A 143,511-nucleotide genomic window follows, 5' to 3' on the forward strand; every position below is an offset into this window, starting at 1 on the left:
TCCTAATGTAGACGCCCTCACTTTTCCTTCTGTAGATGTACTGCTCCACTGGGAAGTAAAGGCTGGTGCCATCTAAGGGCTCCTGCTGCAAGGAACGTGATGATGTCCCCCTGCATTTGCCGGGCATCAAGGACCCAGAATAGTGTAAAAGATTCACTTCAAGGTATGACAAGAATCCAGACAGTGCCATATGGACCACTGTCTGGGTAGTGTGGGAAAAGCCTGAGAAGATGTTTTAGAGAAGCCAGATAATCTTTCTGATAAAAGAAACTTGACTTTCATTCAGTTGGTAGAAATAACACGATGAGCTTTACTCTTTAGAGGTTTAACATTTTTTTAAATAATATTTTGACATTTATGAGAAACTTATAATACATGTACAAGGTTCAAGAACCTAAAAATATAAAATATTTTATATTACATTGTTCCTCCTACCCCTCCCTTCTTGTGAAATCTCTGCTGCTTTGACGGTCAGTCATGGTGTTTCATTTCCCAGGAATCTTTCCAGAGATTTGAATTTTTTACAAATTATTTATTTGGCTGTGCCAGGTCTTAGCTGTGGCCTGCGGGACCTTTTCCATGGGAACTCTTAGCTGTGGCATGTGGGGCCTAGTTTCCTGACAAGGGATTGAACTGAGGCCCCTACAATGAGAGTGCAGAGTCTTAGCCACTGGACCAGGAGAGATGTCCCAGAATGCCATTTATGCAGACACAAGCAGCTATGAATATCATTTCTTCTTCATTCTACATGGTTGTGCTAGTGGTAAAGAACCCACCAGCCAATGCAGGAGACACAAGAGACTCGGGTTCAATCCCTGGGTCTGGAAGATCCTCTGGTGAAGGAAATGGCAATCCACTCTAGTACTCTTGCCTGGAGAATCTCCATGGGGCAGAGAAGCCTGGTGGCCTACATTCCACAGAGTCACAAAGTGTCAGACATGACTGAGTGTCTTAGCACACAACCACATTTAAAGACATAAATAGTAGTGTACTGTGCACAATGTTTTATTATATCTTGCTTATATTCAGCTGACAATATCTTGGGGAAAACTCTCTCTTGGGACACTATTTCCTGTAATTCAGTCCACTGAATGGATGAGGTACTATAAGACACTTTACTGGTCCACATTGGATTAAACACTAATATTCAATTACATCTTGACATCACAAAAAACAATGTAATGCATAACCTTAGCCTATGTTATTCCACTGCAGGAAAATGTATAAATTTCTAATGCATTGAATAATGTCCAACGTTCATGTCGGACTGAGAGTCCTCATCAGCCAGAGTGAAGAAACCTCCTTGAATATGCGGGGCATTAAACCAAGGCACAAAAAATGCATGTATTAGAGATGAAACTAAAAAAAAAAAAAAAAAAAAGAAAAAGAAAAGAAAGAGGGAGAGAGAGAGAGAATAAATCAACACTTTCAGAAAACATATAAATAAAACAAAACAAAAGCATTTCTATCACCCAGGAAGCTTTAAGACATTTAGGAGTCCTGTGTCAGACAGCAGGTCTGATGTATGTTTCATATTATCTCATACCCACCCATAAAAAGTGAATGTAAACCCCTTTATATACACTTCAAATATTTTAGAATATTCAAGAAATTGACTACTTTTTGGAAAAATATGAACTGTCAAGACCATTAATTAAAGCAACTAAAGCAAAAGAAAAATAAGCAAAGAAGGCTATCAAATAAAAATTTTTTGAGAATTACTTCTGAAAATCATGTAAAAGCTATGCAAGCAAAGAACAACTGGCTACAAAAGTACCACATAGTTTTAGATAATCAAGAATAGAAGAACAGAAGAAATCTGTATTTTATGAATATAATTTAACCCTGCTGTCAGAACTTGACGTAAGTGACATAAAACAAAAGCACACACCAATTTTACCTACTATTCTTGGCCTCAAAATCCTAATCTGTTAAATACTAATAAATATATAAGAGTATTTGCAGAGAAATTCTCCATCTCTAAAAAACTTAGGTTTACTCACAGTTTTTGTTCTTTGAAAGTAAGTCAAGTTGTAAATTCTAAGAAGTGCTTGCTCCAGAAGGCATGGAATATATGTGCAATGGAAAACTACTCAGCCATAAAAGTGAATGAAATAATGCCATTCACAGCAACATGGATGAATATGGTGATTTCATATTAAGTGAAGTAAGTCAGATAGAAAAAGACAAACATCGTATGATATCACATTTGTGGAATATTGAAAAATGATACAAATGAACTTATTTACAAGACAGAAGTAGACTCACAGACATAGAAAGCAAGCTTATGGTTACCAAAGAGGATCACGGGGGATGTGGGGAGAGGTAAATTAGGAGTTTGGGATCAATATGCACACACTACTGTATATAAACTAGGTGGACAACAAAGACCTACTGTATAGTGCAGGGAGCTATACTCAATATCTTGCAATGATCAATAATGGGGAAGAATCTGAAAGAATATATAGTATCTCAAAGAGTCATGTCCAACTCTTTGGGACCCCAGGGTCTGTAGCCTGCCAGGCTTCTCTCAAAGGAGGGGTCACAAAGAGCTGGACACGGCAGAGGGACTAACATTACATCCCTACTACTATGCTCATTCTTAGCCAACTTGGAGAAAGACATGAACTCCTTATCAGTGCCGCATTAAGTTTTGCTCTAAGATGCCTGCCATATAGGGAACAATTTGAACATATTCTGAATTTCAGTTGTGCTTGCAAGTAACTTTGTGAGGACAAACAGCTGGTGGATGAAAGCACAGCTGACCCAGAGGAACCTAACCAGGCAGGAAAACACAAAACACACTTAACACACAATAAAATAGTAAACTGACCGAGTACATGGCATCAAGTCATACTCCTTCGTTCTCCACTTGTCCACATGTAATTGTCTAGAGTCTGCTGTGATTCTTGGCTACTTTAAAATATAGTGTATTAATAGGAAATTTGAGACATAATAAGGCAAACAGATCAGGAGACAACTGTCATTGAAAAGAGAGTTAATGGCTTACAGTTCCCAAATAGACGGACAGGCCACGTGTTGGGCCACACAGGACAGGACCGGACTTGCGCAGAGAGGGAGGGAGGGATATTCAGTACAGGGTCATTTACTGTGACTCCTCAGGAGGCAACAGTGAGCTTGGTGTTCAGGTTCAGGACTGACTAGTGCATGTGGTCCTAGCGGCCATCATAGCTGCCTGGCTCTGGTGAAAGGGGAAGTGTGAAAGAGGCCTGGAGCCCATCTAAAATGTCACCTCTTCAGAGACAGGCCATAGTGCTGGAAGGCAAGCATAATGTCCAAGATGGGAGAGCAAACAAACTTACCTATCACATAACAAGAAGGAAACCAACAGTCATCCTACTCCAGGAGGGGAATCTGTTTATACCTTAAGTGATAGTGCATTTTAAGCCCCTATATTGGAAGGATGACTCTAGAAGTCAACTAGTGTAATTAAAGTAGAAAAAGAGAATAAAAAAAAAAGCAAAAATAATAATAATAAAATGAACAGAAATTAGAGAAAAAAAAAAAAAAAGAAGAAGAAGAAATAAAGAACAAGACAACTAAGATTGAAAAGGAGCTGAAGAAATGAATACAAAGTTGCAGCGAGCCTGTGGCTTTCTGAAGGAGCACGCTTTGGACCATAACCAACGGCCCTGAAGGGAGAAAAGCATATGTGCCACAGTCGTGGCATATTTTGGTGCTAGGACTCCGAACGCTAGACTCTGAATGCTAGGACTCTGGTTGCCGGCTTCAAACCAAAAACCCTCCATGAAACGGTGGGCCTGGAATTAGTGATTTAGCAACTCGGACCTAGAGGGACAACTGTGGCTCCTGACCGTGCTAGTCGGCTTGGCAAGGAACAGAGAACGTTCCGCTGGCTTTTTCCCCCCGCAAGGTTACCTACAAAGCACCGTGCCCACCACACGCAGAGAGGAAAACGAATGATGAGCAGTACCTTCGCCCAAGAACACGAACAAGCGTGCCCTGGACGAGGAAGTCGAGCCACCCACAGGCCACCCTCAGTATCCCCACCAGTCTTCCTCTACCCCATGGCCTCAAATGAACTTACTGCTTGCCCCATCTACACCCTCTAAAGAAGAAGAAGACGACAAAGAAGAAGAAGGAGCAGAAGAAGGAGAAGGAGAAAGAGAAGGAGGTGAAGAAGTTGAAGGAGGAGAAGAAGAGTGATTGGAATGGCGTGGCAGAGGGAAGGGGAATGTCGCCTGATGCTGGGGAAATCCGGGCAAAAGAGAGACAAATACTGGCTGATCTGGCTTCTCTGTGCCATAGGAAGGAGGCAAAAGGACAGCAAGTGTGTGAGCACGTGCGTCATAAAGCACAAAGCAGTAGGGTCCTGGGAAGGGATGGGGCAGTGGGAGGTGGGAGGGGTGCAATAGGCTAAGGAAGAAAGCCGGGTCAGGACCGTCTTTTCCTAGTAAGGATCAACGGAATCACCACATCAGCTATGGGAAACCCATGGACTGTGGAACGCCCGTAGTCTTGGAAGGCAAGCACAATATCCAGGTCGGCAGAGCAAACAAACATACATGTCACACGCCAAGAAGGAAACCAACAGTCATCCTCGTCCCGGAGGGAAATCTCTTTATACCTTAAGTTATAGTGCATTTTGAGCCCCTACATTGGAAAGATGACTCTAGAAGTCAACTAGTGTAAGTAAGGTAGAAACAGAGAATAATAACAAGCAAAAAAATAAATAATAAAATGAACAGAAGATACAAAAAAATAAACAATAAAAAAATGAATGAATACCCACCCCCAAAAAAGAAAGAAATAATAAACAAGACAACTAAGGTTGAAAAGGAGCTGACGAAATGAATCCAAAGTTTCAGCGAGCCTGTGGCTTTCGGAAGGAGCTCGGTTTGGACGATGACCAACGGCCCTGAAGGGAGAAAAGCTTATGTGCCACAGTCGCGGCATGTTTTGGTGCCAGGACCCTGAACACTAGAAGAGTGGCTCGTGAGAAACCATAGAAATTGGAGTGGACCTCAGTCGAGAGCAAAGTTGAGGCATAGGTTTCTTGTTGTCCGGGGAGGGGTTGTCCTCAGGCAGGGGACTGGGGTGGGGAGAGCCCTCAAGGAGAGAGGGTAGGTGGGCAGACATGTGTTTCCACAAGTGTGTTAGGATCTGAAGGGCGAGGCCACGGAATTCCTCCCCAGCCCGCATGTGTGTGCTGAACTTGGAAGCCCTGCAGTGACTGTCTAGCAGGCAAGTCTGGAAGGCCAAAGGCCCCGGGAATCAATTGCATCCTGAGCCCTTTGGTCCAGGGCCAGATCGGAAGTACGTGCGGGGGTTCGTCATGGGGAATTCCCGGAGAAAAGTGTCGGTGGTGGGATGTCGGGAGTGGGAGTGAGCACGCCCTGGGACGCCTCAGCCAATGAGGATGTTGCGCGTGCGGGGGTGGGGCCGTGGGAAAGCCATGAAAGGCCCGAGGGGGTGGGGCCCAGGCCCTTTCTCAGTGAAGCACCCTCTGAGGGAAGGAGGCTTCATTGTGCAGAGGCAGGTAGGAGACGGAAAGACTCGTGGGCCTTGTTTGCTGAGACCCGGGCCCTGCTTCTGTGCAAGGGGGAGGTGAATGTCCTTCTCCCTTCAACGTCTTCCCCGGAGGGCAAGGTTGTTCGACCCAGCGCCGCTGGTGTGGATACCCTTTGGGAACCCTGTGTCCGTGAGGGGCCGTGGCCGGCGGTCGGGCGGCCCCAGAGGGGTGACTTCGCTCATGGGTCAGCAGGGCTGGTGCCTGGCCACCAAGTTGCCCTGAATTGGAGGGGGCCGTGGGGGGTCGGGGCTGGGCTTCATATTCTGGGGAACACCTGCTACGTGAATGCAGCGCTGCAGTGTCTGAGCCACACGCCGCCCCTGGCCAGCTGGATGGTGTCCCAGCAGCACGCCACCCTCTGTCCGGCCAGCACCTCCTGCACGCTCTGTGCCGTGTGAGCTCACGTGACCCGAGCCCTCCTTCACCCGGGAGAGGTGATCGGGTCCCGCAAGGACCTGCTGGCGGGCTTCCACAGACACCAGCAGGAAGATGCCCACGAGTTTCTGATCACTCTGAATGCCATGAAGCAAGGGTGCTTGAGTGCATCTCAGCCGTCGGGCCATCCCTCCGAGGACACCACCCTCATCCGTCAGATCTTCGGCGGGACTTGGAGGACTCAGATCCAGTGTGTCCACAGCCTCGGAGTCTCGGACATGTTCGATCCTTACCTGGACATCAGCCTGGATATCACGGCGGCTCAGAGTGTGGAGCAAGCTCTGAGAGAGCTGCTGAAGCCCGAGAAGCTGGACGCTGAAAACGCCTATGACTGTGGCGTTTGTCTCCGGAAGGTGCCTGCCACCAAGAGTTTGACTTTGCACAGCACGTCCCAGGTCCTGGTGCTGGTGCTGAAGCGGTTCACACAGGTGAGCGGGGCCAAAAGGGCTCAGGAAGTGCGCTCTCCCCAGTGCCTCGACCTGCAGCCCTACACGTCTGAGCGGAAGGCAGGCCACGTGCTCTATGGGCTACGTGCTCTATGCCGTGCTGGTGCACTCCGGGTGGAGCTGTGAGCGAGGACACTACTTTTCTTACGTGCGAGCGGGCAACGGCCATTGGTATAAGATGGACGATGCCAAGGTGAGCGCCTGTGACGAGAGGGCTGCCCTGAGCCAGAGCGCCTACGTGCTCTTCTACTCCCGGGAGGGTGCGTGGCAAGGGGGAGCTGGGGGAGGGGCAGCGGCCCCCCTCACGGCTGACCCCACACACCCCGGGGAGCCTGACCCCTCCGGCCCCGGGGAGCCTGCAGGAGACGCCAGCGGCAGAGCTCCTGGGTCGCAGGTGTCCCCGGGGCACACAGAGTTCGAAGGAATCAGCTTAGAGCAGTGGAGACGCCTCCAAGAGCACAAGCGGCCGAAGCCGGCCTTCGACCTCCAGAAGATTCAGTCAGCCCTGCCTGCCGGAGCAGTCGTGATTCACCAGTCCAACCACGGAAGAGGGAGAAATGGCAAGCTGCCTGAAGAGGAGCACGACCGGCCCGGCCGTCCCAGCACGGACAGCCCGCCTCCGGGCCTCACGAGCGTTGACAACGGCCCTTGTTCCAGCGGGAGGGCCCGAGCAACCAAGAGGAAGAACAAGAAGCCGCGGCCATCTCTGGGGCTGTGGCGGTAGGTAGGCTCTGAGGCACATGCGTGCAGACGCCCAGGCACACTCTGCTTGTGGAACGCCGTGTGTGACCCACCAAGTGTTTCGGCGCCGAGCGAGTTCCTCTCGGCGGTGTGGCTGGTGCAGCCTCCTGGAAAAAGGCGGGGCCTGCAGTGTGCCCGGGGCCATGGTGTTCACCTGATTCGCGCTGAGCAGCCGAGCTCTCGAGGGCTGTCTCTGCTGGGAAGTTCCTGGAGAGGATGGGGTGCGTGACCGCGTTTGAGCACGATCCGAGTGCCTCGCACTTCTGCGGGGGTGGGAGAGTCCTCTCTGGACGGGACTTTGGGTGTGGGTTTGCCTTTCTTTCCCCGTCTGCATTCTCTGGCCGCACCGCTGGCCTCTGGTGAGTGATGCGGCAGGGAGACGCCTCCCAGTATGCCCACAGCCAACGGAACAAGGAGACGATCTCCTGAGCCCTCCGGGGGGCAGGGAGGAGCGGGTGCAGGTCTGTGAATCATCTCCTTCTGGCCGGTCAGGCTCTCGAAAGCACCCCACACGTCGAGCAGGGTCCGGGGAGAAGATGGGTGACCAGGCTCTATATGTGGAATGTCCTTGGGAGGTGTAGTGTTACTTGGGAAAGGCACCTCCGGCAGGAATGACGAAGGGATGTGCTCATCACCGGCGGGATGCTTGTGCGCAGAGTTGCCTGGGCTCCATTTCCAGTGCAAGGAGTCTGCTGCAGAACTTCCAAGTGCCAAACGGGACAAGTGATTCACTGTGCCACGAGCACCACCAGCAGCACCACAGGCAACAACATGAAGGCCAGGACGAGAAAGGCGATCCATGGAGTCCCAAAGAAACTACTCCACCAGCATGGCACAGGGGCCTAAGTGGAGATGGGTCATGCAACCATTGCTTTCTGAAAGCAAAGGTCCTCCCCAAACTGAGGAAAGACCTAAGCCCGCCCTAGATTGGGAGAGCAAGACAACTGGACATCCGACTCTGCCCATCCTACCTGTCAGTCAGTTGTCTCGTCCAGCTTGGCCCCGGACAAAAGCGGGTGGACGCCATGATACGCGGCCGGCTTCTGAAGTGTCTGGGCCGGTGGGGAAACTGTCCTCTCCTAGCTGCTTTCCCGCCTGCCTCGTGATCCCGTGACCTGGTGGCGGGGCGCCCGAGGACCCTTATCAATCCCCTCTTGCGGTTTCTTTCTTTCTCTTGGTTGCCAGCTTCAAACCCAAAACCCTCCATCAAACGGTGGACCTGGAATTAGCGATTTAGCATCTCGGACCTAGAGGGACAACTGTTTCTCCTGACCGTGCTAGTCGGCTTGGCAAGGACCAGAGAACGTTCCGCTGGCTTTCCCCCCCCCACCCCCCACGGTCACCTACAAAGCACCGTGCCCACCACACGCAGAGAGGAAAAAGAATGATGAGCAGTACTTTCACCCAAGAACACGAACAAGCGTGCCCTGGATGAGAAAGTCGAGCCACCCACAGGCCACCCTCAGTATCCCCAGCAGTCTTCCACAGCCCCATTGCCTCAAATGAACTTACTGCTTGCCCCATCTACACTCTGAAGTAGATGAAGAAGAAGAAGAAGAAGAAGAAGAAGGAGCAGAAGAAGGAGGAAGAGAAGGAGAAGGAGGTGAAGAAGTTGAAGAAGGAGAAGAAGGAGAAGAACAGTGATTGGAATGGCGTGGCAGAGCGAAGGGGAATGTCGACTGATGCTGGGGGAATCCGTTCAAAAGAGAGACAAATACTGGCTGATCTGGCTTCTCTGTGCCATAGGAAGGAGGCAAAAGGACAGCAAGTGTGTGAGCACGTGCGTCATAAAGCACAAAGCAGTAGGGTCCTGGGATGGGATGGGGCAGCGGGAGGTGGGAGGGGTGCAATAGGCTAAGGAAGAAAATGGGGTCACGACCGTCTTTTCCTAGTAAGGATCAAAGGAATCACCACATCAGCTATGGGAAACCCACGGACTGTGGATCGCTCGTAGTGTTGGAAGGCAAGCACAATATCCAGGTCGGCAGAGCAAACAAACATACATGTCACACGACAAGAAGGAAACCAGCAGTCATCCCCTTCCAGGAGGGAAATCTCTTTATACCTTAAGTTATAGTGCGTTTTGAGCCCCTACATTGGAAAGATGACTCTAAAAGTCAACTAGTGTAATTAAGGTAGAAACAGAGAATAATATCAAGCAAAAATAAATAAATAAATAAAATGAACAGAGAATACAAAAAAAAATAACCAATAATAAATGAACGAATACCCTTCCAACCCCCCAAAAAAGAAAGTAATAATAAACAAGACAACTAAGGTTGGAAAGGAGCTGAAGAAATGAATCCAAAGTTTCAGTGAGCCTGTGGCTTTCTAAAGGAGCTCGCTTTGGACAATGACCAACGGCCCTGAAGGGAGAAAAGCATATGTGCCCCAGTCGCGGCATGTTTTGGTGCCAGGACCCTGAACGCTAGAAGAGTGGCTCGTGAGAAACCATAGAAATTGGAGTGGACCTCAGTCGAGAGCAAAGTTGAGGCAAGGGTTTCTTGTTGTCCGGGGCGGGGTTGTCCTCAGGCAGGGGACTGGGGTGGGGAGAGCCCTCAAGGAGAGAGGGTAGGTGGGCAGACATGTGTTTCCACAAGTGTGTTAGGATCTGAAGGGCGAGGCCACGGAATTCCTCCCCAGCCCGCATGTGTGTGCTGAACTTGGAAGCCCTGCAGTGACTGTCTAGCAGGCAAGTCTGGAAGGCCAAAGGCCCCGGGAATCAATTGCATCCTGAGCCCTTTGGTCCAGGGCCAGATCGGAAGTGCGTGCGGGGGTTCGTCATGGGGAATTCCCGGAGAAAAGTGTCGGTGGTGGGATGTCGGGAGTGGGAGTGAGCACGGCCTGGGACGCCTCAGCCAATGAGGATGTTGCGCGTGCGGGGGTGGGGCCGTGGGAAAGCCATGAAAGGCCCGAGGGGGCGGGGCCCAGGCCCTTTCTCAGTGAAGCACCCTCTGAGGGAAGGAGGCATCGTTGTGCAGCGGCAGGTAGGAGACGGAAAGACTCGTGGGCCTTGTTTGCTGAGACCCGGGCCCTGGTTCTGCGCACGGGGGAGGTGAATGTCCTTCTCCCTTCAACGTCTTCCCCGGAGGGGAAGGTTGTCGGCCCAGCGCCGCTGGTGTGGATACCCTTTGGGAACCCTGTGTCCGTGAGGGGCCGTGGCCGGCGGTCGGGCGGCCCCAGAGGGGTGACTTCGCTCATGGGTCAGCAGGGCTGGTGCCTGGCCACCAAGTCGCCCTGAATTGGAGGGGGCCGTGGGGGGTCGGGGCTGGGCTTCATATTCTGGGGAACACCTGCTACGTGAATGCAGCGCTGCAGTGTCTGGGCCACACGCCGCCCCTGGCCAGCTGAATGGTGTCCCAGCAGCACGCCACCCTTTGTCCGGCCAGCACCTACTGCACACTCTGTGCCGTGTGAGCTCACGTGACCCGAGCCCTCCTTCACCCGGGAGAGGTGATCGGGTCCCTCAAGGACCTGCTGGCGGGCTTCCACAGACACCAGCAGGAAGATGCCCACGAGTTTCTGATGTTCACTCTGAATGCCATGAAGCAAGGGTGCTTGAGTGCATCTCAGCCGTCGGGCCATCCCTCCGAGGACACCACCCTCATCCGTCAGATCTTCGGCGGGACGTGGAGGACTCAGATCCAGTGTGTCCACAGCCTCGGAGTCTCGGACACGTTCGATCCTTACCTGGACATCAGCCTGGATATCACGGCGGCTCAGAGTGTGGAGCAAGCTCTGAGAGAGCTGCTGAAGCCCGAGAAGCTGGACGCTGAAAACGCCTATGACTGTGGCGTTTGTCTCCGGAAGGTGCCTGCCACCAAGAGGTTGACTTTGCACAGCACGTCCCAGGTCCTGGTGCTGGTGCTGAAGCGGTTCACACAGGTGAGCGGGGCCAAAAGGGCTCAGGAAGTGCGCTCTCCCCAGTGCCTCGACCTGCAGCCCTACACGTCTGAGCGGAAGGCAGGCCACGTGCTCTATGGGCTACGTGCTCTATGCCGTGCTGGTGCACTCCGGGTGGAGCTGTGAGCGAGGACACTATTTTTCTTACGTGCGAGCGGGCAACGGACAGTGGTATAAGATGGACGATGCCAAGGTGAGCGCCTGTCACGAGAGGGCTGCCCTGAGCCAGAGCGCCTACGTGTTCTTCTACTCGCGGGAGGGTGCGTGGCAAGGGGGAGCTGGGGGAGGGGCAGCGGCCCCCTCAAGGCTGACCCTACACACCCCGGGGAGCCTGACCCCTGCGGCCCCGGGGAGCCTGACCCCTGCGGCCCCGGGGAGCCCGCGGGAGATGCCAGCGGCAGAGCTCCTGGGTCGCAGGTGTCCCCGGGGCACACAGAGGTCGAAGGAATCAGCTTAGAGCAGTGGAGACGCCTCCAAGAGCACAAGCGGCCGAAGCCGGCCTTCGACCTCCAGAAGATTCAGTCAGCCCTGCCTGCCGGAGCAGTCGTGATTCACCAGTCCAACCACGGAAGAGGGAGAAATGGCAAGCTGCCTGAAGAGGAGCACGACCGGCCCGGCCGTCCCAGCACGGACAGCCCGCCTCCGGGCCTCAGGAGCGTTGACAACGGCCCTTGTTCCAGCGGGAGGGCCCGAGCAACCAAGAGGAAGAACAAGAAGCCGCGGCCATCTCTGGGGCTGTGGGCTCTGTAGGTAGGCTCTGAGGCACATGCGTGCAGACGCCCAGGCACACTCTGCTTGCGGAACGCCGTGTGTGACCCACCAAGTGTTCCGGCGCCGAGAGAGTTCCTCTCGGCGGTGTGGCTGGTGCAGCCTCCTGGAAAAAGGCGGGGCCTGCAGTGTGCCCGGGGCCATGGTGTTCACCTGATTCGCGCTGAGCAGCCGAGCTCTCGAGGGCTGTCTCTGCTGGGAAGTTCCTGGAGAGGATGGGGTGCGTGACCGCGTTTGAGCACGATCCGAGGGCCTCGCACTTCTGCGGGGGTGGGAGCGTCCTCTCTGGACGGGACTTTGGGTGTGGGTTTGCCTTTCTTTCCCCGTCTGCATTCTCTGGCCGCACCGCTGGCCTCTGGTGAGTGATGCGGCAGGGAGACGCCTCCCAGTATGCCCACAGCCAACGGATCAAGGAGACGATCTCCTGAGCCCTCCGGGGGGCAGGGAGGAGCGGGTGCAGGTCTGTGAATCATCTCCTTCTGGCCGGTCAGGCTCTCGAAAGCACCCCACACGTCGAGCAGGGTCCGGGGAGAAGATGGGTGACCAGGCTCTATATGTGGAATGTCCTTGGGAGGTGTAGTGTTACTTGGGAAAGGCACCTCCGGCAGGAATGACGAAGGGATGTGCTCATCACCGGCGGGATGCTTGTGCGCAGAGTTGCCTGGGCTCCATTTCCAGTGCAAGGAGTCTGCTGCAGAACTTCCAAGTGCCAAACGGGACAAGTGATTCACTGTGCCACGAGCACCACCAGCAGCATCACAGGCAACAACATGAAGGCCAGGACGAGAAAGGCGATCCATGGAGTCCCAAAGAAACTACTCCACCAGCATGGCACAGGGGCCTAAGTGGAGATGGGTCATGCAACCATTGCTTTCTGAAAGCAAAGGTCCTCCCCACACTGAGGAAAGACCTAAGCCCGCCCTAGATTGGGAGAGCAAGACAACTGGACATCCGACTCTGCCCATCCTACCTGTCAGTCAGTTGTCTCGTCCAGCTTGGCCCCGGACAAAAGCGGGTGGACGCCATGATACGCGGCCGGCCTCTGAAGTGTCTGGGCCGGTGGGGAAACTGTCCTCTCCTAGCTGCTTTCCCGCCTGCCGCGTGATCCCGTGACCTGGTGGAGGGGCGCCCGAGGACCCTTATCAATCCCCTCTTGCGGTTTCTTTCTTTCTCTTGGTTGCCAGCTTCAAACCCAAAACCCTCCATCAAACGGTGGACCTGGAATTAGCGATTTAGCATCTCGGACCTAGAGGGACAACTGTGGCTCCTGACCGTGCTAGTCGGCTTGGCAAGGAACAGAGAACGTTCTGCTGGCTTTCCCCCCCCCCCCACCCCCCACGGTTACCTACAAAGCACCTTGCTCACCACACGCAGAGAGGAAAAAGAATGATGAGCAGTACTTTCGCCCAAGAACACGAACAAGCGTGCCCTGGACGAGAAAGTCGAGCCACCCACAGGCCACCCTCAGTATCCCCACCAGTCTTCCTCTGCCCCATCGCCTCAAATGAACTTACTGCTTGCCCCATCTACACACTCTGAAGTAGATGAAGAAGAAGAAGAAGAAGGAGCAGAAGAAGGAGGAAGAGAAGGAGAAGGAGGTGAAGAAGTTGAAGAAGGAGAAGAAGGAGAAGAACAGTGATTGGAATGGCGTGGCAGAGGGAAGGGGAATGTCGACTGATGCTGGGGGAAATCCGTTCAAAAGAGAGACAAATACTGGCTGATCTGGCTTCTCTGTGCCATAGGAAGGAGGCAAAAGGACAGCAAGTGTGTGAGCACGTGCGTCATAAAGCACAAAGCAGTAGGGTCCTGGGATGGGATGGGGCAGCGGGAGGTGGGAGGGGTGCAATAGGCTAAGGAAGAAAATGGGGTCACGACCGTCTTTTCCTAGTAAGGATCAAAGGAATCACCACATCAGCTATGGGAAACCCACGGACTGTGGATCGCTCGTAGTGTTGGAAGGCAAGCACAATATCCAGGTCGGCAGAGCAAACAAACATACATGTCACACGACAAGAAGGAAACCAGCAGTCATCCCCTTCCAGGAGGGAAATCTCTTTATACCTTAAGTTATAGTGCGTTTTGAGCCCCTACATTGGAAAGATGACTCTAAAAGTCAACTAGTGTAATTAAGGTAGAAACAGAGAATAATATCAAGCAAAAATAAATAAATAAATAAAATGAACAGAGAATACAAAAAAAAAAAAATAACCAATAATAAATGAACGAATACCCCTCCAACCCCCCAAAAAAGAAAGAAATAATAAACAAGACAACTAAGGTTGGAAAGGAGCTGAAGAAATGAATCCAAAGTTTCTGCGAGCCTGTGGCTTTCTAAAGGAGCTCGCTTTGGACCATGACCAACGGCCCTGAAGGGAGAAAAGCATATGTGCCACAGTCGCGGCATGTTTTGGTGCCAGGACCCTGAACGCTAGAAGAGTGGCTCGTGAGAAATCATAGAAATTGGAGTGGACCTCAGTCGAGAGCAAAGTTGAGGCAAGGGTTTCTTGTTGTCCGGGGATGGGTTGTCCTCAGGCAGGGGACTGGGGTGGGGAGAGCCCTCAAGGAGAGAGGGTAGGTGGGCAGACATGTGTTTCCACAAGTGTGTTAGGATCTGAAGGGCGAGGCCACGGAATTCCTCCCCAGCCCGCATGTGTGTGCTGAAATTAGAAGCCCTGCAGTGACTGTCTAGCAGGCAAGTCTGGAAGGCCAAAGGCCCCGGGAATCAATTGCATCCTGAGCCCTTTGGTCCAGGGCCAGATCGGAAGTGCGTGCGGGGGTTCGTCATGGGGAATTCCCGGAGAAAAGTGTCGGTGGTGGGATGTCGGGAGTGGGAGTGAGCACGCCCTGGGACGCCTCAGCCAATGAGGATGTTGCGCGTGCGGGGGTGGGGCCGTGGGAAAGCCATGAAAGGCCCGAGGGGGCGGGGCCCAGGCCCTTTCTCAGTGAAGCACCCTCTGAGGGAAGGAGGCTTCGCTGTGCAGAGGCAGGTAGGAGACGGTAAGACTCGTGGGCCTTGTTTGCAGAGACCCGGGCGCTGCTTCTGCGCACGGGGGAGGTGAATGTCCTTCTCCCTTCAACGTCTTCCCCGGAGGGCAAGGTTGTCGGCCCAGCGCCGCTGGTGTGGATACCCTTTGGGAACCCTGTGTCCGTGAGGGGCCGTGGCCGGCGGTCGGGCGGCCCCAGAGGGGTGACTTCGCTCATGGGTCAGCAGGGCTGGTGCCTGGCCACCAAGTCGCCCTGAATTGGACGGGGCCGTGGGGGGTCGGGCCTGGGCTTCATATTCTGGGGAACACCTGCTGCGTGAATGCAGCGCTGCAGTGTCTGAGCCACACGCCGCCCCTGGCCAGCTGGATGGTGTCCCAGCAGCACGCCACCCTCTGTCCGGCCAGCACCTCCTGCAAGCTCTGTGCAGTGTGAGCTCACGTGACCCGAGCCCTCCTTCACCCGGGAGAGGTGATCGGGTCCCGCAAGGACCTGCTGGCGGGCTTCCACAGACACCAGCAGGAAGATGCCCACGAGTTTCTGATGTTCACTCTGAATGCCATGAAGCAAGGGTGCTTGAGTGCATCTCAGCCATCAGGCCATCCCTCCGAGGACACCACCCTCATCCGTCAGATCTTCGGCGGGACTTGGAGAACTCAGATCCAGTGTGTCCACAGCCTCAGAGTCTTGGACATGTTCGATCCTTACCTGGACATCAGAATGGATATCACGGCGGCTCAGAGTGTGGAGCAAGCTCTGAGAGAGCTGCTGAAGCCTGAGAAGCTGGACGCTGAAAACGCCTATGACTGTGGCGTTTGTCTCCGGAAGGTGCCTGCCACCAAGAGGTTGACTTTACACAGCACGTCCCAGGTCCTGGTGCTGGTGCTGAAGCGGTTCACACAGGTGAGCGGGGCCAAAAGGGCTCAGGAAGTGCCCTCTCCCCAGTGCCTCGACCTGCAGCCCTACACGTCTGAGCGCAAGGCAGGCCACTTGCTCTATGGGCTACGTGCTCTATGCCGTGCTGGTGCCCTCCGGGTGGAGCTGTGAGCGAGGACACTACTTTTCTTACGTGCGAGCGGGCAACGGCCAGTGGTATAAGATGGACGATGCCAAGGTGAGCGCCTGTGACGAGAGGGCTGCCCTGAGCCAGAGCGCCTACGTGCTCTTCTACTCCCGGGAGGGTGCGTGGCAAGGGGGAGCTGGGGGAGGGGCAGCGGCCCCCCTCACGGCTGACCCCACACACCCCGGGGAGCCTGACCCCTCCGGCCCCGGGGAGCCTGCAGGAGACGCCAGCGGCAGAGCTCCTGGGTCGCAGGTGTCCGCGGGGCACACAGAGGTCGAAGGAATCAGCTTAGAGCAGTGGAGACGCCTCCAAGAGCACAAGCGGCCGAAGCCGGCCTTCGACCTCCAGAAGATTCAGTCAGCCCTGCCTGCCGGAGCAGTCGTGATTCACCAGTCCAACCACGGAAGAGGGAGAAATGGCAAGCTGCCTGAACAGAAGCACGACCGGCCCGGCCGTCCCAGCACGGACAGCCCGCCTCCGGGCCTCACGAGCGTTGACAACGGCCCTTGTTCCAGCGGGAGGGCCCGAGCAACCAAGAGGAAGAACAAGAAGCCGCGGCCATCTCTGGGGCTGTGGCGGTAGGTAGGCTCTGAGGCACATGCGTGCAGACGCCCAGGCACACTCTGCTTGCGGAACGCCGTGTGTGACCCACCAAGTGTTCCGGTGCCGAGAGAGTTCCTCTCGGCGGTGTGGCTGGTGCAGCCTCCTGGAAAAAGGCGGGGCCTGCAGTGTGCCCGGGGCCATGGTGTTCACCTGATTCGCGCTGAGCAGCCGAGCTCTAGAGGGCTGTCTCTGCTGGGAAGTTCCTGGAGAGGATGGGGTGCGTGACCGCGTTTGAGCACGATCCGAGGGCCTCGCACTTCTGCGGGGGTGGGAGCGTCCTCTCTGGACGGGACTTTGGGTGTGGGTTTGCCTTTCTTTCCCCGTCTGCATTCTCTGGCCGCACCGCTGGCCTCTGGTGAGTGATGCGGCAGGGAGACGCCTCCCAGTATGCCCACAGCCAACGGAACAAGGAGACGATCTCCTGAGCCCTCCGGGGGGCAGGGAGGAGCGGGTGCAGGTCTGCGAATCATCTCCTTCTGGCCGGTCAGGCTCTCGAAAACACCCCACACGTCGAGCAGGGTCCGGGGAGAAGATGGGTGACCAGGCTCTATATGTGGAATGTCCTTGGGAGGTGTAGTGTTACTTGGGAAAGGCACCTCCGGCAGGAATGACGAAGGGATGTGCTCATCACCGGCGGGATGCTCGTGCGCAGCGTTGCCTGGGCTCCATTTCCAGTGCAAGGAGTCTGCTGCAGAACTTCCAAGTGCCAAACGGGACAAGTGATTCACTGTGCCACGAGCACCACCAGCAGCACCACAGGCAACAACATGAAGGCCAGGACGAGAAAGGCGATCCATGGAGTCCCAAAGAAACTACTCCACCAGCATGGCACAGGGGCCTAAGTGGAGATGGGTCATGCAACCATTGCTTTCTGAAAGCAAAGGTCCTCCCCACACTGAGGAAAGACCCAAGCCCGCCCTAGATTGGGAGAGCAAGACAACTGGACATCCGACTCTGCCCATCCTACCTGTCAGTCAGTTGTCTCGTCCAGCTTGGCCCCGGACAAAAGCGGGTGAACGCCATGAGACGCGGCCGGCCTCTGAAGTGTCTGGGCCCGTGGGGAAACTGTCCTCTCCTAGCTGCTTTCCCGCCTCCCTCGTGATCCCGTGACCTGGTGGAGGGGCATCCGAGGACCCTTATCAATCCCCTCTTGCGGTTTCTTTCTTTCTCTTGGTTGCCAGCTTCAAACCCAAAATCCTCCATCAAACGGTGGACCTGGAATTAGCGATTTAGCATCTCGGACCTAGAGGGACAACTGTGGCTCCTGACCGTGCTAGTCGGCTTGGCAAGGAACAGAGAACGTTCCGCTGGCTTCTTCCCCCCCCCCCCCCCCATGGTTACCTACAAAGCACCGTGCCCACCACACGCAGAGAGGAAAAAGAATGATGAGCAGTACTTTTGCCCAAGAACATGAACAAGCGTGCCCTGGACGAGAAAGTCGAGCCACCCACAGGCCACCCTCAGTATCCCCACCAGTCTTCCTCTGCCCCATCGCCTAAAATGAACTTACTGCTTGCCCCATCTACATACTCTGAAGAAGATGAAGAAGAAGAAGGAGCAGAAGAAGGAGGAAGAGAAGGAGAAGGAGGTGAAGAAGTTGAAGAAGGAGAAGAAGGAGAAGAACAGTGATTGGTATGGCGTGGCAGAGGGAAGGGGAATGTCGACTGATGCTGGGGGAAATCCGTTCAAAAGAGAGACAAAACTGGCTGATCTGGCTTCTCTGTGCCATAGAAAGGAGGCAAAAGGACAGCAAGTGTGTGAGCACGTGCGTCATAAAGCACAAAGCAGTAGGGTCCTGGGATGGGATGGGGCAGCGGGAGGTGGGAGGGGTGCAATAGGCTAAGGAAGAAAATGGGGTCACGACCGTCTTTTCCTAGTAAGGATCAAAGGAATCACCACATCAGCTATGGGAAACCCATGGACTGTGGATCTCCCGTAGTGTTGGAAGGCAAGCACAATATCCAGGTCGGCAGAGCAAACAAACATACATGTCACACGACAAGAAGGAAACCAGCAGTCATCCCCTTCCAGGAGGGAAATCTCTTTATACCTTAAGTTATAGTGCGTTTTGAGCCCCTACATTGGAAAGATGACTCTAAAAGTCAACTAGTGTAATTAAGGTAGAAACAGAGAATAATATCAAGCAAAAATAAATAAATAAATAAATAAAATGAACAGAGAATCCAAAAAAAAAATAACCAATAATAAATGAACGAATACCCCCCCAAAAAAAGAAGGAAATAATAAACAAGACAACTAAGGTTGGAAAGGAGCTGAAGAAATGAATCCAAATTTGCAGCGAGCCTATCGCTTTCTGAAGGAGCTGGCTTTGGACCATGACCAACGGCCCTGAAGGGAGAAAAGCATATGTGCCTCACTCGAGGCATCTTTTGGTGCTAGGACCCTGAACGCTAGAAGAGTGGCTCGTGAGAAACCATAGAAATTGGAGTGGACCTCAGTCGAGAGCAAAGTTGAGGCAAGGGTTTCTTGTTGTCCGAGGAGGGTTTGTCCTCAGGCAGGGGACTGGGATGGGGAGAGCCCTCAAGGGGAGAGGGTAGGTGGGCAGACATATGTTCCCACAAGTGTGTTAGGATCTGAAGGGCGAGCCCACGGAATTCCTCCCCAGCCCGCATGTGTGTGCTGAACTTGGAAGCCCTGCAGTGACTGTCTAGCAGGCAAGTCTGGAAGGCCAAAGGCCCCGGGAATCAATTGCATCCTGAGCCCTTTGGTCCAGGGCCAGATCGGAAGTGCGTGCGGGGCTTCGTCATGGGGAATTCCCGGAGAAAAGTGTCGGTGGTGGGATGTCGGGAGTGGGAGTGAGCACGCCCTGGGACGCCTCAGCCAATGAGGATGTTGGGCGTGCGGGGGTGGGGCTGTGGGAAAGCCATGAAAGGCCCGAGGGGGCGGGGCCCAGGCCCTTTTCAGAGTAGCACCATCTGCTGGAAGGAGGCGTCGGCGTGCAGAGGCAGGTAGGAGATGGAAACACTTGTGGGCCTTGTTGCAGAGACCCGGGGGCTGCTTCTGTGCACGGGGGAGGTGCGTGTCCATCTCCCTTCCATGTCTTCCCTGGAGGGCATGTTTGTCGGCCCAGCGCCAACGGTGCGGATGCCCTTCGGGGACCCTGTCCCTGAGGGGCCGTCGCCGGTGGTCGGGCGGCCCCAGCGGGGTGACTTGGCTCCTGGGTCAGCAGGGCTGGCGCCTGGCCACCAAGTCGCCCTGAGTTGGAGGGGTCGTGGGGGGTCAGGGCTTGGCTTCAGAATCTGGGGAACACCTGCTACGTGAATGCAGCGCTGCAGTGTCTGAGCCACACGCCACCCCTGGCCAGCTGGATGGTGTCCCAGCAGCACGTCACCCTCTGTCTGGCCAGCACCTCCTGCACGCTGTGTGCCATGTGAGCTCACGTGACCCGAGTCCTCCTTCACTCGGGAGAGGTGATCCGGCCCCCAAGGACCTGCTGCCGGGCTTGCACAGACACCAGCAGGAAGATGCCCACGAGTTTCTGATGTTCACTCTGAATGCCATGCAGCAAGGGTCAGCATGTGTGAACCCAGTGTAGGGCCCTGGAAAGGGTTCCCCTTCCTGCAACGCTAAGAGGAACAGTGTCTAGACTTTCATCTACCATTGGGAATGAGAAAGCTGAACAAAATACATGAAACAACTTTTCTCATACCCTGAACAGCAGGCAGATAGGGTTCCAGGGCTAGGTTCCTCGACTGAAAGTGAACACACATGTCAACCTGACAGCTGCAGGTAGTAGGCTCCATAAACAATCTGGCAAAAGCCTGAATTGAGAACACTGGTGAGTTGGGACGCCAGGGAGGCTATAATCTGTGTGGCAGCACAGCAGAAAAGAGAAAGCAACTCAGAAACTTCCACACCTGCCTGATGATTCTTTTAGCCTTTATTGAATATCAGTCTAAGGACACACAGGTGATTCCATAGTGAATAAAAACACAAAAACAAAACACTGGTCTCACAAGCAAGAAATAAACCAATTCCTTCTACATTAATTTTTTTTTTTTTCAAAATGTGGCAATTAAATGAAGGCTAGTGAGCATTACACACATACATTGGGTACATTTCTAGAGAGCAATTTTTAAAAGATATCAATAACCCCATTCTTGTCATAATTCTACTAAGAAAGTGAAAAAAGTAGTGTGAAAATGTCTTTGCATACAAAAGGTATTCAAATAGCTTTAGTATTCTTTAAATTTTTTTTTTTTAATTTGTGGCAAATTGTTTTACCATTGGTGGGAAATTGTTTTACCATTTTGTGTTGGTTTCTGCCCTACAACAGAGCAAATTAGCCATATTTATTTATGTGATATTTGTATATATCACTTGCTTCTTGAGCCTCGTCCCCCTCCTTGAATAGCTTTAGTTTTAGGATGGGAAAGTTATAAGGAGCCCTGTATTTATTGTCCAAATAGTAAGGAAATCCATTAACAATGTCACACATTCCTGACTCGATATTATGCTTCTATTATCATGTCTAGGAAGATTTTAAAATACAGATCAGTAAGTGCATTTAGTAGCTACTCTTTGCATTGCAAGGGGTCAGCCAGCACCACTTGCATCAGGCTGAGACTAAGGGTACACATAGGAGTGATAGCAAAATAGGAAGGGCATGTCCTTCTCAGGGCTTGTGATGTAGGGAAGCTGGAGGCAGGCTGAGGGGAAGAGGGGCACCCATGGGATTGCTGAGAGGAACGTATTTCTCCCCACCGCGTTTCTCTCCCCCAGTTTGTTTCTAATTGGGAAGGATACCGGAGGAAACAGTCCCCCCACCAACACCTGGCCGTAAGGCCTATTGCTGCTGCCGGGCATGGGGCAGGGCCTTGTGGGTTGTAGGGAGAGTTTTCTTTGCATTTGAACAAATATTTAAACATACCAAAACTCCTCTTTCGTCATTTCAACAAGTCAGCTCGCTATTCTGTGGGTAAACTTCATCATTAATTACAGACAATGGTAATAGAGTAACGCTGAGTAATAATAGTAATGTTAATTATAATTTCAATATCTTAGCAACTATAATTCACAATATGACAAATTTCAAAGCCACAAGCTATCTGGTCGACCTTTCAGCGGTGATCACCTGGTTACGACCAAATAGCCTAAATGCCACCAGGACAAAGCCGCTGCAGGGATGCAAAGGCACGGTACCCCCGCTCCTCACTCATTTCCTCGGAGTCCCCTGCAGATTGCATATACATGTCTCCCGCGTTCTCCCATCAACGCGAGTTCAGAAGCTCTTCAGGCACAAAAGACCGCGCCAGGCTCGCGTCTCTTTGGTACCTCAGCGGACGGCACAGGTCGCTTTCTGGGCCTCAGATATTTGGCGCCTCTGACCACCGCGACCGGGCAGGACTCGAGCCGTGCTTTGGGCGATCGCCCTATTCACCCGCGACATTCCGTGTTGTCACCTGCAGTGAAAACCGTGTGTGTTCACACAACTTCCGGGCCCGCAAGGGGCCACAGGCTCCACGGGAAGGCGCAGCCCGGCCTTGGACTATCACAGAGCTCGGTGACACGATAGCGGCCGTCGTGGAGCAGTTTCCACGACGCCCGGCTCTGGTGCGAACCTGGGACCCCAGGGGGCGAGGATGTGCGGCCTGGAGACACAAGCCCAGGGACCGCGGTGCCGGCCGTGCACGCAGCCCAGTGCCGCTTTGTTCCGAGCATCCGGCTTTGCCGAACTCCGCGGTAGGACGCCCGGAATCCAGGAAAGGCTGGCGAAACCCAGCCCCGTCCGCAGATGGAGACACACGGCTGCTACTCCTAGCTGAGACGGGAAAACTGGAAAATGTGACACAGAACTCCTCACCGGGCACGATCACTCACTCCTGGCCACAAGCAGTAGCCGAGGGGGCCCCCGCGGGCGGAGGAAACACCCGGACCGCTTTCCAGCTGTGAGGGTCACAGCCCGTTCTCGCCACACAAATCGGTACGTTCAAAACCAGCGGGAGTAAGACGCGTCCAGTCCGCGGAGACGAGGCCCCGGCGTACACGCTAACGAGCTCTCCGAGCACGCACCTGGTCGGGCTTGCCCAGTCCCGGAGCCTGGAGATCGATGAGGGGAAATGAACACGCCTAACAGCGACACAGGTGGCCGACCGCCGAGCCACAGGAGCTCCGTCGTGAAGACTCTCTCTCCCAGTTCTCTCCGGAGCCCCCACGGATGAAAAAGCGTGGGGAAATACTGGTCGACCAGAGCAACCGTCATGCCCCACTCTTTGGCCTGTAGCGTCAGAGCGCCTCACACAAGCCTGCAGGAGCAATTTTCAGCAGGAGCAGATCTACTCAGGCCTCTGCGTCACCGGGGTTACCGCCGCCAGTGCTGCCGGAGTGTGGAGCTCTGCTCCGTATCTGCCGGCTGAATCGCAGCCCTTGTGAAGGTCGCCGAAGGGACGGGATAATCTGAAAGCCACCACCAGGGGCGCCCGACAGCCGGTTCGAGCGTCCACGGGACGAGTCGCCGTCGCCGGCAGGCCGCAGCGGCACCGGCCGCCCGAACACCCGAGCTCACCCGGGGCCTCTGCCTCGGAGGGGGCGCCCGGCTCGAACAGCGCGATGCGGCGACGCGCAGCGGCCCCGGCAACAGACGAGGGCAGGCGAGAGCGGGAGGCTGCGGTGGAGGAGAGGCCCTCCCCGCGAAGTTGCAGGGCCGCAGGCCAACCTGAACAACCAGAAGGGAGATTCTGCAGGGGATTGGGTTGTGGGAACTGTAAGCTGCCGGGAGCCAGCACACGAGATCCCACCCATGACAAGGTCATGAGGAGAAGGCCTGACAAGCAAGGCAGATCAGGACTTCAGGAATTTCGAAAAGCTGCCCCAGCGCTCACCTTAAAGATGATCTCTCTCTTTCTGATGCTTGCTATATTAAACTACTCCCTAATTTCTGTAATACAAGTAGAAGGCCTTCCCCGATTTCTCTCCAAACAGAATCAACTTAGAACTTTAAACAACATGTCCCCCAGATGGTGGTATCCTATAAGATTATCCAGGATGAAAGGAGTGTTTCAATTTAGACCCCTTTGATGGCATTCTAGCCTGCTTGGCAAATGCGTATTAATGTAACCCGAAAATATTATTTTAAAAGTGGTTAGAATTGTTCATTTTAACCAGGAATGCTAAACAGGGGCTGCCTCACCAGAGCTGCAGAGTCTCTGTGTTGTAAACCTTTTAGATAAATTCAACTAATAACTTCTGCAAAAGGACTAACCTTTGTGTTCATTAAAGAACAGATTACAGGAAAACAGCTTTGCATTCACTAAGGTCATAAAATGTCAATAGGCCCTAGACCAGAAAATAATATATAAGACACTCACAAAGAAGTTACTGGAAACACCCTGGTTTCCTGAGGGACAAAATGATGTAATGTTAAACTTTCTTCTCCTAAAAATGTACTAACTTAGAATGACTGGCTTCTTACTTCAGCATTTGACAACATTTTGCTGTCACTTTCAACTAGGTATCAGAAGGAAGAGAAAGATGGAAAACTAAGTTTACATGGGACACATTGTGATATCAGGTCATTTTCCCCCTGGTTAATGTTTTCTTCCAGTGCTGATCCCCCTGGTTCTGGATGCTCATCTTTGTCAGACGGTGCTTGGCTGGTGGTCAAGATGCAGGTGCAAGGCCTCAGGAGCCCTCTTGGGCATCACCCTCTCAGCTCAGCTGTCTCCAGAGCATCTCCAGATCTAAGTGAGAGAGTCAGCACACAGCCCTCCCACTGTTTCCCTGAGGCACCTCTGCCTGCAGTCCCTTCCTGCCCATGGGGAGGGCTTTCTTATCTATGCACATCTTCCCTTCCCTCTTTCTCAGGAGAGTGGCTTCTGAATTGCTTTTCAGGGGATACATATTATCGAATTACCTTTCCTCATTCTAACTCCCTGATACAAAGAAATTCTTCCTACCACTAGGGGGGCCATGTATCTTTTAAAAAGATACATTTTTTAAAGAAAAAATGTTAAATTTTGAAGAAATTCTTCCTACCAGTAGGGGCCCATGTATCTTTAAAAAGATACATTTCCCTGCCTGCTCATTTCTTATTGCTGGTATAACAAATGAGCACAAGCTCATTTTCTCATCCCTATGAAGAGGTCCAATATGGATCTCGCTGTGTGTGCATCGAGGCGTCGGCGGGGTTGCGTTCCTTCTGGAGGATCGGGGTCTGTTCTTTCTAGGGGTCACCGCACTGCTCACTTGTGGGCCCAGCAACCACATCGGTCCTGTTGTGGCTCGTGTCCGCACGTCTCCTTCGCCAGCTGTGACCCTCCTGACTCCCTCTCTGACTTCTGAGGACCCTTGGGACCACATTGCACCCACACCAGTAACCCAGAAGGGCCTCCCCAGGTGTAGGTCCTTTTGTGAGGCTGTCACGGCTAACGCCATGGCAGGCAGCCTAGATTAGGAGTAGGCCTGGTTTCCCAGGGTAACATAATAATCAGGCCTCCTAGAGCCAGCCAATCAACAGATGCCTAGCCAGAGAAAAGGGAACCTCTCAGGGGAAAGCTGAAAGCCCCACGTTGGGCCAACAAAAATTACCTTGCAACTGTGTAACCTATCAGCTTGCGCCAACTACCCACTGTGTAACCAATCCGATTGTGCCAACTACCTGCTGCTTATTTTGACCTAATAAATACCCGAGAGAACTGGGGCTCGGGGCCTTCCTTCCTCACACACCTGGTGAGGGCGGGAGGCCCTGGCTCGAGTCAGTAATAAATTCCCCTATTGCGAGTTGCATTGTTTCGAGGAGTCTTCTTTCCCGACCGGGGACTCGGACTACGGGCAGAACATTTGGGGGTTCGTCCGGGATCCCTTGACCGGGGAAGAACGCTCTTTGGAACAAAGGGGAAAAAAAGATAGGGAATAGCACCGGTGCTCAGGCAGGTTTAGAAAAAGACCAGAGTAAAGCCGAGGCCCTGCTATGAAGCGGGAAGGTGTCTGGCGCAGAAAAAGACCAGAGTAAACCCGAGGCCCTGCTGTGAAGCGGGAAGGTGTCTGGCGTTAGGGAAAGCTTTCCATGAGGGAACGGACTGGCTGTTCCTGCTGGCGTGAGGCCGCGGCCAGCGAGCGCGCTGGGAGGCAGCCAGCTCTGCGGGAAGGAGACCTCCTCTCCTAAGCCCGAATCTGGAGAACAGTGGACGCCATACGGTAAGGAGACCCTTGTTCCAGAGGATCTGTGTCGTCGGCCGATGTATGTCTGTCTGTGTGTTTTTCTGTATAACTGCCGGCATTGTCTCCTGTCTCGTTGTTCTCTGGTGTGTCGTCGTCTACTTCTTCCTATAAAGCCTTGGAGGCTCATTTCTGTTTCTGGGAGTTTCAGTGAACAGGCAGACAGTTGTCGGGGCAACTGACGAGTCCCGGCCAGGGCTACTCCCTGGCGGATTCTGAAGGCCTCCCAACAAGTCAGCCCCAGTAACGGGAGCCCGAGAGGGTGAAACTCCTTTCTTTTTTTCTCGTATTCTAAACCGAGAATCTGGCCAAATAAAAACCCGTCTGTGTGGGCACGGGACAGGCACTTAAGAGCCGATAGGGCGCCTGCCACTGGAAGACTCCCGTGAAAGGATAAAGGCGTCATGGAACGGGCTAGAAACCCTTAGGGTGCCCGCCCCCAGCAAGAAAACTTCCGTGCAATGACTAAGGCACTCAAATAGTTCCACAAAGCATACCACAAGCCCAACCTCCTGGCCGCCACCACTCCCGATAGGATTTATTGGTGGTAATTCTCGGTGACTTTCTTCTGACTCTCGCTATGGGGCAAGAAAATCTACCTCACTCTCTCTCATGACTGATCATTTCTTGGATGTCAGGGCTAGAGCGTATGATCTGTCGCTACTGGTTACAAAGAGTAAATTAATAACCTTTTGCTCTGCAGAGTGGCCCGCCTTCCAGGTTGGATGGCCTTCAGAAGAAACTTTTCAACCTTCTATTATTCGGGCAGTGAAAAAGAAAAAGTTATGGCTCCTGATCCCTGGGGCTACCCGAGCCAAGTCCCATATGTTATGGTCTGGCAAGATCTAGTAAAAGATCCGCCCGAATGGTTAAAACCTTTTGTTCACAAACTCCCTGATTCTCCTAATGTACAGGCCCTGGTTAGGAAAACTCCCACTGCCCCAGAGGAAGCCAAGAAGAATAAGGGCCCAAAACCGGTCTTGCAGGAATCCTCGGACCAGAACCTGATTGACTTGGAGACAGAAATTAGGCCCCCGCCATATGCCCCTCCTCCGTTGCAGGTTCCCCCGGGGGGAAGAGCCCCCCCCCCCCCAATGAATCAGAAGGGACAAGGGAATCCCGACCCCGGAGAAAGAATAGAGGAAATAGGGGTGAGCAGGATCATGGGGAACCTTCATCTACTGTACAGGCACTCCCCGTCCGGGTGGGACCAGCTAACCCGGACGGAGAGTGAACCTATCAATACTGGCCCTTTTCCCATTTTGTTCACTCATAACCCCACCTGGGATGATTGCCAGCAGCTGTTGCAGGTGCTCTTCAACACGGAAGAATGGGAGCAAATCCTGGCAGAGGCACGGAAACGGGTCCCGCGGGTCGACGGGAGCCTAACCGCCCAGCCTCATCTCGTGGACGAGGGGTTTCCTCTGTTGCGGCCTAACTGGGATTTTGAGCGAGTGGAAGGTAGGGAGCGTCTCCGAGTGTACCGCCAGACTGTAATGGCTGGCCTGCGGGCCGCAGCTAGGAAGCCGACAAATTTGGCAAAGGTAAATTTAGTAAGGCAAGAGCCCACTGAGAGCCCGTCAGCCTTCCTAGAGAGGCTAATGGAAGCCTTTAGGCAATATACACCCATGGACCCCCAGGCTGAGGAATCACGCACTGCAGTTCTACTAGTGTTTGTGAATCAGGCAGCCCCAGATATTAAGAGGAAATTACAAAAGATAGAGGGGTTAGGAGAGCAGACAATACAAGACTTACTGAAAGCAGCTGAAAAGGTATTTAATAATAGGGAGACCCCAGAAGAAAGGGAGGAACGACTTCGTCGGGAGGAAAGGGAACTAGCTGAGAAGATCAGGAAAGAGGATAGGGAACATAGGGCAAAAGAAAACCGGAAGAACCAGAGAGAGCTAACCAAGATTCTTTTTGCGGGGATGAAGGCCGGAACAGAATTGAGGGAGCCTTGAGACCCCCAGACGGGAGAAACAGAGAGACCAAAAAGGCAGGCCCTAAAGAAAGATCAGTGTGCTTACTGCAAAGAACGGGGGCACTGGAAAAATGAATGCCCTAAGAGGGACCCGAAGAAAAGAACAACCCAGAGAAAGAATTTCCCCTGGAACTTGAGTTCTATATGCGGGGGAAGACAGTGACTAGGGGAGTCAAGACTCGACACCCCTCCCCGAGTCCTGGGTAACCATACATGTAGAGGGGAAACCCGTTGGCTTCATGGTGGACACTGGCGCCCAACACTCTGTTTTAAATCAAAAACTGGGACCAATGTCTAAGAAAACCAGCTTGGTGCAGGGAGCCACGGGGACAAAAAAGATATTGTTGGACCACAGAACGGAAAGTAAATTTGGGGACCCATCAGGTGTCCCATTCGTTTTTGGTGATACCAGAATGCCCTGCCCCTCTACTTGGACGGGACTTGTTGACTAAAGTTAATGCTCAGATCCATTTTGACCCTGGGGGAATGTCAGTCACGGATGGACTTGGACAGCCGATACATGTCTTGTCTCTAGCTTTAAGAGATGAATACAGACTTTTTGTGCCTAAGCCCTCAGAGGTTATAGCACCAGATATACAACCGTGGGTCCACAAATACCCGTTGGCATGGGCAGAAATGGCAGGAATGGGACTAGCTAAACAGAGACATCCGGTCGTCATCAAACTAAAACCCGAGGTGACTCCTGTGAGGGTGAAGCAATATCCTATGAGCCAGGAGGCTCGGTGGGGGATCACTCCCCACATTCGATGGCTCATGGATGCCGGAATTCTCAAGCGGTGCCAATCCCCTTGGAACACCCCCTTACTACCGGTGAAGAAGCTGGGGAATACGGATTACAGACCTGTCCAGGACCTATGAGAAGTCAACAAGCGGGTGAGTGACATACACCCTACTGTCTCCAACCCGTATACCCTCCTGAGCAGTCTGCTGCCTGAGTACACTTGGTACACTGTGTTGGACTTGAAAGATGCTTATTTTCAGCCTACCCCTGGTGGCCCAGAGCCAGGAAATATTTGCCTTTGAGTGGACTGAGGGGGAAGGCCAACCGGTAGTACAACTAACTTGGACCCGCCTCCCACAAGGGTTCAAAAACTCCCCTACCTTGTTTAATGAGGCTTTGAGTAAAGACCTCTATGAATATTGGACTCGCCACCCAGAGGTCATCCTGCTGCAATATGTGGATGACCTTATGTTGGCTGGAACCACAGAGGAGGCATGCAGCCATGCCACCGGTGACCTCTTACAGGCTCTAGGCACCTTGGGATATCATGCTAGCACAAAGAAGGTGCAAATATCCCGGCAAGAGGTCACCTATTTGGGGTATAAGATCAGGCAGGGGCAAAGGTGGCTAACTCAGGCCATGAAGGAAACAATATTGCAGGTACCAGAGCCCAAGACCCCCCGCCAGGTGAGAGAGTTTTTAGAGACTGTTGGATATTGTAGACTATGGATCATGGGGTTTGCTGAGAAGGCCCGGCCCTTATATGAGGGAAGTAAGGAGACCCCAAACTGGACTTGGACTGAGCCAATGAAACAGGCTTTCCAGACACTCAGACGGGCCCTACCAAAAGCAGCCAGCCGGGACTATGCCGCCCCCATATTAGCCATGGGACTTCCACCTCCTGGTACGGGGACTCTGCCTCCAGTCCCCAACTATTCCCTCCCTGACCTCATTTGGATCAACGAGGATACCACCCTCCAGAAGGATAACAAAGATGGATGGTACCGAGATCAAAACAACAACCTGATATTGCCTGCCATCCTGGGCCATCACCTATGTGAACATCTGCACACAACTACACACTTGGGAGAGAAAAAGACCTTGACTCTTCTCCAGACAGCCTGCCTGAGGTTCCCTCGACAAAATGCAACTGTACAAGAAATAATCCAGGCTTGTAAAGCATGCCAGCTGATGAGGACAGGGAAAAGGCAGCACACTGGAATGAGGTACCGAGGGGAAGAACCAGGGCAACACTGGGAGATAGATTTCACTGAGGTAAGACCAGGCAAGTACGGGTATCGCTATCTGTTGGTTCTGGTAGATACCTTCTCGGGGTGGGTAAAAGCCTTCCCCACTAAGGGGGAGACAGCAACAGTGGTTGCTAAGAGATCTTAGAAGCGATAGTGCCTAGATACAGGCTGCCAGTGACTATGGGCTCTGATAACGGACCTGCCTTTGTGAGCCAGATTGTACAAGGGCTGGCCCAAGCTCTGGGGACAAAATGGAAGTTACATTGTGAATATAATCCCCAGAGCTCAGGACAGGTTGAGAGAATGCATCGGACCCTAAAAGAAACTCTGACAAAGTTGGCAATAGAGACTGGCGGGGACTGGGTGACCCTCCTTCCCTTCGCGCTCTTTTGAGCGCGTAACACCCCTTATAAGCTGAATCTTACCCCTTTTGAGATTCTGTATAGAAGACCCCCTCCTGTGTGTCCTATATTCGAGGGAAAATGCCTACCACCCCCTACCTTGGGACAATTTCAGCAAACACTGATACATGAGGGTCCAAGCAAGGGGACCATCTCCTCACATAATATTGGCCCGGGTGATTGGGTTTGGGTAAAACGACACTAATCTAAAGCATTAGAACCTAGATGGAAAGGCCCTTATGTTGTTTTCCTTACCACTCCTACTGCTGTTAAGGTCGACGGGATCGGGCCCTAGGTTCACTGCAATCACGTGCGGCAAGCCACCCCAGAAGAACAGGAGAAGATGCAAGCAGAATGGGAGGCAAGACCTCACCCGTCAAATCTTTTGAAACTGAAACTCGTACAACGGGAGCCCTCTTAACTCTCCTGCTGATAACAGTTTTCGTTGGCCCAGGAGGAACCAGCCACAACCCCCATCAGCCAGCTAACCTGACTTGGGTAATCTACAATCCTGAGACTGGAGAAATGCTTAATTCAAGCTCCAACGTGACCCCAAAGGGACATGGTGGCCAGTACTGACCTTTGATTTGTGCGTGCTGGTGGCTGACGGTAATGGGTTTGGTCCCCACCAACTGACCAAGTTCTTTGCCCATGGCTCTTTCAGTCTGTTCACCTGTAACTGTGAGTGAAAAGGCCCACAGTACTACGAACAGGTGCCTGTCTGTGTCTGCCTGGGGGAGAAGAAGGGATCAGAACCAAAATGAAAAATGTGGGGAAATTGACTCTTTTTATTGCGCCGCTTGGGGTTGCAAAACCAAGGGAACAGTCCATTTCGCACCTCCAAGAATCCTTGAGCTCCTTGGCTGAAGTAATGTTACAGAATAGGAGAGGTTTAGATTTGCTGTTTCTGCAACAAGGAAGATTATGTGCAGCACTGAGAAAAGAATGCTGTTTCTATATTCAGGGGTGGTACAAAAATCTCTCTAAAACGTAAGAGAGGGACTAGCCCAGTGGAAGAGAGAACGAGAAGCCCAACAAGGCTGGTTTAAATCTTGGTTTCAGCGCTCCCCCTGGTTGACCACTTTGATTTCCACCCTCCTGGGTCCACTCATAGTATTAATATTGTTACTGACTTTTGGTCCATGCATTTTAAACCATCTGGTCTCATTTATTAGGGAGCGCCTAAATATCATCCAAATTAAGGTATTGAGACAACAATATCAGTCAATTTCACAGAGTAAAGAGGAAGATTCCTCTACTTGAACAACAGACAGGGGGGAAATGTGAGGCTGTCACGGCTAACGCCATGGCAGGCAGCCTAGATTAGGAGTAGGCCTGGTTTCCCAGGGTAACATAATAATCAGGCCTCCTAGAGCCAGCCAATCAACAGATGCCTAGCCAGAGAAAAGGGAACCTCTCAGGGGAAAGCTGAAAGCCTCACATTGGGCCAACAAAAATTACCTTGCAACTGTGTAACCTATCAGCTTGCGCCAACTACCCACTGTGTAACCAATCTGATTGCGCCAACTACCTGCTGCTTATTTTGACCTAATAAATACTCGAGAGAACTGGGGCTCGGGGCCTTTCATCCTCACACACCTGGTGAGGGCGGGAGGCCCTGGCTCGAGTCAGTAATAAATTCCCCTATTGCGAGTTGCATTGTTTCGAGGAGTCTTCTTTCCCGACCGGGGACTCGGACTAGGGGCAGAACACCTTTCTGTAACCACACCCACACACGTGCCTTTTGCCATGTGAGCTAACACAGTCACAGGTTCTGGGGATTAGGACCCGGACATCTTTTGGGGGGAGGGAGCTGTTGATCACCCTACTCATTCTGCACAACTTGAAAGAAAATTACTTTAAACAATTGCAAAGTAACTTCACAACAGCTCAGAGTATAATCAACTACTAAAATATGATATACAGATAATAAAACAATTGGGTCATAATGCGGGTCAGAAGAAACAGGCCTAGAAGAATGCTTTCCTAATTTTTCACCAGCAAGAAACAATGATCAGACTGTATTTGGATGACACCTGTCAGGGCCATGTCGTGAAACATGAGGTCGGGGAGGGTGTGTGGGGTGCGCACAGACAGGGCTGAGCCCCGAGGGTTCCAGTGACCGCAGGCCCAGAATCCACGGGACAGTGAGGCCTTCTGAGGGTTCAGGCAGGAGGAGCCCCAGACACTAGGGCGGGAGCTGGGTGGGCAGGATGTGGCTACCGGTGTGGGGGTCCCTGAGATGCTGAGGCTTCTCACCACCTATTTGTGCAAGTGTCCCATCGTCTTTAACTCTCAGTTACCGTGGGATGTCCTGATCTGTAGCGTCCATTCAACACAAAAGCACAACGTTTTAACAGCAGCCTGGCAGGGACTGAAGAGGGCGGTCCGGGCCGCTGAGATCAAGAAGCTCCTGAGAAAAGGAGCACCGCCGCTGAGCCCGGAGCCCGGGGGGACTCCTTCCGCCCCGCCCCTCGGTGATTCCCAGCCCCGGAGCTTCCCGCTGGGGTCCTCTGCTGGGGAGGCCCGGGCACCCGCACATCTGAGCCCTGGGCCCCGCGACCGAGCTCGGGGACAGGCCGCGCACCGATTCTCCTGGTCCTCCGCCCGCACGTTCCCGCGGAGGCGGCCGAGGCCCCAGGTCGGGCCCGGGGAGGCGAGCGGGCGGGGGACACGCGGCCCCGTCGGTGGCCGCGTGCGGGGAGCGGGTGCAGTTTCTCTCCGCGGTGCCGAGCCCGTATGATCGGAAGTCCTTAGCCCGGCAGAGGAGCCGCTGTGCCGCCGGCGAGGCCCCCGGGTCATCCTCCTTCCCGGTCCGCGGGGAATTGGGACCCGTCTCCGCGGCCCGTAGGCAGCCCGGCTCTCTCCTCGCCTCCTCCCGGCTTCTCGGGGCGCAGCCGGCTGCCGGGTTCCCGCGCCCGCCGAGGCGGCCAGGGGCCCAGAGCTCCTGCGGGGACAAGACTCCGGATCCCGCCCGGCCCCGTGCTCTCAGTGCGAGTCGCCTGGCTCGCGGGCGCGGCTTCCCGGAGCGGCCGGCCGAGCGGCAGCCCCGGTCGGGGAGACGCGGCCGCCGGATGCGCCGTCGGGCGGGGACACGGAGCCGCCTCCGCTCCTGGCCTCACCGGCCGCCCCGTCTGCAGCCCGAGAGCCGGGATACACCGCGCGAGGCCGCTTCACCGTCTGCCCGCAGAGCGCAGGGGGCGGCCCCGAAACTACGACTTGGGGTCAATTGCAGGCGCGCCGATTCTTTGATCCATGTCTCTGATGTGAAAGGGCCCAGATCTCCCACCCTGGGCCGAAGAAATATTCTTTATAAATGTTTTGTAGAAGGCATTCTTTCCGCTGCCAAAATAAGATGGTGGGTGATTTGAAACACCACCGTCACCCACACTGTTGGCGGTGAGCCTGAAGGGCAGGTCTCAGTCCCGACTCCCTTTGGGTGCACGGAGCACAGAACACTGCCGACATGGCTGGTCATCAGCCGTCAGAGAGTCAGCTCCAGGGCTGGACTCCGGCTCCAGGGCTGGGGCTGGAAAGGCGGCTTCCGTCCCTCTAGGAGGCTCACTAGATACCGGTGACTTGATGGGTGAGGAACTGTGCCCAGAGAATAACTGCTGCTCAAAACTCGATGGGTGCCCAGCGCACAGCAGGAAAGAGGGTACCGGACAGGGCAGCTTCACCCCCTGCTGGAGGCTGAGGTCACACAGATGAGGTTGTTGCAGCAAAAATAGAAATGAAGCTTTTCCTCTCCTGAGAACAAGGAAAGTAAACAGCGAAGAGACTAGAGAAGAAACATGACTGGTCGTCAAAGAGTTAATCTCTCCTAGTTTTAAGTGTTACTAACCTGCAGTGTCTGTAACCAGAAGTCCCCTAATTCTATGTAATTTTCATCCTGTACCACATTTTTGCTCTCCCTGCACCCTCTTGTAGCAAGTCACCCCTTAGAGCTGTTTGTACTTTGGAAGGAAGGTGGCAGGCTGACGGACCCAGGAGACCCAGGTTGTATACAGTCTCTCAGTTACCCCAGGTGGGGACAGGGCCCTGCTGCTGGTGTGCTAGCCCACTGTGTGCCCCCCTTGGCCAGCTGAGAAGTAAAGCCATCTACTTCCTCCAAAATTCCGTCTCCATATTTTTTAGTGTGGTGGGTAGAGAAAGGCGAGATTTTGGCAGTAACAAGGTGGCCACGCATGAGCAGGGGAGGGGGCGGTGGACAGAGCATCCCTGGGGAAGGACTTTGCCCCCTCACACCTCAGGCAGCTTTTGGTAGTATGGTGTTTGATTTTTGATAATAAGTTTCATAGTTTCAGCACATGGCTAGTACAATCACTCTGTTTTGGAATGGTGATCTCTATGGGTGGGAGATTCCGCTATAACTGGATAGAATAGGGCATGCATCTTACATCCCATGGACCAAATTCTGCTCCCAGATTGTGCTGGTAGGACCTGAAAGCTAAAACTGGTTTTTATATCTTTAAATGGTTGAAAATAATTCTTAAAAGTAATATTTGCAGCATGAAAATTTTTTTCATTCACATTTTCTTGTCTATAAGTAATGCTTTATTGAGACAGGCTCTTTTATATACCTTTTATCTGTGGTGCTTCTTGGATACAATGACTGAACTGAGTAGATGCAACAGATGATACACGGCAAAGCTAAAATATTTACTTTCTGGATCTTTACAGAAGTTTGCCAACTGCCGCTCTAAAAATATGGTAGTTTTTTTTTTTTTTTTTTTTAAACACATATGCTGAGAGCTATACTTTAGAAACAGTTACACTGTGAATTTTGTTCTTTGAGACAAATCTCCTCTAGGTGGGTGTAAAACTGGTTACGTCACTCTCATTAATCTCAGTTAGAGAACTGTGTACTCAGATGCTACTCAGTTGCTAAGTTGTGTCTCTTTGTGACTCCATGGACTGTATCCCTCCAGGAACCTCTGTCCATGGAATTTTCCAGGCAAGAATACTGGAGTGGGTTATCACTTCCTCCTCCAGGAGATCTTCCCAACCCAGGGATCAAACCCAGGTCTCCCTTATTCTTTACCATCTGACCCACCAGGAAAACCTCTCAGGAGAATCGTCAAGTTGAATCAAGTTCTCAGAATGATGTTTACTCTACTTTCTGTCTCAACTGTCACTCCTTAATTGAATCTCCCATCCTTTTCTACCTTGATTTGTCAAATTTTCCACCTCTGCCTGTCCCCTGCCCCCAAAGGGTCTTTCTGCATCCTTCTAATCTATCCTTCCTACAGCAGAATGTGTTACTTAAAAGAAAAGAAAGAAAACATCACATCCTCCTTAAAAAATTTCAATAGTTTCTCACTACCTCCAGGCCCAAGATTCCAGGAACTTCCATAAAGGTCCCCTATGTTTCTCCTCACTGTAATCTTCCAGCCATTCTGGACTTTTAGTGCCTGACACTATACATTTCCCCCCGATTCAAGACTTTATCTATGCTGTTCCTCCTGGCTGGGGAACTCTTCTCCCTACCCCTTGTTCTACCAGCTCCCCATTATTTCACATTCATGTCTAATACCCCTTGTTTAGGGGAGTCTTCCCTAAACCATCAGCTCCCAGACCACCTGCATTCACCCTCGGCAACATTCATCAGATTGTCAGTTCTTATGTGATTTCCTGCTGGACCAAAAACTTCATGAAAGCAGGGCTCTGTCTTGCTCATGGTCCTTTGCTGGCACCTGACATGAGTTGATTCTCAGTCACTATTGAATGGATGATTGAAGGATGGGTGCCAAGGGTGTGCTATAAAGGGCCTGGCTCTGCGATGATCTGGAGGTGCCACACATCTTCAGAGGATTTGGAGATTGACCTAGGTAATCTCTAACATTCATCAGCTCTGACATGTATTAATCTTTGGGCTTACTCCCAAGCCTGTTCCATTTGCTCTTGGATATTTGGTTGAACATTGGTTGTACTCAGTGACTTGAGATTCAAGATTAGGCTGTGGATAAAAAAGTTAAAAGGGACAGCAGTTTGGTTGCAGATAAGTACACACATAAAATAATCTACATAATTTCTGTGATCTTCTTTAAGTTACACCATTCAGAGAATAGTCACCACAATCACACAGTCATGCACTTGGCCAGATAGTTTCCTGGGTACTAAATTACTATAGCCAAAGAACCAAGTGTTATCTCTGAAGGTCTAGGAACTAGCCACATTTGGCCAATGGAGAACTTAACTTATGGCAGTTTTCATCTTTTGCTAAATATAGACACTGGAAAGTGATAGATGACCCTCCAAGGGGACTAATCAAGCAGGTTAAAACTTGTACTCTAGAAACACAAGGGATCCTCTCCATGGGAATGTCACTTTATTCAAAGCTTTCAACATCCTCTGAAATGGGGAACATACAGGGTAAAACTCTGCCAGCTATACTTGCAATTAAAATTTGCTTGTGGCTTTTTATATGAGTGGATTCTCATTCATATCTCTCTGTAGATTTCAAGATCACAATTAATGTTTCCTGAATTACAGAAGTCAGTTCTGCATCACCTAGGATTAGGGCAGATTCAAACCCACTCTTGTGGTTTAATGTAAAAACAACCTTCTGTAAAGTGCTATAGAACACATGGTCAGCTGACTCTGTGGCTAAAATCTGGGGAAAGTCTCTTAGGGAGTTGTTTTCGTGCCAGATGTTTGATACTACAAGGGGAGAGGTTCAAGTATGGATTTGTGTTTCCAAACAGTTGCTCTAATTAATGCAGTGCTTATCAAAGGTGATGTCCGTTATCACCATTGTTGGAAACAGAGTCATTACTGAATGACCACACCCTTTTCTGATGTGGAGTGGAAATGCCCCAGAGCCGCACACTAGGGCTGGGAGAATCTGCCCCATGACAGGCGGTGGGAGGAAATCACATTCCTATCTCAGCGAGTTTACCATCCACTGAATGATCATTCTCACAGGCAGCCCCAAGACTCCACATGGAATGTTCAGAGGGTAACTGATCCAGGACCTCCTAAGACCTGCACTAGTCCTGCAGGACGACAGAAAAAGGGTGATCTAAATTACACGTGGCATCTTAAAATAAATAAATAAGTAAAAAACAGAGCACCAAGGTCATCAATACAGGACACAGATTGGTGGTTTCAAAGGGTGGGCTGTGGTGATGTGAGGAGTGGGCGGAGGTGGTCAGAGGAACAGACTCACAATTATAGAAAAGTAACTCATGGGGTCATCATGTGTAGCATGGCAACTATAGCTAATAATACTATTTATTTTGTGCACTTAAATTTCCTAAAAGAGTGGATCTAAAAAGTCTTCATCACACACACGAAAGTTGTAGCTATGTAAGATGATGGACATGAGATGGACTTATCATGGTGATCATTTCAGAATATATATAGATAAGGAATCATTATGTTGCACACAGAAAGCTAGTATAAAGATAAAAGTCAACTATGCATCAATTAATAAAAACTCGAAAATGGTGGAAGGATGATATGCGCTCTCACAATTGCTGAGAAAGATAAAGCATTGAGCTTTGCATCAGAGTCTGCAGTCTTCCTTCCTCTCATCAATGGAAAGGGTACATACAGACTTGGATACAGCAGATGGGATAGGCCTGGGGTTCTGCATTTCTCATAAGCTCCCAGGAAATGCCAATTCCTGCAGATCCCTGGCTGCACTTTGACTAGCAAGGTGTTAAAGCTCCTGAGGGTGGAGATTAACTGGGCTGGTTTCTAAGGGATCCAGTTACAATTATGATGAGTACAGCACAGGGGCTTTTTTGGCCTCCATTCCTGGCAGTGTGGACAGCTGCAGGGTGAGCTGAGGTGGCGATTCCTTGTGCAGAGAAGAGGAAGATGGCAACTTTCATCAGACTAGAAATGATGTGGTTTCATGTTCATATACTGACCTCTGCAGACACATGGAGCCCACCAGCAAAGACCTTCAGCAATAAAGGCTAAAATAACACTATGATTTTTTAATTATTATTTTGGAATGCTATCCACAATAAATAAACTAGATTAAAACAAAATGATTTTATGCCACAGCTCAAGTGGTTCAATTACCTGGGAGTTTTTTTTTCAAGTTTTATCTTTTTTTTTTAAATTGGATTGCGTCTAATCTTTTATTTATTTATTTTCAAGTTTTATCTTGAACTAATCTTGGAGGGCTCAGCAGGAACCCTTCTTAGAAGTGTCTGCAATTACATGAGGGCTTGCCTGAGTGTGTCACTGCTTGTCCAAAGCTCTGGTGGCAAATAAAACATAAATGACATAGGAAGGACCCTTTACTACACTTGTTAAAATATGGCAGGGACTTCCCTGGGAATCTATAAGTTCTTGGTCCCCGTGAGGAGTAGAAAGTGAGCCTGCAGAAGACGCAGATGGGCCACAGGAGAGGAGCCAGCCGAGCTCCTCGCACTCTCAGCTCCTCTGATAAAGGCTCTGTCTGACCCCCAAGACCCTCAGACACGCCTCCCGAGGGCCGCGGGTCCTGAGAGGCCTGGTGTGGGCCCCCGTGTTCTCCTCTGACCTGGGGGAGGAAGCGGTGGGCTCAGGAGAGACCCTGGGCGTGGAGTGAGGGCCCCGGGCTCGGGCTGGGCCACGCGCCGAGGGACAGCATCCCCGCGCTTCGCTGGGGTCAGCGTCCACGGGGGTAAGATGAGCGGCCCGGCCGCTCTGGGGTGTTTCTCACGGTCCCTTGATGCTTCAACAGTCCTTGGGCCCCAACAAAGCTGGCAGATGTCGGAAGTGTGTGACCTCGGGCAGGACTCAGCGGTAAAGAATCTGCCTGCCAACGCAGGAGACAGGTCCGGCCCAGGAAGCCTCCACACGCCGGAGCAGCTAAGGCCGCGCACCGCGACTGTCGCGCCGGTAGAGCGCGGAGCCGCGACTCCTGCCGCCCGTGCCTCCCGGAGCCTGTCTCTGCAGCAGGAGAAGCCGCCGCGAAGAGAAGCCCGTGTCCCACCGCTGGAGAAAAGCCCCCACGGTAGTGAAGGCTCGGCACAGCCAAAATAAATGAACAAAAAATATTATTTAAAGAGAAGAGGTGTGTGGCCTCTGGGCCCTGAGCAGCCCCCTGGAGCCCGTGGGGAGGCTCTGGCCGAGGCCGTCTCCAGAGACGAAGGTGCCGTGGGGCTCGGGGCGCAGCTGGCCCCTGACACCCCGAGAGGACTGCCCTCTTCCTGCCCACCTTCTCCGCTGGCAGGCTGGCAGGGTGGCAAGTCATGGAGCCTGTCCTCGCTCCAAAGTCTGTGCGGCCTGTACACGGGGTCTGTGTGAATCGGCACAGGGCATTTCCGTCTGTCCGTCCCTTCTCTGTCCCTCCCCGGCTTGGAAGCCCCTGGAAGGCAGGGCTGGTGAACTGTGCATACGGTGATCCTGGGCCGCCAAAGACCCAGCGGCAGCAGACCCTGAAGAGTGACCGGGAGAGGGAGCCGGGGTGGGTGCACCAGAGGGCGAGGGGCTCTGCTGGGAGATGGGGAGATGGGGACGGGGGCTTCCTAGAGCAAAAGCTGCTCCCCCACAGCATGGACAGGGCCTGAGATGAGACCCAGATGGCCCTGCAGTCCTGATGTGGGAGCCACAGGCCTCAGTCTCTGAGCAGGTGAACAGTGAGCACCTCTGGGCCTGAGCGAGTCGTGGAGACTGGATTCCGGCCCTCAGGAAGCCCTGGGCCTCAGAGGGGCGTCAGGCAAGACATAAGTGCCCCAGCTTGTGGCAGGTGCTCACCGAGAAAAGCCACACAGGGCCAGAAGAAAGACAAGGAGTGACGGCACAGACTGAGGGAGTCAGAGGGAATCAGCAGAGCAGTGGTTTTCAAGCCAAGGCCTCGGAGAAATGCAGTTCAGCAGCCAGGAACCAGGTGCCAGGGGCCAGCGGTAGGTGCAGCAGAGAGAGAAAGACCCCCTAAAAAGGCAGATGTGAAGGCAGAGCATTCATCTAAACTCCTGGGTGATGTCAAAGGCGGCGTGGACTGCGGGTTGGATGCAGGGGGTGAAGGCTGGCCGAGGAAGGGGTCAGGGGAGAGTGAAAGACCGTCAGAGCCTGGCTGTGGATGCCGCTCTCCTTCCAAGGGACATACGAGTCACTCAGATGCTATGAGTAGAGAACCAGTTAAAGCAGATGAGTTATCACAGGGAGAAAGCTAACGGGAGGCAGAGAGGCTGCAGCCAGAGGGTGGTCAGGAGCCCAGCAAAACCACCAGTGAGAGGAGCCCAGACTGAACTCAGGAGGTGGAGAGCTGGAGGGAGGAAGCCTGTCAGAGCAGTCCTGGAGGAGGAGAAGGAGGAGGCAGGACAGGAGAAACATGGAGAGCAGCTCCTACAGATGCTGAGGACCCTCGGTGTTTGGGGATGAAGGGAAGCTCAGAGAAGTCAGTCCCTGCAGGAGGAAAGTCTTGAGCTCTAATCTCTGTCCAGTGTTTCCCCAGATGCTACTCTCCGTCAGTTCCCCAATGAAGGCTGTGTTTTAAAACTAACACGGATTACATTACTATAACCCAGTTATCATCATCACAAAACCTATGAAAATGTTTAAAAGTTTGATCAATAAAAATTGAAATAAACAAGTGACCAAACCGAGCTACAATAATGGGCAAATGACTGCACCACTATTCACAATAACCAAGTTGTCCATTGACAGATGAATGCACAAAGATAAGGTGTATACACACATATTCCCTGATAGCTCAGTTGGTAAATAATCCACCTGCAATGCAGGAGACCCCAGCTCGATCCCTGTGTTGGGAAGATCCACTGGAGAAGGGAAAGGCTACCCACTCCAGTATTCTTGGGCTTCCCTTGTGGCTCAGTTGGTTAAGAATCCACCTGCAATGTAGGAGACCTGGGTTCAATCCCTGGGTTGGGAAGATCCCCTGGAGAAGGAAACAGCTACCCACTCCAGTATTCTGGCCTGGAGCATTCCATGAACTGTATAGTCCGTGGGGTCTTAAAGAGTTGGATACGTCTGAGTGACTTTCACTTCATTTCACTTCATACACACATATACTGAAAGATTATTCAGTTTTCAAAAAGAAGTCAACCCTGCTCTTTGCAGGGACATGTATGAACCAGGAAGGACATTATGCTAAGTGAACAAAGCCAGAGGCAGAAAGAGAAATCCTGTATAATGTATACGATGAATAAAATAGTCAAACTCATCGATGCAGGGTGTAGAATTGTGGTTGCCGGGGGCAGGAGAAGGAAAATGGGGAGCTGCTGTTCACCAGGTAAGATGTTTCAGTACTGCAAGGTACACACCTTCTGGAGATGTGCTGTATATACTTTGTCTATAACTAATGACACTTTGTTGTTGTGTAGTCACTCAGTCATGTCCGACTCTGTGACCCCATGGACCATAGCCCACCAGGATCCTCTGTGATGGGATTTCCCAGGCAAAAATACTGGGTTGGGTTGCCACTTCCTTCTCCAGGGTGTCTTGCCAATCCAGGGACTGAACTGAAGTCTCCTGTACCGGCAGGCAGATTCTTCACCACTGACCACCAGGGAAGCCCCAATGACACTGTGTTCTACACTTAGAAATTTGTTCAGAGTGTACATCTCACTAGACTACTGTTGAATGTTCTCACTACAACTTAAATATAATATCCACAGAAGATCTGAAAGGACTTACTTCAATAGACATTTCTCTAAGGAGATATACAAATGGCCAACAAGCACAGAGAAGAATGCTCAATGCAAATAAAACTCACAATGAGATACCACTTCTTACCCATTAGGGTAGCAATTATCAAAAGACAGAAATAAGATATGTTGGTGAGAATGTAGGTGAAAATTGAATCTTGTGCAGAGTTGCTGACAATATAGTATAGTACAGCCACTGTGGAAAGCACCATGGCCAGTCCTTAAAAAAATTGGAACTAAAGTTACCACATGATCCAGGAATTCCACCTCTGGGTGTATATTCAAAAGAACTGAAAGCAGAAGTTCGAACAGATATTTGTGCAGCAAGGTTCATTGCTGCGTGATGCACAATAGCCCACAGGTGGAAGGAACCCAAGAGTCCAGTAACAGATGACTGGGTAAACAGAATGTGGAGTATGCATAACCTGGAATATTGCTCAGACTGAAAACATAAAGGGAACTCTGGCACAGGCTACAGCATGGATGAACTTTGAGGACATCATGCTAAATGAAATAAGCCAGACACAAAAGGGCAAACACTTAACGTTCATTTATAAAAGGTACCCAGGGAGGGAAAGTCTCTCAGTCATGTCCGACTCTTTGAGACCCCATGGCCTGAATTCTTCAGGCCAGAATAGTGGAGTGGGTAAGCTTTCCCTTCTCCAGGGGAGCTTCCTAACCCAGGGTCGAACCCACATCGGCCACATTGCAGGGGGATTCTTTACTAGCTGAGCCACAAGGGAAGCCCATGAGGTACCTAGAGTACTTAATGACTCAAAGTAGTCAAATTCATAGACACAGAAGGTGGAATAGCGGTGGGCAGAGGCTGGGAATAGGGAAATGGGGACTGGGTCAGTGGGTGCAGAGTTTGAGTTTTGCAAGAAGAGTTCTGGAGCTGGGTTACACATTAATGTGAATGTACATGTCACAGCTGAAGTGGCCACTTAAAGTGGCTAAGAGGCTAAATTTTAGGTTATGTGTATTTTATCTCAATCTTAATATATAAACAATTATTTACTCATCTTTCAGTTATTCAAAAGCCAGGCATTTTGCATGATGCACTCAGCAAAAAGAAAAAAAAATGTATATTTACAAATAAATAATTATTTACTCATCTTTAAGTTATGCAAAAGCCCTGCACTTTGCATGATGTACTCTGCATAGAAGTTAAATAAGCAGGGTGACAATATACAGCCTTGATGTACTCCTTTCCTGATTTGGAGCCAGACTGTTGTTCCATGTCCAGTTCTAACTGTTGCTTCCTGACCTGCATACAGATTTCTCGGGAGGCAGTAAGGTGATCTGATATTCCCATCTCTTGAAGAATTTTCCAGGTTGTTGTGATCCACCAAGTCAAAGACTTCGGCGTAGTCAATAAGGCAGAAACAGCTGTTTTTCTGGAACTCTCTTGCTTTTTCGATAACCCAACAGATGTCGGCAAGTTGATCTCTGGTTCCTCTGCCTTTTCTAAATCCAGCTTGACTGTCTGGAAGTTCATGGTTCATGTACTATTGAAACCTGGCTTGGAGAATTTTGAGCATTACTTTGCTAGTGAGTGAGATGAGTGCAATTGTGTGGCAGTTTGAGCATTCTTTGGCATTGCCTTTTTTGGGATTGGAATGAAAGCGGACCTTTCCCAGTCCTGTGGCCACTGCTGAGTTTTCCAAATTTGCTGGAATGTTGAGTGCAGCACTTTCACAGCATCATCTTTTAGGATTTGAAACAGCTCAACTGGAATTCCATCACCGCCACTAGCTTTGTTCATAGTGATGCTTCCTAAGGCCCACTTGACTTCACAGTTCAGGACATCTGGGTCTAGGTGAGTGATCACACCATCGTGATTATCTGGGTCATGAAGATCTTTTTTCTACAATTCTTCTTTGTACTCTTGCTGCCTCTTCTTAATATCTTCTGCTTCTGTTAGGTCCATACCATTTCTGCCCTTTATTGAGCCTATCTTTGCATGAAATGTTCCCTCGGTATCTCTAATTTTCTTGAAGAGATCTCTAGTCTTTCCCCATTCTATTGCACCAAGGGCAGCTCATATTTAAATATTTCTAAACACATTCATCATATCTTTTAAAATCTTTTGGATAGCTTTAATCTTGGACATTTTCCAGCTTTACTCTTGGGAATCAGTGTGACTTTTCCTTTCAGAGAGCATTGTTTGATATGCTTGGTCTTTCCCCACAGATCTCTTCCCCAGGGTTAATTAGTAGAATCAGATAGTGAGTCACCTTTTTCATCAGATGAAATGTGGATAAGAAAGAAATTTGTTTTAACATTAATATTTGTACACAGAGTGTAGAGTCCTAATCACCAAGCTTCTCACATCTTTGCAACTCAACATGCAATAGACTCTTGTTGTAGCCACCCAGATCCCAGGGACAGCTATGCCCATGAGTTCTGGCCAAGTTAAATTGAGTAGAACTTCCATTGGTTCTGAATAGGCCTGGCCTCTGAAAATGTCCCCCAAGGCATCCTTTCCCATTTCTAGCTGAGCAGAACAGACCCAGTGCCAGGGCCAGATTTGAAACCACCGGTTGTTGATGACAAACCTATAACTCAAAGGTACCATGGCCGCTGAATCCTTTTGTTGAAAGGAAATCAACAAGCAGAGTCACTTGACATTTGAAAGCCTATGTTCAAGTAAAGGTAAGATTTTATGATGTTCATGCAGCTGATATTTTCTTGTTTATATGCTACAGTGAGTAACTATAACTTACAGAATTATGGATTAAAAAATAAACTAAAAATTCTTTCAAATTCTGAATTAGAAAATAGTTTTTTGAATATTTGAAAAGATAAAAAATACATTTATTTATTTAAGAAACATTCAGCATGTTCTCTCAAGCATTGTTTTAGAATTTCAAGATGTACATTTGTGCCCGCATGCTAAGTCACTTCAGTCATGTCTGATTATGTGTGACCCTATGGACTGTAGCCCACCAGCTTCCTCTGTCCATGGGATTCTCCAGGCAAGGTACTGGAATGGGTTACTGTGCCCTCCTCCAGGGGATCTTCCTGACCTAGGAATCAAACCCGTATATCCTACAACTCCTGCATTAGCAGGTGGGTTCTTTTACCACTAGAGTCACCAAGATGTACATACACCAAGATGTATATACATTAAATATAATCCCATAATTTTGCTTTCAGACATTTTATAGTCAGTATAAAAATACAAAAGTGGCCACCACTCCTGCTTTGGATAATTGAAGTTGACGTGTGGTGGATATGGGTGGAGAGGCAGGAGGTGTGGATCATCTTTTTTTCTGGGAACACTCTTAGTTCTGGCTTTTGACAACAGTTTCAATATACAGAATTTTCTAAATCCAACTGGAGCCAAGGAACTTCTCAGCCCAATCTGTGAAGCCTTAATCCATAATCTGTAGCAACCAACCCAGAAAGCCCAGTCAGAACCCCTGCAGTATTAAACCTCAATTCTTCTTCTTCTTCTTCTTGCGGTCGCTCAATAGTGTCTGACTCTTTGTGATGCCATGGACTGTAGCCTACCAGGCTCCTCCGTCCATGGGATTCTCCAGGCAAGAATGCTGGAGTGGGTTGCCATTTCCTTCTCTAGGGGATCTTCCAGAGCCAGGGATAGTCAGACTTTAATACTGACAGCTTCCTTATTTTAATCATCCTTCCTATTTAGAAGCAAAAGGGGGAAACCAAATATGTCCTTCAAACACACATAGAGGAGGCCCATCTTCTATCCAGTCCTCCCCCAGTTTTCCTGCATCACGATCTCTGATCACAATGTGCTTCCTTTTTTCTACCAGAAAACTTTCCCATGCCTATGCCTGACTCTGGGAGATAGCAAAGGAGAGAAAGGCCTGGTGTCCTGCAGTCCATGGGATCACAAAGAGTTGGACCCAACTTAGTGACTGAACAAAGCAAGCACAATGCCCGAGTCTCTGCCGAACAAAAGGGGTGGTAACTGAGTCCTTCACATTATGGAGCAAGAGTGCAATAAACAGTGCTCGTTCTCTTTAGGGTGATTTTTGTTTGCCTACAGATGTTAGAAGAGTGAGAACCAAATAAAAGTCAGGACAACATGTGGTGCTTGTGTTAAATCTTAAAAAAAAAAAAAAAATCCTTTATCTATCACAATATTTAAGTTGAAATCTAATTCACATAAAATTTATTCTGTAAAATGTACAACTGAATGATCTATCATCTGTTTACAAAGTTGTGCAACTATCACCACTACCTAAATCAGAGCATTTCATCTCCTCACAAAGAAAGCCACTATCCATTCAACAGTCACTTCCCCTTCCACCTTCCCCCAACTTCTGACAATCTGTGTGCTTGCCTGTTCTGCATATTTAAAGTGCATGGATTTGTACAACAGTGGCCATGTATGCTGGTTTCTTACACGTGGTGCTATGTCTTTGAGACCCACCTATGGCTTAGCACATGATTCATTCCTCTGTTTGACTTGAGAATTTTCCTTTCTAGGCAATTATAATACACACACACACACACACACACACACACACACACACACACACCCAAGTTCTTTTCTTTTTAATTGTGAAAAACTCACAGAATATAAAATCACCATTATGGCAATGTTATGTGCTCAGTCCACGTCACTAAGAACTGTGTTTGTGCAGGGACCCTCTTTGCTGCACCGGCCCTGAGCCACCAGCTAGCACAGCACACCAGCTCAGCCATGACACCCCGTCTCGGGACCCTCCATACCACCCACCTGATTAGGACCCAACACAGGCCTCCCCATGGCGGCCTAAGAAGAGAACTCCATGGGGTGGGCAGTGGTGGTGAAGGAGAGAGATACCCAGGAGAAGGACAGGAGAGGCAGGTGGAAGAACCTCCCATGCTGAGCTCCCAAGTCTCAGTCATATGCGCGCCAGACCAGCCGTTCTTAACTGCTGGGGCCAGAACCGGTCAGACGGGTGGGGGAAGTGTGACCGTGGACGCCAGCAGCTTCAGCCAGACACCCGACAGTCTACACTGCAAACCTGCCAGGCCAGCTTCAGTCCCCGGGCCAGTTGCAGAGCCCCAGAGCCCCAGCCTCATGTGGGGGGCTATGCCAGCCACACCCTCCAGAGCTCCACATCCCCAGCTCTCAGGAGAGTCCTCTGAGCTCCCAGGAGATCATGTCCACTCAGGGTGAATGACAAGCGGCGTTAGGCTGGGACCAGTTGGACGTGGCCGCAGTGAGACCAAGTTTCTCTGTATCTCTTCTGCTCCTGAAGCACCCACTTTCTGTTACTCGCTCAAGCCTTGCTTTTTCCAGGCGTCCCCTCAAATACAGCCAGGCTGCAGGGAGGGGTTTCAGGGCAGAGCAAGAGCTGCAGCGTCTCATGGTGAGCAGGGCTGGCCACAACTCACCCTCGACTCTGGGAGAGCATCACTGTGGGTCAGAAACTGACCCTCTGAAGGCACAAGCGACTGCTCCTGGATCACACAGGGCTCTTAGAACTTAGGTTTGTCTTGTGACCTCTACAGCTGTCTCTAAAGGATGGACCATCTAGCGAGGAGACAAACTGATCCCTCGTAAACATAGTCAGATTGGTTAAGGACCAAGTGGGTGTGGTGGGGCTGTGGGAACGGGGATGGGACCTGCCTGCTTCCATTGGTTTCCCACCCCCCACTCCCCTGACCTTCTCCTCCTCAATATCATAACCTGTATTGGGCTTGCTTGGCCCAGACAAAATGGAAGTGATCATTCAGTTACTCAATATTCAGTGGAATAGTCATGAAGTGACATCAAGTGTAAAAAGAAATAAAACTGAAAATAAAATCTATTCAGACAGGTAATGTTTTAGATGAGGTTCGTGTCAGAGAAGATTCTTGGGCTCTGTGTAAAGGTTCCCCTGAAACTCTGGCCCTGGAAGGAGGGAGAAGAAGATGACACCTTTGGTGAATGTGACCTAAGCCTGGTTTGTGTTTAACCAGCTCATTGATTTGGTCATTCATCATCGTCACATTTTCTGAGCCCCATTCTGCATCTTCGAGGTCGTCACAGGGCTTACAAGCTGGAGAGCTCATTGAAGTGTAGTTAAAGACTTGAGTGGTCCTTAGTGAGGCAGAAAATGGTGCAGGCAGAGCAGGGGATGGAGAAAGGCATTGTGGACCAGGTGAGATCTGAGCTGGGTCTCCAAGGGTGAGTGATCAGTTAGCTAGGGCCTGGCTCTGAGCGGGACTCAAATACATGATGAATGAAAACAGAACTCTTCCTGAGAGAGCAAGAGTGCCAGCTCTTCTGTAACTGAGTCCAAGCTTGTAGTGCTCACCTCATGACAGGCCAATTAACTGAGAGATGAGTTGTTGGGGCAAGGACAGCAGCTTTATTCAGAAACCCGGGACTCTTGCACCAAGGACCCATCTTACCTGAGATAGAATTCAGGCTTCTTTTCTATTTATACAAAAAGGTGTTGGGGGGAAGGGGGGGAGGAAAGTCAAATATTTCTTCATTCCAATCATCCTCCAGAGGGGATGTGTTCATTTCTGCCTCCCTGCTGTGACTCACAGGAGAGTCTGGTCAGGAGGTTTCCTGTGAACTGAACAAAGCTATTTTAGCTTGGTGCTCATTACCTGGGATGCAGGGTTCCCAGAGATGGAACTTTATGTATAAGCATATAGGCAACATTCCTTTAGCTGTTACCTCATAATAGGTAGACTATGAAGGGTCCTTGTCTATGATGCATTCAGGCCAAAGCTCAGAACTGCAGTCACACGGGGGCGATGTGGAGAGGGCCCGCGGGGTGCACACTCCACCCCCTCACAGTCTTGCTGACTAAGCAGCCTGTGTCTTGACTCCCCAGGGCACCTGTCTGGGCTGTTCTCTCAGACAGGGCTGTCAGAAGCAACAGTCAGCTGGGCTCCTCCCTGATCAGGCCCGAGGACACCAGCTGCCTCACCTGAAAGGGCTCTCAGTCATGTTTGAGGCTTTGCGACCCCATGGACTATAGCCCGCCAGGCTCCTCTGTCCATGGGATTCTCCAGGCAAGGATACTGGAGTGGGTTGTCATTTCCTTCTCCAGGGGATCTTCTCGACTCAGAGATCAAACCCAGGTCTCCTACATTACAGGCATATTCTTTACCATCTGAGCTACCAGAGACATGCATAAGAAACTGCTACTCCCAAAACTGGGGTCAGAAGCCTGGGTGTTTGGTTCAGGCTCTACGAGGCATTTCACATCCTCCTAGCATCTCCTCTCATCTCCCTGAGAAACTCTCATGTCTCAGGACACCTCTAACCAATACTCTGCTTTTGGTGGGATCTAGTGCTCAGAGGTTAATATTTTCAGCCCAGAGAGACACAGCCTGTGCTTTAGACATGAGAAACCCTCCCATCTAGCCCCAATCCATCCAAACCTCTCCCGTTCCCCAGATCCCACAGCCAGCAGACAGTCCCTGAGTCTGTTCAGCAGACAAGCTCCCACAGTGTCTGGCGCTGAGGCTTCTCCCGACCCCGTGTCCCCTCGGCCCTGCTCGATGAGCTCACAGTCCTGGGAATGGAGGGGCCCCTCTGCGCTTCTTCTGGGGCTGCTGTTGGACCTTCTTCCTCCTTCAACCAGAGCAGGGAGCTGGGCTCGTCCACGCCCGGGAGTGGGGGGTAGGAGGGGACGAGCGGTCAGTCCCTCTGTCTCCCGCAGCCCTGGGGGAGGAGGCGCTGGGGGCGGAGGGAGGACCGGGCTTGGCCTGCTCAGCGGTCAGGACTCAGGGCGCATTCGGGGGAGGCTGAACCTACTGGGGAATGTTGATGGTGACAAGCTCTTTCCATCTCTGTAGGAGCTGGTCCAGCTCACCAAGCTCTCTCAAAACTAGCACCCAGATATAAACAGCCTTCATCTGGCAACAGGGGGTGCGCTGAGTATTTTCCAGGAAACTCCTCTCTAACCTCTGGGAAACATTCTGATACGGTCTCTGATGATGCAACAGATGTCCGCTTTGGTTAAGAATCAACGAGGACTCACTGTTTGGCACATGGATCTCCATGTCATGTAGCAGCCTCGATGGGAGGGGAGTTTGGGGGAGAAAGGACACATGGATGTGTATGGCTGAATTGCTCCCTTTAGTGTTCACTTGAAACTATCACAGCACTCTTTGCTAAAGGGCTCTACCTCAAATAAAAAACAAAAGTTAAAAAGACAACAACACGTGACCAAACACTCAGGAAAAGAAGACACTGGATGATTTGGACATTGGCTTCAAAAGTACATTTTGGTAACACAGAAAACCACAGTGTTTTAAAATCCTAGTTTATGATTTAGAATCTATGATATTTAGATGACTGATCAATTGTTTAATACAGGCACCAATAAAAATACTGAAGACTAACCGGTTTTAATATCATTTTCTGTTTTCATAAATTTTGCACTATAGACTAAAGCCAGGGCACATCATATCTGTTTATCTGTCTCCCTCCCTCCATCTCCCTCTTGCTGTAGTTTTAAATTTATGTCACTAGAGAGTTCACTCCAGCTTTCCTGCAACACACACCTTCATTCTGTAGGAGAAGTGATAACACTCGCTTGCACTCGTGGTGCACGGAAGGAAGGAGACTGGCGGGAGACCCGGCCTGGCCTCAGCCTGGGGGCTTTGCCCCGACACTCACTACCTGGTTCCCTGTTGACCTGTAACAGGGCCTGGAAAATCCTGTGAGGACCCCTGGCTAAGAACCTTCATGCACGTCTCGCCATTTACATCATGAGCACGGAGTTCCCAAAGATCTTCAGATTTCTGATTTCTTTTGTCTTCATTAGTCTTCTCACCAGGGGTGTCGTTAACTAAATCAGCCTATATATTATTAATTTTAACATATATATTATTAGTTTATAGATATTATTATAATAAAATAATAATACATCACATTTAATATTTACTTGCATTATATATACATGTTTATATAGCATTATGTTAAAATAAATTAAATTAATAAATATAAATAAACTAGCATAACAATATGAGTATATATTACTCCTCAGAGGCAGGCCTTTGCCTTTTGTATCGTCAGCTCTTCCTACTGACTATATTTTGTTTGCCAGAAAACAATGAAGACTGAGGCCAGAGGGAAAGTGAGGGGAAGGCAGGCAGAGAAGACCCTGAAATTACAGGGGAGACACAATTGAATCACTCAAGTGAAAGAAGTGTGTTCCTGAGACCAATCTGAACTGCACAGTCTTAGTGAGGGGAGCGGATGTGACCCCTCACCCGGCCCATTGGCCCCTTCTGGGGAGGCTGAGCAGGAGGAAGCCTCCTCCAGGTGTCTCTCCTCCGGCTCCTCCCGGGGACCCTCTCATCCTCCCCAGTCTCTGCTGCGACCTTTGTCCTTTGTTGCCAGCAGGCCCGTTCACTGCCCTCCACTGTTCTACCGGCTCTCTTTCCTTCCCTTCCTGATTCTCTGGGCTGCTACCAGCCAGGCTGGAGACGCAGGCATCACAAGACCTCCCTCCAGCCAGTGAGCTGTCCTTGCCCCGCCCTCCTCCTTGAGAGCTGGGTTAACGGGGTGCCTGGGGTTTATTACTGAGGCTTTCCTTGCTCTCAGATTCCTCCCTTCCAGATGCTGAGATGTGCAGGGCAACTAAAGACATTTCTGCATCTCCCTGAATGTGGATGCTAGATGAACCTAGTTTGCTTAGAGCAGAATCATATTGTTCTAAACAAAGATTTTTATATTCCCCCAAACAGGAAATGGTGACACCTCAAAGTCATACTGTTACATGACAAAAGCAAGTTGTAAAACAACACACATTATTTGTCTAACTGAACTAAAACATGATACTACGTTATCTGTGTAAATATATATATATATATATATATATATATGAAAATGTTTTTTAAAAAGCTGGAGGAATATATACAAATGAACCACAGGCACCTTGATAGGGATGAAAGAGAAATTTTACTTTTACTCTAAATTATCCAGTTTTTTTCTGTGTACTTTTAATTCAGGATGAACTTGAACTAGAGTGTATGTTGTTTGTATTAAATAAACACTTTACATATGATTGTACAGGACTAGCTTATCATAAAAACCGAACCAATATATTTCAGAGTCAAACAAATGATAAGCTATGTGGAAGAGATTGAATATTGGCTGAAGGGTTAATGACAGAATGAGCACACAAGCAGCACAATCAATGAAATGCGGGCTGCACACTGCTGTCTCCTCCAGTCACTAGAACATCCCTTGAACACTTGCTGGGCTTAAGTCAGCCTGGAAATCAGTTACCTGTCCAAGGCAAGCCAGAATTAATGCCAGGCCCATATTAAAGAATTGTCTTAACTAATTTGGCTGCCAATATCTCTGAGGGGAAGAATATGTACACTTTATTCTCAAAAGTTATTTTGGCCTGTCCGACAATGGATTATTTCATTAAAAACAAAACACTCAAACTAACATTGAAAACCACCGTTTTGGTGTACCTTAAAGCTTTTGCCATTTTAGAGCTTTCTCTTTTTCTGTCATCTCTTAAACACATGCAAAATATATACAGTGGAGTCCCCAGCAGGAGCTGCCACTCAAGGAGCTCTGGGCCTCAGCCCTTACTAGGAGTTAAAGTGGCAAAGAGCATTTTTGCTCCAGAATTCTAAAGGCATTTTGGTGTTGGATAATCTGAACCTGTGGAAAGCGTATGATAGCCTGATAATGTTTCTTACAACTGCCACAGTTCAAAGATTTTCAATATCTTACTTTCTGTAAGCAAATATTGAGAATGCTCAGGAGAGAGCATAAATATGATGACATAACTCGTTATAAATAGCATATAAGTAGAAAGTGTAGTTAGATGTGAGTCTAACTTACCTTAAATTCCTAGTTCCTGTGACTCTCAGTCCATAAGGCTCAGACTACATTCTTTGGGCATTTCTACGGAGTGGACAGTAGGTGGCACTTTCAGCCTGTTTAAAAAACAGTTCACCGGCTTTGGCTTCTTTGCTTGCTTTTTAACTGTTTTACCACCATTGCACAGAAAACAAAGTCATTTTGTACATACGTGTATGAAGTCCAGATCAATGTCTTGGGAGCAATTTCAGAACACAAAGCCATTTAACTGAATCTATAGGAAGGATTTACAAATAACCACAGAAAAGACTTTACCTTTTTGTAGATCCAAACTGCAAAAAGAAAGTGAAAGTCACTCAGTCATGTCCGACTCTTTGTGACCCCTTGGACTGTAATCCCGCCAGGCTCCTCTGCCCATGGAATTCTCCAGGCAAGAATGCTGGAGTGAGTTTCCATTCCCTTCTCTAGGTGTTGGGAGCCACCAGGGTGTGCCCAAACCGTGACAAGGTCACGGGATGAGAGAGGAACCTGCAAGGCAGCTCTTTCTCACACGGGGCTGCCCCAGGGGCCCAATATGTCCCCTCTGGAGCCGCCAGGATGAGAAAGGAATCTGCAAGCAGCTCTTCCCCTCGAGGTTGTCCCGGGGGCCCGGTATGTCCCTTTCTTCCTTCTGTCTTACTGTTGTTGGGCTTTCTATTAATTTTTGGAAATATAATATATAGTAATAAGGCCTCCCTGGAAAAGTCCAAGCCTTTTTTGGAAATGCTCATGATTGCTCTGGCTCAGGACATGACCATAAACATCAAGTCAGCAAAGAAAAGGTCAGAGGTATAGTCTGGCTGCTTGCTTAAAAGATTATAATGTTCTAGAATAGAAAAGAGTAGAGGCATTTAGATTTAGAAGTAGATGTACTGCATCAGTTTACTTGCTCCTTGGTTGAGAGGGTTTTCATTATTGCTATTTCCTTGCTGCTATTTGTTTATTGTTTCCCTTTCTTTAAACAACATGATATTATGGGCATTTTTGTAGAGTTAGGAAATGGGGTACATAGATGTCAAGAGATTTATATTAACCAGCTTCACTGCCATTATCTCACTATTAATAGAGGTGTTTTGCTGCTTTAGAGGTGTTTTTGCTGTTTAATAGTTAATCATTGTAAATTGAGACTTTGTGGTTTCAGGTAAAGAAAAATATCAGGTTTTTCTCATGGTACTATTCTCAGAAATGTCAAACATGTTACTGTGACCCTTCCCATGTATTGTTTTATTGTCCAAAGAATTTACACTGTACCTGAGATTTGTAGGACATTGTTTTTGTTAGAGTGAAAATGTTAGGCCATTGAGGCAAGAAGACTATGTACGGGATTTTAAAAAATAAACCCTGTAATCAGAAACATTCTAGATGAATGCATAGGGGAAAAACATGGGAAAGAAAAATATTGACAGATGCATGAAACTATATCGGATGTAATATGTGGTGACTTAGGGGAGAGGAAATGTTCATTCTGTACAAACTGAGCTATCCTAAAAATAAAAAAAAGCTACCTCTTCTACTCAACCTTCTGTGTGTGTCTGTCTTCTTCCTCGCCGATGCCACTCATCCCTTGGGTATTCCTGGTCGTGTCGGGGCTGGACCTCGGCATCTAGGGAATCTTCCCAATCCAAATTATCCAGTAATAAAATGCTTTTGGTGTTTGTGTTGCAAATGCTCATTGCTACTTTAATTTCTGATAATGACAGAATCTCAGGTCAACCTAGGCCCTGTTCTAAACTAGTTTGTGCCCTGTAACCCTGGTCAGACACATAGACTTTATAAAGTTTGGTTTCTCTTGTTTGGAAACAATTTGACCCAGCTCAAAAGTGAAAAGCAAACTACTAGACCTTAAAATGTTTCAGTAGAGTACAATCAAATGCTGTTGATTCTAGGTACTTCATAGGATGTTTTTAAGCCTTGTCAGCCACCAGATTCTCTTGATTCTGAAAGCTGGGTTTACTAGGGACTGGTAGCAATGGAAGTGTGATGAAATCACTGCAGCAGTGTTCTGCTCCAATGCACAGGATCTGGACAGACTAGGAACAATGATAAAATATTCTGAAGGGGTGAATCCAGGGCATTTAATCTTATCTGAACAAAAGCTTGTGCACCGACGCATTTTATGCATCACTTCAGGGTGGCCACAGGCTCCCTGGGCTCTCCAAATCCCTCAGGTTAAGAGCTCCTGGCCCGGGAGTGAAAGAAAATAAAGGCAGCCCTTCCATCTTCCCATTCCAACCTCTGGTCCCATCACAGCCTCACCCCTGAGAGGGACGGTGGACGCTCAGCACGCTGTCCCAGCCGCACGGCTGCCAGGCGAGTTACAGGCGCAGCCCTGCCCAACGGCCTGCTGCTTCCTGCCTGCTGCCGGGCGTTGTGAGAAGGCCCCAAGGAGATCTAGGAAAAGCAAAGGGGAGTCCAACTCAGCAGAGCGGCCCCGAAGCTCGAGGGAGCTAAAGAGACAGGAAGCACGAGTCAGTCAAGTAAGGACCCACTTCCGGCTGTGCTGATAACGGACGTGGCTGAAGCGTCCTGCCCCTTGCGCGCGCGTCTCTGCGTCTGCAGGCACTTCCGGTTTGCCCCACCGTGAGAGGCGACTGCTTGTCAGAAGGTAGATCTTTTCTGTCATCAATAAACTGTCTTTTCCTTGCTGTCAGCCCTGTAAGCTGGCACTATATGCTCCTTGTTCTATTGGCTGCTAACATTTCTGTAAAAGGAGATCTAACTGTCAAGAGTTCAAGATTCCAGTGGTCTGTGAAGTCCCACCACCAATCTACTCTCCAGAGTTGTGTTTGAATCAGGTAAAAATGCTCATTACAGACTTAGGATTGAACATACTAATGTGAGAACATGAATGAATTTAGAAGTTTTAGAATGTCTAATTTTAAAGGTATTTGTTTATCTTTAAAGCCCAATGAGAAAATTTTACTCTTGCTTATCTTGTCTGAGGAATAACCATGGACAGATACTGAAAAAAAGCTACAAAGTTTGAGGCTTTGAAGAATGGAATTAAAAGAGAATGGGTCTCATGTAGAGTAACTCCTTTGGGATGAAGAGCTGAGAGGAGAAACAAATTGATTCAAGAAAAGATCTTATTATTAGAGCTGAGGTCATCTGCCATTTAGTCAAATTTACTTTTCTGCATGCCAGATCAGACTTATACAGACTTGTACAGACACACAATACAACTACCATCTCCACTGATACACAGAGGGGTGCCCTGGCCACCACTTCAGACCACCTTGTGGGGCACTCAAGATGCTCAGGACTCCCTCCTATGTGTCCTGGGGAAGTGACTCCCATGAGGTCCAACCGCTGAGCCTAGTTTTACTCTGTTTTCAAACAGCCCTTTAAATCCCTGAGGACAGTGCTCCACTCTCTCACCACATAAAATGTCCCGGCATGTGTCACTGCTCCTCATCAACATGGCTGCTGGTTTGATAATCAGTCTTAAGATATGGTCACCTGATTCTAATATTCTTTATTATGCTGAAGTCAGTCAAGTGTTTTATATCTTACTAGCGTATTAATACGTCAGATTCAGAGAAATAATTCAATTATGAAGTCAAATGATTATCCTATCCACATGAAGTATATAAGTATAGTCTCTGGGAGATGGTGAAGGACAGGGAAGCCCAGTGTGCTGCAGTTCATGGGGTCAGGAAGAGTTGGACATGACTGAGTGACTGAGCAATGATAAAATATTATCTCAGTTCATAATGAATGTACAGTGCATAGGGGAAAGTGGGAGAAAAGTATTTTAAAAATTGGATCGAGCTTAGCTAGTAAAATTAGCAGTGGTAAATGTTGTTTGAGGGAAGAACATAATGAATTATGAATTAGGAAATTTTCCTCTTATGTGAAAAGAAAAAATCAACGGTCACAGAACCTTCTCAAGAGTAGACATATTTATTTATTTATAAACTGTTTATTTTCTGTCAACCTACTTCCATTTTACGAGTTTGTGGGGTTTCCATGATGGCTCATGGTAAAGATTCCTGCCAATGCAGGAGACATGAGTTCAATTCCTGGTCCAGGAGAATCCCACGTGCGTTAGAGGAACTAAGCTCTTGCACCACAGTCATTGAGCCTGTGCTCTAGAGCCTGGGGTCCACAGATGCTGAGCCCACGCTCTGCCACTTCGGCAGCCCATGACAGGAGAAGCCGCTGCGAGAGGAAGGCCGTGCCCCGCAACCAGACAGTGCGCCCCGCTCACCGCAACCAGAGCAAAGCCCGTGCAGCAGCAAGGACCCAGCACAGCCCCACCCAAGAAAAGAGCCTGTGCAAGACCAGCCGAAGCCCACTCCGTGTTGTCCCTCCCCACCCCGTGGCCTGAGCAGTGGGCGCTGCAGGCCAGCCCTCGGGGGCACTGCGGAGTGGGCAGCGAGCTCGCCTGCCCGCCTGTGGACTAGGCCACCACCTCAGATGGAGCAGCGTTGCACTCAGTTGCTGACGTCACCCATTCACCGTGACGTCCTCCTTGGTCAGAGCCTGCTCACTGCCACCTGCCTTTCCCTTTTAATCTCTTCAGAATGTGCAGACGTGGCGATCAGACACGACCTCCCGAGTGTTCACAGGAAACGGTGCCGCGCACGGGCAGAGCTGCCCGGGTGAGCATCCGCCATCAGACCCACCGACTGAGCTCCCTTTGTGCCGGGAATGGGTCGTCTCCAGAATGCAGAGGAGAGTCTGTCACGTAGACAGATGGTGAGAAGTTCACAGGAGTCTTGGCTCCTGGACGCTGCCTGGGTCTGGTTAGTGGAGGCTCCAGGAGTGAAATGGCCGACCACAGGAGCGGCGGCAGCAAACTGCCGTACAGCTCGCTGCCGAGGGTTCCTGGAGGAAGCAACGGTGACAGAGCTGGGTTTTCAGTGGCAACAATGGCATGAGCTGTCGACAGAAGTTTCTCCCAGGTTCTCTTTGATTCCTAATGTAGACGCCCTCACTTTTCCTTCTGTAGATGTACTGCGCCACTGGGAAGTAAAGGTTGGTGCCACCTAAGTGGGCTCCTGCTGCAAAGAACGTGATGATGTCCCCCTTCATTTGCCGGACATCAAGGACCCAGAAAGTGTAAAAGATTCTCTTCAAGTTATGACAAGAATCCAGACAGTGCCATATGGACCACTGTCTGGGGAGTGTGGAAAAAGCCTGAGAAGATGTTTTAGAGAAGCCAGATATAATCTTTCTGATAAAACAAACTTGACTTTCATTCAGTTGTTAGAAATAACACTATGAGCTTTACTCTTTAGAGCTTTAACATTTTTTATAATGTTTTGACATTTATGAGAAATTTATAATACATGTACAAGGTTCAAGAACCTAAAAATATAAAATATTTTATATTACGTTTTTCCTCCTTTCACAGTCAGTCATGGTGTTTCATTTCCCAGGAATCTTTCCAGAGACTTGAATTTTTTACAAATTATTTATTTGGCTGTGCCAGGTCTTAGTTGTGGCCTGTGGGACATTTTCCATGGGAACTCTTAGCTGTGGCATGTGGGGTCTAGTTTCCTGACAAGGGATTGAACTGAGGCCCCTACAATGAGAGTGCAGAGTCTTAGCCACTGGACCAGGAGAGATGTCCCAGAATGCCATTTATGCAGACACAAGCAATGAATATCTGTTTCTTCTTCATTCTACATGGTGGTGCTAGTGGTAAAGATCCCACCTGCCAATGCAGGAGACAGAAGAGACTCGGGATCAATCCCTGGGTCTGGAAGATCCTCTGGTGAAGGAAATGGCAATCCACTCTAGTACTCTTGCCTGGAGAATCTCCATGGGGCAGAGAAGCCTGTGGGCCTACAGTCCACAGAGTCACAAAGTGTCAGATATGACTGAATGACTTAGCACACAACCACATTTAAAGACATAAATGGTAGTATACTGTGCACAATATTTTATTATATCGTGCTTATATTCAGCTGACAATATCTTGGGGAAAACTCTCTCTTGGGACACTATTTTCTGCAATTCAGTCCACTGAATGGATGAGGTACTATAACACACTTTACTGGTCCACATTGGAATAAACACTAATATTCAGTTACATCTTGACATCACAAAAAACAATGTAATGCATAACCTTAGCCTATGTTATTCCACTGCAGGAAAATGTATAAATTTCTAATGCATTGAATAATGTCCAACGATCATGTGGGACTGAGAATCCCCACCAGCTAGAGTGAAGAAACCTCCTTGAATATGTGGGGCATTCAGCCAAGGCACAAAAAATGCATGTATTAGAGCTGAAACTAAAAAAAAAAGAAAAAAAAGAAAGAGGGAGAGAGAGAGAGATATGAAACTAATCACAAGCCTTAAAATAAAGGGAACATAGACTTGTACTAACAAACCTTAGCAATAATCCTGAAAAGTGTGTGTTATGCAAGTAACCATTGCCTACCAGGAAAAAAATAAATTAACACTTTCAGAAAACATATAAATAAAACAAAACAAAAGCATTTCTATCACCCAGGAACCTTTAAGACATTTAGGAGTTCTGTGTCAGACAGCAGGTCTGATGTATATTTCATATTATCTTATACCCACTCAAAAAAAATGAATGTAAACCCCTTTATATACACTTCAAATATTTTAGAATATTCAAGAAATTGACTACTTTTTGGAAAAATATGACTTGTCAAGACCATTAATTAAAGCAACTAAAGCAAAAGAAAAATGAGCAAGGAAGGCTATAAAGTAAAAGTTTTCGAGAATTACTTCTGAAAATCATGTAAAAGCTATGCAAGCAAAGAACAACTGGCTACAAAAGTACCACATAGTTTTAGAGAATCAAGAATAGAAGAACAGAAGACATCTGTATTTTGTGAATATAATTTAACCCTGCTGTCAGAACTTGATGTAAGTGACCTAAAACAAAAGCACACACCAATTTCACCTACTATTCTTGGCCTCAAAATCCTAATCTATTAAATACTAATAAATGATATATGAACATTTACAGAGAAATTCTCCATCTCTAAAAAACTTAGGTTTACTCACAAGTTTTGTTCTTTTAAAGTAAGTCAAGTTGTATATTCTAAGAAGTGCTTGCTCCAGAAGACGTGGAATATATGTACAATGGAAAACTGCTCAGCCATGAAAGTGAATGAAATAATGCCATTCGCAGCAACATGGATGAATATGGTGATTTCATATTAAGCGAAGTAAGTCAGATAGAAAAAGACAAACATCGTATGATATCACATTTGTGGAATACTGAAAAAATGATACAAATGAACTTATTTACAAGACAGAAGTAGACTCACAGACATAGAAAACAAGCTTATGGTTACCAAAGAGGATCACGGGGGATGTGGGGAGAGGTAAATTAGGAGTTTGGGATCAATATGCACACACTACTGTATATAAACTAGGTGGACAACAAAGACCTACTGTATAGTGCAGGGAGCTATACTCAATATCTTGCAATGATCTATAATGGGAAAGAATCTGAAAGAATATATAGTCTCTCAAAGAGTCATGTCCAACTCTTTGGGACCCCAGGGTCTGTAGCCTGCCAGGCTTCTCTCAAAGGAGAGGTCACAAAGAGCTGGACACAGCAGAGGGACTAACATTACATCCCTACTACTATGCTCATTCTTAGCCAACTTGGAGAAAGACATGAACTCCTTATCAGTGCTGCATTAAGTTTTGCTCTAAGATGCCTGCCATATAGGGAACAATTTGAACATATTCTGAATTTCAGTTGTGCTTGCAAGTAACTTTGTGAGGACAAACAGCTGGTGGATGAAAGCACAGCTGACCCAGAGGAACCTAACCAGGCAGGAAAACACAAAACACACTTAACACACAATAAAATAGTAAACTGACCGAGTACATGGCATCAAGTCATACTCCTTCGTTCTCCACTTGTCCACATGTAATTGTCTAGAGTCTGCTGTGATTCTTGGCTACTTTAAAATAGAGTGTATTAATAGGAAATTGAGACATAATAAGGCAAACAGATCAGGAGACAACTGTCATTGAAAAGAGAGTTGATGGATTACAGCTCCCAAGAGGAGGGACAGGCCACGCCATTGGGTCACACGGGAAAGGATCGGACTTGTCCAGAGAGGGAGGGAGGGGAATTCAGTACAGGGGCCTTTACTGTGACTCCTCAGGAGGCAACAGTGATCTGGTGTTCAGGTTCAGGACTGACTAGTGTGTGTGGTTCTAGCAGCCATCCTTGGTGTCTGGCTCTGGTGACAAGGGAAGGGGGACTGAGGCCCGGAGCACAGCTAAAATGTCACCTCCTCAGAGATACGCCCATAGTGCTGGAAGGCAAGCATAATGTCCAAGACGGGAGAGCAAACAAACATACCTGTCACACACCAAGAAGGAAACAAACAGTCATCCTCCTCCAGGAGGGAAATCTCTTTATACCTTAAGTTATAGTGAATTTTGAGACCTAAATTAGAAAGATGACTCTAGAAGTCTACTAGTGTAATCAAATGGAAAAATAGAATGAAAACAAGCAAATAAAATAAAATAAAATGAACAGAAAATACAAAAAATAAAAATAAAAATAAATGAAATAGCAAAAGAAAAAAAAAAAAGAAAGAGAAGAAGAAAGAAAGATAAAGACAACTAAGATTGAAAAGGAGCTGAAGCAATGAATCCAAAGTTGGAGCGAGCCTATGGCTTTCTGAAGGAGCTCGCTTTGGACCATGACTAACGACCCGGAATGGAGAAAAGCACATGAGCCACACTCCCAGCATCTATTGGTGCTAGGACCCTGAACGCCAGCAGAGTGGCTAGTGAGAAACCATAGAAAATGGAGTGGACCTCAGTCGAGAGCAAAGTTGAGGCAAGGGTTTCTTGTTGTCCGGGGAGGGGTTGTCCTCAGGCAGGGGTCTGGGGTGGTGAGACCCCTCAAAGGGAGAGGATACGTGGGCAGATATTTGTTTCCACAAGTGTGTTAGGATCTGAAGGGTGAGCCCACGGAATTCCTCCCCAGCCCGCATGTGTGTGCTGAACTTGGAAGCCCTGCAGTGACTCTCCAGCAGGCAAGTCTGGAAGGCCAAAGGCCCCCCGAATCATTTGCATCCTGAGCCCTTTGGTCCAGGGCCAGATCGGAAGTGCATGTGGGGCTTCGTCATGGGGAATTCCCCGAGAAAAGTATCGGTGGTGGGATGTTGGGAGTGGGAGTGAGCACCCTCTCGGATGCCTCAGACAATGGGGAGCTTGCGCGTGCGGGGGTGGGGCTGTGGGAAAGCCATCACAGGCCGGAGGGGGCGGGGCCCAGGCCCTTTTTCAGAGAAGCACCATCTGAGGGAAGGAGGCGTCGTCGTGCAGAGGCAGGTAGGAGATGGAAACACTCGTGGGCCTTGTTTGTAGAGACCCGGGGGCTGCTTCGGCGCACGGGGATGGTGTGTGTCGGTCTACCTTCGACGTCTTCCCCGGAGGGCAAGGTTGTCGGCCCAGCGCCACTGGTGTGGATGCCCTTCGGGGACCCTCTGTCCCTGAGTGGCTGTAGCCAGCAGTCGGGCGGCCCCAGCGGGGTGACTTGGCTCCTGGGTCAGCAGGGCTGGTGCCTGGCCACCGAGTCGCCCTGAATTGGACGGGGCCGTGGGGGGTCGGGGCTGGGCTTCATATTCTGGGGAACACCTGCTACGTGAATGCAACGCTGCAGTGTCTGAGCCACACGCCGCCCCTGGCCAGCTGGATGGTGTCCCAGCAGCACGCCAGCCTCTGTCCGGCCAGCACCTCCTGCACGCTCTGTGCCGTGCGAGCTCACGTGACCCGAGCCCTCCTTCACCAGGGAGAGGTGATCCGGCCCCGCAAGGACCTGCTGGCGGGCTTCCACAGACACCGGCAGGAAGATGCCCACGAGTTTCTGATGTTCAGTCTGAATGCCATGCAGCAAGGGTGCTTGAGTGCATCCCAGCCGTCGGGCCATCCCTCCGAGGACACCACCCTCATCCGTCAGGTCTTCGGCGGAACTAGGAGGTCTCAGATCCAGTGCGTCCACTGCCTCAGTGTTGCAGACACGTTCGACCCTTATCTGGACATCAGCCTGGATATCACGGCGGCTCAGAGTGTGGAGCAAGCTCTGAGAGAGCTGCTGAAGCCTGAGAAGCTGGACGCTGAAAACGCCTATGACTGTGGCGTTTGTGTCCGGAAGGTGCCTGCCACCAAGAGGCTGACTTTGCACAGCACGTCCCAGGTCCTGGTGCTGGTGCTGAAGCGGTTCACACAGGTGAGCGGGGCCAAAGGGCCTCAGGAAGTGCGCTCTCCCCAGTGCCTCGACCTGCAGCCCTACACGTCTGAGCGGAAGGCAGGCCACTGGGCTACGTGCTCTCTGCCGTGCTGGTGCACTTCGGGTGGAGCTGTGAGCGAGGACACTACTTTTCTTACGTGCGAGTGGGCAACGGCTAGTGGTATAAGATGGACGATGCCAAGGTGAGCGCCTGTGACGAGAGGGCTGCCGTGAGCCAGAGCGCCTACGTGCTCTTCTACTCCCGGGAGGGTGTGTGGAAAGGTGGTGCTGGGGGAGGGGCAGCGGCCCCCCTCACAGCTGATCCCACACACCCCGGGGAGCCTGCGGGAGACGCCAGCGGCAGAGCTCCTGGGTCGCAGGTGTCCCTGGGGGACACAGAGTTCGAAGGAATCAGCTTAGAGCAGTGGAGACGCCTCCAAGAGCACAAGCGGCCGAAGGAGGCCTTCGACCTCCGGAAGTTCCAGTCGGCCCTGCCTGCCTGCCGGCGCAGTCGTGATTCACCAATCCACACACGGAGGAGGGAGAAACGGCAAGCTGCCTGAAGAGGAGCACGACCGGCTTGGCCGTCCCTGCATGGACAGCCCGCCTCCGGGCCTGACGAGCGTTGGCAACGGCCCTTGTGCCAGTGGGAGGGCCCGAGCGACCAAGAGGAAGAACAAGAAGCCGCGGCCATCTCTGGGGCTGTGGCGGTAGGTAGGCTCTGAGGCACATGCGTGCAGACGCCCAGGCACACTCTGCGTGCGGCACCGCCTGGGTGACCCACCAAGTATTCCAGCGAGGAGCGAGTTCCTCTCGGCGGTGTGGCTGGTGCAGCCTCCTGGAAAAAGGCGGGGCCTGCAGTGTGCCCGGGGTCACGGTGTTCACCTGGATCGCGCTGAGCGGCCGAGCTCTCGAGGGCTGGCTCTGATGGGAAGTTACTGGAGAGGATGGGGTGTGTGACTGGGTCTGAGCACGGTCCGAGGTCCTCACACTTTTGCGGGGCTGGGAGGGTCCTCTCTGGATGGGACTTTGGGTGTGGGTTGACCTTTCTTTCCCCGTCTGCCTTCTCTGGCCGCACCACTGGCCTCTGGTGAGTGACGCGGCAGGGAGATGCCTCCCAGTACGCCCACAGCCAGCTGAGCAAGGAGACGATCTCCTGAGCCCTGCGGGGGCAGGGAGGAGCGGGTGCATGTCCCTGAATTGTCTCCTTCCAGCCGGTCAGGCTCTCCAAAACGCCCCAAATATCGAGCAGGGTCCGGGGAGAAGATGGGCGACCAGGCTCTATGGGTGGAATGTCCTTGGGAGGCGTAGTGCTACTTGGGAAAGGGACATACGGCAGGAATTATGTGGGGATCTGTTCGTCACCGGTGGGACACTCCTGCGCAGAATTGCCTGGGGCTCCATTTCCTGTGCAAGGAGCATGCTGCACAACCTCCAAGTGCCAAACGGGAGAAGCGATTCAGCGTGCCACGAGCACCACCACCAGCACCACCGGCACCAACACGAAGGCCAAGGCGAGAAAGGCAACCCAACGAGTCCCACAGAAACTTCTCCACCTGCATGGCACAGGTGCCTAACTGGACATGGGTCATGCAACCGTTCCTTTCTGCAAGCAAAGGTCCTCCCTGCACTGAGGAAAGACCCAAGGCTGCCCTAGATTGTGAGAGCAAGACAACTGGACATCCGACTCTTCCCATCCTATCTGTCAGTCAGTTGTCTCGTCCAGCGTGGCTCCAGACAAACGCCACTGGACGCGACGAGACGTGGCCGGCCTCTGAAGTGTCTGGGGCAGTGGGGAATCTGTCCTCTCCTAGCTGCTTTCCCGCCTGCCTCATGATCCCATGACCTGATGGAGGGGCGCCCGAGGACCCATATCGATCACGTCTAGCAGTTTTTTCTTTCTCTTGGTTGCCGGCTTCAAACCCAAAACCGTCCATCAAACGGTGGACCTGCAATTTGCGATTGAGCATCTCAGACCTAGAGGGCGAAATGTGGCTCCTGACCCCGATAGTCTGCTTGGTAAAGAACAGAGAAAATTATGCTGGCTTTTCACCCCCACACGGTTACCTACAATGCACCATGCCCTCCACACACAGACAGGAAAAAGGGTGATGAGCAGTATCTTCCCCCAAGAACACGATCAAGGGTGCCCTGGATGAGGAAGTCGAGCCACCCACAGGCGGCCCTCCTTATCACCACCAATCTTTCTCCACCCCATCGCATCAAATGGACTTGCTGCTTGCCCCATCCACACCCTCTGAAGAAGAAGAAGAGGAAGAAGAAGAGGAAGAAGAAGAAGGAGAAGGAGAAGAAGACAGAGGAGAAGGAGAAGGAGGTGAAGGTGGTGAAGAAGGTGAAGAAGGAGAAGAATGGTGATTGGAATGGCGTGGCAGAGGGAATGGGAATGTCGCCTGATGCTGGGGAAAATCCGTGCAAAAGAGAGACAAATACTAGCTGATATGGCTTCTCTATGCCATGGGAAGGAGGCAAAAGGGCAGGAAAATTGTGAGCACGTGCGTCATAAAGTACAAAGCAGTAGGGTCCTGGGAGACGTTGGGGCCGCAGAAGGTGGGAGGGGTGCAATAGGCTAAGGAAGAAAGCGGGGTCAGGGCTGTCTTTTCCTAGTAAGGATCTACGAAATCAACACTTTAGCTATGGGAAACCATGGACTGTGGAAAGCCCGTAGTGCTGGAAGGCAAGCATGATGTCCAGGTCGGGAGAGCAAGCAAACATACATGTCACACACCAAGAAGGAAACCAACAGTCATTCTCCAGGAGGGAAGTCTGTTTATACCTTAAGTTATAGTGCGTTTTGAGACCCTGAATTGGAAAGATGACTCTGGAAGTCAACTAGTGTAAATACAATAGAAAAAGAGAATGAAAGCAAGCAATAAATAAATAAATAAAATGAACATAAAATACACACACACAAAAAATATTAAAAATGAACGAAGCAGAAAAAAAAAAAAAAAAAAGAAAGAAAAGAGAAAGAAAAAGACAACTAAGATTGAAAAGGAGCTGGATTAAATGAATCCAAAGTTGAAGCAAGCTTATGCCTTTCTGAAGGAGCTCGCTTTGGACCGTGACCAACGGCCCTGAAGGGCGAAAAGCATATGTGCCACACTCGCGGCATCTTTTGGTGCTAGGACCCTGAACGCTAGAAACGTGGCTGGTGAGAAACCATAGAAATTGGAGTGGAACTCAGTTGCAGAGCTACATTGACTGAAGTGTTTATGTATGATGTAATAAAATCCCTTGTGTTTATACAGTGGAGGAAACAAGTAAGTTCAACGCATTTAGGTCTGATAGAGTGTGTGAAGTACTATAGATGGATATTCTTAAAATTTTACAGGAGACAGTGACCAAAACTCTCCCCCCAAGAAAGTATTGATTGTCAGAGGAGGCCCTACAAAGAACTGAGAAAAGACCAGAAGTGAAAGGCAATGGAGAAAAGGAAAGATATACCCATCTGAATCTAGAGTTCCAAAGAATAGAAAGGAGAGATAAGAGAATCTTAACTGAACAGTGCAAAGAAATAGAGGAAAGCAATAAAATGGGAAAGAGTAGTGATCTTGATGAACAAATTGGAGATATGCACAGTATGATAGTTGCCAAGCTAAATTTTATTTGGGGCAAAATGAGGACTGCAGCCCAGGAGACAGTACCTCAGATACCTCTGAGAGATTGCTCCAAAGAGGCAGTGGGGGAAGGTCACTATATAAGCCTTTGGTGAAGGGGAGTTCAGTGCAATCAAGCACTTATTTTACAAAAGGTTTTCTGCTGGTCATGAGGAGTTGATGTCACCATGAAGGGATTTAGTGATTTTCTAGATATGAAGAAATGTAAGAATTAGGATCAAGAAATCAGTTCCTGAAAATATCTGACTCTCTAAAAGACCAGTTCCACCAGTTTCCCCGGAACTCAGAGTGCTTTGTTCTCTACCCCGAATTTCCCTCAGCGGATGTTGAAGGCCGTCCACTTCAGCGGCACAGTGTTCAATCTCTGCCGAACCAGCTGGCAAATTCCGTTGTAGTCCTGCCGCTGCTGCTAATTCGCTTCAGTCATGTCCAACTCTGTGCGACCCCATAGACGGCAGCCCACCAGGCTCCTCTGTCCCTGTGATTCTCCAGACCTGAACACTGGAGTCGCTTGCCATTTCTTTCTCCAATGCATGCAGGCATGCTAAGTCGCTTCAGTCGTGTTCACCTCTGTGCGACCACATAGATGGCAGCCCACCAGGCTGCTCTGTCCAAGGATTTCTCTAGGCAAGAATACTGGAGTGGGTTGCCACTTCCTTCTCCCCTGTTGTAGTTCAGCCTCTGGCAAATGCTCTTCACAAGTGTCAATTTGTAGTTGACATAGATATCACATGGAAGCAGTAGAGAAAATATTGAAAAAATAAGACAGAGATGCATTAAAATGCACTGTTAGGTTTGTCAACCACAAAATGGCACTTGCAATGGTCACATGCCATCTACCTCTACAAGGATTAAATAATGTGCTGCTGTGGCTGCTGATTTACAATACCCCCTGAAAGGAGCTCAGGGTGGAGAGCAGAAATGAAGCCCTCTGTGCTGTGGGAAAAACTGGTGGAACAAGTCTTCAGAGAGATATTTTCAGGAATCCAGTTTACAAGGCCAACTCTAGTGTCTCCTCATCTCTAGAAAAGTGCTAAAATCCTTCATGGTGGTTCATTTCCTAGAAGGGGAAATAAGATCCTACTTCAAGACTAAGACTGTGCTCCCAGTGCAGGGGGCCCAGGTTCCATCCCTGGTTAGGGAATTAGATCCCACTTGCCACAACTAAAATATCCCATGTGCCACAGATAAGTCCTGGCACAACCAAGTCAATAAATAAATAAAAAGACTGCTATTCCTTCCAGAACATAAACACAGAATCCTGGCCCCAAGCAGCTGCATATCAAAGCATGAGATGCATATCAAAGGAATGATTTCAGTGAGCCCAGATTCTTGTATCTTCCCATACATAGAAAAATGCTAAATTCATTCATCTGAGATATCTGGTTTTCTTTTAATTAACAAGAATCTTTGATGTTCTGACTACTTGCCCTTTGTTGCAAAACTTCTATATAACCTGGCTCCTCTCTCACCTCACAGCAGTTCCCTTATGTTTTCTTGAGGTGCTGCCTCCCTGTCTTGAAGTCCTAAAAATTCCTGCTATATAAAACATAACTCTAAACTTTTAGGTTGTGCATAATTTTTAAGCAAGGACTTCACTGTCTTTAAAGGAATAAAATTATTTGTAATATATACTTCTTAGGGGGCTTCTGTGGTGGCTCAGATAGTAAAAAATCCACCTGCCAATGCAAGAGATTCAGGTTTGATCCCTGGGTCTGTTCGGGGAAGCACACTGACTGAAACCACCCACCCTGGCCAGGCAGCCTAGTAACCATTTGCATGAGTTGTTTTATGACAGGAGGTCCTGGTAAGGAACACTGAACTAATAAGCCCCCACCAACCGGAAGAGTTCAGGAAAGGTCAAAAGGAGACACCACGTGTCTGACCACCTCCCAGAATCCTCCTCTCTGACATCCATCTTGGCTGAGCAATGCGTGCACCACCAGGAAGGACTCTGAGTCAGATGATTGGCTAAAGACAACCTGGAAACTAATCCCGTCACCATAAAACCGAGACTGAGAGCCACACAGCAGATCAGTTCTCCTGGGTTCTCTTACCACCTACTCTCCACCCGGGCGCCCTTTCCCAGTAAAATCTCTTCCTTCGTCAGCACATGTGTCTCAGACAATTCGTTTCCGAATGTTAGACAAGAGCCCACTTTCAGGCCCTGGATGGGGTCCCCCTTCCTGCAACAAGTCAGGAAGATCCCCTGGAGAAGGAAATGACAACCCACCACAGGATTCTTGCCTGGAAAAACTCACGGACAGAGAATCCTGGTGGGCTACAGTCCACGGGGTCGCAAAGAGTCAGACACAACTAAGTGACTTACAACAACAACATCTGCAACAACGACATCTGCTTAGACTTGCTTATGTCTTGTCTATCACATCTATCCATGGAGGATGTTTTATGTAGACCTGAGAAAATGTGTATTCTGGTTTCGTTGGATGGAATGTTCTATATATGTCTCTTAATTCAATTTGGTCTAAAGTTTGGTTTAATTCCAACATGTCATTCTTGATTTTCTGTTTGGATGATCTAGCCATTGCTAAGAGTGAGATGTTGAAAACCCTTACATTTTTGTAATGTTGTCTATTTTTTTTTCATATAGATCTGTTATTATTTGCTTAAAATACTTAGGTGATCCAATGTTGTTTTATATATTTGCATATGTATATGTGTGTGGGTGTGTGCACGTGTCCATGTATGTATACTTTTTGGTGTATTAACTCCTTTGTCATATAATGGCCTCCTTTGATGTTTGTTATTCTTTTTTCTTAAAGTCTATTTTGTCTGATATAAGAATTACTATGCCCCCTTTCTTTCTGTTTTTATTCCTATGAAATACCTTTATGTATTCCCTCCCTTTGAACCTTTGTATCCCTAAAGCTGAAGTGAGTTTCTTGTAGATCACATATAGTTTTTTTTTTTTTTTTAATCATCTATGTCTTTTTATTGGTGAACCCACTCTATTTGGATTTAGACTGGATATTGATATGTAAGAACTGACTCCTGCCATCTGAATGATTGCTTTCTGGTTGCTTTTTGTCTCCATTGATTCCTTTTCCCTTTGTTTCTCCCTACTTTTGTAAATGGTGGCTTTTCATCATGGTATTGTTTCCCCTTTCTATATTTCTTGCATCTACTCTAGACTTTTACTCTGGTTACCATGAAGCTTACATTAAAATTTTATACCTAAAACAGTTTGTCTTGTGCTGATTGCAGCCTCTCTTTATTAGCCAATAAAGTTGCTCCACCATTTAACTCTTCCTCTGAATGTTCTGATGTCACAGTTCTCTCTTTTATGCTGTGTGTTTGTTAATAAGGTATATTAGATGTAGTTACTTTTAATCATCCTTTCCTTGAAACTTTATACTTGAAGTTGTTAATATACCGTTGTTCTAAGTAATTGGAATTAACTAAATCTATGTATTTTTACCTCACCTAGTGTGTTATATACTCTTGTGTGTGTTCATGTGTTACTTTGCATCTTTTTTCTTCTGCTTGAACTTCTCCAGTATTCTTTGCAAGGCAGGTCTGGTGGTAATGGACTCCCTCAGCTTTTCTTTAAGAAAGCCTTTACTTTCCCATCATATTTGAAGGATAAGTTTGGTGAATAGAGTTTTCCTGGTTGGCAATTTTTATTGCTCTGCCTTCTGAATATTTCATTTTACTGCCTCCTGGCATGTAGTTTTCTTCTGAGAAATCCACTAATATCTTCGTGGGGTTTCCTGTGTCAGCTACAGTCATCCCTTTAAGTAAATCAGACATTCCTATTTAGATAGGAAAATTTAATCAGTATTTTGTAACAACAGTAAGGAAAATTGTCATGGTCTGGGCCCCGGTTGGAAAAGAATTTCCTGACATGAGACAGAGTGAGAGGGAAATGAAGTTTATTGGAGTGGGAGACACCATTGGAACTGTGGGCCAGCTCAAGAGAGAACCATCGTTGAACAGGGGTCCTTATTCCAATTTTATACCCAGGGTACAGGGAGCAGGATAGGGGTCTTGCCGGTCATTTGCTGATTGGATGAGGCACATCTCCTGGGGGGAAGGGGGAGGGCGGAGAGTGAGGCAAAGACCTTCTCCCTATGGGGTAGGAAGGGAGACAGGTTATATTGCTCAGGAGGACCTGAAATCTGTTAATAGTTACAACATGGGGGAGGGAAGGATGAGAAGGGTCTGGTTTTCCATTCCTGCATTCCGTTCCCCCTTGGTTTTATCTGCTCTTCGGTCCTTGGGTCACTACTTTCATCCCTCTCTTTATTTTTAGGGCCAATTCTTTGACCCCTTTTGATACCCTGCTCACGTCTAACTATCTAACTATTTCCCTTCTCAGGCATTTGGGAACCCAGTCTCAGGGGAAAAGGCGCGATGACCACTCTGACTTCTTCAGGCTGTACAGGGGTGTTGTGCCTTTATGGAGGGAGATGAGAGTCCATGGAATGATAAGGCGGCTTGTTCCAGCATTGTCTGGGTGTTGGCCAGGAATATTCTTGTCAAACTATCACTTGGAGATTTGTTGTATTCTAGAATAAACAAATTTAACAGAAAGTTAAAAATACATGGCCCAAAGATTAAGAGAAGTAGAAAAGCTCCCGAGGAGCTAGCCAGGAGAACCAGGACTAGACATTGGTTCATGACATTAGTGTTTCTCTAGGTATAAGAAGATGCAAGAATTTGGGCTCATAAAAATCTTTACCTGAAAGCATCTGACTCTCCGAAGGCCAGTTCTTCTGGGTTTTTCCCAGAGCACAGAGTGCCTTATTTCTTATCTCCATCCTGAACTCCTTTCAAGGGGGGTTGAAGGTCAGCAGCTTGCAGTGGTCATGATGAAATCTTTGTAGAGACAGCAGGTAAGTGCCAACTTCCAGTCAACACGGTCTCTTCACAGCCACATATTTGACCATGCTTTGGGGGCATTTCATGGCCTTTGTGTCCCAGGTCTAATGAAGATTCCATTGACAGGCCACTCTGTGCTGTTACTAGACCAGACCTTGCAAGTAGCAAGTCTCTGGACCATACCTGTCTCACTAGACTCTTGGCCCAGGAGAATATTCCCTCTTGTTGCTTCTTCCCATATCTAGAATTACATTATTACAGTCATTGATCTCATATGGAACTGCATGTCAGCATTTTATCACAGGTCATTCACACATTTAGAAATATAAGAAACAATCTTCTGAAACAAGCAACATGGAAAATAATATAGCTAGCCATATTAGTAAGGTCACAAGCCAGAATTTAAGTCAAGAAATTTCATTAGGTAGAGCCCAGTATACCCCAGGTCATCTGACATTGTTAAATGATTATAGTCAGGTGTCAATCTTCTGGTTGTACATCGTGGAGGATCTGACCTTTATCCAAAGATTAGTTACTGAGATAAGCTTTCAAAACAAACTTAGAGTGTCCTTTTTAATAACTTAATTAATTAAATCTTTTAGCAATATAACATAACAACAAAGAACTATCTCAGAAGTGAGTCGTAGTAAACACAGACCTTAACTAACAAAACTAGAACTTAATATTAAGTGAAACATAATTTTTCTTTTTTTTTGTCATTGTGAGGGCATTAACCCGGTAGCCAGGGAAGGCGTTAACCCATTAAATAAAAATGAGGTTTGTCAGGGAGCCAGGAAAAGCCAAGCGGCTGCCTTGGATTTCCCATAGCCCTGACTCTTTGATTTACAGCTACTGTTCCCGCATTTTTAATTCCCCATTTTAGGAGTAGATTGTTGTCATGTTTTAAGGACATCAGAATAGCAAAAGTCTAACAGTGAGGGGTTATTTTTATGTGGAAGCAGAATGAGCTTTTACATGCTCCATAATCTTAAATAATGCTTATTTACTTTACCAAAGTAACAAAAGATTTTTAAAAAATATATAAATCACTTATAGGCAAAGAAATTCATAATCTGTTTTTGAAAACCTCATTCTAAGAAAACTTATCATGTGGGTATGAGAGGTCGAGTAGGGGTCGTCTAGGAAACCTGATGGAGAGAGAGGGGGCCAGGAGACAGGGAGGCAACAGGAAGACATGCGGCATGAGTCCCTGAAATCCAGATTCCGACTGAGGGCCATGGAGGGCTGAACGTAAGGAAATTAGGAGTTCTCTCACTGCTTTTGGCCACAGCTAGTGTGCCTTTCAGAGGCCATTTTTGGGGGTTCCCCCATGGCACAGGAGCACCGCAGCATTGACAGCGCAGGAGTTTGGCCCAGAGGACCTACCCCACATCCAAGGTAAGGAGCAGCGGCTATGCTTTGCTGGAGCAGCCATGAAGAGATACCCCACGTCCAAGGTAAGAGAAACCCAAGTAAGACAGTAGGCTCTGAGAGAGGGCATCAGAGGGCAGACAGACTGAAACCACAATCACAGACAACTAGCCAATCTGGTCACACGGACCACAGCCTCATCTAACTCAATGAAACTAAGCCATGCCGTGTGGGGCCACCCAAGACGGACGGGTCATGGTGGAGAGGTCTGACAGAATGTGGTCCACTGGAGAAGGAATGGCAAACAACTTCAGGATTCTTTCGTTGAGACCCCATGAACAGTATGAAAAGGCAAAAAGAGGACGTTAAAGATGAGCTCCCCAGGTTGGTAGGTGCCCGATATGCTACTGGAGATCAGTGGAAAAATAACTCCAGAAAGAATGAAGGGATGGAGCCAAAGCAAAAACAACACCCAGTTGTGGATGGGGCCAGTCATAGAAGCAAGGTTTGATGCTGTAAAGAGCAATATTGCATAGGAACCTGGAATGTTAGGTCCATAAATCAAGGCAAATTGGAAGTGGTCAAAGAGGAGACTGTAAGAGTGAACATAGAGTTGGACTATAAAGAAAGCTGAGCACTGAAGAATTGATGCTTTTGAACTGTGGTGTTGGAGAAGACTCTTGAGAGTCCTTTGAACTGCAAGGAGATCCAACCAGTCCATCCTAAAGGAGATCAGGCCTGGGTGTTCATTGGAAGGACTAATGTTGAAGCTGAAACGCCAATACTTTGGCACCTGATGGGAAGAGCTGACTCATTTGAAAAGACCCTGATGCTGGGAAAGATTGAAGGCAGGAGGAGAAGGGGACGACAGAAGATGAGATGGTTGGATGGCATCACCAACTCGATGGGCATGAGTGTGAGCAAGCTCCAGGAATTGGTGATGGGCACGGAGACCTGGTGTGCTGCGGTTCATGGGGTCATAAAGAGTCGGATACGACTGAGTGACTGAACTGAACTGAGTTTGTATTGGGGCCAGGCCTTTTGCAGGGCTAAATTTTCCAGGTTCTGAGAATGTAGCCAAGGGGTGAGTCTGAGAGAGGCTCCCGGGATGTACCAGAGCCCACTCTTAGCCTCCCTGCCATGGGGTATTGAGAGTCACCGGCTGACAGAACGGTGTCCCTTTTGTCCCAGTGATCTCCCCGTGTGATTAATGCATGAAAATGGCCGACCGACCCAACAGTCGCGCCCGACAGTGAGAGGTGACCCCTGAGAACCGTGCAGCTAGGGCACCGTGTGACCCGGGCAGAGACAGACAGATTCCATACTTTGCACAAGTGCACGGGGAACATTCTCCAAAATTGACCACATGTTAGGCCAGAAAACAAGTCTACCATAAATAGACTCAAATCACACACAGGAACTTTTTCCTGTCACAATGCAATGAAACTAAAAATTAATAGTAGAAGGAAAAGTGGGAAAATCCACAAGTATGTGAAGATTAAATACACTCTTAAATAACCAGTAGGCAAATAATAATAACAAAAAAGAACTTAGAAAATACCTGGAGACAAATGAAAATATAAACAGAACATACCAAAATGTATGGGTTCTGCAAAAACATCACCAACAATGAAATGTAAAGCTGTTAATGCATACATTAAAAAGAAAGTTCAAATAAGCAACCTATCTTTACACCCAGGTAGAAAAGGGAGATCAAACCAAACTCAAAGCTAGAAGGAGGAATGAAAATACTAAAGACTAGCTCTCAGATAAATATACAGAAGAGGAAAACCAAGGAAATCAATTTTAAACAAAAGTTACCTCAAATAGGTTAACAAAAGCAACAGATCTTTAGCTATATTGACTAAGAAAAAAGACAACTAAAATCAGTAACAAATGAGGAAACATAACTGCTGATAAGACAAAATAGAAGAAGAAGGGAGTACTCTAACCTAGATGAAATTCTGTTATTTAAGCCTCAGTCTGTGGTATTTTATTCTGGCAACCCTAGCAAACTACCATAGCCTTATCATCTTTCTTGCAAATAAAAGTTATGAAAATAGTGCCAAAACCCACAAAGTTTATAAAGTATCTGAAAGGAGGAAAAGAGAAAAGGACAAATTACCTAGCGTGTTGAGAAATTTTTTTTTCTTTGGTTCTTACCAAAGTTAAAATAAAAACATCAAAACCACCAGAAAAGACTAATGAATAGACATTTTAGAGTAGGCAAACCACAGCTGTGGTAAAACAAACTGGAAATTCATTCAGTTGGTAAAAATAGTAAAATAATATAGTAAAATAAAAACAGTAAAATGCATTTTATTCTTGGGCGGTTTTAAAAAATTCAATGTATTGAAAATTCCAAAGAGGTTATAATACAGGTACATGATTCAAGATACTGAAAATATACTTTGCTTTAATTTGTGCCTCCTATCATTTAGCCTGTTTGTCCAGGGCCATCTGCCCTCCACAGGTAGTATTTTGTTTCTTATGGATCCTCCTAGAGTTCCTTATAAGCAAACACAAAAATATATTTCTCCTTCATTCCATGATTAAAAACACAAATAGTGGTATATTAAGCATGGTGTTTTGTTACATGCTGCTTTTATTTGTTTGACAACACCTTGGAAACTGTCCTCTCTCAGGACATAATCTCCTGAACGGAAGTGCACTGAATGGATGATGTACTATTATAACACACTTGGCCCATCCACATTGGGATGAACACGGATATGCAACAATCTGTTTACATTACAAACAATGCTGCAATGTATAACTTTACCTGTGTTACTCTGCTGCTAGCAAAAGTGTAGGATATATTTCTAAAGGATTTGTAACCTGGAGTATTTGTAACTGAGAGAGCATTTGATAAGATGCTACCAGTAAGATCCTTCTGAGCCAGCAATGAGCCTTTCTCTTTAAACTGCAACTTCTCTATCACAGCACTCCTGCACCTGTGTTTAAAACTGCTTTCCAACGTGTTCTAACCTTCAGAAACCCCCTACAGTCTTCCCTTTCATCAGCACTGCCCTTTATTCTCATTGTGGTTACAACCTCACTGGGTACATGCCTGTTGTCTCCACTCTTCTCTGGGTCCATCACTGCTCAACTCACTCCATTAGGGCTGGAGCCAGTGTGGCCAGATAACTCGAGTGTAGAGAAATGGGTCATGGATTTGAACCAGGGAGCCTGGTGCCCAGGAGAGAGGGAGGGCCTGTAAGGGATGTAACTGGGGAGAAGGAACGGTGTATTAGGTTTTTATTCAGGTGAAGATTCTACAGAGCCCAGACATGGGAGCAGGAGTCTTGGTTGGAGATAAATCCTTGGGAATTTGTATCCAAATATCACAGCTGAAATGGGAGCGGGGGACTCCAAAGGGAAGAGCATGTGAGTGAGTCTGCTGTGAACCTGCTGTGAGCGCCAGGGAGAGACACACAGGGAAGGACGCAGCGGAGAAGCAGGAAGGCAGCAGCAAGCGTTCCGAAAGGAAGGAGAGCGTCATGGCCACAGGACGTGTCACAGAAGCACATGCCGCAGAAGTGTGGGGGTAAATGGAAAGGGGGGTTAGAAGTCATTAATCAATCCTGGCAAGTTGCTTCATGACCAGCTAAGGGCAGAATCAGACCATAGGATACAGAAAGAGAGATAAAAATTGGTAGGTAAAACCCATTCATGTTCAAGTTGAGATTTTGTTAAGATGCTCTTTTAAGGAACATAGAAATACAATCTCAGATGGGAATCCCAGGATCACAGGCTGCCAGCACTGAGCTAGGCCCTGACTCTTCCCCGCCCCCCGCCCTCCGCCCTCCTCCCTCCTCCCTCCTCCCTCCTCCCCTTCACCATGTATGCCTCACTCATGTCAACTGAGCCAACATGTGTTTCTACCCTCCAAGTTGGTGCCCATCTCAGGGCCTTTGTATTTGCTCTTCCCTCTGCCTAGAATGCCGTTGTCCTAGAGCTTAAAGTGGTTGCTGTTTTCTGCTCATCTGGTTGGCAGCTCAGATATTCACCTCTCAGATGAGCATTCTTGGACCACCCCATCTAATGCTGGTGTTTCCCCTTTACCATCCCATGTGATCCTGATTTTTTCCATCATTGTTGTTTAGTCACTAAGTCATGTCTGACTCTTGCGACCCCATGGACTGCAGCCTGCCAGGATCCTCTATCCATGGGAGTTCCCAGGCAGGAATAGTGGAGTGGGTTGCCATTTCCTTCTCCAGGGGATCTTCCTGACCCAGAGATTGAACCCATGTCTCCTGCTTGGCAGGTGGATTCTTTACCACTGAGTCACTTGGAAAGCTCAGTTTTTTCTTTATAATGCTAATCAAAACTTTCCCCCCAATTAAAATTTTTATTTATAAGAGTCTGTGTACTCCAGAAAGTCACATGAGGTCAGGGTCCCTATCTATTCATTTATTAATGTGCCTCCAGTGATTACAATTCTCAGTTGATAAGTATTTATTGAGTAATGAATGCAAGAGCTTCAAAGTCCCTTTAATTCAAATCCATGGATTAGAAATGAGAAGTGAGCTGCCAAGTGTCACACAGGTGGCCACCTCAAGCCAATCCAGAGATAGTGAACCGCACACTTGTAGCAGAATGAACTGCTAGTGGCTGAAAAAGAAGATGGACACGGGGATTCAGGGAAAAAAAAAAGTTATCCACAATATAACCTGTAGAAAATTTAGTGTGACTTATTAGACCAGCAGATCTTATTATGAAAAACAGGGGCAAAAACTGCCTCAGTGACTTGATAGTACCTGAAGGATTGAAATTCAGAGACTCCTAAGACCTACCCAGGATTTATTGGCATAACGTTCTTCTAGGGGGGAAAAAGCCATGTAAGTGTGTCTCCTGATATTTCCTTTTATTTTAACATGTTCATGAGCAAAACAAAGAATATGAAACAAAAGACAACTTGAAGCACGTGTGACTAGGTGATTTTAAACTATTGATTCAAAAGTATAATTTTCTCTTAAAATGTGATTTCTTCTTCCAAATACACACTGTCTGGACTTCCTCACCTACTACTGGTAATTAGAAAGCTGAACAAAATACTTGAAGTGAGCCTTGAGTCAGAATGCTTGGCCAGAGACAACCTGGAAACCAACCCATCACTGTAAAACCTGAGACTGCAAGTCAGGTGGCAGAGTCCCCTTGGGTTTCCTTTCAGTTTCAGTTCAGTTCAGTTGCACAGTCGTGTCTGACTCTTTGCGACCCCATGAACCGCGGCACGCCAGGCCTCCCTGTCCATCACCAACTTACCCTGCTGCTATCCTCCTGAGTACCTCTTCCCAATCAAGTCTCTTGCTTTGTCAGCATTGTGAGCCCACTCTAGGGCCCTGGAAAGGGTTCCTTTCCTGCAACAATAAGAGGAACAGTGTCTAGACTGCCTCACCTACAATTGGGAATTAGAAAGTTGAACAAAATACATTAAACAACTGTTCTCACACCCTGAACAGCAGGCAGTGTTAGGGTTCCAGGGCTAGGTTCCTGGAGTGAAGCTGAACACACATGTCAACCTGATGACTCCGCAGCTCTCTGCCTTCAGGCAGTTTTTACGCTGCAACTACAGGGCAAGGGGCCCATAAACATTCCTGCTAAAATCTGAATTGAGAACACTGGTGAGTTGGGAGGCCTATCTGTGTGGCAGGGTATTAAAAAGGAGGGAGCTACTCAGAAAGTTTCGCAGTTGCCTGATGATCCCTTTAGGTCTTTATCGAATATCAATCTGAGGACACACAGGTCATTCCATAATGAATAAAAACACAAAAACATAAAACATTGGTCTCACAAGCAAAAAATATAACAATTCCTTCTACATTAATTTTCTTTCAAAATATGGCAATTAAATGAAGGTTAGTGAGCAGTACACACATAAATAAATGGATATGTTTCTAGAAAGCAATTTTTTCAAGATGTCAATAAACCTCTTGTCATTCCAATTATAGAATTCTACTAAAAAAGTGAAAAAAGTAGTGTGGAAATATGTCTTTGCATACAAAAGGCATTCGAATAGCTGTAATATCTTTCTTAAAATTTTTTTTTTAATTGGTGGGAAATTGTTTTACCAGTTTGTGTTGCTTTCCCTACAACAATGCAAATTAGCCATAATTATATATATATATATATATATATATGTATGTATTTGTATATCACTTGCTTCTTGAGCCACTCTCCCCTCCTTGAATAGCTTTAGTTTCAGGATGGAAAAGTTATAAGGAGCCCTATATTTAATGTCTAAATAGTAAGGAAATCATTCACAATGTCACACATGTTCCTGACTCAATATTATGCTTCCATTATCATGTTTATGAAGATTTAAAAATACAGATCAGTAAGTGCATTTAGCAGCTACTCTTTGCATTGCAAGGGATCAGCCACAACACTTGCATTAGGCTGCGACTAGGGGTCCGCATAGGAGTGGTAGCCAAACAGGAAGGCACATCCTGCTCAAAGCTTGTGATGTAGGGAAGCTGGAGGCAGCCTGGACAGGAAGAGGGGTGCCCATGGGATTGCTTAAAGGAACATATTCCCAGCGATTTGTTTCTAATTGGAAAGGATACAGGAGAAAAGAGTCACTGACCAAGACCAGACCTTGAGGCCTCATGCTGCAGAGTTTAGGGGTCTGGACTTCCAGAATGGTTGCTCCAGGGCATGGAGCAGGCCGCGTGGGTTGTAGAGAGTTTCCTCTGCTTTTAAACCAATATTTAGACATACTGAAACTCCCTCTTTGGTCATCTTCAACTGAGCAGCTATTCTGTGGATAAACTTTATAATTACAGACAACGGTAATAATTACAGTAATGTAACAATAATAGTAATTTTCATTATTATATATTTCAGTACTCCAATTAAACACACACATAATCAATGTACAAAAACCTCAAAGTTGTCTGGCCGTCTGGTCGACCTGTCTGTGGTGACCATCCAGCTACAACGAAACAGCATAAACGCCAGTAGTATAAGTGCATATCTGAGGGCAGAAACGGCACAGCAACCCCGCTCCTCACTCATTTCCTCCTATTTCACCGCAGGCTGCATTCCTCTCCCCAAGCGTCCTCCCATCCACTCGTTTTCAGAGGCTTTTCCAGGACTAAAGTTAACGCCAGGATCGCGTCTCCCCTCGACTCTCACCGGACGGCCCCCTCCCGCTCCCTGCGTCTGAAACATTTGGAGCTTCCACCACCGGACCCGTACAAGACGGAAGGCGCGCACTGGGGTCCTCCTTGCTCGCCCACCACGTTCCCTGTTGTCAGCCGCGGTGAGAAACCCGTGTGTAGGGTCTACATAACCGCCGAGCCCCTAAGGGGAACAGAAGGGACCACAGGCGGTTCCCACAAAGACGCAGTCTACCCCGCCCCTAGGCCCTGGTGAGTATATGGGCCCCACGGGGCGGGGAGACCCGAGAACAGGCAACGCGGTGACGCCCCAGCCCGCAGCCCAGCGTGTCCTTGTTCTGCCGTCCGGGCCCGTCTTTACTCCAGGGGAGGACGACCGGGATCTAAGGACAACCGGCGGGAACTCAGGGCCGTCCGCCAACGTAGACACACGGCCACTCCCAGGCGAGGCAAACGGAAAATGTGGACTCAGAACGCGCGGGGCACGTTCACTTTCTTCTGGCCGCGAGACATAGCCCAGGCGGCCCCCGCGGGCAGAGAAAACGTCCGAAACGCTCTCCAGCTCCTAGACACACCGACCGTCCTCGCCACGTAAATCTCCCCTTCAGATCCACCAGGAGCAAGACAAGTATTAGCCCTGAAACGGGGTTCCGGCACACACACTAACGAGCCCCCCCCGAGCACGGACTCGGGCGCTGGTCAAGCCACGGAGCTTGGAGCAGGAGGACTGAGGAGGGGAGACGAACGCCTCCAACGGTGACCCAGGAACCTGGCCGGCTAGCAACAAGCACTCCAGCACGGAAGACCATCTCCCTGCCCGCTCCGAGGCCCCGCGGATGGAGGGACTCGGGGAGATGCTGGTCGACCCGAGTGATCGGCAGTAAACACCCCCCCCCCCCCCATAGACTCAGCGCCAGGCCACCTTACAAGGAACTGCAGATCCAATCTTCAGCAAGAGCAGGCGTGCCAAGACCCCCGCAGCACCGGGGTTATCACTGCCAGTGCTGCCGGCATCTGGAGCTCTGTGCTGCGTTCGCCGGCTGAATCGCAGCCCTAATGAAGGCCGCCGAAGGAAAAAAAACACAAAGCGGTCGCCGGGGGCGCCCGACAACCAGTTCGAGCGTCCGGGACGAGTTGCCGTCGCCGGCAGGCCGCAGCGGCACAGGCCGCCCGAACGCCCGAGCTCGCCCGGGGCCTCTGCCTCGGAGGGGGCTCCCCGCTCGGGACAGCGCGACACAGAGCGCCCCAGGCGGCAGACAAGGGCGGACGGAGAGCGGGAGGCCGCGGCGGAGAAGAGCTCCCCTCGAGATTGTACGGCCCAGGCCAACCTGGGCAAGGGAGATTCTGCCCGTGGCTGGGCTGTGTGAGCTGTAAGCTCAGTGAAAGTAAAACAGAAAGAAAGAAACCACGAAAAACATTTTACTCTGTAACTTCAGAGATGAGATGTTACTAAAGTATAAAAAGACAAGGCTCAGAAGCCATAAAGGAAACGACTGAAAAATTGACTACCTAATCGGTCTTTCAGTCTTTACCAAGCAAAGTCAGATGACAAGAAATGGGTGTGCGGAAACATTAATGCGACTACATGTATATTAAGTATGTTGATATCAGCATTAGTTAATAACAGAATATTTAGAAAACATGGCAAGAGACCAGTTAAGTAAATTGTCAGAGCATTCACATAACACAAGACTATCAATTTGCTTTTCGGTTTATTGTTGTTATTTAAATAAGTTAGATCTATAGGTATTGACTTGGAAAGACGTCGAGGGCAAACTTAAATGAAAACGATTTTAGCACTTCCAGTGGTATATATATGCATTTACCTTTTTAAAAAATGAAGTAGAAAAGTAAAGAGTTAGAATATTTACAGAATAGCTTCTTTAAAAAGCAAGAATCAAGTTTTTCCTATACCCTGGTGTCTGGACAGAAAGACGTGCCAGAAACAAAGATGGACCACACTACGGGCTTTTCTGCTCCCTCCTACTATAGTCTTGGGACAGGCAGCTGGCATCTCAGCCCCTGCACCCCTCTGCTCCACTAACACCTAGAGCCCCTGCAGGCAATCAGAACTCTGACTCTGCAGGCCTGGGATCCCTATGTCCACAGCTCTTCCTTCACATCAGGAGCCTGTAGCAATTCGCTTGGTTTGCCCAATCATCCATGCCCAGAGCTGCTGGCTCTAACATACGCCTGTGTAGTCCTTCTCTCCATAAGCTTTGAGCTGAAATCCCAAGGGAAGACCATTTCCCTCACAAAGCAGGGATGAACCATGGGAACAACTGGAACTTTGCACCTGGACCCATTATACAAACTCTGTGTGCACACTCAACTCCCAAAGACACTACCCTTTTCACTGTGCTCTTTGCATGGCATGGCCATTGCTGACTTGAAGCATCCAGGCTCACTTATGTGGCAGGAAGAAATACAAAGAACACGCACACACACATGCACATGTGCATGCATGCGTGCGTGCACACACACACACACACACACGCACACACACGTACAAACATACCCCAGGAGCTAATCTGTACTCCTGCTAGGGCTGGCAATGGTGGGAGCAGAAAAGAGATCATTGTTGCTATTTCTCGGGTCTTCTGAGTTGACAGACCCTGGTTGTTTTACTGATTTCACCCTGGGGGAGTGCGGGCTTGGAGCTCCCTAGTCTGTAGTTTGCTGTCCAGTGCCCTGCACTCTATTTGGTCCACTCTACCCTTTCTCCTCAATACACAGTCACCATTAAGAAGTAAGAATCTGCACATATTGCATTGAATTTTCAAATTTGAACAAAGTTTAAAGAACACAGAGAGATATTGAGTTATTGTGAAGAAGGTAGTGAGAAAATTTTATCTTTTTTGTAGCTTCCAAAATGTTCAAGTATAGTCTATAAAAGCTTAATTTTTTTTAATTAGGAAAATTAAATAACCCCTCACTACTCCTTCTTGCCCATGAACACCTCTGCCCCAGCTTCTGTCACACTGGGCTCACCCGACGACATGCCTGTTCTTCTGGTTTGGAGACTTCTTTCACACTCATCACTGTCATCTATGCTCACTACACACCTGAGGCTATGGTAGCCATTCACACAGTAAATCAGGGGATTTTTCTCCAGTGAGCCTGAGGGATGCATTTTTCTTTTCTTTTAATAGAAACTTCTCCCATCTGTCCTTTAAAGTCACAGCCTTTACGGATGCTGTAACAAGTGGGTGTGAATGATAGAAAGAGGCTGTTTCCATATCAGTCCCTGAGCTGCCATATGCCTAACAGAGTGGTGGATGGTACTGGCATTAATATTTCCTGGGTGCTGTTAGAGGATCCCGGCTGGAAGGAGAAACCAGACATTTTGGCAAGACACAGATCAAACCAGGAATGAGAGCAAGTCCCTCTCATTGTTTCAATGTCAAGACTCAGCCACCACCATCCTCCTCAGCATCCTCATGCAGGACAGCTGAAACTGACCAGATAAAGCTGAGGAGATGGAAAGCAGTCATGAGAGCCAAGCCTCCAGAGCCCTGCTAGATACCCCAGGCATGAGTCCCCAACCACTCACCTGGCGGGGGGGTGGGGGGGGGGTGGGGGGTGGGGGTGGGGGGGGGGGCTCCTACCAAACCACAGGCATGCAGAAATATGGTGACCCCTCCTCTCTCTGGGGTCAAAGCACTATGGGCTACTCCCCACATAAACAGGGTAGTAATATTTCCATTTTACACAGAAAAAAATGAACGTCATGAGCTGTTATATTCTGATTAGACCTATTTGTTCAGAGTTATTTAATTAACATTCAATTTCTAGGATTTACATCAAATCCCAGGAAACCCTCAGAATGATCACTTGGGGAATCTTGAGTCCACAGAACAAACACCACTCTCAAACATTTCCATAACTAATTCTTGATCAAATGCATCCAACTTTGTCCTCCAATACCCACCGAAGTGGTTTAGAGTCCCCTGTCCTTCCTGCTGTGCCCTCCCCTGACCCTCTGGATGCAACTGCCTTCAGTCATCTTGACTCCCCCCAGTATGGGAATCCGGCAACTTTGGAGCCTTAACCTTCGTTCTGTCATCCATGGCCTCAGATATGTGGCCAAGCCACTCTGAATCTTTTCACTGGCAGGTGAAACAATCTAAGGAGTCATGTCTTGGTGGAAGATCAAGCACTCTGGTTGCACAGAAAAGCTCGTAAACCCCCTTGCACAGGAAAGAAGCAGAAGTATGTACATCATAAGTCCCCCACAGAGCAGACATGCTCATCAAATACAGAAGAAGTTTAATTTGGGGTGAAATTTAGTTGACACCTTCAGAGACATTGGTGAAATACTACATAGATTTCTGCCCTACTAAATATTATTGGCAGAAACAGTCTTCATTTCATAAATTTTGTATAGGAAAGTATTTGTCTTTAAGGAAAAAATTTAAGCTAATTACGTTCTTCTGAACAAATTTATGTGCCCACTCAAAGCATATTCTGACATTTACTTGATGCTCTCCATTTCACCCTGCTCATCTCCAGGTTTCCCATTTTTCCAGAAGGGTGTGCTTCCTCTGAGTACAAGTGCCACCTACTCTCTTGTCTTCATAAGATAGCTCAGGCCTGAACCATAAGTTCAGCCCTTGAAATAAACACCTCAGATGATCTGATGGCCACAGGAGAATGAGAAGCTGTCGCTAATGTGGTGAGAACTTGGGTTCCCTCCCCAACTAATCTTCTGCCAAGTCTCCCCCTGGCTGAGCGTTATCATCCTAAATGATGTCTGTGGGCAGGAGCTGATGTGAAAGAAAAGAGGGTGTCCAGAGGCCCAGCACCGCCTCATCCTCTCCCCCAGTAGCGCTAATTCTGGGCCTGGCTTCTTTTTTGTTTGTTTTACCATGAGTACTATTTCCAGCCATCCTAGGACTTCCTTTAGAGTAGTTCTTGAAAGGTTACCCAACCACCATTGGCCTCACTTGTCACTGCTATACTTCCCTTCTGAAACTAAATTGAGTTCTTTCAGAAAGATTGAGTCCAGGGACTTCCCTGGTGGTGCAGTGGTTAAGAATCCACTGGCCAATGCAGGGGACACAGGTTTGATCTCTGATCTGGGAAGATCCCACACGCCACAGAGCAATGAAGCCTGTGCACCCCGACTGCCAGGGTCCAGCCTCAGCAGGATCCAGGGGGTACCCTCGGGATGAATGTCATTGGCGAGAGAAGACACATGAGACCAGCCTTGATAGGGCCAAGTCTGTGAGGGGGAGAGAGAGAGAAAGAGACCAGACCGGGGGGGGGGGGGGGGAGGGGTGCAGCTGAGTCTGGCAGGGTCTGGCAATGCTTTATTTTTTTTTACCGTGGCTTTTATACCCTAAGTTAGTACATCTCTAAGGGGAAGATAGTTTAACATTACATCAGCTTGTTCTTCATGAAACCAGGGTGTTTCCTGCATACTTCTTTGTTTATGAGGGTCTTGTACATTATCTTCTGGCCTTGGGGCCCATTAACATTTTATGCAGGTCAGGTGAATGTAAACCTATTTTCCATTTCTGTGGTGACCTTAACTGAAAGGTAGCAGTCTCATATGGCAGCAGTACAGAATAGAAGTATAACCTTGTTAACATAAAAATTAATCCTTCTGCAGAAGTTGTCAGCTGAGTTTATCTAAGAAGTTTACCCCACACTGACTCTGTGACTTTGGTGAGGCAGGCAGCCTCTGCCTAGCACTCCTGGGTGACAATTAACAACCATCTCATTGTTACCACACTAGGGCTAAGCTCTTATTTTTCTACATCTGTAACTATATTAACAATGGCTTCTATAACACAACCTTAGCACATTAAGAGCAAAAACACAGCAAGCAAATGTTAACCCAATAGCTACTTTTAGAATAATTTTTCTTCTGTTTTCTAATAGGGCTTCCTCACCCCCCGAAGGGCTCTATGTCTGTTAGGGCCTTTGTATGATCAGGTTCTTTATGTTATTTTGTGATTAGGGTATTATAAGCAATCATGCAGATTAGTACCAAGGGCATAAACGCATTTGCCATACAAACTAAAATGCCAGCAAAGGAGTTTAAATTAAAACACTCCTCTCACCCTGGATAATCTCATAAAATACCACCGCCCAGGAAACTTAGTGATTAAAGTTTTAAATCGATTCTTATTTGGGAAGAGATAGGGGAAGGCCTTCTGCCTGTGTCACAGAAATTAAGGAGTAGTCTATTGAAGCAAGCATCAGAAAGACAGATATCATCTTTAAGGTGAGCACCCTGGGCAGCTTTTCGGAATCCCTGAAAACCTGATCTGCCTTGCCTGTCAGGTTTTCTCCCTCATGGCCTTGTCATGGGTGGGATCTCGTGAGCTGGCCTTTTCGAAACCCCTGAAAACATGATCCGCCTTGCCTGTCAGGTTTTCTCCCTCATGGCCTTGTCATGGGTGGGATCACATGTGCCGGCTCCCGGCACTCGACTACTGAAGTGTGCACACCCTGGAGCAGGCGCTCCACAACGAGAGAAGCCACGACAGAGAGAAGCCAGGCACCGCAGTGAAGAGGCGCCTCTGCAGGCCATGAAGGCCACACTGCCGAAAGCTGGTGTGCAGCAGTGACGGCCCAGAGCAGCCAAAAGAAATGAATTAACTAGTTAAATTTTTAAAAGACTGAGTCCAGAAAAAAAAAAAAAAAATGACATTTCATTTCTCTTTATTTTCATCTTCTTCTGACATTTTGTACCTGATTTTGTTAGACATTTAGAGTGCTTACAAAACTCCAGGTCACAGAAAAGGAGGAATTCCTAGTTAGTGTTCAGCGTCTCAGGGAACAGGTATACATCACTTCTGCTGAATAGTCCAAGGAGAAGTGAGGGTAGCAATGAACCAAAACCACCAGAAAACCCCAAGAGGAGAGCAACCCATGGAGCCCAGAGCAGCTGTCTGTGGGCTCACCCCGGGGGCAGCAGAGGGCCCGCAGGCTGGCTGGGCTTCCTGAGCCCCAGACTGTGGGGAAGGTTGCGGTCTTTCAGTGATGGTTCAGAATCCCAACCAGGAAAACCAGGCCTGACCTCAGCAGCTCTGACTCAGTACATACCTTCAGGACCCACCCCAAGTCCGCCCTCTCCTCCTCTGTCTCAGGCAGAACGAATCGACTGCAGGCAGTGCGGGCTAGGTCACTGATCATCCTGGGGTGCTAAGGCCAGGGCTGGCTACATAACTCCCCACCCGGGATTCTTTGTGTCAAAAGAACTTACCCACTTCCTCATTCAGAGTTAGGAACAGCAGTGGCTGTGATAGGCAGGATGTCCCAGTAAGGCAGAGGGACAGGCTGAGTCAAGGAGAAACGACAGGAGGCTGTTTGTGCAGGAAGCTGACCAGGGTGGCGTGGCCAGCCCCTCTGTTCAGGGGCAGGCGGACGCTCTTGTTGCCAGAAGCAAACACAAATCAGCCGGGGCCCCAGGGCTGTGACTCACAACAGGTAATGACTCCAAGTTCTTCGTCCTTGTACCAGGCGGGCACTTGTGAATCTGGGATGGACACGGAGAGCCAAGCCAGGTGGACGGTCAGCCCATGGAGCCTGCAGACCTTGACACCCACTGGGGCGAACACAGAGAGAAGGGCTGACCAGTCACTAACTCTCAGTGAGGGGAGAGGGTGGGAAGTTTTGGCCTGAGTCTCATCCCTAGGACCTACCTACAAGGTTAAAGACTGACCTAACAATTACTAGATTATTTTAACAGAAGCCCAGTGTTCCTACTATACCCAGTTTCTAATGGGCCATGGTGAAGGTGGAAGAAAATGTTAGCATCATTCCTTTTTGGATTCATTGATAAATTCATCCAATATTTACTGGACATTTTTATCACTAGTGATAAAGAACAAAATCTGTCTTTGAGAAACCTATTCTCTGCTGGTAATACAGACAGTAACCCCCATCACAGGGCAGTGGAGAGTCCACTCGCCCCACCCAGCAGTCTGGAAGCCCTGACAGTCTCATAGTGGAGGGGAGGCTCAGGTGAGTCTTTAAAAGTGAGACTTTTTTTACCTGGAGGTGGAGGCAGCTAGTGTGAAGAACAAGAAAATTTGTGAAAATGAACCTCATTTCCCCTCTTCTCCTCTCAGGTGCTCAGACCACATGGGACCCTGTGCATTTCCTTGAAATCTCCATGCACTCTCCAGGCACAGAGCATCTCCCTTTTCTCTGTGATCCCCCTGAAACACGTTTCTCTTCCAGGGATAGACAGCTCACTCCTTCACTGGCTTCAGGCCTTTACTTAAATGCTCCCTCCTTGGAGAGAGTTTCACACCACACATGGAAAGCATCAGCTCCATCTTCCTCTGTCCACTGTCCTGCTCTCTCTCTCTCTGTCTTATTTTTTGTATCTCTGACATCCTCTAGGGATGGGGCTGTGGGTGGAAGGAGATGTGGGGAGAGGGTAGGGTGGTATCTTCTCCCCACAGGCTTTGCTGGAAAATAAACTGTTTTTCTTCAGAGACAAGGCATGAATATAAACTGCAGGTAAATTGAAACTTAAATTGAAGGCATTAATAAATTGAACATTAAATTTGAAAGACAAAAACATGAAACCTTTTGAAGCATATATAACAGAATGCTATTATGATGCATGGGAGATGAAGAACTTCTTTAAAATGCCAAAAAACTGGTGAGCAAAAGATGGATAAATATGACCATGTTACAAGTAACAACTGCTGCTCATCAAAAGATATCATAAAATGAGGAAAACAAAAGCCAGGGAGTGGAAAGTGACATGTGCAACAAGTGTAAAGACCTTTCACCAGTAAACATTTCTAAAAAGTAGATGTCAAAAACACATTAACAGTCATTGCATGGAAGGTGAAACATGGAATTCCAACGAACATTTAAAATGTGATCAGATATAAAATTAACACACAGAAATCCCTTGCATTCCTATACACTAACAATGAGAAAACAGAAAGAGAAATTAAGGAAACAGTACCATTCACCATTGCAACAAAAAGAATAAAATACTTAGGAGTATATTTACCTAAAGAAACAAAAGACATATACATCGAAAACTATAAAACACTGATGAAAGAAGTCAAAGAGGACACAAACAGATGGAGAAATATACCATGTTCATGGATTGGAAGAATCAATATTGTGAAAATGACTATACGACCCCAAAGCAATCTATAGATTCAATGCAATCCCTATCAAGCTACCAACGGTATTTTTCACAGAACTAGAACAAATAATTTCACAATTTGAATGGAAATACAAAAAAACCTCGAATAGCCAATGTAATCTTGAGAAGAAGAATGGAACTGGAGGAATCAACCTGCCTGACTTCAGACTCTACTACAAAGCCACAGTCATCAAGACGGTATGGTACTGGCACAAAAACAGAAATATAGATCAATGGAACAGAATAGAAAGCCCAGAGATAAATCCACGAACCTATGGACACCTTCTCTTTGACAAAGGAGGCAAGGATATACAATGGAAAAAAGACAACCACTTTAACAAGTGGTGCTGGGAAAACTGGTCAACCACTTGTAAAAGAATGAAACTAGAACACTTTCTAACGCCATACACAAAAAATAAATTCAAAATGGATTAAAGATCTAAATGTAAGACCAGAAATTATAAAACTCCGAGAGGAGAATATAGGCAAAACACTCTCTGACATAAATCACAGCAGGATCCTCTATGACCCACATCCCAGAATATTAGAAACAAAAGCAAAAATAAACAAATGAGGCCTAATGAAACTTAAAAGCTTTTGCACAACAAAGGAAACTATAAGCAAGGTGAAAAGACAGCCCTCAGATTGGGAGAAAATAATAGCAAATGAAGCAACAGACAAAGGATTAATCTCAAAAATATACAAGCAACTCCTGCAGCTCAAATCCAGAAAAATAAATGACCCAATCAAAAAATGGGCCAAAGAACTAAACAGACATTTCTCCAAAGAAGACATACAGATGGCTAAAAAACACATGAAAAGATGCTCAACATCACTCATTATCAGAGAAATGCAAATCAAAACCACAATGAGGTACCATTACATGCCAGTCAGGATGGCTGCTATCCAAAAGTCTCCAAGCAATAAATGCTGGAGAGGGTGTGGAGAAAAGGGAACCCTCTTACACTGTTGGTGGGAATGCAAACTAGTACAGCCGCTATGGAAAACAGTGTGGAGATTTCTTAAAAAACTGGAAATAGAACTGCCATATGACCCAGCAATCCCACTTCTGGGCATACACACTGAGGAAACCAGATCTGAAAGAGACACATGCACCCCAATGTTCATCGCAGCACTGTTTATAATAGCCAGGACATGGAAGCAACCTAGATGCCCATCAGCAGATGAATGGATAAGGAAGCTGTGGTACATACACACCATGGAATATTACTCAGCCATTAAAAAGAATTCATTTGGATCAGTTCTAATGAGATGGATGAAACTGGAGCCCATTATACAGAGTGAAGTAAGTCAGAAAGATAAAGAACATTACAGCATGCTAACACATATATATGGAATTTAGAAAGATGGTAATGATAACCCTATATGGAACACAGAAAAAGAGACACAGATGTACAGAACAGACTTTTGGACCCTGTGGGAGAAGGTGAGGGTGGGATGTTTCAAGAGAATAGCATCGAAACATGTATATTATCTATGGTGAAGGAGATCACCAGCCCAGGTTGGATGCACGAGACAAGTGCTCGGACCTGGTGCACTGGGAAGACCCAGAGGGATCAGGTAGAGAGGGAGGTGGGAGGGGGATCGGGATGGGGAATACGTGTAAATCCATGGCTAATTCATGTCAATGTATGACAAAAACCACTATAATATTGTAAAGTAATTAGCCTCCAACTAATAAAAATAAATGAAAAAAAGTGATCAATTTCATTTGTGATAAATTAAATACTAATTAAAATTGCAACAAAACACTATCTCACAGCTCGCAGTTGAGCAAACATTTATGAGTGACTATGAAAAAGCTGGCTCAGATGTGGAGCAGAAGAAGTTGTCATTCATTGTCAATCAGAATGTCAACTGTAGTGACATAGCATAGCTGGACAAGTGAACACCCTCAGTTTCATTAATTCCCATCCATCTGATAAAATAGATACGTGTGAACCATATTCTTAACAGCAAAGAGCTGTAAACAATTCCAATATCTGGCAACAATAGAATGGATAGATTTTGGTACATTTAAAGTATGGGCTACTATATAGCAGTAAAAGTAATTCAATGGCTTGCATATGAACGAATGAACCTCAGAAACCGATACCACACACAAAAGAAATATTATGTCACAAAAGGATAATCACTGTGATTCTACTTACATAAAGGGCCAAAAGAGGAAAAGCCTGTGTGCTGTTTAGGAACTCATGTGCATGTGCAAATCTCAAATTAAAGGCAGGGAGTGTCATAGAATTGAGATATACGGAAAAATTAGAATCTTTTTTAATGAAAGTGGGTGTTGAGAACATGAGAGTTTGCTTTACTATTATTCTGCAAATTATGTGCTTTTATTACCTACAAGGCTTTCTTTGTATAATCTATTCCTCAGTAAGATTTGTGCCACACATCAAAATAAATTCCAAGTGGCATTTAATATAAAATTTGATAGCATTAACCTTAAGAATAAAGTATAAATATGTATGCAATCTTGAGATGGGGAAGACCTTGATAATAAAATATAAATACATATGCAAGCTTGAGATAGGGAAGATCTTGATTAACTCTGATGGACTGGGTTTTGTCCCCCCAGGTAGATGTGTTGAAGTTCTAACCTGCAGAGACTCAGAATGTGACTGTATTTGCAGACAGAGTTTTTAAAGAGATAAATAAATTGAGGCCTTTAAGCTGTGCCCTAATCCAATATGACTCTTGTCCCTGTAAGAAAAGAAAGTTGAACACAGAAAGAAACCCCAGGGATGGGTGCACAAAGAGGAAGGGTGAAGTGAGGATGCAGAGAAAGTGGTTGTCTGCAAGTCAAGAAGCAAGTCCTCAGGAGCATCAACCCCAACCACACTATGATCTTGGATGTCCAGCCTCTGGAGCTGTAAGAAAGCAAATGTCTGCCATTCAAGCTTCTGGGGATATGCTACTTGGTCATGGCAGCCCCAGAAAACTAATATATAAGCATTACATTGAATGCCAAACTACATAGAAAAGTCTTCATGGGTTTTACTACAACATTGCTAAACTCTTACATGTCAAAAAATAAAAGGAAAATTACAAATTCAAAACTATAATACATTTGATAAAAGCTTGACATTACCAATACATAGCTCCTACAAGTATGTAATAAAACAAGTAATCTAGCAAAAAGTTTGGCAAGACCTATAAGCTGAAATGTTCATATAAAGAAATACAAATGTTTGTTAGAAAACAGAAAAAAAAAAGTCAACTTCCTTCAACAAGTTAAGCTTGAGGTATTATTTTGTCTTCCATTAAGAGACAAGAGCCTCATAAAATAATAGCATACACATTTAACAAAGATTGTAGCTCTCATCCTCAGCAGATCTAAGTATTCAACATTCCTTCTTGTTTGGACCTTTGAGGGTACATATAGATCAAAGAGCTGTAAAAATGATTTATGTTTGGCATGGAAATTTTAAGCCTCACTTCTGGGGATTTATACCAAGTAATTAGGTAAATATTTTGACTATTAGAATATGTTCTCTAAAATGAGAAATAATCTTTATTCTCAACATAAGGATTTGGTTAAACAAAGTATAGCAACTTTCACACCATGGAAATGTTTAAATTGGAAAGGACATAAACCAAGATATGAAGCAAGATCATCTCTGATAGTAGATTTTCTGAGCTGTATGCAGGTAAATTTAAATGTCGTCTTTCATAGTTACCAATATTTTTGAAAGTTTGCTATGATAAAATATAGATTGCTTTGATAATAATGTGGTGGTGGTTTAGTCGCTAAGTCGTGTCTGACTCTTTGTGAACCCATGGACTGTAGCCCTTCAGGCTCCTCTGTCCATGGATTTCCCAGGCAAGAACACTGGAGTGGGTTGCCATTTCCTTCTCCAGGGGATCTTCCTGACTCAGGGATGGAACCCATATCTCCTGCACTGCAGGCAGATTTATTACAGCTGAGCCTCCAGGGAAGCCCAAGAAGTCTATAAAGTCACTTCAAAAGCAACATGAAAGCAACTGCTGAGGGGTCTGAGTAGACTGGGAAGTGGACCTCCCGTGTGTCTGAGGCCAGGACAGGGCCATCTGCATCTGAACCGTGGTCACTCTCACTTGCTTTGCAACATTGGCTGGGTTTCTGAAAGTGCTGAAGTCTGAGTTTCGTCAGCTGCCTCAGAACCTTGTTTCTGGAATTCAAAGGGCTCAGTGTGGGCACAGAGAAAGGCTGCTTCTCACCAACTCCTCCAACCTTGTACAGTGAGAAGTAGATTTTTAAAGTTGAGAGTAATAAGGTCTTTTTGAATCAGGGGGGATACAGAAGTAGAAACAGGCCAGAGAGATGGAAAGAATCCAAACAGGACCAGAATCCAAAGGATGCTAAGCATGCTCACTCTGTGCTCAGTATCATGAGTCATTCCCTGGGATTTGGGGGGTTGCTAGCTACCCTCAGTATGCGAGGAAACCCTCACTCTGCTAGCTACCCTCACAGATGTGACGAACGGACTCATTGGAAAAGACCCTGATGCTTGGAAAGATTGAAGGCAGGAGAAGGGGATGACAGGCAATGAGGTGATTCAGTGGCATCACTGACTTGATGGACATGAGTGTGAGTAAGCTCCAGGAGTTGGTGATGGACAGGGAGGCCTGGTGTCCATGGGGTCACAGAGAGTTAGACATGACTGAGTGACTGAACCAAACTGAGCTACCCTCATATAAGTGCCAATATATGTCTTACCTCATGTAATTTCCCACACAGCTCTATGATGCAATAGGATTGTCATTTCTGCTCTAGAAGTAAAGAAACAGGTAATTAAAGACAGTAGGTGTCCTGTCCAAAATCACACAAGTAGACAGGGTAGCCAAAGGAGGTGGAAGTTTGTGTAACTCAGAGCCAGCTTGTGTCCATCCGCCCAGCATCCCTGTTTCTAAATGCATTCACCCCGACTCACACAAGCACAGGCTTGGGGGCTGAAAATGACCGGCTTCCTACTTCAGCATTTGACAACATATTGCTGTCACTTTCAACTAGGTATCAGAAGGAAGAGAAAGCTGGAAAACTAACTACATGGAACACTTTGTGATATCACGTCATTTTTCCCCTGGCTAATGTTGTTTTCTTCCAGTGGCGATCCCCCCTGTTTCTGCATGCTCATCTTTGTCAGATGGTGCTTGGCTGGTGGTCAAGATGCAGGTGCAAAGCCCCAGGAGCCCCCTTGGGCATCACCCTCTCAGCTCAGCTGTCTCCAGAGCATCTCCAGATCTAAGTGAGATCATTAAAACACAGCCCTGCCACTGTTTCCCTGAGGTGCCTTTGCCTGCAGTCCCTTCCTGCCCAGGGGGAGGGCCTTTCCTATTTACCCACATCTTCCCTTCCCTCTCTCTCAGGAGAGTGGCTTGTGAATTGCTTTTCAGAGGATACATATTATCGAATTACCTTTCCTCATTCTAACTCCCTGATACAAAAAAATTCTTCCCACCACTATGGGGGCCATGTATCTTTTAAAAAGATACATTTTTTAAAGAAAAGGTGTTAAATTTTGAAGAAATTCTTCCTACCAGTAGGGGCCCATGTATCTTTAAAAAGATACATTTCCCTGCCTGCTCATTTCTTATTGCTGGTATAACAAATGAGCACAAGCTCCTTTTCTCATCTCTATGAAGAGGTCCAATATGGATCTCGCTGTGTGTGCATCGAGGCGTCAGCGGGGTTGCGTTCCTTCTGGAGGATCGGGGTCTGTTCTTTCTAGGGGTCACCACACTGCTCACTTGTAGGCCCAGCAACCACTTGAGGCCCACTGTGGCTCATGTCCGCACATCTCCTTCGCCAGCTGTGACCCTCCTGACTCCCGCTCTGACTTCTGAGGACCCTTGGGGCCACATTGCACCCACACCAGTAACCCAGAAGGGCCTCCCCAGGTGTAGGTCCTTTCTGTAACCACACCCACACACGTCCCTTTTGCCATGTGAGCTAACACAGTCACAGGTTCTGGGGATTAGGACCCGGACATCTTTTGGGGGGAGGGGAGCTGTTGATCACCCTACTCATTCTGCACAACTTGAAAGAAAATTACTTTAAACAATTGCAAAGTAACTTCACAACAGCTCAGAGTATAATCAACTACTAAAATATGATATACAGGTAATAAAACAATTGGGTCATAATGCGGGTCAGAAGAAACAGGCCTAGAAGAATGCTTTCCTAATTTTTCACCAGCAAGAAACAATGATCAGACTGTATTTGGATGACACCTGTCAGGGCCATGTCCTGAAACATGAGGTCGGGGAGGGTGTGTGGGGTGCGCACAGATGGGGCTGAGCCCGGAGAGGTGCCAGTGACCGCAGGCCCAGAATCCACCAAACAGCAAGGCCTGCCGAGGGTTCAGGCAGGAGGAGCCCCAGACACTAGGGCGGGAGGTGGGTGGGCAGGATGTGGCTGCGGGTGTGGGGGTCCCTGAGATGCTGAGGCTTCTCACCACCTATTTGTGCAAGTGCCCCACCATCTTTAACTCCTAGTTACTGCGTGTCCTGATCTGTAGCGTCCATTCAACACAAAAGCACAACGTTTTAACAGCAGCCTGGCAGGGACTGCAGAGGGCGGTCCGGGACGCTGAGATCAAGAAGCACGTGAGAAACGGAGCACCACCGCTGAGCCCAGAGCCCAGGGGACTATTCCCGCCCCGCCCCTCGGTGATCCCCAGCCCCGGAGCTTCCCGCTGGGGTCCTCTGCGGGGGAGGCCCGGCAAGTCTGAGCCCTGGGCCCCGCGACCGAGCTCGGGGACAGGCCGCGCACCGGTTCTCCCGGTCCTCCGCCCGCACTTTCCCGCGGAGGCGGCCGAGGCCCCAGGTCGGGCCCGGGGAGGCGAGCGGGCGGGGGACACGCGGCCCCGTCGGTGGCCGCGTGCGGGCAGCTGGTGCAGTTTCTTCCCTCGGGGCCAAGCCCGTTAGATCGGAAGTCCTTAGCCCGGCAGAGGAGCCGCTGTGCTGACGGCAGGGCCCCCGGGTCCTCCTTCCCGGCCCGCGGGGGATTGGGACCGTCTCCGGGGCCCGGAGGCCGCCCGGCTCTCTCCTCGCCGCCTCCCGGCTGCTTGGGGTGCACCCGGCTGCTAGGTTCCTGCGTCCGCTGCGGCGGCCAGGGGCCCAGAGCTCCTGTGGGGAGGGCACTCCGGATCGCGCCCGGCCCCGGGCCCTCCGTGCGAGTCGCCTGCCCCGCGGCGAAAGCAGGGCTATGTCTTGCTCATGGTCCTTTGCTGGCACCTGACATGAGTTGATTCTGTCACTATTGAATGGATGATTGAAGGATGAGTGACAGGGGTGTGCTGGAAAGGGCCTGGCTCTGCGATGATCTGGAGATGCCACACATCTTTGGAGGATTTGGAGATTGACCTAGGTAATCTCTAACATTCATCAGCTCTGACATGTATTAATCTTTGGGCTTACTCCCAAGCCTGTTCCATTTGCTCCTGGATATTTGGTTGAACATTGGTTGTACTCAGTGACTTGAGATTCAAGATTAGGCTGTGGATAAAAAAGTTAAAAGGGACAGCAGTTTGGTTGCAGATAAGTACACACATAAAATAATCTACATAATTTCTGTGATCTTCTTCAAGTTACACAATTCAAAGAATAGCCACCACAATCACACAGTCATGCACTTGGCCAGATAATTTCCTGGGTACTAAATTACTATAGCCAAAGAACCAAGTGTTATCTCTGAAGGTCTGGGAACTAGCCACATTTGGCCAATGGAGAACTTAACTTATGGCAGTTTTTATCTTTTGTTAAATATAGACACTGGAAAGGGATAGATGACCCTCCAAGGGGACTAATCAAGCAGGTTAAAACTTGTACTCTAGAAACACAAGGGATCCTCTCCATGGGAATGTCACTTTATTCAAAGCTTTCAACATCCTCTGAAATGGGGAACATACAGGGTAAAACTCTGCCAGCTATACTTGCAATTAAAATTTGCTTGTGGCTTTTTATATGAGTGGATTCTCATTCATATCTCTCCGTAGATTCCAAGATCACAATTAATGTTTCCTGAGTTACAGAAGTCAGTTCTGCATCACCTAAGATTAGGGCAGATTCAAACCCACTCTTGTGGTTTAATGTGAAAACAACCTTCTGTAAAGTGCTATAGAACACATGGTCAGCTGACTCTGTGGCTAAAATCTGGGGAAAGTCTCTCAGGGAGTTGTTTTCCTGCCAGATGTTGGATACTACAAGGGGAGAGGTTCAAGTGTGAACTTGTGTTTCCAAACAGTTGCTCTAATTAATGCCGTGTTTAATCAAAGGTGATGTCCGTTATCACCATTGTTGGAAACAGAGTCATTACTGAATGACCACACCCTTTTCTGATGTGGAGTGGAAATGCCCCAGAGCCACACACTAGGGCTGGGGGAATCTGCCCCATGACAGGTGGTGGGAGGGGATCATATTCCTATCTCAGCGAGTTTACCATCCACTGAATGATCATTCTCACAGGCAGCCCCAAGACTCCACATGGAATGTTCGGAGGGTAACTGATCCAGGACCTCCTAAGACCTGCACTAGCCCTGCAGGCCGACAGAAAAAGGGTGATCTAACTTACACGTGGCATCTTAAAATAAATAAATAAGTAAAAAACAGAGCACCAAGGTCATCAATACAGGACACAGATTGGTGGTTTCAAAGGGTGGGCTGTAGTGATGTGAGGAGTGGGCGGAGGTGGTCAGAGGAACAGACTCACAATTATAGAAAAGTAACTCATGGGGTCATCATGTGTAGCATGGCAACTATAGCTAATAATACTATTTATTTTGTGCACTTAAATTTCCTAAAAGAGTGGATCTAAAAAGTCTTCATAACACACATGGAAATTTTAGCTATGTAAGATGATGGGCATGAGATGGACTTATCATGGTGATAATGTCAGAATATATACAGATAAGGAATCATTATGTTGCACACAGAAAGCTAACATAAAATAAAAGTATGCATCAATTAATAAAAACAAGAAAAAGGTGGAAGGACGATATGCACTCTCACAATTGCTGAGAAAGATTAAGCACTGAGCTTTGCATCAGGGTCTACAGTCTTCCTTCCTCTCATCAATGGAAAGGGTACGTACAGACTTGGATACAGCAGATGGGATAGGCCTGGGGTTCTGCATTTCTCATAAGCTCCCAGGAAATGCCAATTCCTACAGATTCCTGGCTGCACTTTGAGTAGCAAGGTGTTAAAGCTCCTGAGGGTGGAAATTAACTGGGCTGGTTTCTAAGGGATCCAGTTACAATTATGATGAGTACAGAACAGGGTTTTTTTTGGCCTTCATTCCTGACAGTGTGAACAGCTGCGGGGTGAGCTGAGGTGGCGATTCCTTGTGCAGAGAAGAGGAAGATGGCAACTTTCATCAGTCTAGAAATGATGTGGTTTCATGTTCATATACCGACCTCTGCAGACACATGGAGCCCACTAGCAAAGACCTTCAGAAAGAAAGGCTAAAATAACACTATGATTTTTTAATTATTATTTTGGAATGCTATCCACAATAAATAAACTAGATTAAAACAAAATGATTTTATGCCACAGCTCAAGTGGTTCAATTGCCTGGGAGTTTTTTTCAAGTTTTATCTTTTTTTTTTTTTTTGATTGGATTGCGTCTAATCTTTTATTTATTTATTTTCAAGTTTTATCTTGAACTAATCTTGGAGGGCTCAGCAGGAACCCTTCTTAGAAGTGTCTGCAATTACATGAGGGCTTGACTGAGTGTGTCACTGCTTCTCCAAAGCCCTGGTGGCAAGTAAAACATAAATGACATAGGAAGGACCCTTTACTACACTTGTTAAAATATGGCAGGGACTTCCCTGGGAATCTATAAGTTCTTGGTCCCCATGAGGAGTAGAAAGTGAGCCTGCAGAAGACACAGATGGGCCACAGGAGAGGAGCCAGCCGAGCTCCTCGCACTCTCAGCTCCTCTGATAAAGGCTCTGTCTGACCCCCAAGACCCTCAGACACGCCTCCCGAGGGCCGCGGGTCCTGAGAGGCCTGGTGTGGGCCCCCGTGTTCTCCTCTGACCTGGGGGAGGAAGCGGTGGGCTCAGGAGAGACCCTGGGCGTGGAGTGAGGGCCCCAGGCTCGGGCTGGGCCACGCGCCGAGGGACAGCATCCCCGCGCTTCGCTGGGGTCAGCGTCCACGGGGGTAAGATGAGCGGCCCGGCCGCTCTGGGGTGTTTCTCACGGTCCCTTGATGCTTCAACAGTCCTTGGGCCCCAACAAAGCTGGCAGATGTCGGAAGTGTGTGACCTCGGGCAGGACTCAGCGGTAAAGAATCTGCCTGCCAACGCAGGAGACAGGTCCGGCCCAGGAAGCCTCCACACGCCGGAGCAGCTGAGGCCGCGCACCGCGACTGTCGCGCCGGTAGAGCGCGGAGCCGCGACTCCTGCCGCCCGTGCCTCCCGGAGCCTGTCTCTGCAGCAGGAGAAGCCGCCGCGAAGAGAAGCCCGTGTCCCACCGCTGGAGAAAAGCCCCCACGGTAGTGAAGGCTCGGCACAGCCAAAATAAATGAACAAAAAAAGTTATTTAAAGAGAAGAGGTGTGTGACCTCTGGGCCCTGAGCAGCCCCCTGGAGCCCGTGGGGAGGCTCTGGCCGAGGCCGTCTCCACAGATGAAGGTGCCGTGGGGCTCGGGGCGCAGCTGGCCCCTGATACCCCGAGAGGACTGCCCTCTTCCTGCCCACCTTCTCCGCCGGCAGGCTGGCAGGGGGGCAAGTCCTGGAGCCTGTCCTCACTCCGAAGTCTGGGTGGCCTGTACACGGGGTCTGTGTGAAGCGGCACAGGGCATTTCCATCTGTCGGTCCCTTCTCTGTCCCTCCCCGGCTTGGAAGCCCCTGGAAGGCAGGGCTGGTGAGCTCTGCACACGGTGAACCTGGGCCCCCAAAGCCCCAGCGGCAGAAGACCCTGGAGAGTGACCGGGAGAGGGAGCCGGGGTGGGTGCACCGGAGAGCGAGGGGCTCTGCTGGGAGATGGGGAGATGGGGAGGGGGCCTTCCTAGAGCGAAAGCTGCTCCCCCACAGCATGGACAGGGCCTGAGATGAGACCCAGATGGCCCTGCAAGCCTGACGGGGGAGCTGCAGGCCTCAGTCTCTGAGCAGGTGAACAGTGAGCACCTCTGGGCCTGAGCGAGTCATGGAGACTGGATTCCGTCCCTCAGCAAGCCCTGGGCCTCAGAGGGGCATCAGGCAAGACATAAGTGCCCCAGCTTGTGGCAGGTGCTCACCGAGAAAAGCCACACAGGGCCAGAAGAAAGACAAGGAGTGACGGCACAGCCTGAGGGAGTCACAGGAAATCAGCAGAGCGGTGGTTTTCAAGCCAAGGCCTCGGAGAAATGCAGTTCAGCAGCCAGGAACCCGGAGCCAGGGGCCAGCGGTAGGTGCAACAGAGAGAGGAAGACCCCCTAAAAAGGCAGATGTGAAGGCAGAGCATTCATCTAAACTCCTGGGTGATGTCAGAGGCGGCGTGGACTGTGAGGTGGACACAGCGGGTGAAGGCTGGCCAAGGAAGGGGGCAGGGGAGAGAGTGAAAGACCGTCAGAGCCTGGCTGTGGATGCCACTCTCCTTCCAAGGGAGATACAAGCCACTCAGATGCTACTAGTAGAGAACCAGTTAAAGCAGATGAGTTATCACAGGGAGAAAGATAACGTGAGGTAGAGAGGCTGTAGCCAGAGGGCTGTCAGGAGCCCACCAAGAGCGCCAGTGACAGGAGCCCAGATTGAACTCAGGAGGCAGAGACCTGGAGGGAGGAAGCCCTTCAGACCAGTCCTGGAGGAGGAGAAGGAGGAGGCAGGACTGTAGGAACATGGAGAGCAGCTCCTCCAGATGCTGAGGACCCTCGTTGTTTGGGGATGAAGGGAAGCTCAGAGAAGTCAGTCCCTGCAGGAGGAAAGACTTGAGCTCTAATCTCTGTCCAGTGTTTCCCCAGATGCTACTCTCCATCAGCTCCCCAACTAAGGCTGCATTTTAAAACTAACATGAATTACATTACTGTAACCCAGTTATGATCATCACAAACGCTATGAAAGTGTTTAAAAGCTTGATCATTAGAAATTGAAATAAACAAGTGACCAAACTGACCTAAAATAATGGGCCAATGACTTTACCATTATTCACAATAACCAAGTTGTCCATTGACAGATGAATGCAGAAAGATAAGGTGTATACACACATATTCCCTGATAGCTCAGTTGGTAAATAATCCACCTGCAATGCAGGACACCCCAGCTCGATCCCTGTGTTGGGAAGATCCACAGGAGAAGGGAAAAGCTACCCACTCCAGTATTCTTGGGCTTCCCTTGTGGATCAGTTGGTAAAGAATCCACCTGCAATGTAGGAGATTTGGGTTCAATTCGTGCCTTGGGAAGATCCCCTGTAGAAGGAAACAGCTACCCATTCCAGTATTCTGGCTTGGAGTATTCGATGGACTGTATAGTCCATGGGGTCTTAAAGAGTTGGATGCGTCTGAGTGACTTTCACTTCATTTCACTTCATACACACATATACTGAAAGATTATTCAGTTTTCAAAAAGAAGTCAACCCTGCTCTTTGCAGGGACATGTATGAACCAGGAAGGACATTATGCTAAGTGAACAAAGCCAGAGGCAGAAAGAAATCCTGTATAATGTATACGATGAATAAAATAGTCAAACTCATCGATGCAGTGTGTAGAATTGTGGTTGCCGGGGGCAGGAGAAGGAAAATGGGGAGCTGCTGTTCACCAGGTAAGACGTTTCAGTTCTGCAAGATACACACTTTCTGGAGATGTGCTGTATATACTTTGTCTATAACTAATGACACTTTGTTGTTGTGTAGTCACTCAGTCATGTCTAACTCTGTGACCCCGTGGACCATAGCCCACCAGGATCCTCTGTGATGGGATTTCCCAGGCAAAAATACTGGGTTGGGTTGCCACTTCCTTCTCCAGGGTGTCTTGCCAGTTCAGGGACTGAACTGAAGTCTCCTGTACCGGCAGGCAGATTCTTCACCACTGACCACCAGGGAAGCCCCAATGACACTGTGTTCTACACTTAGAAATTTGTTCAGAGTGTACATCTCACTAGACTACTGTTGAATGTTCTCACTACAACTTAAATATAATATCCACAGAAGATCTGAAAGGACTTACTTCAATAGACATTTCTCTAAGGAGATATACAAATGGCCAACAAGCACAGAGAAGAATGCTCAATGCAAATAAAACTCACAATGAGATACCACTTCTTACCCATTAGGATAGCAATGATCAAAAACAGAAATAAGATGTGTTGGTGAGAATGTAGGTGAAAACGGAATCTTGTGCAGAGTTGCTGACAATATAGTATAGTACAGCCACTGTGGAAAGCACCATGGCCAGTCCTTAAAAAACTGGAACTAAAGTTACCACATGATCCAGGAATTCCACCTCTGGGTGTATATTCAAAAGAACTGAAAGCAGAAGTTCGAACAGATATTTGTGCAGCAAGGTTCATAGCTGTGTGATGCACAATAGCCCACAGGTGGAAGGAACCCAGGTGTCCAGTAACAGATGACTGCATAAACAGACTGCATAACCTGGAATATTGCTCAGACTGAAAACATAAAGGGAACTTTGGCACAGGCTACAGCATGGATGAACTTTGAGAACATCATGCTAAATGAAATAAGCCAGACACAAAAGGGTAAACATTTATGTCCACTTATATAAAATACCCAGGGAGTGAAATCCTCTCAGTCATGTCCAACTCTTTGAGACCCCATGGCCTGAATTCTCCAGGCCAGAATACTGGAGTGGGTAGCCTTTCCCTTCTCCAGGGGAGCTTCCTAACCCAGGGTCGAACCCACATCAGCCACATTGCAGGGGGATTCTTTACTAGCTCAGCCACAAGGGAAGCCCATGTGGTACCTAGAGTACTTCAAAGTAGAGAAATTCATAGACACAGAAGGTGGAATAGCGGTGGGCAGAGGCTGGGAATAGGGAAATGGGGACTGGGTCAGTGGGTGCAGAGTTTGAGTATTGCAAGAAGAGTTCTGGAGCTGGGTTACACATTAATGTGAATGTACAGGTCACAGCTGAACCGGCCACTTAAAGTGGCTAAGAGGCTAAATTTTAGGTTATGCGTATTTTATCTCAATTTTAATATATAAATAATTATTTACTCATCTTTCAGTTATTCAAAAGCCCGACATTTTGCATGATGCACTCAGCAAAAAGAAAAAAAAAAAAAGTATATTTACAAATAAATAATTATTTACTCATCTTTAAGTCATGCAAAAGCCCTGCACTTTGCATGATGTACTCTGCATAGAAGTTAAATAAGCAGGGTGACAATATACAGCCTTGATGTACTCCTTTCCCGATTTGGAGCCAGACTGTTGTTCCATGTCCAGTTCTAACTGTTGCTTCCTGACCTGCATACAGATTTCTCGGGAGGCAGTAAGGTGATCTGATATTCCCATCTCTTGAAGAATTTTCCAGTTTGTTGTGATCCACACAGTCAAAGGCTTCAGCGTAGTCAATAAAGCAGAAACAGCTGTTTTTCTGGAGCTCTCTTGCTTTTTCGATAACCCAACAGATGTCGGCAAGTTGATCTCTGGTTCCTCTGCCTTTTCTAAATCCAGCTTGACTGTCTGGAAGTTCATGGTTCATGTACTATTGAAACCTGGCTTGGAGAATTTTGAGCATTACTTTGCTAGTGAGTGAGATGAGTGCAATTGTGTGGCAGTTTGAGCATTCTTTGGCATTGCCTTTTTTGGGATTGGAATGAAAGCGGACCTTTCCCAGTCCTGTGGCCACTGCTGAGTTTTCCAAATTTGCTGGAATGTTGAGTGCAGCACTTTCACAGCATCATCTTTTAGGATTTGAAACAGCTCAACTGGAATTCCATCACCGCCACTAGCTTTGTTCATAGTGATGCTTCCTAAGGCCCACTTGACTTCACAGTTCAGGATATCTGGGTCTAGGTGAGTGATCACGCCATCGTGATTATCTGGGTCATGAAGATCTTTTTTCTACAATTCTTCTTTGTACTCTTGCTGCCTCTTCTTAATATCTTCTGCTTCTGTTAGGTCCATACCATTTCTGTCCTTTATTGAGCCCATCTTTGCATGAAATGTTCCCTCGGTATCTCTAATTTTCTTGAAGAGATCTCTAGTCTTTCCCATTCTATTGCACCAAGGGCAGCTCATATTTAAATATTTCTAGACACATTCATCATATCTTTTAAAATCTTTTGGATAGCTTTAATCTTGGACATTTTCCAGCTTTACTCTTGGGAATCAGTGTGACTTTTCCTTTCAGAGAGCATTGTTTGATATGCTTGGTCTTTTCCCACAGATCTTTTCCCCAGGATTAATTAGTAGAATCAGAGAGTGAGTCACATTTTTCATCAGATGAAATGTGGATAAGAAAGAAATTTGTTTTAACATTAATATTTGTACACAGAGTGTAGAGTCCTAATCACCAAGCTTCTCACTTCTTTGCAACTCAACATGCAATAGACTCTTGTTGTAGCCACCCAGTTCCCAGGGACAGCCATGCCCATGAGTTCTGGCCAAGCTAAATTGAGTAGAACTTCCATTGGCTCTGAACAGGCCTGGCCTCTGAAAATGTCCCACAAGGCATCCTTTTCCCTTTCTAGCTGAGCGGAACAGACCCAGTGCCAGGGCCAGATTTGAAACCACCGGTTGTTGATGACAAACCTATAACTCAAAGGTACCATGGCCCCTGAATCCTTTTGTTGAAAGGAAATCAACAAGCAGAGTCACTTGACATTTGAAAGCCTATGTTCAAGTAAAGGTAAGATTGTATGATGTTCATGCAACTGATATTTTCTTGTTTATACGCTATAGTGAGTAACTTTAACTTACAGAATTATGGAATAAAAAATAAACTAAAAATTCTTTCAAATTCTGAAATAGAAAAAATTTTTTTTAATATTTGAAAAGATAAAAAATGCATTTGTTTATTTAAGAAACATTCAGCATGCTCTCTCAAGCATTGTTTTAGAATTTCAAGATATACATTTGTGCCCGCATGCTAAGTCACTTCAGTCATGTCCGATTATGTGTGACCCTATGGACTGTAGCCCACCAGCTTCCTCTGTCCATGGAATTCTCCAGGCAGGACTACTGGAATGGGTTACTGTGCTCTCCTCCAGGGGATCTTCCTGACCTAGGAATCAAAGCCGCATATCTTACAACTCCTGCATTGGCAGGTGGGTTCTTTTACCACTAGAGTCACCAAGATGTACATACATCAAGATGTATATACATTAAATATAATCCCATAATTTTGCTTTCAGACATTTATAGTCAGTATAAGAATACGAAAGTGTCCACCACTCCTGCTTTGGATAATTGAAGTTGACATATGGTGCATATGGGTGGAGAGCCAGGAGGTGTGGATCATCTTTTTTTCTGGGAACACTCTTAGCTCTGGCTTTTGACAACAGCTTCAATATAGAGAATTTTCTCAATCCACCTGGAGCCAAGGAACTTCTCAGCCCAATCTGTGAAGCCTTAATCCATAATCTGTAGCAACCAACCCAGAAAGCCCAGTCAGAACCCCTGCAGTATTAAACCTCAATTCTTCTTCTTCTTCTTGAAGTTTCTCAGTAGTGTCCGACTCTTTGCGACATCATGGACTGTAGCCTACCAGGCTCCTCCATCCATGGGATTCTCCAGGCAAGAATACTGGAGTGGGCTGCCATTTCCTTGTCCAGGGTATCTTCCCGACCCAGGGAGAGTCAGACTTTAATCACTGACTGACAGCTTCCTTATTTTAATCATCCTTCCTATTTAGAAGCAAAAGGGGGAAACCAAATATGTCCTTCAAACACATATAGAGGAGGCCCATCTTCTATCCAGTCCTCCCCCAGCTTTCCTGCATCACAATCTCTGATCACAATGTGCTTCCTTTTTCTACCAGAAAACTTTCCCGTGCCTATCCCTGACTCTGGGAGATAGCAAAGGATAGAAAGGCCTGGTGTCCTGCAGTCCATGGGATCACAAAGAGTTGGTCCCAACTAAGTGACTGAACAACAACCACCACAATGCCCAAGTCTCTGCTGAACAAAAAGGGTGGTAATTGACTCCTTCACATTATGGAGCAAGAGTGCAATAAACAGTGCTCATTCTCTTTAGGGCGATTTGTGTTTGCCTACAGATGTTAGAAGAGTGAGAACCAAATAAAAGTCAGGACAATATACGCTGCTTGTGTTAAATCTTAAACAACAACTACAACAACAACAATCCTTTATCTATCACAATATTTAAGTTGAAATCTGATTCACATAAAATTTATTCTGTAAAATGTACAACTGAATGATCTATCATCTGTTTACAAAGTTGTGCAACTATCACCACTACCTAAATCAGAGCATTTCATCTCCTCACAAAGAAAGCCACTATCTATTCAACAGTCACTTCCCCTTCCACCTTCCCCAATCTTCTGACAATCTGTGTGCTTTTTGCCCCTAATGATTTGCCTGTTCTGCATATTTAAAGTGCATGGATTTGTACAACAGTGGCCATGTATGCTGGTTTCTTACACGTGGTGCTATGTCTTTGAGACCCACCTATGGCTTAGCACATGATTCATTCCTCTGTTTGACTTGAGAATTTTCCTTTCTAGGCCATTATAATACACACACACACACACACACCCAAGTTCTTTTCTTTTTAATTGTGAAAAACTCACAGAATATAAAATCACCATTATGGCAATGTTATGTGCTCAGTCCACGTCACTAAGAACTGTGTTTGTGCAGGGACCCTCTTTGCTGCACCGGCCCTGAGCCACCAGCTAGCACAGCACACCAGCCCAGCCATGACACCCCGTCTCGGGACCCTCCATACCACCCACCTGATTAGGACTCCACACAGGCCTCCCCACGGCGGCCTAAGAAGAGAACTCCATGGGGGGTGGGCAGTGGTGGCAAAGGAGAGAGAGACCCAGGAGAAGGACAGGAGAGGCGGGTAGAAGAGCCTCCCATGCTGAGCTCCTAAGTCTCAGTCGCATGCTCGCCAGACCAGCCCTACTTAACCGCTGGGGCCAAAACCGGTCAGACTGGTGGGGAGGTGTGACCGTGGATGCCAGCAGCTTCAGCCAGACACCTGACAGTCTACACTGCAAACCTGCCAGGCCCAGCTTCAGTCCCCGGGCCAGTTGCAGAGCCCCAGAGCCCCAGCCTCATGTGGGAGGCTATGCCAGCCACACCCTCCAGAGCTCCACATCCCCAGCTCTCAGGAGAGTCCTCTGAGCTCCCAGGAGATCATGTCCACTCAGGGTGAATGACAAGCGGCATTAGGCTGGGGCCAGTTGGACGTGGCCGCAGTGAGACCAAGTTTCTCTGTATCTCTTCTGCTCCTGAAGCACCCACTTTCTGTTACTCGCTCAAGCCTTGCTTTTTCCAGGCGTCCCCCCAAATACAGCCAGGCTGCAGGGAGGGGTTTCAGGGCAGAGCAAGAGCTGCAGCGTCTCATGGTGAGCAGGGCTGGCCACAACTCACCCTCGACTCTGGGAGAGCATCACTGTGGGTCAGAAACTGACCCTCTGAAGGCACAAGCGACTGCTCCTGGATCACACTGAGGCCTTAGAACTTAGGTTTGTCTTGTGACCTCTACAGCTGTCTCTAAAGGATGGACCATGTAGCGAGGAGACAAACTGACCCCTTGTAATCACAGTCGGGTTGGTTAAGGACCAAGTGTGTGTGGTGGGGCTGTGGGAACAGGGATGGGACCTGCCTGCTTCCATTGGTTTCCCACCCCCCGCTCCCCTGACCTTCTCCTCCTCAATATCATAACCTGTGTTGGGCTTGCTTGGCCCAGACACAACAGAAGTGATCATTCAGTTACTCAATATTCAGTGGAATAGTCATGAAGTGACATCAAGTGTAAAAAGAAATAAAACTGAAAATAAAATCCATCCAGACAGGTAATGTTTTAGATGAGGTTAGTGTCAGAGAAGATCCTTGCGCCCTGGGTAAAGGCCTCCCTGAAACTCTGGCCCTGGAAAGAGGGAGAAGAAGATGACACCTTTGGTGAATGTGACCTAAGCCTGGTTTGTGTTTAACCACCTCATTGATTTGATCATTCATCATCATCACATTTTCTGAGCCCCATACTGCATTGTCGAGGTCCTCACTGGGCTCACAAGCTGGAGAGCTCATTAAAGTGTGGTTAAAGACTTGAGGGGCCCTGGGTGAGGCAGAAAATGGTGCGGGCAGAGCAGGGGATGGAGAAAGGCATTGTGGACCAGGTGAGATCTGAGCTGGGTCTCCAAGGGTGAGTGATCAGTTAGCTAGGGCCTGGCTCTGAGCGGGACTCAAATACATGATGAATGAAAACAGAACTCTTCCTGAGAGAGCAAGAGTGCCAGCTCTTCTGTAACTGAGTCCAAGCTTGTAGTGCTCACCTCATGACAGGCCAATTAACTGAGAGATGAGTTGTTGGGGCAAGGACAGCAGCTTTATTCAGAAACCCGGGACTCTTGCACCAAGGACCCATCTTACCTGAGATAGAATTCAGGCTTCTTTTCTATTTATACAAAAAGGTGTTGAGGGGAAGGGGGGGAGGAAAGTCAAATATTTCTTCATTCCAATCATCCTCCAGAGGGGATGTGTTCATTTCTGCCTCCCTGCTGTGACTCACAGGAGAGTCTGGTCAGGAGGTTTCCTGTGAACTGAACAAAGCTATTTTAGCTTGGTGCTCATTACCTGGGATGCAGGGTTCCCAGAGATGGAACTTTATGTATAAGCATATAGGCAACATTCCTTTAGCTGTTACCTCATAATAGGTAGACTATGAAGGGTCCTTGTCTATGATGCATTCAGGCCAAAGCTCAGAACTGCAGTCACACGGGGGCGATGTGGAGAGGGCCCGCGGGGTGCACACTCCACCCCCTCACAGTCTTGCTGACTAAGCAGCCTGTGTCTTGACTCCCCAGGGCACCTGTCTGGGCTGTTCTCTCAGACAGGGCTGTCAGAAGCAACAGTCAGCTGGGCTCCTCCCTGATCAGGCCCGAGGACACCAGCTGCCTCACCTGAAAGGGCTCTCAGTCATGTTTGAGGCTTTGCGACCCCATGGACTATAGCCCGCCAGGCTCCTCTGTCCATGGGATTCTCCAGGCAAGGATACTGGAGTGGGTTGTCATTTCCTTCTCCAGGGGATCTTCTCGACTCAGAGATCAAACCCAGGTCTCCTACATTACAGGCATATTCTTTACCATCTGAGCTACCAGAGACATGCATAAGAAACTGCTACTCCCAAAACTGGGGTCAGAAGCCTGGGTGTTTGGTTCAGGCTCTACGAGGCATTTCACATCCTCCTAGCATCTCCTCTCATCTCCCTGAGAAACTCTCATGTCTCAGGACACCTCTAACCAATACTCTGCTTTTGGTGGGATCTAGTGCTCAGAGGTTAATATTTTCAGCCCAGAGAGACACAGCCTGTGCTTTAGACATGAGAAACCCTCCCATCTAGCCCCAATCCATCCAAACCTCTCCCGTTCCCCAGATCCCACAGCCAGCAGACAGTCCCTGAGTCTGTTCAGCAGACAAGCTCCCACAGTGTCTGGCGCTGAGGCTCCTCCCGCCCCCGTGTCCCATCAGCCCTGCTCGATGAGCTCACAGTCCTGGGAATGGAGGGGCCCCTCTGCGCTTCTTCTGGGGCTGCTGTTGGACCTTCTTCCTCCTTCAACCAGAGCAGGGAGCTGGGCTCGTCCATGCCTGGGAGTGGGGGGGTAGGAGGGGACGAGCGGTCAGTCCCTCTGTCTCCTGCGGCCCGCGCTCTTGCCGGAGGAGGCGCTGGGGGCGGAGGGAGGACCGGGCTTGGCCTGCTCAGCGCTCAGGACTCAGGGCGCATTCGGGGGAGGCTGAACCTACTGGGGAATGTTGATGGTGACAAGCTCTTTCCATCTCTGTAGGAGCTGGTCCAGCTCACCAAGCTCTCTCAAAACTAGCACCCAGATATAAACACTCTGGCAACAGGGGGTGCGCTGAGTATTTTCCAGGAAACTCCTCTCTAACCTCTGGGAAACATTCTGACACGGTCTCTGATGATGCAACAGATGTCCGCTTTGGTTAAGAATCAACAAGGACTCACTGTTTGGCACATGGATCTCCAAGCTATGTAGCGGCCTTGATGGGAGGGGAGTTTGGGGGAGAAAGGACACATGGATGTGTATGGCTGAATTGCTCCCTTTGGTGTTCACTTGAAACTATCACAGCACTGTTTGCTAATGGGCTATACCTCAAATACAAGGCAAAAGTTAAAAAGACAACAACACGTGACCAAACACTCACGAAGACACTGGATGATTTGGACATTGGCTTCAAAAGTACATTTTGGTAACACAGAAAACTACAGTGTTTCAAAATCCTAGTTTATGATTTAGAATCTATGATATTTAGGTGACTGATCAATTGTTTAATACAAGCTAAAGGCTAACCTGTTTTAATATCATTTTCTGTTTTCATAAATTTTTCACTATAGACTGAAGCCACGGCACGTGATGTCTGTTTATCTGTCTCCCTCCCTCCATCTCCCTCTTGCTGTAGTTTTAAGATTTATGTGACCAGTGAGTTTGCTCCAGCTCTCCTGCAACACACACCTTCATTCTGTAGGAGAAGTGATAACACTCGCTTACACTAGTGTAAGTGAGGAGGTGACGCGCAGTGACAGAAGGAAGGAGACTGGTGGGAGGCCCGGCCTGGCCTCAGCCTGGGGGCTTTGCCCCGACACTCGCTACCCGGTTCACTGCTGACCCGTAACAGGGGCCTGGAAAAGCCTGTGAGGAGCCCTGGCTAAGAACCTTCATGCTCGTCTCGCCATTTACATCGTGAGCATGGAGTTCTCAAAGATCTTCAGATTTCTGAATTTTTCTGATTTCTTTAGTCTTCGTTAGTCTTCTCACCAGGGGTGTCGTTAACTAAATCAACCTACATGTTATTAATATTAACATATATTATTGGTTTATAGATATTATTATAATAAAATAATAATAGTGCATCACATTTAATATTTACTTGCATTATATATACATATGTTTATATAGCATTATGTTAAAATAAATTAAATTATTATAAATAAATTAGCATAACAATATGCGTATATATTACTCCTCAGAGGCAGGCCTTTGCCTTTTGTATCGTCAGCTCTTCCTACTGACCATATTTTGTTTGCCAGAAAAAAATGAAGACTGAGGCCAGAGTGAAAGTGAGGGGAAGGCAGGCAGAGAAGACCCAACCTGAAATTACAGGGGAGACACAACTGAATCACTCAAGTGAAAGAAGTGTGCTCCCGAGACCAACCTGAACTGCAGTCTTAGTGAGGGGAGCGGATGTGACCCCTCACCCGGCCCATTGGCCCCTTCTGGGGAGGCTGAGCAGGAGGAAGCCTCCTCCAGGTGTCTCTCCTCCGGCTCCTCCCGGGGACCCTCTCATCCTCCCCAGTCTCTGCTGCGACCTTTGTCCTTTGTTGCCAGCAGGCCCGTTCACTGCCCTCCACTGTTCTACCGGCTCTCTTTCCTTCCCTTCCTGATTCTCTGGGCTGCTACCAGCCAGGCTGGAGACGCAGGCATCACAAGACCTCCCTCCAGCCAGTGAGCTGTCCTTGCCCCGCCCTCCTCCTTGAGAGCTGGGTTAACGGGGTGCCTGGGGTTTATTACTGAGGCTTTCCTTGCTCTCAGATTCCTCCCTTCCAGATGCTGAGATGTGCAGGGCAACTAAAGACATTTCTGCATCTCCCTGAATGTGGATGCTAGATGAACCTAGTTTGCTTAGAGCAGAATCATATTGTTCTAAACAAAGATTTTTATATTCCCCCAAACAGGAAATGGTGACACCTCAAAGTCATACTGTTACATGACAAAAGCAAGTTGTAAAACAACACACATTATTTGTCTAACTGAACTAAAACATGATACTACATTATCTCTGTAAATATATATATATATATATATATATATATATATTTGAAAATGTTTTTTAAAAAGCTGGAGGAATATATACAAATGAACCATAGGTACCTTGATAGGGATGAAAGAGAAATTTTACTTTTACTCTAAATTATCCAGTTTTTTTGTGTGTACTTTTAATTCAGGATGAACTTGAACTAGAGTGTATGTTGTTTGTATTAAATAAACACTTTACATATGATTGTACAGAACTAGCTTATCATAAAAACCGAACCAATGCATTTCAGAGTCAAACAAATGATAAGCTATGTGGAAGAGATTGAATATTGGCTGAAGGGTTAATGACAGAATGAGCACACAAGCAGCACAATCAATGAAATGCGAGCTGCACACTGCTGTCTCCTCCAGTCACTAGAACATCTCTTGAACACTTGCTGGGTTTAAGTCAGCCTGGAAATCAGTTACCTGTCCAAGGCAAGTCAGAATTTATGCCAGGCCCATAGGAAAGACATGTCTTAACTAATTTGGCTGCCAATATCTCTGAGGGGAAGAATATGTACACTTTATTCTCAAAAGTTATTTTGGCCTGTCCGACAATGGATTATTTCATTAAAAACAAAACACTGAAACCAACATTTAAAACCACCGTTGTGGTGTACCTTAAAGTTTTTGCCACTTTAGAGCTTTCTCTTTTTCTGTCATCTCTTAAACACATGCAAAATAAATACAGTGGAGTCCCCAGCAGGAGCTGCTACTCAAGGAGCTCTGGGCCTCAGTCCTTACTAGGAGTTAAAGTGGCAAAGAGCATTTTTGCTCCAGAATTCTAAAGGCATTTTGGTGTTGGATAATCTGGACCTGTGGAAAGCGTATGATAGCCTGATGCTGTTTCTTACAACTGCCGCAGTTCAAAGATTTTCAATATCTTACTTTCTGTAAGCAAATATTGAGAATGCTCAGGAGAGAGCATAAATATGATGACATAACTCATTATAAATAGCATACAAGTAGAAAGTGTAGTTAGATGTGAGTCTAACTTACCTTAAATTCCTAGTTCCTGTGACTCTCAGTCCATAAGGCTCAGACTACATTCTTTGGGCATTTCTACGGAGTGGACAGTAGGTGGCACTTTCAGCCTGTTTAAAAAACAGTTCACCGGCTTTGGCTTCTTTGCTTGCTTTTTAACTGTTTTACCACCATTGCACAGAAAACAAAGTCATTTTGTACATACGTGTATGAAGTCCAGATCAATGTCTTGGGAGCAATTTCAGAACACAAAGCCATTTAACTGAATCTGTAGGAAGCATTTACAAATAACCACAGAAAAGACTTTACCTTTTTGTAGATCCAAACTGCAAAAAGAAAGTGAAAGTCACTCAGTCATGTCTGGCTCTTTGTGACCCCTTGGACTGTAATCCCGCCAGGCTCTTCTGCCCATGGAATTCTCCAGGCAAGAATGCTGGAGTGAGTTTCCATTCCCTTCTCTAGGTGTCGGGAGCCCCCGGGGTGTGCCCAAACCGTGACAAGGTCACGGGATGAGAGAGGAACCTGCAAGGCAGCTCTTTCTCACACGGGGCTGCCCCGGGGGCCCAATATGTCCCCTCTGGAGCCGCCAGGATGAGAAACGAATCTGCAAGCAGCTCTTCCCCTCGAGGTTGTCCCGGGGGCCTGGTATGTCCCTTTCTTCCTTCTGTCTTACTGTTGTTGGGCTTTCTATTAATTTTTGGAAATATAATATATAGTAATAAGGCCTCCCTGGAAAAGTCCAAGCCTTTTTTGGAAATGCTCATGATTGCTCTGGCTCAGGACATGACCATAAACATCAAGTCAGCAAAGAAAAGGTCAGAGGTATAGTCTGGCTGCTTGCTTAAAAGATTATAATGTTCTAGAATAGAAAAGAGTAGAGGCATTTAGATTTAGAAGTAGATGTACTGCATCAGTTTACTTGCTCCTTGGTTGAGAGGGTTTTCATTACTGTTATTTCCTTGCTGCTATTTGTTCATTGTTTCCCTTTCTTTAAACAACATGATATTATGGGTATTTTTGTAGAGTTAGGAAATGGGGTAGATAGATTTCAATAGAAGATTTATATTAACCAGCTTCACTGCCATTATCTCACTATTAATAGAGGTGTTTTGCTGCTTTAGAGGTGTTTTTGCTGTTTAATAGTTAATCATTGTAAATTGAGACTTTGTGGTTTCAGGTAAAGAAAAATATCAGGTTTTTCTCATGGTACTATTCTCAGAAATGTCAAACATGTTACTGTGACCCTTTCCATGTATTGTTTTATTGTCCAAAGAATTTACACTGTACCTGAGATTTGTAGGACATTGTTTTTGTTAGAGTGAAAATGTTAGGCCATTGAGGCAAGAATACTATGTACAGGACATTTAAAAATAAACTTTGTAATCAGAAACTTTCTAGATGAATGCATAGGGGGAAAACATGGGAAAGAAAAATATTGACAGATGCACGAAACTATATCGGATGTAATATGTGGTGACTTAAGGGGGAGGTAACGTTCATTCTTTACAAACTGAGGTATCCTAAAAATTAAAAAAAGCTACCTCTTCTACCCAAACTTCTGTGTGTGTCTGTCTTCTTCCTCGCCGATGCCACTCATCCCTTGGGTATTCCTGGTTCTGCCAGGGCTGGACCTCGGCATCTAGGGAATCTTCCCATCCCAAATTATCCAGGATAAAATGCTTTTGGTGTTTGTGTCACAAATGCTGTTTGCTACTTTAATTTCTGATAATGACAGAATCTCAGGTCGACCTAGGCCCTGTCCTAAACTAGTTTGTGTCCTGTAACCCTGGTCAGACACCTAGACTTTATAAAGTTTGGTTTTTCTTGCTTGGAAACAATTTGACCCAGCTGCTCTCGAGTGAAAAACAAACTACTAGACCATAAAATGTTCCAGTAGAGTACAATCAAATGCTGTTGATTCTACGTACCTCATAGGATGTTTTTAAGCCTTGTCAGCCACCAGATTCTCTTGATTCTGAAAGCTGGGTTTACTAGGGACTGGTAGCAATGGAAGTGTGATGAAATCACTGCAGCAGTGTTCTGCTCCAATGCACAGGATCTGGACAGACTGGGAACAATGATGAAATATTCTGAAGGGGTGAATCCAGGGCATTTAATCTTATCTGAACAAAAGCTTGTGCACTGACTCATTTTATGCATCACTTCAGGGCGGCCTCAGGCTCCCTGGGCTCTCCAAATCCCTCAGGTTAAGAGCTCCTGGCCCGGGAGTGAAAGAAAACAAAGGCAGCCCTTCCATCTTCCCATTCCAACCTCTGGTCCCATCACAGCCTCACCCCTGAGAGGGACGGTGGAAGCTCAGCTCTCTATCCCAGCCACAAGGCTGCCAGACTAGTTATAGGCGCAGCCCTGCCCAACGGCCTGCTGCTTCCTGCCTGCTGCCTGGCGTCGTGAGAAGGCCCCAAGGAGATCTAGAAAAGCAAAGGGGAGTCCAACTCAGCAGAGCGGCCCCGAAGCTCGAGGGAGCTAAAGAGACAGGAAGCATGAGTCAAGTCAAGGAACGACCCATTTCCGGCTGTGCTGACAACGGACGTGGCTGAAGCGTCCTGCCCCTTGCGCGCGCGTCTCTGCGTCTGCAGGCACTTCCGGTTTGCCTCACCGTGAGAGGCGACTGCTTGTCAGAAGGTAGATCTTTTCTGTCATCAATAAACTGTCTTTTCCTTGCTGTCAGCCCTGTAAGCTGGCACTATATGCTCCTTGTTCTATTGGCTGCTAACATTTCTGTAAAAGGAGATCTAACTGTCAAGAGTTCAAGATTCCAGTGGTCTGTGAAGTCCCACCACCGATCTACTCTCCAGAGTTGTGTTTGAATCAGGTAAAAATGCTCATTACAGACTTAGGATTGAACATACTAATGTGAGAACAGGAATGAATTTAGAACTTTTAGAAAGTCTAATTCTAAAGGTATTTGTTTATCTTTAAAGCCCAATGAGAAAATTTTACTCTTGCTTATCTTGTCTGAGGAATAAACATGGACAGATACTGAAAGAAAGCTACAAAGTTTGAGGCTTTGAAGAATGGAATTAAAAGAGAATGGGTCTCATGAAGAGTAACTCCTTTGGGATGGAGAAGCTGAGAGGAGAAACAAATTGATTCAAGAAAAGATCTTATTATTAGAGCTGAGGTCATCTGCCATTTAGTCAAATTTACTTTTCTGCATGCCAGATCACCTTATACAGACTTGTACAGACACACAATACAACTACCATCTCCACTGATACACAGAGGGGTGCTCTGGCCATCACTTCAGACCACCTTGTGGGGCACTCAAGATGCTCAGGACTCCATCCCATGTGTCCTGGGGAAGTGATTCCCATGAGGTCCAACCACTGAGCCTAGTTTTACTCTGTTTTCAAACAGCCCTTTAAATCCCCAAGGACAGCGCTCCACTCTCTCACCACATAAAATGTCCCCCCATGTGTCACTGCTCCTCATCAACATGGCTGCTGGTTTGATAATCAGTCTTAAGATATGGTCACCTGATCTAATATTTTTTATTGTGCTGAAGTCAGTCAAGTGTTTTATATCTTACTAGCGTATTAATATGTCAGATTCAGAGAAATAATTCAATTATGAAGTCAAATGATTGTCCTATCCGTATGAAGTATATAAATATACTCTCTGGGCAATGGTGAAGGACAGGGAAGCCTGGTGTGCTGCAGTCCATGGGGTCAGGAAGATTGGTCATGACTGAGTGACTGAGCAATGGTAAAATATTATCCCAATTCATAATCAATGTACAGTGTATAGGGGAAAGTGGTAGAAAAGTATTTTAAAAATTGGATCGAGCTTAGCTAATAAAATTAGCAGTGGTTAAAGTTGTTTGAGGGAAGAACATAATGAATTATGAATTAGGAAATTTTCCTCTTATGTGAAAGGAAAAAATCAAAAGTCACAGAACATTCTCATGAGTAGACATATTTATTTATTTATAAACTGTTTATTTTCTGTCAACCTACTTCCATTTTAAGAGTTTGTGGGGTTTCCATGATGGCTCATGGTAAAGAATGCTGCCAATGCAGGGGACATGACTTCAATCCTGGTCCAGGAGGATCCCACGTGCGTCAGAGGAACTAAGCTCTTGCACCACAATCATTGAGCCTGTGGTCTGGAGCCTGGGGTCCACAGATGCTGAGCCCACGCTCTGCCACTTCGGCAGCCCATGACAGGAGAAGCCGCTGTGAGAGGAAGGCCGTGCCCCGCAACCAGACAGTGCGCCCCGCTCACCGCAACCAGAGCAAAGCCCGTGCAGCAGCAAGGACCCAGCACAGCCCCACCCAAGAAAAGAGCCTGTGCAAGACCAGCCGAAGCCCACTCCGTGTTGTCCCTCCCCACCCCGTGGCCTGAGCAGTGGGCGCTGCAGGCCAGCCCTCGGGGGCACTGCGGAGTGGGCAGCGAGCTCGCCTGCCCGCCTGTGGACTAGGCCACCACCTCAGATGGAGCAGCCTTGCACTCAGTTGCTGACGTCACCCATTCACCGTGACGTCCTCCTTGGTCAGAGCCTGCTCACTGCCACCTGCCTTTCCCTTTTAATCTCTTCAGAATGTGCAGACGTGGCGATCAGACACGACCTCCCGAGTGTTCACAGGAAACGGTGCTGCGCACGGGCAGAACTGCCCGGGTGAGCACCCGCCATCAGACCCACCGACTGAGCTCCGTTTGTGCCGGGAATGGGTCGTCTCCAGAATGCAGAGGAGAGTCTGTCACGCAGACCGATGGTGAGAAGTTCACAGGAATCTTGGCTCCTGGACGCTGCCTGGGTCTGGTTAGTGGAGGCTCCGGGAGTGAAGCGGCCGACCACAGGAGCGGTGGCAGCAAACTGCCGCACAGCTCGCTGCCGAGGGTTCCTGGAGGAAGCAACGGTGACAGAGCTGGGTTTTCAGTGGTAACAATGACATGAGCTGCCGACAGAAGTTTCTCCCAGGTTCTCTTTGGATTCCTAATGTAGACGCCCTCACTTTTCCTTCTGTAGATGTACTGCGCCACTGGGAAGTAAAGGCTGGTGCCATCTAAGGGCTCCTGCTGCAAGGAACATGATGATGTCCCCCTGCATTTGCTGGGCATCAAGGACCCAGAATAGTGTAAAAGATTCACTTCAAGGTATGACAAGAATCCAGACAGTGCCATATGGACCACTGTCTGGGTAGTGTGGGAAAAGCCTGAGAAGATGTTTTAGAGAAGCCAGATAATCTTTCTGATAAAAGAAACTTGACTTTCATTCAGTTGGTAGAAATAACACAATGAGCTTTACTCTTTAGAGGTTTAACATTTTTTTAAATAATATTTTGACATTTATGAGAAACTTATAATACATGTACAAGGTTCAAGAACCTAAAAATATAAAATATTTTATATTACATTGTTCCTCCTACCCCTCCCTTCTTGTGAAAGCTCTGCTGCTTTGACGGTCAGTCATGGTGTTTCATTTCCCAGGAATCTTTCCAGAGATTTGAATTTTTTACAAATTATTTATTTGGCTGTGCCAGGTCTTAGCTGTGGCCTGCGGGACCTTTTCCATGGGAACTCTTAGCTGTGGCATGTGGGGCCTAGTTTCCTGACAAGGGATTGAACTGAGGCCCCTACAATGAGAGTGCAGAGTCTTAGCCACTGGACCAGGAGAGATGTCCCAGAATGCCATTTATGCAGACACAAGCAGCTATGAATATCGTTTCTTCTTCATTCTACATGGTGGTGCTAGTGGTAAAGAACCCACCAGCCAATGCAGGAGACAGAAGAGACTCGGGTTCAATCCCTGGGTCTGGAAGATCCTCTGGTGAAGGAAATGGCAATCCACTCTAGTACTCTTGCCTGGAGAATCTCCATGGGGCAGAGAAGCCTGGTGGCCTACATTCCACAGAGTCACAAAGTGTCAGACATGACTGAGTGTCTTAGCACACAACCACATTTAAAGACATAAATAGTAGTGTGCTGTGCACAATGTTTTATTATATCTTGCTTATATTCAGCTGACAATATCTTGGGGAAAACTCTCTCTTGGGACACTATTTCCTGTAATTCAGTCCACTGAATGGATGAGGTACTATAAGACACTTTACTGGTCCACATTGGATTAAACACTAATATTCAATTACATCTTGACATCACAAAAAACAATGTAATGCATAACCTTAGCCTATGTTATTCCACTGCAGGAAAATGTATAAATTTCTAATGCATTGAATAATGTCCAACGTTCATGTCGGACTGAGAGTCCTCATCAGCCAGAGTGAAGAAACCTCCTTGAATATGCGGGGCATTAAACCAAGGCACAAAAAGTGCATGTATTAGAGATGAAACTAAAAAAAAAAAAAAAAAAAAAAAAAGAAAAAGAAAAGAAAGAGGGAGAGAGAGAGAGAATAAATCAACACTTTCAGAAAACATATAAATAAAACAAAACAAAAGCATTTCTATCACCCAGGAAGCTTTAAGACATTTAGGAGTCCTGTGTCAGACAGCAGGTCTGATGTATGTTTCATATTATCTCATACCCACCCATAAAAAGTGAATGTAAACCCCTTTATATACACTTCAAATATTTTAGAATATTCAAGAAATTGACTACTTTTTGGAAAAATATGAACTGTCAAGACCATTAATTAAAGCAACTAAAGCAAAAGAAAAATAAGCAAAGAAGGCTATCAAATAAAATTTTTTTGAGAATTACTTCTGAAAATCATGTAAAAGCTATGCAAGCAAAGAACAACTGGCTACAAAAGTACCACATAGTTTTAGATAATCAAGAATAGAAGAACAGAAGAAATCTGTATTTTATGAATATAATTTAACCCTGCTGTCAGAACTTGACGTAAGTGACATAAAACAAAAGCACACACCAATTTTACCTACTATTCTTGGCCTCAAAATCCTAATCTGTTAAATACTAATAAATATATAAGAGTATTTGCAGAGAAATTCTCCATCTCTAAAAAACTTAGGTTTACTCACAGTTTTTGTTCTTTGAAAGTAAGTCAAGTTGTAAATTCTAAGAAGTGCTTGCTCCAGAAGGCATGGAATATATGTGCAATGGAAAACTACTCAGCCATAAAAGTGAATGAAATAATGCCATTCACAGCAACATGGATGAATATGGTGATTTCATATTAAGTGAAGTAAGTCAGATAGAAAAAGACAAACATCGTATGATATCACATTTGTGGAATATTGAAAAATGATACAAATGAACTTATTTACAAGACAGAAGTAGACTCACAGACATAGAAAGCAAGCTTATGGTTACCAAAGAGGATCACGGGGGATGTGGGGAGAGGTAAATTAGGAGTTTGGGATCAATATGCACACACTACTGTATATAAACTAGGTGGACAACAAAGACCTACTGTATAGTGCAGGGAGCTATACTCAATATCTTGCAATGATCAATAATGGGGAAGAATCTGAAAGAATATATAGTATCTCAAAGAGTCATGTCCAACTCTTTGGGACCCCAGGGTCTGTAGCCTGCCAGGCTTCTCTCAAAGGAGGGGTCACAAAGAGCTGGACACGGCAGAGGGACTAACATTACATCCCTACTACTATGCTCATTCTTAGCCAACTTGGAGAAAGACATGAACTCCTTATCAGTGCTGCATTAAGTTTTGCTCTAAGATGCCTGCCATATAGGGAACAATTTGAACATATTCTGAATTTCAGTTGTGCTTGCAAGTAACTTTGTGAGGACAAACAGCTGGTGGATGAAAGCACAGCTGACCCAGAGGAACCTAACCAGGCAGGAAAACACAAAACACACTTAACACACAATAAAATAGTAAACTGACCGAGTACATGGCATCAAGTCATACTCCTTCGTTCTCCACTTGTCCACATGTAATTGTCTAGAGTCTGCTGTGATTCTTGGCTACTTTAAAATATAGTGTATTAATAGGAAATTTGAGACATAATAAGGCAAACAGATCAGGAGACAACTGTCATTGAAAAGAGAGTTAATGGCTTACAGCTCCCAAATAGACGGACAGGCCACGTGTTGGGCCACACAGGACAGGACCGGACTTGCGCAGAGAGGGAGGGAGGGATATTCAGTACAGGGTCATTTACTGTGACTCCTCAGGAGGCAACAGTGAGCTTGGTGTTCAGGTTCAGGACTGACTAGTGCATGTGGTCCTAGCGGCCATCATAGCTGCCTGGCTCTGGTGAAAGGGGAAGTGTGAAAGAGGCCTGGAGCCCATCTAAAATGTCACCTCTTCAGAGACAGGCCGTAGTGCTGGAAGGCAAGCATAATGTCCAAGATGGGAGAGCAAACAAACTTACCTATCACATAACAAGAAGGAAACCAACAGTCATCCTACTCCAGGAGGGGAATCTGTTTATACCTTAAGTGATAGTGCATTTTAAGCCCCTATATTGGAAGGATGACTCTAGAAGTCAACTAGTGTAATTAAAGTAGAAAAAGAGGATAAAAAAAAAGCAAAAATAATAAGAATAAAATGAACAGAAATTAGAGAAAAAAAAAAAAGAAGAAGAAATAAAGAACAAGACAACTAAGATTGAAAAGGAGCTGAAGAAATGAATACAAAGTTGCAGCGAGCCTGTGGCTTTCTGAAGGAGCTCGCTTTGGACCATAACCAACGGCCCTGAAGGGAGAAAAGCATATGTGCCACAGTCGTGGCATATTTTGGTGCTAGGACTCCGAACGCTAGACTCTGAACGCTAGGACTCTGGTTGCCGGCTTCAAACCAAAAACCCTCCATGAAACGGTGGGCCTGGAATTAGTGATTTAGCAACTCGGACCTAGAGGGACAACTGTGGCTCCTGACCGTGCTAGTCGGCTTGGCAAGGAACAGAGAACGTTCCGCTGGCTTTTTCCCCCCGCACGGTTACCTACAAAGCACCGTGCCCACCACACGCAGAGAGGAAAAAGAATGATGAGCAGTACCTTCGCCCAAGAACACGAACAAACGTGCCCTGGACGAGGAAATCGAGCCACCCACAGGCCACCCTCAGTATCACCACCAGTCTTCCTCTGCCCCATCGCCTCAAATGAACTTACTGCTTGCCCCATCTACACCCTCTAAAGAAGAAGAAGACGACAAAGAAGAAGAAGGAGCAGAAGAAGGAGAAGGAGAAAGAGAAGGAGGTGAAGAAGTTGAAGGAGGAGAAGAAGAGTGATTGGAATGGCGTGGCAGAGGGAAGGGGAATGTCGCCTGATGCTGCGGAAATCCGGGCAAAAGAGAGACAAATACTGGCTGATCTGGCTTCTCTGTGCCATAGGAAGGAGGCAAAAGGACAGCAAGTGTGTGAGCACGTGCGTCATAAAGCACAAAGCAGTAGGGTCCTGGGAAGGGATGGGGCAGTGGGAGGTGGGAGGGGTGCAGTAGGCTAAGTAAGAAAATGGGGTCAGGACCGTCTTTTCCTAGTAAGGATCAAAGGAATCACCACATCAGCTATGGGAACCCCATGGACTGTGGAACGCCCGTAGTCTTGGAAGGCAAGCACAATATCCAGGTCGGCAGAGCAAACAAACATACATGTCACACGCCAAGAAGGAAACCAACAGTCATCCTCGTCCCGGAGGGAAATCTCTTTATACCTTAAGTTATAGTGCATTTTGAGCCCCTACATTGGAAAGATGACTCTAGAAGTCAACTAGTGTAATTAAGGTAGAAACAGAGAATAATAACAAGCAAAAAAATAAATAATAAAATGAACAGAAGTTACAAAAAAATAAACAATAAAAAAATGAATGAATACCCACCCCCAAAAAAGAAAGAAATAATAAACAAGACAACTAAGGTTGGAAAGGAGCTGAAGAAATGAATCCAAAGTTTCAGTGAGCCTGTGGCTTTCGGAAGGAGCTCGGTTTGGACGATGACCAACGGCCCTGAAGGGAGAAAAGCTTATGTGCCACAGTCGCGGTATATTTTGGTGCCAGGACCCTGAACGCTAGAAGAGTGGCTCGTGAGAAACCATAGAAATTGGAGTGGACCTCAGTCGAGAGCAAAGTTGAGGCAAGGGTTTCTTGTTGTCCGGGGAGGGGTTGTCCTCAGGCAGGGGACTGGGGTGGGGAGAGCCCTCAAGGAGAGAGGGTAGGTGGGCAGACATGTGTTTCCACAAGTGTGTTAGGATCTGAAGGGCGAGGCCACGGAATTCCTCCCCAGCCCGCATGTGTGTGCTGAACTTGGAAGCCCTGCAGTGACTGTCTAGCAGGCAAGTCTGGAAGGCCAAAGGCCCCGGGAATCAATTGCATCCTGAGCCCTTTGGTCCAGGGCCAGATCGGAAGTACGTGCGGGGGTTCGTCATGGGGAATTCCCGGAGAAAAGTGTCGGTGGTGGGATGTCGGGAGTGGGAGTGAGCACGCCCTGGGACGCCTCAGCCAATGAGGATGTTGCGCGTGCGGGGGTGGGGCCGTGGGAAAGCCATGAAAGGCCCGAGGGGGTGGGGCCCAGGCCCTTTCTCAGTGAAGCACCCTCTGAGGGAAGGAGGCTTCATTGTGCAGAGGCAGGTAGGAGACGGAAAGACTCGTGGGCCTTGTTTGCTGAGACCCGGGCCCTGCTTCTGTGCAAGGGGGAGGTGAATGTCCTTCTCCCTTCAACGTCTTCCCCGGAGGGCAAGGTTGTTCGACCCAGCGCCGCTGGTGTGGATACCCTTTGGGAACCCTGTGTCCGTGAGGGGCCGTGGCCGGCGGTCGGGCGGCCCCAGAGGGGTGACTTCGCTCATGGGTCAGCAGGGCTGGTGCCTGGCCACCAAGTTGCCCTGAATTGGAGGGGGCCGTGGGGGGTCGGGGCTGGGCTTCATATTCTGGGGAACACCTGCTACGTGAATGCAGCGCTGCAGTGTCTGAGCCACACGCCGCCCCTGGCCAGCTGGATGGTGTCCCAGCAGCACGCCACCCTCTGTCCGGCCAGCACCTCCTGCACGCTCTGTGCTGTGTGAGCTCACGTGACCCGAGCCCTCCTTCACCCGGGAGAGGTGATCGGGTCCCGCAAGGACCTGCTGGCGGGCTTCCACAGACACCAGCAGGAAGATGCCCACGAGTTTCTGATCACTCTGAATGCCATGAAGCAAGGGTGCTTGAGTGCATCTCAGCCGTCGGGCCATCCCTCCGAGGACACCACCCTCACCCGTCAGATCTTCGGCGGGACTTGGAGGACTCAGATCCAGTGTGTCCACAGCCTCGGAGTCTCGGACACGTTCGATCCTTACCTGGACATCAGCCTGGATATCACGGCGGCTCAGAGTGTGGATCAAGCTCTGAGAGAGCTGCTGAAGCCCGAGAACCTGGACGCTGAAAACGCCTATGACTGTGGCGTTTGTCTCCGGAAGGTGCCTGCCACCAAGAGGTTGACTTTACACAGCACGTCCCAGGTCCTGGTGCTGGTGCTGAAGCGGTTCACACAGGTGAGCGGGGCCAAAAGGGCTCAGGAAGTGAGCTCTCCCCAGTGCCTCGACCTGCAGCCCTACACGTCTGAGCGCAAGGCAGGCCACGTGCTCTATGGGCTACGTGCTCTATGCCGTGCTGGTGCACTATGGGTGGAGCTGTGACCGAGGACACTACTTTTCTTACGTGCGAGCGGGCAACGGCCAGTGGTATAAGATGGATGATGCCAAGGTGAGCGCCTGTGACGAGAGGGCTGCCCTGAGCCAGAGCGCCTACATGCTCTTCTACTCCCGGGAGGGTGTGTGGCAAGGGGGAGCTGGGGGAGGGGCAGCGGCCCCCCTCACGGCTGACCCCACACACCCCGGGGAGCCTGACCCCTGCGGCCCCGGGGAGCCTGCGGGAGACGCCAGCGGCAGAGCTCCTGGGTCGCAGGTGTCCCCGGGGCACACAGAGGTCGAAGGAATCAGCTTAGAGCAGTGGAGACGCCTCCAAGAGCACAAGCGGCCGAAGCCGGCCTTCGACCTCCAGAAGATTCAGTCAGCCCTGCCTGCCGGAGCAGTCGTGATTCACCAGTCCAACCACGGAAGAGGGAGAAATGGGAAGCTGCCTGAACAGGAGCACGACCGGCCCGGCCGTCCCAGAACGGACAGCCCGCCTCCGGGCTTCACGAGCGTTGACAACGGCCCTTGTTCCAGCGGGAGGGCCCGAGCAACCAAGAAGAAGAACAAGAAGCCGCGGCCATCTCTAGGGCTGTGGCGGTAGGTAGGCTCTGAGGCACATGCGTGCAGACGCCCAGGCACACTCTGCTTGCGGAACGCCGTGTGTGACCCACCAAGTGTTCCGGCGCCGAGCGAGTTCCTCTCGGCGGTGTGGCTGGTGCAGCCTCCTGGAAAAAGGCGGGGCCTGCAGTGTGCCCGGGGCCATGGTGTTCACCTGATTCGCGCTGAGCAGCCGAGCTCTCGAGGGCTGTCTCTGCTGGGAAGTTCCTGGAGAGGATGGGGTGCGTGACCGCGTTTGAGCACGTTCCGAGGGCCTCGCACTTCGGCGGGGGTGGGAGAGTCCTCTCTGGACGGGACTTTGGGTGTGGGTTTGCCTTTCTTTCCCTGTCTGCATTCTCTGGCCACACCGCTGGCCTCTGGTGAGTGATGCGGCAGGGAGACGCCTCCCACTATGCCCACAGCCAACGGAACAAGGAGACGATCTCCTGAGCCCTCCGGGGGGCAGGGAGGAGCGGGTGCAGGTCTGCGAATCATCTCCTTCTGGCCGGTCAGGCTCTCGAAAACACCCCACACGTCGAGCAGGGTCCGGGGAGAAGATGGGTGACCAGGCCCTATATGTGGAATGTCCTTGGGAGGTGTAGTGTTACTTGGGAAAGGCACCTCCGGCAGGAATGACGAATGGATGTGCTCATCACCGGCGGGATGCTCGTGCACAGAGTTGCCTGGGCTCCATTTCCAGTGCAAGGTGTCTGCTGCAGAACTTCCAAGTGCCAAACGGGACAAGTGATTCACTGTGCCACGAGCACCACCAGCAGCACCACAGGCAACAACATGAAGGCCAGGACGAGAAAGGCGATCCATGGAGTCCCAAAGAAACTACTCCACCAGCATGGCACAGGGGCCTAAGTGGAGATGGGTCATGCAACCATTGCTTTCTGAAAGCAAAGGTCCTCCCCACACTGAGGAAAGACCCAAGCCTGCCCTAGATTGGGAGAGCAAGACAACTGGACATCCGACTCTGCCCATCCTACCTGTCAGTCAGTTGTCTCGTCCAGCTTGGCCCCGGACAAAAGCGGGTGGACGCCATGAGACGCAGCCAGCCTCTGAATTGTCTGGGCCGGTGGGGAAACTGTCCTCTCCTAGCTGCTTTCCCGCCTGCCTCGTGATCCCGTGACCTGGTGGAGGGGCGCCCGAGGACCCTTATCAATCCCCTCTTGTGGTTTCTTTCTTTCTCTTGGTTGCCGGATTCAAACCCCAAACCCTCCATCAAACGGTGGACCTGGAATTAGCGATTTAGCATCTCGGACCTAGAGGGACAACTGTGGCTCTTGACCGTGCTAGTCGGCTTGGCAAGGAACAGAGAACGTTCTGCTGGCTTTCCCCGCCCCCCCCCCCACCTCCCACGGTTACCTATAAAGCACCGTGCCCACCACACGCAGAGAGGAAAAAGAATGATGAGGAGTATTTTCGCCCAAGAACACGAACAATCGTGCCCTGGACGAGAAAGTCGAGCCACCCACAGGCCACCCTCAGTATCCCCACCAGTCTTCCTCTGCCCCATTGCCTCAAATGAACTTACTGCTTGCCCCATCTACACACTCTGAAGTAGATGATGAAGAAGAAGAAGAAGAAGAAGGAGCAGAAGAAGGAGGAAGAGAAGGAGAAGGAGGTGAAGAAGTTGAAGAAGGAGAAGAAGGAGAAGAAGAGTGATTGGAATGGCGTGGCAGAGCGAAGGGGAATGTCGACTGATGCTGGGGGAAATCCGTTTAAAAGAGAGACAAATACTGGCTGATCTGGCTTCTCTGTGCCATAGGAAGGAGGCAAAAGGACAGCAAGTGTGTGAGCACGTGCGTCATAAAGCACAAAGCAGTAGGGTCCTGGGATGGGATGGGGCAGCGGGAGGTGGGAGGGGTGCAATAGGCTAAGGAAGAAAATGGGGTCACGACCGTCTTTTCCTAGTAAGGATCAAAGGAATCACCACATCAGCTATGGGAAACCCACGGACTGTGGATCGCTCGTAGTGTTGGAAGGCAAGCACAATATCCAGGTCGGCAGAGCAAACAAACATACATGTCACACGACAAGAAGGAAACCAGCAGTCATCCCCTTCCAGGAGGGAAATCTCTTTATACCTTAAGTTATAGTGCGTTTTGAGCCCCTACATTGGAAAGATGACTCTAAAAGTCAACTAGTGTAATTAAGGTAGAAACAGAGAATAATATCAAGCAAAAAATAAATAAATAAATAAAATGAACAGAGAATACAAAAAAAAATAACCAATAATAAATGAACGAATACCCCTCCAACCCCCAAAAAAAGAAAGAAATAATAAACAAGACAACTAAGGTTGGAAAGGAGCTGAAGAAATGAATCCAAAGTTTCTGCGAGCCTGTGGCTTTCTAAAGGAGCTCGCTTTGGACCATGACCAACGGCCCTGAAGGGAGAAAAACATATGTGCCACAGTCGCGGCATGTTTTGGTGCCAGGACCCTGAACGCTAGAAGAGTGGCTCGTGAGAAACCATAGAAATTGGAGTGGACCTCAGTCGAGAGCAAAGTTGAGGCAAGGGTTTCTTGTTGTCCGGGGATGGGTTGTCCTCAGGCAGGGGACTGGGGTGGGGAGAGCCCTCAAGGAGAGAGGGTAGGTGGGCAGACATGTCTTTCCACAAGTGTGTTAGGACCTGAAGGGCGAGCCCACGGAATTCCTCCCCAGCCCACATGTGTGTGCTGAACTTGGAAGCCCTGCAGTGACTGTCTAGCAGGCAAGTCTGGAAGGCCAAAGGCCCCGGGATTCATTTGCATCCTGAGCCCTTTGGTCCAGGGCCAGATCGGAAGTACGTGCGGGGGTTCGTCATGGGGAATTCCCGGAGAAAAGTGTCGGTGGTGGGATGTCGGGAGTGGGAGTGAGCACGCCCTGGGACGCCTCAGCCAATGAGGATGTTGCGCGTGCGGGGGTGGTGCCCTCGAAAGCCATGAAAGGCCCGAGGGGGCGGGGCCCAGGCCCTTTCTCAGTGAAGCACCCTCTGAGGGAAGGAGGCTTCGCTGTGCAGAGGCAGGTAGGAGACGGAAAGACTCGTGGCCCTTGTTTGCAGAGACCCGGGCGCTGCTTCTGCGCACGCGGGAGGTGAATGTCCTTCTCCCTTCAACGTCTTCCCCGGAGGGCAAGTTTGTCGGCCCAGCGCCGCTGGTGTGGATACCCTTTGGGAACCCTGTGTCCGTGAGGGGCCGTGGCCGGCGGTCGGGCGGCCCCAGAGTGGTGACTTCGCTCATGGGTCAGCAGGGCTGGTGCCTGGCCACCAAGTCGCCCTGAATTGGACGGGGCCGTGGGGGGTCGGGGCTGGGCTTCATATTCTGGGGAACACCTGCTACGTGAATGCAGCGCTGCAGTGTCTGAGCCACACGCCGCCCCTGGCCAGCTGGATGGTGTCCCAGCAGCACGCCACCCTCTGTCCGGCCAGCACCTCCTGCACGCTCTGTGCAGTGTGAGCTCACGTGACCCGAGCCCTCCTTCACCCGGGAGAGGTGATCGTGTCCCGCAAGGACCTGCTGGCGGGCTTCCAGAGACACCAGCAGGAAGATGCCCACGAGTTTCTGATGTTCACTCTGAATGCCATGAAGCAAGTGTGCTTGAGTGCATCTCAGCCGTCGGGCCATCCGCCGAGGACACCACCCTCATTCGTCAGATCTTCGATGAGACTTGGAGGACTCAGATCCAGTGTGTCCACAGCCTCGGAGTCTCGGACACGTTCGATCCTTACCTGGACATCAGCATGGATATCACGGCGGCTCAGAGTGTGGAGCAAGGTCTGAGAGAGCTTCTGAAGCCCGAGAAGCTGGACGCTGAAAACGCCTATGACTGTGGCGTTTGTCTCCGGAAGGTGCCTGCCACCAAGAGGTTGACTTTACACAGCACGTCCCAGGTCCTGGTGCTGGTGCTGAAGCGGTTCACACAGGTGAGCGGGGCCAAAAGGGCTCAGGAAGTGCGCTCTCCCCAGTGCCTCGACCTGCAGCCCTACACGTCTGAGCGGAAGGCAGGCCACTGGGCTACGTGCTCTATGCCGTGCTGGTGCACTCCGGCTGGAGCTGTGAGCGAGGACACTACTTTTCTTACATGCGAGCGGGCAACGGCCAGTGGTGTAAGATGGACGATGCCAAGGTGAGCGCCTGTGACGAGAGTGCTGCCCTGAGCCTGAGCGCCTACGTGCTCTTCTACTCCCGGGAGGGTGCGTGCCAAGGGGGAGCTGGGGGAGGAGCAGCGGCCCCCTCAAGGCTGACCCTACACACCCCGGGGAGCCTGACCCCTCCGGCCCCGGGGAGCCTGCGGGAGACGCCAGCGGCAGAGCTCCTGGGTCGCAGGTGTCCCCGGGGCACACAGAGGTCGAAGGAATCAGCTTAGAGCAGTGGAGACGCCTCCAAGAGCACAAGCGGCCGAAGCCGGCCTTCGACCTCCAGAAGATTCAGTCAGCCCTGCCTGCCGGAGCAGTCGTGATTCACCAGTCCAACCACGGAAGAGGGAGAAATGGCAAGCTGCCTGAACAGGAGCACGACCGGCCCGGCCGTCCCAGCACGGACAGCCCGCCTCCGGGCCTCACGAGCGTTGACAACGGCCCTTGTTCCAGCGGGAGGGCCCGAGCAACCAAGAGGAAGAACAAGAAGCCGCAGCCATCTCTGGGGCTGTGGCGGTAGGTAGGCTCTGAGGCACATGCGTGCAGACGCCCAGGCACACTCTGCTTGCGGAACGCCGTGTGTGACCCACCAAGTGTTCCGGCGACGAGCGAGTTCCTCTCGGCGGTGTGGCTGGTGCAGCCTCCTGGAAAAAGGCGGGGCCTGCAGCGTGCCCGGGGCCATGGTGTTCACCTGATTCGCGCTGAGCAGCCGAGCTCTCGAGGGCTGTCTCTGCTGGGAAGTTCCTGGAGAGGATGGGGTACGTGACCGCGTTTGAGCACGATCCGAGGGCCTCGCACTTCTGCGGGGGTGGGAGAGTCCTCTCTGGACGGGACTTTGGGTGTGGGTTTGCCTTTCTTTCCCCGTCTGCATTCTCTGGCCGCACCGCTGGCCTCTGGTGAGTGATGCGGCAGGGAGACGCCTCCCAGTATGCCCACAGCCAACGGAACAAGGAGACGATCTCCTGAGCCCTCCGGGGGGCAGGGAGGAGCGGGTGCAGGTCTGTGAATCATCTCCTTCTGGCCGGTCAGGCTCTCGAAAACACCCCACACGTCGAGCAGGGTCCGGGGAGAAGATGGGTGACCAGGCTCTATATGTGCAATGTCCTTGGGAGGTGTAGTGTTACTTGGGAAAGGCACCTCCGGCAGGAATGACGAAGGGATGTGCTCATCAGCGGCGGGATGCTCGTGCGCAGAGTTGTCTGGGCTCCATTTACGGTGCAAGGCGTGTGCTGCAGAACCTCCAAGTGCCAAATGGGAGAAGCGATTCAGCGTGCCACAAGCACCAGCACCAGCACCACCGGCACCAACACGAAGGCCAAGGAGAGAAAGGCGACCCATGGAGTCCCAAAGAAACTTCTCCACCAGCATGTCACAGGTGCCTACGTGGAGATGGGTCATGCAACCGTTGCTTTCTGAAAGCAAAGGTCCTCCCTGCACTGAGGAAAGGCCCAATCCGCCCTAGATTGTGAGAGCAAGACAACTGGACATCCGAATCTGCCCATCCTATGTGTCAGTCAGTTGTCTCGTCCAGCTTGGCTCTGGACAAACGCCGCTGGACCCGATGAGACGCCGCCGGCCTCTGAAGTGTCTGGGGCGGTGGGGAAACTGTCCTCTCCTAGCTGCTTTCCCGCCTGCCTCGTGACCCCGTGACCTTGTGCAGGGGCGCCGGAGCACCCTTATCGATCCCCTCTTGTGGTTGATTTCTTTCTCCTGGTTGCCGGATTCAAACCCCAAACCCTCCATCAAACGGTGGACCTGGAATTAGCAGTGTAGCATCTCGGACCGAGAGGGACAACTGTGGCTCCAGACCGCGCTAGTCGGCTCAGCAAGGAACAGAGAACGTTCTGCTGGCTTTTTACCCCCACTCGATTCCCTACAAAGCACCGTGCCCACCACACACAGAGCAGTACCTTTGCCCAAGAACACGAACAAGCGTGCCCTGGACGAGGAAGTCGAGCCACCCACAGGCCGCCCTCAGTATCCCCACCAGTCTTCCTCTGCCCCATCGCCTCAAGTGAACTTACTGCTTGCCCCATCTACACCCTCTGAAGAAGAGGAAGAAGAAGAAGACGACGAAGAAGAAGAAGGAGAAAGAAAAGGAGAAGGAGGTGAAGAAGTTGAAGAAGGAGAAGAAGGAAAAAACAGTGATTGGAATGGCGTGGCAGAGGGAAGGGGAATGTCGCCTGATGCTGGGGGAAATCTGTGCAAAAGAGAGACAAATACTGGCTGATCTGGCTTCTCTGTGCCATAGGAAGGAGGCAAAAGGACAGCAAGTGTGTGAGCACGTGCGTCATAAAGCACAAAGCAGTAGGGTCCTGGGATGGGATGGGGCAGCGGGAGGTGGGAGGGGTGCAATAGGCTAAGGAAGAAAATGGGGTCACGACCGTCTTTTCCTAGTAAGGATCAAAGGAATCACCACATCAGCTATGGGAAACCCATGGACTGTGGAACGCCCGTAGTGTTGGAAGGCAAGCACAATATCCAGGTCGGCAGAGCAAACAAACATACATGTCACACGCCAAGAAAGAAACCAACAGTCATCCTCTTCCAGGAGGGAAATCTCTTTATACCTTAAGTTATAGTGCGTTTTGAGCCCCTACATTGGAAAGATGACTCTAAAAGTCAACTAGTGTAATTAAGGTAGAAACAGAGAATAATATCAAGCAAAAATAAATAAGTGAATAAATAAAATGAACAGACAATACAAAAAAAATAACCAAAAATAAATGAGCGAATACACCCCCTCCCCCCCAAAAAAAGAAGCAAATAATAAAGAAGACAACTAAGGTTGGAAAGGAGCTGAAGAAATGAATCCAAAGTTTCAGCGAGCCTGTGGCTTTCTGAAGGAGCTCGCTTTGGACCATAACCAACGGCCCTGAAGGGAGAGAAGCATATGTGCCACAGTCGCGGCATGTTTTGGTGCCAGGACCCTGAACGCTAGAAGAGTGGCTCGTGAGAAACCATAGAAATTGGAGTGGACCTCAGTCGAGAGCAAAGTTGAGGCAAGGGTTTCTTGTTCTCTGGGGAGGGGTTGTCCTCAGGCAGGGGACTGGGGTGGGGAGAGCCCTCAAGGAGAGAGGGTAGGTGGGCAGACATGTCTTTCCACAAGTGTGTTAGGACCTGAAGGGCGAGCCCACGGAATTCCTCCCCAGCCCACATGTGTGTGCTGAACTTGGAAGCCCTGCAGTGACTGTCTAGCAGGCAAGTCTGGAAGGCCAAAGGCCCCGGGATTCATTTGCATCCTGAGCCCTTTGGTCCAGGGCCAGATCGGAAGTACGTGCGGGGGTTCGTCATGGGGAATTCCCGGAGAAAAGTGTCGGTGGTGGAATGTCGGGAGTGGGAGTGAGCACGCCCTGGGACGCCTCAGCCAATGAGGATGTTGCGCGTGCGGGGGTGGGGCCGTGGGAAAGCCATGAAAGGCCCGAGGGGGCGGGGCCCAGGCCCTTTCTCAGAGAAGCACCCTCTGAGGGAAGGAGGCTTCGTTGTGCAGAGGCAGGTAGGAGACGGAAAGACTCGTGGGCCTTGTTTGCAGAGACCCGGGGGCTGCTTCTGCGCACGGGGGAGGTGAATGTCCTTCTCCCTTCAACGTCTTCCCCGGAGGGCAAGGTTGTCGGCCCAGTGCCGCGGGTGTGGAAACCCTTTGGGAACCCTGTGTCCGTGAGGGGCCGTGGCCGGCGGTCGGGCGGCCCCAGAGGTGTGACTTCGCTCATGGGTCAGCAGGGCTGGTGCCTGGCCACCAAGTCGCCCTGAATTGGAGGGGGCCGTGGGGGGTCTGGGCTGGGCTTCATATTCTGGGGAATACCTGCTACGTGAATGCAGCGCTGCAGTGTCTGAGCCACACGCCGCCCCTGGCCAGCTGGATGGTGTCCCAGCAGCACGCCACCCTCTGTCCGGCCAGCACCTCCTGCACGCTCTGTGCCGTGCGAGCTCACGTGACCCGAGCCCTCCTTCAGCCGGGAGAGGTGATCCGGCCCCGCAAGGACCTGCTGGCGGGCTTCGAAAGACACCAGCAGGAAGATGCCCACGAGTTTCTGATATTCACTCTGAATACCATGCAGCAAGGGTGCTTGAGTGCATCTCAGCTGTCGGGCCATCCCTCCGAGGACACCACCCTCATCCGTCAGATCTTTGGCGGGACTTGGAGGACTCAGATCCAGTGTGTCCACAGCCTCGGAGTCTCGGACACGTTCGATCCTTACCTGGACATCAGTCTGGATATCACGGCGGCTCAGAGTGTGGAGCAAGCTCTGAGAGAGCTGCTGAAGCCCGAGAAGCTGGACGCTGAAAACGCCTATGACAGTGGCGTTTGTCCCCGGAAGGTGCCTGCCACCAAGAGGTTGACTTTGCACAGCACGTCCCAGGTCCTGGTGCTGGTGCTGAAGCGGTTCACACAGGTGAGCGGGGCCAAAAGGGCTCAGGAAGTGCGCTCTCCCCAGTGCCTCGACCTGCAGCCCTACACGTCTGAGCGGAAGGCAGGCCACTGGGCTACGTGCTCTATGCCGTGCTGGTGCACTCCGGCTGGAGCTGTGAGCGAGGACACTCCTTTTCTTACGTGCGAGCGGGCAACGGCCAGTGGTATAAGATGGATGATGCCAAGGTGAGCGCCTGTGACGAGAGTGCTGCCCTGAGCCAGAGCGCCTACGTGCTCTTCTACTCCCGGGAGGGTGCGTGGCAAGGGGGAGCTGGGGGAGGGGCAGCGGCCCCCCTCACGGCTGACCCCACTCACCCCGGGGAGCCTGACCCCTCTGGCCCCGGGGAGCCTGCGGGAGCCGCCAGCGGCAGAGCTCCTGAGTCGCACGTGTCCCCGGGGGACACAGAGGTCGAAGGAATCAGCTTAGAGCAGTGGAGACGCCTCCAAGAGCACAAGCGGCCGAAGCCGGCCTTCGACCTCCGGAAGATCCAGTCAGCTCTGCCTGCCGGAGCAGTCGTGATTCACCAGTCCAACCACGGAGAAGGGAGAAACGGCAAGCTGCCAGAACAGGAGCACGACCGGCTCGGCCGTCCCAGAACGGACAGCCCGCCTCCGGGCCTCACGAGCGTTGGCAATGGCCCTTGTGCCAGCGGGAGGGCCTGAGCGACCAAGAGGAAGAACAAGAAGCCGCAGCCATCTCTGGGGCTGTGGCGGTAGGTAGGCTCTGAGGCACATGCATGCAGACGCACAGGCACACTCTGCGTGCGGCACGCCCTGTGTGACCCACCAAGTGTTCCGGCGACGAGTGAGTTCCTCTCGGCGGTGTGGCTGGTGCAGCCTCCTGGAAAAAGGCGGGGCCTGCAGTGTGCCCGGGGCCACGGTGTTCACCTGGATCACGCTGAGCAGCCGAGCTCTCGAGGGCTGTCTCTGCTGGGAAGTTCCTGGGGAGGATGGGGTGCGTGACCGCGTTTGAGCACGATCCGAGGGCCTCGCACTTCTGCGGGGGTGGGAGAGTCCTCTCTGGACGGGACTTTGGATGTTGGTTTGCCTTTCTTTCCCGGTCTGCATTCTCTGGCCTTACTGCTGGCCTCTGGTGAGTGATGCGGCAGGGTGACGCCTCGCAGTATGCCCACAGCCAACGGAGCAAGTAGACCATCTCCTGAGCCCTCCGGGGGGCAGGGAGGAGCGGGTGCAGGTCCGTGAATCATCTCCTTCTGGCTGGCCAGGCTCTCAAAAACGCCACACACGTCGAGCAGGGTCCGGGGAGAAGATGGGCGAACAGGCTCTATATGTGGAATGTCCTTGGGAGGTGTAGTGCTACTTGGGAAAGGGACCTTCGGCAGGAATGACGCAGGGATGTGTTCGTCACCGGCGGGACACTGGTGCACAGAGTTGCCTGGGCTCCATTTCCGGTGCAAGGAGACTGCTGCAGAACCTCCAAGTGCCAAACGGGACAAGTGATTCACCGTGCCACGAGCATCACCAGCAGCACCACAGGCACCAACACGAAGGCCAAGGGGAGAAAGGCGACCCATGGAGTCCCAAAGAAACTTCTCCACCAGCATGGCACAGAGGCCTAAGTGGAGACGGGTCATGCAACCATTGCTTTCTGAAAGCAAAGGTCCTCCCCACACTGAGGAAAGACCCAAGCCCGCCCTAGATTGGGAGAGCAAGACAACTGGACATCCGAGTCTGCCCATCCTACCTGTCAGTCAGTTGTCTCGTCCAGCTTGGCCCCGGACAAAAGCGGGTGGACGCCATGAGACGCGGCCGGCCTCTGAAGTGTCTGGGCCGGTGGGGAAACTGTCCTCTCCTAGCTGCTTTCCCTCCTGCCTCGTGATCCCGTGACCTGGTGGAGGGGCGCCCGAGGACCCTTATCAATCCCCTCTTGCGGTTTCTTTCTTTCTCTTGGTTGCCGGCTTCAAACCCAAAACCCTCCATTAAACGGTGGATCTGGAATTAGCGATTTAGCATCTTGGACCTAGAGGGACAACTGTGGCTCCTGACCGCGCTAGTCGGCTTGGCAAGGAACAGAGAACGTTCCGCTGGCTCCTTCCCCCCGCACGGTTACCTACAAAGCACCGTGCCCACCACACGCAGAGAGGAAAAAGAATGATGAGCAGTACCTTTGCCCAAGAACACGAACAAGCGTGCCCTGGACGAGGAAGTCGAGCCACCCACAGGCCGCCCTCAGTATCCCCACCAGTCTTCCTCTGCCCCATCGCCTCAAGTGAACTTACTGCTTGCCCCATCTACACCCTCTGAAGAAGAGGAAGAAGAAGAAGACGACGAAGAAGAAGAAGGAGAAAGAAAAGGAGAAGGAGGTGAAGAAGTTGAAGAAGGAGAAGAAGGAAAAAACAGTGATTGGAATGGCGTGGCAGAGGGAAGGGGAATGTCGCCTGATGCTGGGGGAAATCTGTGCAAAAGAGAGACAAATACTGGCTGATCTGGCTTCTCTGTGCCATAGGAAGGAGGCAAAAGGACAGCAAGTGTGTGAGCACGTGCGTCATAAAGCACAAAGCAGTAGGGTCCTGGGATGGGATGGGGCAGCGGGAGGTGGGAGGGGTGCAATAGGCTAAGGAAGAAAATGGGGTCACGACCGTCTTTTCCTAGTAAGGATCAAAGGAATCACCACATCAGCTATGGGAAACCCATGGACTGTGGAACGCCCGTAGTGTTGGAAGGCAAGCACAATATCCAGGTCGGCAGAGCAAACAAACATATATGTCACACGCCAAGAAAGAAACCAACAGTCATCCTCTTCCAGGAGGGAAATCTCTTTATACCTTAAGTTATAGTGCGTTTTGAGCCCCTACATTGGAAAGATGACTCTAAAAGTCAACTAGTGTAATTAGAGGTAGAAACAGAGAATAATATCAAGCAAAAATAAATAAGTGAATAAATAAAATGAACAGACAATACAAAAAAAATAACCAAAAATAAATGAGCGAATACACCCCCCCCCCCCAAAAAAAAGAAGCAAATAATAAAGAAGACAACTAAGGTTGGAAAGGAGCTGAAGAAATGAATCCAAAGTTTCAGCGAGCCTGTGGCTTTCTGAAGGAGCTCGCTTTGGACCATAACCAACGGCCCTGAAGGGAGAGAAGCATATGTGCCACAGTCGCGGCATGTTTTGGTGCCAGGACCCTGAACGCTAGAAGAGTGGCTCGTGAGAAACCATAGAAATTGGAGTGGACCTCAGTCGAGAGCAAAGTTGAGGCAAGGGTTTCTTGTTCTCTGGGGAGGGGTTGTCCTCAGGCAGGGGACTGGGGTGGGGAGAGCCCTCAAGGAGAGAGGGTAGGTGGGCAGACATGTCTTTCCACAAGTGTGTTAGGACCTGAAGGGCGAGCCCACGGAATTCCTCCCCAGCCCACATGTGTGTGCTGAACTTGGAAGCCCTGCAGTGACTGTCTAGCAGGCAAGTCTGGAAGGCCAAAGGCCCCGGGATTCATTTGCATCCTGAGCCCTTTGGTCCAGGGCCAGATCGGAAGTACGTGCGGGGGTTCGTCATGGGGAATTCCCGGAGAAAAGTGTCGGTGGTGGAATGTCGGGAGTGGGAGTGAGCACGCCCTGGGACGCCTCAGCCAATGAGGATGTTGCGCGTGCGGGGGTGGGGCCGTGGGAAAGCCATGAAAGGCCCGAGGGGGCGGGGCCCAGGCCCTTTCTCAGAGAAGCACCCTCTGAGGGAAGGAGGCTTCGTTGTGCAGAGGCAGGTAGGAGACGGAAAGACTCGTGGGCCTTGTTTGCAGAGACCCGGGGGCTGCTTCTGCGCACGGGGGAGGTGAATGTCCTTCTCCCTTCAACGTCTTCCCCGGAGGGCAAGGTTGTCGGCCCAGTGCCGCGGGTGTGGAAACCCTTTGGGAACCCTGTGTCCGTGAGGGGCCGTGGCCGGCGGTCGGGCGGCCCCAGAGGTGTGACTTCGCTCATGGGTCAGCAGGGCTGGTGCCTGGCCACCAAGTCGCCCTGAATTGGAGGGGGCCGTGGGGGGTCTGGGCTGGGCTTCATATTCTGGGGAATACCTGCTACGTGAATGCAGCGCTGCAGTGTCTGAGCCACACGCCGCCCCTGGCCAGCTGGATGGTGTCCCAGCAGCACGCCACCCTCTGTCCGGCCAGCACCTCCTGCACGCTCTGTGCCGTGCGAGCTCACGTGACCCGAGCCCTCCTTCAGCCGGGAGAGGTGATCCGGCCCCGCAAGGACCTGCTGGCGGGCTTCGAAAGACACCAGCAGGAAGATGCCCACGAGTTTCTGATATTCACTCTGAATACCATGCAGCAAGGGTGCTTGAGTGCATCTCAGCTGTCGGGCCATCCCTCCGAGGACACCACCCTCATCCGTCAGATCTTTGGCGGGACTTGGAGGACTCAGATCCAGTGTGTCCACAGCCTCGGAGTCTCGGACACGTTCGATCCTTACCTGGACATCAGTCTGGATATCACGGCGGCTCAGAGTGTGGAGCAAGCTCTGAGAGAGCTGCTGAAGCCCGAGAAGCTGGACGCTGAAAACGCCTATGACAGTGGCGTTTGTCCCCGGAAGGTGCCTGCCACCAAGAGGTTGACTTTGCACAGCACGTCCCAGGTCCTGGTGCTGGTGCTGAAGCGGTTCACACAGGTGAGCGGGGCCAAAAGGGCTCAGGAAGTGCGCTCTCCCCAGTGCCTCGACCTGCAGCCCTACACGTCTGAGCGGAAGGCAGGCCACTGGGCTACGTGCTCTATGCCGTGCTGGTGCACTCCGGCTGGAGCTGTGAGCGAGGACACTCCTTTTCTTACGTGCGAGCGGGCAACGGCCAGTGGTATAAGATGGATGATGCCAAGGTGAGCGCCTGTGACGAGAGTGCTGCCCTGAGCCAGAGCGCCTACGTGCTCTTCTACTCCCGGGAGGGTGCGTGGCAAGGGGGAGCTGGGGGAGGGGCAGCGGCCCCCCTCACGGGTGACCCCACTCACCCCGGGGAGCCTGACCCCTCCGGCCCCGGGGAGCCTGCGGGAGCCGCCAGCGGCAGAGCTCCTGAGTCGCACGTGTCCCCGGGGGACACAGAGGTCGAAGGAATCAGCTTAGAGCAGTGGAGACGCCTCCAAGAGCACAAGCGGCCGAAGTCGGCCTTCGACCTCCGGAAGATCCAGTCAGCTCTGCCTGCCGGAGCAGTCGTGATTCACCAGTCCAACCACGGAGAAGGGAGAAACGGCAAGCTGCCAGAACAGGAGCACGACCGGCTCGGCCGTCCCAGAACGGACAGCCCGCCTCCGGGCCTCACGAGCGTTGGCAATGGCCCTTGTGCCAGCGGGAGGGCCTGAGCGACCAAGAGGAAGAACAAGAAGCCGCAGCCATCTCTGGGGCTGTGGCGGTAGGTAGGCTCTGAGGCACATGCATGCAGACGCACAGGCACACTCTGCGTGCGGCACGCCCTGTGTGACCCACCAAGTGTTCCGGCGACGAGCGAGTTCCTCTCGGCGGTGTGGCTGGTGCAGCCTCCTGGAAAAAGGCGGGGCCTGCAGTGTGCCCGGGGCCACGGTGTTCACCTGGATCACGCTGAGCAGCCGAGCTCTCGAGGGCTGTCTCTGCTGGGAAGTTCCTGGGGAGGATGGGGTGCGTGACCGCGTTTGAGCACGATCCGAGGGCCTCGCACTTCTGCGGGGGTGGGAGAGTCCTCTCTGGACGGGACTTTGGATGTTGGTTTGCCTTTCTTTCCCGGTCTGCATTCTCTGGCCTTACTGCTGGCCTCTGGTGAGTGATGCGGCAGGGTGACGCCTCGCAGTATGCCCACAGCCAACGGAGCAAGTAGACCATCTCCTGAGCCCTCCGGGGGGCAGGGAGGAGCGGGTGCAGGTCCGTGAATCATCTCCTTCTGGCTGGCCAGGCTCTCAAAAACGCCACACACGTCGAGCAGGGTCCGGGGAGAAGATGGGCGAACAGGCTCTATATGTGGAATGTCCTTGGGAGGTGTAGTGCTACTTGGGAAAGGGACCTTCGGCAGGAATGACGCAGGGATGTGTTCGTCACCGGCGGGACACTGGTGCACAGAGTTGCCTGGGCTCCATTTCCGGTGCAAGGAGACTGCTGCAGAACCTCCAAGTGCCAAACGGGACAAGTGATTCACCGTGCCACGAGCATCACCAGCAGCACCACAGGCACCAACACGAAGGCCAAGGGGAGAAAGGCGACCCATGGAGTCCCAAAGAAACTTCTCCACCAGCATGGCACAGAGGCCTAAGTGGAGACGGGTCATGCAACCATTGCTTTCTGAAAGCAAAGGTCCTCCCCACACTGAGGAAAGACCCAAGCCCGCCCTAGATTGGGAGAGCAAGACAACTGGACATCCGAGTCTGCCCATCCTACCTGTCAGTCAGTTGTCTCGTCCAGCTTGGCCCCGGACAAAAGCGGGTGGACGCCATGAGACGCGGCCGGCCTCTGAAGTGTCTGGGCCGGTGGGGAAACTGTCCTCTCCTAGCTGCTTTCCCTCCTGCCTCGTGATCCCGTGACCTGGTGGAGGGGCGCCCGAGGACCCTTATCAATCCCCTCTTGCGGTTTCTTTCTTTCTCTTGGTTGCCGGCTTCAAACCCAAAACCCTCCATTAAACGGTGGATCTGGAATTAGCGATTTAGCATCTTGGACCTAGAGGGACAACTGTGGCTCCTGACCGCGCTAGTCGGCTTGGCAAGGAACAGAGAACGTTCCGCTGGCTCCTTCCCCCCGCACGGTTACCTACAAAGCACCGTGCCCACCACACGCAGAGAGGAAAAAGAATGATGAGCAGTACCTTTGCCCAAGAACACGAACAAGCGTGCCCTGGACGAGGAAGTCGAGCCACCCACAGGCCGCCCTCAGTATCCCCACCAGTCTTCCTCTGCCCCATCGCCTCAAGTGAACTTACTGCTTGCCCCATCTACACCCTCTGAAGAAGAGGAAGAAGAAGAAGACGACGAAGAAGAAGAAGGAGAAAGAAAAGGAGAAGGAGGTGAAGAAGTTGAAGAAGGAGAAGAAGGAAAAAACAGTGATTGGAATGGCGTGGCAGAGGGAAGGGGAATGTCGCCTGATGCTGGGGGAAATCTGTGCAAAAGAGAGACAAATACTGGCTGATCTGGCTTCTCTGTGCCATAGGAAGGAGGCAAAAGGACAGCAAGTGTGTGAGCACGTGCGTCATAAAGCACAAAGCAGTAGGGTCCTGGGATGGGATGGGGCAGCGGGAGGTGGGAGGGGTGCAATAGGCTAAGGAAGAAAATGGGGTCACGACCGTCTTTTCCTAGTAAGGATCAAAGGAATCACCACATCAGCTATGGGAAACCCATGGACTGTGGAACGCCCGTAGTGTTGGAAGGCAAGCACAATATCCAGGTCGGCAGAGCAAACAAACATACATGTCACACGCCAAGAAAGAAACCAACAGTCATCCTCTTCCAGGAGGGAAATCTCTTTATACCTTAAGTTATAGTGCGTTTTGAGCCCCTACATTGGAAAGATGACTCTAAAAGTCAACTAGTGTAATTAGAGGTAGAAACAGAGAATAATATCAAGCAAAAATAAATAAGTGAATAAATAAAATGAACAGACAATACAAAAAAAATAACCAAAAATAAATGAGCGAATTCACCCCCCCCCCCCCAAAAAAAAAGAAGCAAATAATAAAGAAGACAACTAAGGTTGGAAAGGAGCTGAAGAAATGAATCCAAAGTTTCAGCGAGCCTGTGGCTTTCTGAAGGAGCTCGCTTTGGACCATAACCAACGGCCCTGAAGGGAGAGAAGCATATGTGCCACAGTCGCGGCATGTTTTGGTGCCAGGACCCTGAACGCTAGAAGAGTGGCTCGTGAGAAACCATAGAAATTGGAGTGGACCTCAGTCGAGAGCAAAGTTGAGGCAAGGGTTTCTTGTTCTCTGGGGAGGGCTTGTCCTCAGGCAGGGGACTGGGGTGGGGAGAGCCCTCAAGGAGAGAGGGTAGGTGGGCAGACATGTCTTTCCACAAGTGTGTTAGGACCTGAAGGGCGAGCCCACGGAATTCCTCCCCAGCCCACATGTGTGTGCTGAACTTGGAAGCCCTGCAGTGACTGTCTAGCAGGCAAGTCTGGAAGGCCAAAGGCCCCGGGATTCATTTGCATCCTGAGCCCTTTGGTCCAGGGCCAGATCGGAAGTACGTGCGGGGGTTCGTCATGGGGAATTCCCGGAGAAAAGTGTCGGTGGTGGAATGTCGGGAGTGGGAGTGAGCACGCCCTGGGACGCCTCAGCCAATGAGGATGTTGCGCGTGCGGGGGTGGGGCCGTGGGAAAGCCATGAAAGGCCCGAGGGGGCGGGGCCCAGGCCCTTTCTCAGAGAAGCACCCTCTGAGGGAAGGAGGCTTCGTTGTGCAGAGGCAGGTAGGAGACGGAAAGACTCGTGGGCCTTGTTTGCAGAGACCCGGGGGCTGCTTCTGCGCACGGGGGAGGTGAATGTCCTTCTCCCTTCAACGTCTTCCCCGGAGGGCAAGGTTGTCGGCCCAGTGCCGCGGGTGTGGAAACCCTTTGGGAACCCTGTGTCCGTGAGGGGCCGTGGCCGGCGGTCGGGCGGCCCCAGAGGTGTGACTTCGCTCATGGGTCAGCAGGGCTGGTGCCTGGCCACCAAGTCGCCCTGAATTGGAGGGGGCCGTGGGGGGTCTGGGCTGGGCTTCATATTCTGGGGAATACCTGCTACGTGAATGCAGCGCTGCAGTGTCTGAGCCACACGCCGCCCCTGGCCAGCTGGATGGTGTCCCAGCAGCACGCCACCCTCTGTCCGGCCAGCACCTCCTGCACGCTCTGTGCCGTGCGAGCTCACGTGACCCGAGCCCTCCTTCAGCCGGGAGAGGTGATCCGGCCCCGCAAGGACCTGCTGGCGGGCTTCGAAAGACACCAGCAGGAAGATGCCCACGAGTTTCTGATATTCACTCTGAATACCATGCAGCAAGGGTGCTTGAGTGCATCTCAGCTGTCGGGCCATCCCTCCGAGGACACCACCCTCATCCGTCAGATCTTTGGCGGGACTTGGAGGACTCAGATCCAGTGTGTCCACAGCCTCGGAGTCTCGGACACGTTCGATCCTTACCTGGACATCAGTCTGGATATCACGGCGGCTCAGAGTGTGGAGCAAGCTCTGAGAGAGCTGCTGAAGCCCGAGAAGCTGGACGCTGAAAACGCCTATGACAGTGGCGTTTGTCCCCGGAAGGTGCCTGCCACCAAGAGGTTGACTTTGCACAGCACGTCCCAGGTCCTGGTGCTGGTGCTGAAGCGGTTCACACAGGTGAGCGGGGCCAAAAGGGCTCAGGAAGTGCGCTCTCCCCAGTGCCTCGCCCTGCAGCCCTACACGTCTGAGCGCAAGGCAGGCCACTGGGCTACGTGCTCTATGCCGTGCTGGTGCACTCCGGCTGGAGCTGTGAGCGAGGACACTACTTTTCTTACGTGCGAGCGGGCAACGGCCAGTGGTATAAGATGGATGATGCCAAGGTGAGCGCCTGTGACGAGAGTGCTGCCCTGAGCCAGAGCGCCTACGTGCTCTTCTACTCCCGGGAGGGTGCGTGGCAAGGGGGAGCTGGGGGAGGGGCAGCGGCCCCCCTCACGGCTGACCCCACTCACCCCGGGGAGCCTGACCCCTCCGGCCCCGGGGAGCCTGCGGGAGCCGCCAGCGGCAGAGCTCCTGAGTCGCACGTGTCCCCGGGGGACACAGAGGTCGAAGGAATCAGCTTAGAGCAGTGGAGACGCCTCCAAGAGCACAAGCGGCCGAAGCCGGCCTTCGACCTCCGGAAGATCCAGTCAGCTCTGCCTGCCGGAGCAGTCGTGATTCACCAGTCCAACCACGGAGAAGGGAGAAACGGCAAGCTGCCAGAACAGGAGCACGACCGGCTCGGCCGTCCCAGAACGGACAGCCCGCCTCCGGGCCTCACGAGCGTTGGCAATGGCCCTTGTGCCAGCGGGAGGGCCTGAGCGACCAAGAGGAAGAACAAGAAGCCGCAGCCATCTCTGGGGCTGTGGCGGTAGGTAGGCTCTGAGGCACATGCATGCAGACGCACAGGCACACTCTGCGTGCGGCACGCCCTGTGTGACCCACCAAGTGTTCCGGCGACGAGCGAGTTCCTCTCGGCGGTGTGGCTGGTGCAGCCTCCTGGAAAAAGGCGGGGCCTGCAGTGTGCCCGGGGCCACGGTGTTCACCTGGATCACGCTGAGCAGCCGAGCTCTCGAGG

The 143,511-nt window shown here is 49.4% G+C and overlaps 4 long non-coding RNA genes and 1 pseudogene across 7 annotated transcripts in view; 2 read left to right on the top strand and 3 right to left on the bottom strand.

Moving 5' to 3' along the window:
* The window catches only part of LOC133041711 (uncharacterized), a 3,301-nt gene extending 2,881 nt beyond the window's left edge, over positions 1 to 420 (top strand). Inside the window, exon 2 of the long non-coding RNA XR_009689301.1 lies at positions 1 to 420. This exon is cut by the window's left edge and continues 969 nt beyond it. This is a non-coding gene — a long non-coding RNA (uncharacterized LOC133041711).
* A 46,152-nt stretch (positions 421 to 46,572) lies between these two features.
* On the bottom strand, positions 46,573 to 54,945 carry LOC133041713 (uncharacterized). Of its 2 annotated transcripts, XR_009689302.1 has the most exons (5): positions 54,719 to 54,945; positions 52,739 to 52,755; positions 52,445 to 52,539; positions 49,142 to 50,436; positions 46,573 to 48,194 (listed from the first exon to the last, which is right to left on the bottom strand). It is a non-coding gene; the product is annotated as an uncharacterized LOC133041713 (long non-coding RNA). The 2 variants fall into 2 exon arrangements; XR_009689303.1 differs by lacking the exon at positions 52,739 to 52,755.
* A 6,685-nt stretch (positions 54,946 to 61,630) lies between these two features.
* LOC133040030 (ubiquitin carboxyl-terminal hydrolase 17-like protein 6) lies at positions 61,631 to 68,408 on the top strand (annotated as a pseudogene).
* A 1,760-nt stretch (positions 68,409 to 70,168) lies between these two features.
* LOC133041714 (uncharacterized) lies at positions 70,169 to 81,136 on the bottom strand. 3 transcript variants are annotated; one of them, XR_009689305.1, is made up of 5 exons: positions 80,554 to 81,136; positions 79,092 to 79,265; positions 77,771 to 77,865; positions 70,995 to 71,375; positions 70,169 to 70,821 (listed from the first exon to the last, which is right to left on the bottom strand). It is a non-coding gene; the product is annotated as an uncharacterized LOC133041714 (long non-coding RNA). The 3 variants fall into 3 exon arrangements; XR_009689304.1 differs by having other exon boundaries at positions 79,092 to 79,276; positions 80,554 to 81,135; XR_009689306.1 differs by lacking the exon at positions 80,554 to 81,136 and adding an exon at positions 79,700 to 80,526 and having other exon boundaries at positions 79,092 to 79,276.
* Positions 81,137 to 95,759: 14,623 nt separating this feature from the next.
* LOC133041715 (uncharacterized) lies at positions 95,760 to 114,976 on the bottom strand. Its single transcript, XR_009689307.1, has 4 exons — positions 114,618 to 114,976; positions 112,999 to 113,015; positions 112,705 to 112,799; positions 95,760 to 96,256 (listed from the first exon to the last, which is right to left on the bottom strand). It is a non-coding gene; the product is annotated as an uncharacterized LOC133041715 (long non-coding RNA).
* Between the last annotated feature and the right edge of the window lie 28,535 nt (positions 114,977 to 143,511).

Source organism: Dama dama, chromosome 20 (genome assembly GCF_033118175.1).
Source record: "Dama dama isolate Ldn47 chromosome 20, ASM3311817v1, whole genome shotgun sequence".
Lineage (NCBI taxonomy): Eukaryota > Metazoa > Chordata > Mammalia > Artiodactyla > Cervidae > Dama > Dama dama.